At 39.3% G+C, this 131,921-nt stretch overlaps 1 protein-coding gene and 1 long non-coding RNA gene across 2 annotated transcripts; one reads left to right on the top strand and one right to left on the bottom strand.

Moving 5' to 3' along the window:
- Positions 1–11,352: 11,352 nt before the first annotated feature.
- usp31 (ubiquitin specific peptidase 31) lies at positions 11,353–67,025 on the top strand. The gene is given in 17 exon segments (XM_051933973.1): positions 11,353–12,771; positions 28,118–28,258; positions 28,439–28,527; positions 31,648–31,672; positions 31,674–31,741; positions 38,436–38,571; positions 39,097–39,244; positions 40,585–40,759; positions 45,057–45,168; positions 47,223–47,317; positions 48,119–48,196; positions 48,294–48,423; positions 51,779–51,898; positions 52,074–52,299; positions 58,264–58,422; positions 64,630–64,782; positions 65,397–67,025. Coding segments are annotated over 17 exon segments (3,912 nt in total). The 5' UTR covers positions 11,353–12,243; the 3' UTR covers positions 66,926–67,025.
- Positions 67,026–72,128: 5,103 nt separating this feature from the next.
- On the bottom strand, positions 72,129–72,412 carry LOC127529662 (uncharacterized). Its single transcript, XR_007936286.1, has 2 exons — positions 72,265–72,412; positions 72,129–72,229 (listed from the first exon to the last, which is right to left on the bottom strand). It is a non-coding gene; the product is annotated as an uncharacterized LOC127529662 (long non-coding RNA).
- Between the last annotated feature and the right edge of the window lie 59,509 nt (positions 72,413–131,921).

The raw sequence follows: 131,921 nt of genomic DNA, 5'->3' as shown, positions 1-131,921 counted from the left end.
CTGATTTCTGATTTGAGTAGAATGCTGCTTTAGGCAGTGCAAACCAAAATTGTAAAAGATGGGTTTGAGGATGTTATTATTATTATTAATTTAGGAAACATTGGCATCTGGGTCTACAGCAAGAAAATCACGCTTAAGTGGCACTAAAGCACACTGCCTAATGTAGACCATAGGAAGTTTAGTATTACAGCTAATACTTGATGTTCAGAATCTAATATAATAATAGCTCAGTTAGTTAGTACAGTATTTGATAGGATCACTAGAAGCTATAGATATCCAGAGCAGACTAGAAGGGTTGAAACCCTAAGAAGTTCATAAGTTGCTTTACTGTATAAGGGCCTTCAAGAGGCAGATGATCATCAATAGATTAGAGATTGTCAATAGACTACAGATATATATAATTTAGAATTTTTTACTAATAGAAGTTTGCCAGGCTAATACTCTAGAATAATCTAAATAACTGCTAAAAACACATTATTTAAAAATGACTTTTTTGTAGCTACATTTTATCTGTATCCCTATTAGTTAGTTAGGGAAATGAATTATTATTTTCCTCTGTGTTGTGCAATTCCATACTAATCTGTACTATTCTCTACTGTCTTTTCCAGTTCTTCTGTGGTGGCGATATACACCACCACCACCTGATCCAGATACATACAATACATCCATCCATCCATTTTCCAACCCGCTGAATCCGAACACAGGGTCACGGGGGTCTGCTGGAGCCAATCCCAGCCAACACAGGGCACAAGGCAGGAACCAATCCTGGGCAGGGTGCCAACCCACCGCAGGAACATACAATACAATACAATTTATTTTTGTATAGCCCAAAATGACACAAGGAGTGCTGCAATGGGCTTTAACAGGCCCTATCTTTTGACAGCCCCCCAGCCTTGGCTCTGTAAGAAGACAAGAAAAAACTCCCAAAAAAACCCTTGCAGGGAAATAAAAGGCAGAAATCTCGGGAAAGGCAATTCATATTGAGAACCTTTTTCAGGTAGGTTGGGTGTGCAGTGTGTGTTAAAAAAAGGGTAAATACAATACTATACGCAGAACAGAAGACAAATAATCCTCAATACAACATGATAGTATACAATAGTAATATTACAAGTACAAAGCAAAATGCAAGAGTAGATGATATCACATAATAGATTTGTTCAGAGTCCTGTAAATCTTGGCCATCAAGCTGCCTCCCCACTACTGGCCATTCCATAGCTGAGTCAGTGGTGGGCCGGCCAACATGTTGAAAGAACCCTTCTACCTGACGATTCCAGTACTCCTCCGTCAGAGATGACTTTTCCTTAGGGAGGCGGACAAGTTGGCAATAGGGCAGTGGCACCAAGTGCCACATTTGAGTACTGAGAAGAGAAACAGTATTAACAGAGGGTTAGTAACAAATTATAACTATCATTATTACTTATATTTTAGTACTAATTACTAACAACAGAGATGCAGTATGCACAGTTAATTAGCAGCTCTAGCTTGGGTATGCTAAACAGAAGTAGTGAATCTTCACCCAGATTTTAAAAGCTGAGACTGAAGGGGCATCTCTTACAGTAGCATGCAGACCATTCCACAGTTTAGGGACCCTATAACTAAAACCTCAACCTGCCACTGTTATTTTATTAATCCTTGGAATCATAAGCATTGTAAGTAATGATAAGTTCAGATAAGTTAGCTGTACCTTGGCCATTTAAGGCTTTATATGTTAAAAGTAGGATTTTGAAATCTGCCCTAAACCTTACCAGGAGTCAGTGTAACGATTTAAGAACTGGAGTTATGTGTTCATATTTTCTAGTTCTTGTAATAATTCTTACAGCAGCATTTTGGATTAACTGGAAGCTGTATAAAGCACAATTTGAACAACCAGTGAACACTGCATTGCAGTAGTCAATCCTACTAGAAAGATACAATGCTATCCCCTGCGTTTATGGATTGAATAGTATGTGTCCCAGATGTCCATATGACCACCATCATCAAATTCTTCTATGTGAAGCCTGTAAACCATGAGCACTGCTTTAGACCATCTTTGTTAGGTAGAATGCCAAGTTGGGGCTGGGTGGTCTTTTGGCCTTGGAACCACTGCAGATTTTGTTTATTTCTCCAGCCTAACTGGAGTTTTTTTCTGTCCTCCTGGCCATCTGACCTTACCTTTTTCTTTGTTACATACTGTATAATATTATTGCCTAATCTTGTTTGTTTATCTTTTAAATACTGCTAAAAAAAATTAAAGGAACACTTTTTAATCAGAGTATAGCATCAATTCAATAAAACTTCTGGGATGTTGATATGGTCAGTTAAGTAGCAGAGGGAATTGTTAATCAGTTTCAGCTGCTTTTGTGTTAATGAAATTAATAACAGGTGCACTAGAGGGGCAACAATTACACAACCCCTAAAACAGGAATGGTTTAACAGGTGGAGGCCGCTGACATTTTTCCTCATCTTTTCTGACTGTTTTTTCAATAGTTTTGCATTTGGCTACAGTCAGTGTCGCTACTGGTAGCATGAGGTGATACCTGGACCCTACAGAGGTTGCACAGGTAGTCCAACTTCTCCAGGATGGCACATCAATATGTGCCATTGCCAGAAGGTTTGCTTTTTCTCCCAGCACAGTCTCAAGGGCATGGAGGAGATTCCAGGAAACAGGCAGTTTCTCTAGGAGAGCTGGATACTGCCATAGAAGGTCCTTAACTCATCAGCAGGACCGGTATCTGCTCCTTTGGGCAAGGAGGAACAGGATGAGCACTGCCAGAGCCCTACAAAATGACCTCCAGCAGGCCACTGGTGTGAATGTCTCTGACCAAGTAATCAGAAACAGACTTCAGGTGGGTGACCTAAGGGCCTGACGTCCTCTAGTGGGCCCTGTGCTCACTGCCCGGCACTGTGGAGCTCGATTGGCATTTTCCATAGAATACCAGAATTAGCAGGTCCACCACTGGCACCCTGTGCTTTTCACAGGTAGAGCAGGTTCACCCTGAGCACATGTGACAGACGTGAAAGGGTCTGGAGAAGCCATGGAGAACGTTATGCTGCCTGTAACATCGTTCAGCATGACCGGTTTGGTGGTGGGTCAGTGATGGTGTGGGGAGGCATATACATGAAGGGACACACAGACCTCTACAGACAAGAGCACCTTGACTGCCATTAGGTATCGGGATGAAATCCTTGGACCCATTGTCAGACCCTGTGCTGATGCAGTGGGTCCTGGGTTCCTCCTGGTGCACGACAATGCCCGGTCTCATGTGGCAAGAGTATGCAGGCAGTTCCTAGAGGATGATGGAACTGATAACATTGACTGGCCCCCATGCTTGCCTGACCTAAATCCAATAGAACACCTCTGGGACATTATGTTTTGGTCCATCCAATGCTGCCAAGTTGCACCTCAGACTGTCCAGGAGCTCAGTGATTCCCTGGTCCATATCTGGGAGGACATCCCCCAGGAAATCATCCGTCGTCTAATTAGGAGCATGCCCCGATGATGTCAGGCATGCGTACAAGCACATCTGGGCTATACAAACTACTGAGTATGATTTTGAATTGCTGCAATGAAATTTTGGCAAAAAGGACTAACTTGCTGCATCATTTTTTCACTTTGATTTTCGGGGTGTCTTTGAATTCAGTCTCTGTAGGTTGTGTCTCTGTAGATGGAAAATTTTGATTTCCACCAAACGAGGTGGTGTCTTTTTGTTCCTAACACATTACCCAGTCCATATCAGTAAAGATATACAGCATGATTTTTTTCCCATTGAGATCTGATGTGTTTTCAAAGTGTTCCTTTAATTTTTTTGGCAAGTTTATATTAACTTCATTTTTATTTCATCTTGTAAAGCACTTTGAGCTAAATTGTTCATAAGAAAATATGCTAATAAATAAAAGTTGTTTTATTTATACACATATGTATACATATACAGTGGAACCTCGGTTCACGAACATCTCTGAACACGTACAAATCGGGTTACGACCAAAAAGTTTGCCAAACTTTTGCATCTGTTCATGACCACACACTCGGTATACGAACAAGCCAGTTTCCCTTTCAGTTCGTGCGTGCAGATGATTTCCGCACGTGTTCAGTCTCTCCCTGTGCATTCCCTGTGCAGCGAGCGAGACAGAAAGAGAGCGCGAGAGAGTGAACGCGAGAGAGATACACGCGCGCGCGAGAGAGAGTGAGACACACACACACACGCGCGCGCGCACGTGCGCAAGAGAGAGAGGGCTGGCATAAGACCGAGAAGGCAGTTAAAGAATGCACTGGGCTTGTTTTTAAAGAGACTGATTCGAGCATTGTTTTAACCTTGTTGTATTTAATGAAGACTTTTTTCTATTGGATTTTAACCTCCACTTCACTTCTGTTTACAGCGATCGGTTCGTAGCGTGCATTGTTGCAATATTACTTATCTTAGTTTTTTATTAAATTACGGATTTTTCAAATGTTCATTTTTTTCCCTGTGGTTAAAACTATTGCAATGTTAGTTTTCTCTGTTGTTCCAAGGTTTTCTCAGTGTTATTCAATGTTTTTACATTTAGTTTACTATTACACTGTGCATTCTATGGTGTAATTAACTATATTTGTGCTTAAAAACCTTTAAAAAATATATATTTACATACAGTTCGTATGGTCTGGAACGGATTAATTGTATTTACATACAATCCTATGGGGGAAATTACTTTGGGTCATGACCAAATTGGGTTACGAACAGAGTTTTGGAACGAATTACGGTCGTGACCCGAGGTTCCACTGCATATACATATACATATTATATATACTGTATATATATATTGTGGAACCTGGCCCGGACACCTGGCCACCCCCAGCCGCTTGCCACACTGCCTGTCCGCCAGCTGAGACCCATAGGGGCCAGTGGCCCGTCCTGCGAGGGCACGTCTCCCACGAAGTGGGTCCTACTTTCGCATATCCAGGGTCTGGTCCTGAAAAACAGCAAGGATAAACAGGGGCAGAGGTGCTGCCTGGACACCACCACCTGGCATCCATCTGTGTCACACACAGGCAACGCTCCCCCTTATACCGGCACCCCAGCCTTTGCCACTTTCGCACCCCATCCGAGGTTTCTATGCCCCTCTGGTTGGGACTTCTCACGCCCCTGTCGCCTCAGCCAACTTCGGGGTTTCCCTCTGCCTGCGCAGAGGGTGGGCCATTCTCCGGACGTGAGCACCCAGCCTCACGTCCTGTCCTCCCTTATCGGAGGAACCGGCTCTCTTCCTACGATTCCTCCTTTTTCTCTGTGACGGTGTGGGTCTCCCTATGGGAAAGGTATAGACCCTGTCCCGTCTGCGTCCATGTGGAGTGGAGTGAGACCATCGCTGGCTCAGGGCGTAGGGCGCTAGGTCCCACGGCACTCATCAGCCGGTGTCCTGCCTGCCCTCTTGTTCTTTCCCCCCTCACCACACGATCGGCTCTCACCGCTGCATCCAATATCGGAGCCCCACCTACTTGAATCCAATCACTTAAATCACGGTTCTTTTCGGTGGGGTCTCCCTTATCCTTTATGGGGTCAGTTCCACTCACCTGCCCCACCGTGCCGTTCTGGCTGGAGGATCCAACGTCACGCTGATCTGCCCACTGTCACAGTGTCGTCTCCAGCTTCTCCAATTCCTCTCAGAGGGCACGTAACATCTGCAATAGTGACTCTGTGGGCTGAAGGCACTCCCCCAGCTCATGCAGAGCTGCCGGCAAGCACAGACAGTCAGCCGACGGTGGACTTACTTGTCGATCAGTCACAAATGCTGGCTGCTTCCTGTGGGGCCTCTCCTCCGACCCAATCGGGTCCTTCCCTGGATCGGGATGGACATTCCTTGGTCCCGCCTCCATCCAATCATCGGCGGGCACACAAGACACAGAGTCCAATCCCTTGCCTGTCTCGGGGAGGGACTTCCGGCCTGCAGCCATCTTGCTTCCCCTCTTCCTGGTGCGGTGACGAGCCTCCGGGCAGCTCCGCATCTGCCATGGCTTTTTGAGCTGCAGCGACTCCTCCTTGGCAGCTCTCCCTACTGTCACCGCGTCGACGAAGCCCCGCGGATCGACACGCGTCTCCCACCGACGTGGATCTGGGGAGCCCATGCCTGAAACACACAAAACACGCCCAGCTTGTAGGAGCCCGCTGCACTCTGGCTACACCTGTCGTTGTCTTCCCACAGCAGGTGGGAATGGCCCTTCTGCAGTCTGGTGGCAGTCTGTGGGGCGAGTCTCTCTCTCTGGGTTGTGTGCGTGCTGCTCCTGCAGCGCGTGTGTGGGCAACCCTATTGTGCTGAGCCGTCCACAAAATTATTTGTGACTGGTCCCCGCCTTGTAACAGGCAGAGAGTCCCATCTGGGATGCCATTGTGGAACCTGGCCCGGACACAGACATGCGGACACTGATGGTTCACCCAACACACGTTTATTTACACAGTCCATATTGACAAGTGCCACACACAACCCCAAAACTCCAGGCCTCAACAATGCCTTTTCCCCTCTTCAGGCCGCCTCTACATCTCTCCTCCCGAGCTCCGTCTCTCTTCCTCCCGACTCAAGCCATCAAATGCAGGGAGGTGGCCCCTTTTAAACCCACCCGGACGTGCTCCAGGTGCCTCCCGATAATCTTCCGCTGGCACTCCCAAGTGTGGCAGACGTACCGGCTGCGCACCTGGAAGCACTCCGGGTGTCCCTGGTCTTCTTCCCCCCAGCACTTCCGGGTGTGGCAGAAGTGCTGAGGGCCAGGGCTCCTCAGGCATTAGGGCACCCCCTGGCGGTGACCACGGGCCGCTATAGGGTTGAGCTTCTAAGCTCTGTTCCCGTGGTACCCAAAGCCACCAGGGTGGTCGCACCCTCATGGTCTGGAGGAGGCGTAATCCCTCCTCCGGTCGTTCCGGGCATCCTGGCTGGGTGCCAACCCCAGCCACTTGCCACAATATATATATACATATATACATATATATATATATATATATATATATATATATATATATATATATATATATATGTATATAAACCCCCATACATACACAAACAGGCCACCTTTTTAGGTACATTTGTTGAACTGCTTTTTAAGACAAATATCTAATCAGACAATCATACAGTATGGCAGCAACTCAAAGCATATAGGCATGCAGACATTGTCAAGACAACCTGCTGATGTTTAAACCAAACATCAGAATAGGAAAGAAAGGTGATTTAAGTGACTTTGAACATGGCATGGTTGTTGATGCCAGAGGCCAGAGGAAAACAGCTAGACTGGTTCGAGCTGATAGAAAGGCAACAGTAACTCAAATAACCACTCGTTACAACTGAGGTATGCAGAAAAGAATCTCTGAATGTACAACACATTGAACCTTGAAGCAGACATGGGCTCACCATAATTGGACAATAGAAAATTCGAAAAAATGTTGCCTGGTGTGATGAATCTTGATTTCTGCTGCAACAACCAGATGGTAAGGTTAGAATTTGGCATTAACAACATGTAAGCATGGATCCATCCTGCTTTGTATCAACAGTTCATGTTTGTGGTGGTGATGTGATAGTGTGGGAGATATTTTCTTGGCACATGTTTGGCCACTTAGTACCAGCAAAGCATTATTTAAATGCCACAGCCTACCTGAATATTGTTTCTGACCATGTCCATCATTTTATGACCACAGTGAACCCATCTTCTGATGGCTGCTTCCAGCAGGATAACGTGCCATGTCACAAAGCTCAGATCATTTCAAACTGGTTTCTTGAACATGACAATGAGTTACCAGGAGCCTCATGTATAATGCCATGCCTAGAATTCACACCAAAACATTGCCGTACAGAAAAAAACAGACATGTGCATTTGCACACAAAAATTCAGATGCATAAAACGGTGGATATGCAAAGTTCCATGCACTTCCCCTTTATAAATCTCAATGAACGTGAACTTTAACGCACATGCACACGCCTACAGCACCACCCTGACTTCTCTCAGAATTTTGCATATTTATATATGCAAATCAAAATAAATAGCAACTTCCATTCAGTGTTTTGTTGAATGGCAATGGCAAAAGCATGTGGAAAAAAGAATTTAAATGAATATGAAATTTAGGTCCTCTTCAGGGAAATATAGGCAAGGAAAAACATACTATTTGGTGTCTTTAATCTCAAAATTTCCATTTTAATCCCATAGTTTATTTTGTCATTAAATTAGAACGTTGTAAACTTCATCTTGAAATTGATGTTTAATTTACTAGTGTCTCAAACCCCATTGTAAATAAAGTAGCATGTTAAATCTGTATGTGCTTCTGGTCATCTTTTACACTGACAGGAGCGTGCAGGCAGTGATCGCCACACAGAATACATTACATTAACTGCTCAGAAGAACATCCATTGAATTCTGTGTTTGTGCAATCACTTTTTAGAGATGTCGCAAGGTGTCCTGGGAATTTAATGGATTTTCTTCTGGATGAGCTTTCTTTATTCTTTATTTTAGCAGTACTGTCTCTGTCAAATGTACCAACCGTTTTCTTTCTCCATGTAACCAATCGCCACACAATAAATGTCTTTGTATTTGCTACTACTCTGCCATCGTGTCCCCACATGTTTAATGCATGATTTAATGCATTTCATCCTATAAATGATATCAACTATGCATCTTGCTATTCTAAAATGTTCAGAGAGCTATAATATAATAAATGCAATGTATCCTTTGTGGCGATCCCTGCCTGTGTGCTACTGTCGGGGCATTGTGTTATGGATTCACTGTGCTCCCACATGTTTAATTTGGTATTTAGAATAGTTTGGCCATTCCATGCACCATTACATTGTTACAGAAAGATTACAACCAAGTGCCTTAAATTTGTAAACAATATACAATTAATTTCTCTGTATTTGATATAGTCCACGTCATGAATGTGAATCTAAAAAAGAAAGGGAAACAACACAGAAACAGTAGCACTGCTTTGACACTGGGTGCTGCCCATTTGGAAAGCCAAGCAGAAAAGTGTGTATGCATAGTGTGAAGCTGCCATGAAAATATGTGTGGCTTTACGCCAAGGTTAGTTTTTTTTACATCTCGACGTGAGCATGGAAATGGGCATACACAACAGATCTCAATCCAACAGAGCACCTTTGAGATGAAGTTGAACGGGAGATTTGCATCATGGATGTGCAGCCGAAAAATCTGCAGCAACTGTGTGATGCTATCATGTCAATATGGACCAAAATCCCTGAGGAATGTTTGCGGGATACCTTGCTGAATCTATGCCATGAAGAATTATGGCAATTCTGAATGCACAAGGGGGTCCAACCCAGTACTAGCAAGGTGTACCTCATAAAGTGGCCGGTGAGTGTATATACTATATATATTTATAAAAGGGAACACTTCATTATCACAGCCCAACATCAAGTCAGTTAAGCTTCAGGGATATCAATCTGTCCGGTTAGGAAGTATAAATGATTGTAAATCAACTTCACCTGCTTTGGTGCAAATGAAAGTGAGGACATGTACACTGGATAGGCAACAGCAAGACACTCCCCAAAAAGGGAATGGTTTTGCAGATGGTGGCCCAGAAAATTGATCTCTCCTGATCTTTCCTGGCTGCTACTTCTCTAGTTTTCTGTTTTGCAATTGTGCTTGTCACTACTGATAGCATGAGGCGGTACCTATGGAGAGAGCAATTGTGAGACCTAAAATACAGGTGTATACTTCTATCCGTTTTGGTTAATCACCCCACATAAACGAAATGTATGCTTGCAGCCAGAACCAGTGTTGCTGGGTCCTAAAACTTTTTTCCAGTCCAGTGACAGCTGAACACCTACCTAATGGCACTGTTGACAACCAGGGGGAGTTTTGAGGCTGTAGATGTTACGGGTTGTATTCCCGTTGGAATTTTGCTACTGCTGACATCTTTCCCCATTAGATTTTTTCCGTTATTGACACATGGGGTTGGGTTGACATTTAGGAGTCAAATTAAAAAATAACACAAAACCACTTCCATGGCCAACACTAAATTTTTACTCTCGCAAAGCTTTTAAAAACACACCAATTTGGCCTGAAAACTGAACATCTGCCAACCCTGGCCAGAACATAGAACTGTTTAGAAATGGAACACTTCTTACCACAACTGCTGACGCCTGTTGCCCCACCTTTTGCCGTTGATCGGTCATTTTTTGCATTCCGTTTTGGTATGATTATCAATTGATCATGAAATTTGAATGGAAATGTAATAAAGTTGGAGCAGGCGAAATGCAATACGTCTGCTTTGATTTTAGTATGACACACTATCTATGAACATGCATTAAACGTGTTTGTATTGCATTTTAAACTGACACGAAAAGCAATCAACAACAACATGTATTTATATAGCACATTTTCATACAAAAAGTAGCTCAAAGTGCTTTACATAATGAACAAAAGAAAAATAACAGACAAAATAAGAAATTAAAATAAGACATTAATTAACATAGAAAAGGAGTAAGGTCCGATGGCCAGGGTGGACAGAAAAACCAAAAAAAAAAAAAACTCTAGAAGGCTGGAGAAAAAATAAAATCTGTAGGGGTTCCAAGCCACGAGACCGCCCAGTCCCCTCTGGGCATTTTACCTAACATAAATGAAATAGTCCTTTTTGTAGTTAGGGTTCTCACGGAATCACTTGATGCTGATGGTCATACAGACTTCAGGCTTTTAATCCATCCATCATTGTTGGAACATCATGGTACTTTGAGTAGATAGAACACCGGAAAAGGAAACAGAAGAGAGTGTAGGGGTTAGTACAGATTTTAGAGCCACCATGAAAAGTTATTATAATGAATTGGATATACAGAGTATCAGGATTTAATTTACATTGAAGTTATGAGAAGGCCATGTTAAAGTAATGTGTTTTCAGTTGTTTTTTAAAGTGCTCCACTGTATTAGCCTGGCGAATTCCTATTGGTAGGCTACAGTATTCCAGATTTTAGGTGCATAACAGCAGAGGGCCGCCTCACCACTTCTTTTAAGTTTTGCTCTTGGAATTCTAAGGAGACACTCAGTTGAGGATCTGAGGTTACGATTTGGAATATAAGACGTCAGACATTCCGATATATAAGATGGGGCGAGATTATTTAAGGCTTTATAAGCCATAAGCAGAATTTTAAAGTCAATCCTGAATGACACAGGTAACCAGTGTAGTGACATCAAAACTGGAGAGATGTGCTCGGATTTTCTTTTCCTGGTTAGGATTCCAATCAATCAATTGAATACATTTTTTAATTATGATACGATAAAAACGCGCCAAAAAGAAATGCACGACAGGCAAAAACATTGCATTGCCATATAGTTGTCACGTTGGATTGCATTTAATTTTGGCACGAATAATCTTCCATAGGACACCCCGTGGCTGCAGATGCAGTTCATTTACACTACTGTACATAACCCCTTATCAGACATGAACAGGCACTACCTGCGCGAGGCTCCCTACTCCTCACTAGTGGCCGAGTGACGTCATGACCACCACCGCCCTGCAGAGTCAGTGATTTCAGCTGATGGAGCGGCAGCGGCCTGTACTGCTATGGTTTTGCATTTTAGCTGGCGCCCCTAGATTTTTAGCTGGGCGGAAAACGCGCGGTTGGGTGTTCGACTTCTCAGGGATGTATTTTCCGCGCGCGTGATTTTGTATGCTGAAACGAAGTCCTGGTGGGCCAGCAGCGGGATTTTCAGGAGCTTTTTAGCGAAAGGCGGCGAGTCTAGCACGCAGGATACGCCCGCTGTTCCAAGCTCACGTTGATTTTTTTGCGGTGAAGTGACAAAGAAGCGACACAGGCACACGAGAATGTCATTTGAGGGGGAAAGATCTAACAGTTAGTGAGCTTTTTCTTTTTGCTGACCGCAGGGCAGATGAATGTGGAGGGTGACAGTTTGAATGTTGCAGGTTGTTTGACGCTTATTTAAAGTACAGCGTGCGCTCTCACACGAGCGAGGAGAATCGCAATGGAAGAGCTTTGCGGTTGGGGGCTGCGAATCTTTGTCGGAGCGTTAGTAAGTGTTGAACTGCTGGACTGATTCACCGCTTTTGTGTTTATGCCTACAGGCATGAAAATCTGCCGACCAAAGTGTCCGTACTTGGCAGAAACGGCACGCGAGAAAGATGCCCAACGAAGAATGCAACTCGACATAGCAGCTCCGTACTCCCGCATCAGAATGGCCCCTTACAGTTGAAATGCAAAGTACTCGCCACTGAGGCTGCACTAGACAGGCCACACGCTTTTTATTTATTTATACATTTCAAAAAATCCTTTGGGGAACTGTCGTCCAGGATGTCTAAAGTCACCACGAAAGAGAAGAAATCGTTCAGCAAGAAGTTGTTTCGCAGGGGTTCGGTGAGGTCCGTGGGCAGTTTTATGAGCAGGGTCCTAAAAACGCTGTCAACACTCTCCCACTTCGGCACTGAAGAGCACGCGACCGATGAAGAGAAGGATGACGGCGGCTTCTCGTCCTTTACGACGGGCGGGAGGAGCTCTGTGAAATCTGACGGTGACGAGTGCCAGGGCTTCCTCTTTAGTGGGGACCGGATTCCCGGCGTGGCAGGACTAAAGAACCATGGTAATACCTGCTTCATGAACGCCATCCTGCAGTGTCTCAGCAACACCGACCTCTTCGCCGAATATCTCGCCCTGGAGCATTATAGAGGGGAGGAGGAGAACGACGAACAGGCCAAATCCAACGGGGTGCTGTTCGAGAAAAAAACAGCCCACGACAGAGGGGAGGTCACGGAGCAGCTGGGTCGCCTAGTTCGTTCATTGTGGACATTTGAATACACTCCACAGCATAGTCGAGAATTCAAAGTAAGTGGTCTTTTTATCTTCTGCGTGTTCAATCATTTGAACTTGTTCATTGGGGGGCTGATTTCCACATTGCACTTTAATGTGTTTGTAGACCAATGATTTGACATTAACATAAAGAATATAAACAGTTTTGACATTAATATAAAGAAAGACAAGTAGTGCAACTCTGTATTGTTTTGACAATTGCTAGGCAGAGATGAGCAAATTAGGCAAGTCAATTTTAAGGTATTTCAGATCAGAAGGTGATCATAGCAAAAAAGGTTTACAGATCTAATTGCTGATTTGTTGTTTTTGCTCCTGATAATTTTGTTTTCATGGCTTTTATTTTGGAGCATTTCCCTAAATGATATCTTCCTCTTTGTCCACACTACCTGCTCATATAGCAAATTGTTCACAGTACCTGATGAATTCCAGCAAGCTTTTTGCAACTTCTCAGGAATGCCTTGCTTTTTTTTTTTTTTAAGCCATAAGTTGTTTTGGCTCTTTTTTTAATAAACCCATTGAATTTCCGTGAACAAAGTAAAATGATAATGACAGTTATGCTTCTGTTACAGGCAGTGAACAGAATATGAATTCAGGATTTGGAAACATTATTTAAACAAATGCAGTTGGCCATGTGGAAATGCTGACTACTAAAAAAACTTGTGTGTTTTTGAGCTGTTTTGTGCAGTTGTGGCTAGCATAATTATGGGGCTAAAGTATAGAACTATTTAAAAGTGCAGCAGAATTAAATAATGGTAAGTAGACATGCTAACCCGTTGTTGGCATGGCTTAAGAATTAAATTGGGGCAAAAAAGTATATATTTTTTGTAAGGCAGAATTAAATTGGTTAAGTTTAGTTGCTTATTAGTCATTTTGTTTTGCATGGTAACTAGTTATATATTTATAACTATTAGTTTTTTTTTCTTTTTTTGGAATGATATACTATTTGTTTTGGATGAGTCAGTTGCTTTTCTTCTGGTGAAGTTTCTGTGCTTGCATTTCTTGTGTTACCCTATTGGTTACAGCTACTGGGGTGACCCGATTCCCCAACATCTTTTATAGTTTCATATATTTGTTGTAGATGTGCATTTCTATACTAATTTCGCTTATGTATTCTGTAAACCTTCAGTTTCTGTTATTTTTTTTAACTGTATCGTGGGTTGTGTAGATGTTCAAAATAATTTTTTTTTTGTTTTTTGCATGTCATGTCATTGACTTGTAGATTTTTTTTTTCTTCCTCAGCTTCCTTGGATTTTTGCCAAGTAATTCCATCCTCTTCACTGACTAGACTTGGAGTTTGCTTAGACTGTGGTCAGATAATTACATCTTACCTCATCTACTGCCAAAAAGTTATCTGTAGAAAAATTAATGGCAGAGAGACTCGGTCTCCATTCTCCATCTGTTTTGTTTGCTTAAATTTCTGTCACATTACTGTAGTTGTCCTTGGATGTTTCTGCATTCATTTTGAGTTCCATGCTTAGTCCACAGAAGTGTTACATTAGTGGTCTCCTCAGAGGTTTTTAATTCAAAGCTCCTCAGTTATTCTGATCTGAAGTATTTTTTTTTTGTAGTACCATTTCTTCTATTTCTAAGCAGCAAAGCTATTATAATGACAAAAGGTTCAAGCAATGAGTAAGATTTATACCACAATAAATTCTATGTTTCAGTTACTTCATTTTCATCCTTTATTGCATTTCAAAGCAATAACAAAGAATAAAAAATGAAGAGAAAAACTCTTAACAGAACAAACCTCTCATCTATGATGTTTCAGTTGCAGGCTTCTGTATCTGTGGTACATTAATTGTGTTGTACTTGCTGTTAACAAGCAGTCAAACAAGCAAATGGTGTTTATTTAATTTGTTACAGTGAAATATAAGAGAGAATGTCCATTCAGAAAATGAGCTTGGAAGAGAATAAGTCAGTGACTTCCATTAGTTGTTTAACTATGTATTCTTTTAGGCTGTCTAAAGCAAAATAGTTTATAATAACTAAGCAAATTCCTATATTTAATATTAACAGTAAACCACTAATATTGGCTCTTATACTTTTGAAAGAGACAACAGCACACATTATTAGAACATACTTTCTCGAAGTAGAGAAAATTATAATACAGTATCAACCTAAATCAGAGATGCAATAATCAAAATAATGTGCAAATTGAAAGCAGTAATGTAGAACTGATCATTGTTACATGATGCTTGGAAGAGACTGGACTTAAAAAATGGAAAGTAATGTGTTATGAAAACAAAAAAGAGCAGTACCTTAGAAAGCAGTATATTAATCATTTATTATATTTTTACAGTACACCCTCGAAATTCGCGGGGGTTACATTCCTAGAGCACCCGGGAATTGTGAAAAACTGTGAATTATGGATGTGGTTAAAAAAAAAAAAATGCATATTTTTATAGTTTTAACCCTAAATATGCACCCAAAACACTTTAATTTCATTTCAACCTCAGCTTAATACATTACCTTAAAAAAAGAATGTAAAGGTAAACCCGTATACTGTACAGTACTGTACTGATATGTCACCCGCAGTGCTAGAATGTAAAATACAGATGTTACCCCTATATTTTCTGTAGTTCATGCAAGGGTGTTTTCATTGCCAGAAGCATTCGAAGGTGCAGGGCTTTTCGAGGTATCGTGAGGCTTTAACCCTTAAACTGCCACATACTTGGGGGTTAAAATGGAAAAACACGAGAATGGAAAACACGAGAACACTCAGCTGGAGATGCGTCATTTGAATACTTTTTTGTTGCACTTTTTAAGTAAACGTCACAATTCATCAAAGAAAAAGTGAAATTTTTTTTTCCATGCAAAGAGCATCACAATTACTGCTTCCAATGAACTGTAAAAACTATTTAAAAACTATCCATCCATCCAACCTTTTTCCAACCCGCTGAATCCGAACACAGGGTCACGGGGGTCTGCTGGAGCCAATCCCAGCCAACACAGGGCGCAAGGCAGGAACAAATCCCGGGCAGGGCGCCAACGGTGGGTGGGCCGGTGGGCAGGACACACACACACACACACCAATCCACCTAACCTGCATGTCTTTGAACTGTGGGAGGAAACCGGAGCACCCAGAGGCAACCCACACAGACGCGGGGAGAACATGAAAACTCCACGCAGGGAGGACCTGGGAAGTGAACCCGGGTCTCTTTACTGTAAGGCAGCAGCACTACCACTGCGCCACCGTGCCGCCTTTTAAAAAATCTACTGGAACAATATGTACAGGGTGTAACTGACACCATTGATGAAATTCAGTAAATCACCGAGCCTACTGCGCTTGAACTGGCTGCATGCAAGCACACAGAGGTAAACGCTGACGCTGGCAGGCTAGTCTAGTGCAGTGTCTCAATCCCAGAGATGGTGAGGCTGCAGTGCTGAAGGGGCTGGCAGTGGTCATGAGCTGGCTGCTCAATGAATTTACGGCACTGACTGATCAGCTCCAGTGTGCTGGTAAATTGCACTGGGAACCGACAATATCCGGTTGCGGCGTTCAATGAATGTACATTACCGAATATACTCGGCTCTTACGTGCTGGCAAATGGCACTGGGAAATGACTATAGCGGGTTCCGGCGGTTTAAGGATTAAGAAGAACAAAATGGAAAACGCAAGAACATTCGGCTGGAGATGTGTCATAGGGCAGCAGTCAATCAGCAGCAAGGAGAAATGAATAAAGCTGTAGCGGTCCGGTGCCGCTAAGATTCACACCATCGAGGAGACGGTGATTTATTTATTTTTATGGTGGAGATTTCAGGGACACACCCTGCCTTGACTCGACCTGCATGCACTCACAAACAGAGACAAAAACAAAGCAAACCAGTAATCAAACAGCAAATAAAGAATGTAATGAAAACAATGAAATACAACAAAGCACCAACAAAACGCACACAGTAAAGTCCATGAAAAATGGCAATGGATGAAATGTAATGATGAAGATAGATAGTCCAGAGATCCGCACATTGAATGGGAATGTAAAGATAGTCCTACCGGTATTTCCTGAAATGGTGAAGACCGGTGGACGGGTTCAGGAGCCCTCCTTTCTTCGCAGGATAGCAATGAATCCATTTACAGTCCTCATGTACACAGGCAGGCAATCCAGACCCCAACTACGAAACGATCCAGGACAAAACGAATAAGTGCAGGTAACCCAACAGAAGGCAGGCAGAGAGAGAGGAACTTGAAACACAAATTACAAAAACTTTTTTTTTTTTTCTTTTGGTCACCAGCCCCCTTTTTTAAAAGCAGCACTGACATCCTTTGACCCCAACAGCCCCTGCACCCTCAGCAGAAGAGCAATCAGAGCCACTGCAGGGACTGCTGGGAGTTACAGTTTCAAATTCTAGTAGAATACGCTCTCGGATTGGCTACTTTCACCATCCCAAGTCGTGTTTTCTTCTATGGTTGCTTCCTGTTCTCTCTACAGTGCAGTATTGCCACGAAAAAAGCCATAAAAAATTGCGGAGGATATTTTGCGGTTTCCACTAACAATTATTAGTTAGGTTCTAAGGAAAATTCCGTGAATGACCGAGGCTGCGAACCCTGAACTGCGTCTTTGCAGGGGTCTACTGTATATGTTTATTCAGTAATATTTTTTAAAAGTTGGATTCAAAGGTTAAAAGTGATGAAGCTTCATTAACAGACTTAGGTGGCATAATTCTGCGTTTAATGTTGCCTAGTTTGCTTTTACTTAAAGATGTTAGAACAGATCATTGCCCATTCTGAGTTTTTCTTATGTATAAAACACGTTCCCCCAAAATTAACACTGCTGTCCATTTTATTTCAACCAAAAATGCTAAAGGGTTTTTTCCTTACTGTAAGTGACATATTGAATCTGGAGTTACACGAGCACAGTGTTAATGGGAGACGTTCAATATACAGTAATTGTCAATGCTGATTTTTCAAACTATAGTACACATTTGTGTTTAGAATTAGTATATACACATGACATCCCTAGTTATTCTAGCAAAAGCATTTCACAACTTAACAGTGGCATATTTCGTGTTTTGTTAAACCAGTCAAAACTCTGTTTTGGTACTGTTGCTTGAGTAAGTAATGGCAGATTACACCATTTATCTTTAATATCAGCATTTCTGAAACTGCATTCCTTCAGGTTACATTGTCATTTGTTGTAGTGTTTCTCTCTCTTAATCTACAGCAGCAGTTTTACACTAAGTCAACCACAAAGTCATATAGGTGTAGCATAAAACTTGACAACTTTGATAAAGTATCTGGATTCGGCATTGGCCTCAACTTACCTAACTACAGCAGTTTGATGGACTGAGTGGTCTTCTTTCATTTGCAAAACTTCCTATGTTCAACTTGGCTATCAATAATGGTGTTTTGCAAGAGATAACAAATAATTGTTTAATTATTATATTTATTTACTCGTTATTTAATGGGTAATTATTAGACATGTATATGTAGAAGTATCTTTTTGTTATACAGTTAACTACTTTGATACAGTACAATATTGAAGTAGAAGTTATAAGTGCAGTTTTTGCCAAGACAAAAATAAGAAGCGAAGCTGATGGTTCTTTTACACATTGAACTTATTTTTGTATCTGTCCCATTCTACATCAGGGTTGCCTTTAACACTGCTAAATTTTCCAGTGCCTTGTTGAGAATTTTGTTTTGTTTTTGTACGTCTAAGTATATATACACACACTATATTGTATTTTAAGTAAGTAAGGACAAAATGCAGACTGTAAACTATAGTTTTTTATTGCAATAACAACAACATCATTTTGGTATGTTGATTTCTGTTTTTGATTTAGTAGTTTCTAAAACATTTCAATCTGATAATCTTTTTCTGACATTTCTCTACATTATAAAGACAGACATTTTCTGGAAGAGGGAGCTGTGAAGATGTACATTTGCTATTTCAGCATAATGAAAAATGTACTAATTTTAGCTTGGGCATATTTATAGGTTTATAGCTGAACAAGTCAGACTTAGCCTTTGACGTTATAAAAATTAGCAGGAGCACTTTGTTTGGTGTCTGATAGGCATTGTCAGTCTAAGTTGATAAAATATTAACAGTACTTTGTAGCAAAAATGTTAAATGTGAAAGAATATAGCTTATTATAAGCAAACCCGAATGTGTAGTATATTCACAGTTTTCCATGCACTTTAAATTTGTCTACTTGGCTGCTCCATTGTTTTGCCTTGTTCTTTACTGAAATGCTGCTAACTATAGACTGCTTTAATGAACTCAATAATTGTTTTTTGTTAGCTTAATATTGATTTATGTCTTATGTTGCTGGTGTAGAATCAAGCTTTAAGAAACTGTCAGATATTTAAACTGAGCAGGTTTTCCTTTAGGAAATGTGTCAGACTCCCACAGATGACACTGAAGTCTGGAAAGTCTGACTATACATAACAGAACTAGCAGAATACAGCATGGTCTGATAATGCAAGTAGAAGGTGGGAGTCGTGATGTGGTAGTGTTTCAAAGAGAGAAATGTCAAGTGATCACAAAATACACATTAGTCATGTGTATTTATTTTAGTATAATTAAGTACTGGTGACATACCAATGGACAGTTAAAAAAATATTTGTTTTTTCTGTTGGACTGAAGATGACTAATATTATGACAGTCTCTTGCATTTTCAGGGATCCACTGCCAGGCGTTCATATCCTTCTGTTTGTACAGCCACTGAAACGGGGTGTGGTCTGTCACCGCTTTCCCCAGAGGTGTTTCATGGATCCCTGTCCATTCTTTCCGAAAAATGTCCAACACCCTGCATGGTCAACGGCCAAATAATAGTTCGAAAGGACTTAATCCAGTTCATTCTTGCGAGGGCCACTCGCCGAATCATCTGTTTTAGGGTTTTTATTAAATCGTTCATTCAGGTCATTTGTTTGCTGATGATAAATCGTGAAGTGTAACTACTTAATTGGAAAACGTTCGCATTGTTGCTTCATGACGCGAGACATAAAGGGCGTGCCTTGATCAGTTAAAATCTCACGAGGTGTACCAATATGTGTGAACATTTCTAAGAGAGCTTTTGCAACAGATCAGGTGTCTGCATACTGCAGCGTGGCCCATTTTGGTTATCTTGTGACGTAATCGACTAACACAAGCATATACTGAAAGCATCTTTTACTCTTGGGAAACAGGCCATCTAAAATAGGCATCAGTACAAGGGATGCCCTGACGGGTCTGTGAGCGGAAATCATTTGACAGTCGGGGCAGGCCTAACAGAATTGCTCCACGTCCCGGCCCATATTCGCCCAATAAAAGCTTTTCGAAAGGCGTACTCTCTTCTTTTCTGTGCCGAACTGACCCCCCCAAAATGTGACTGTGAGCAATTTTTAAAACCTTCTCCCTATGCCCACTCGGCACCACCGGTTACTCAATTCGCCCATCACCCATGCAATCAAAAATCACCCAATACAGGAAACCATCCTTAATTTAAAAACGTGGTGTTTTAAAGTTCGGGTCCTCTGTCTCCCGATAGTAAGAGTCATTTGTGACATGGGCTTGTTTGAATGTGAAATCCAGGATGCTATCGACTCGTTGCAGGAGAGCAACAGGCAGCCTTCCACAGATGCGGCAATCAAGCTTCAGTTTGTCGTCCTGTTGTGTGTGTGTGTGTGATTAGGTGGTGTGTGGGCAACAGAGTTTTATGCATCAACTGTTTGAATGTTAGTGCCTTCTACATTTAGATTTAGATGTAGATATAATGGTCAGGGACCCCACAATGCAATATTATCCTGATATATAGTTTACTATATGAGTGTATATTGTAAAGTATTAGAAAAATGAATGTTAAGTATAACAATGATATACTATAATTCTTTATGTGCATGAAGTTAATATCTTTTGTTCAGGATCTTTTGCTCTCTCTGAAGGCCTGGTGACGGTTTAAAATGCATGGACTGGAGAATTTGGGTGTGGGTGTTTTAGTAAGAAGCCCTACGGGTATAGAATTGCAGCACGGGATTTCACGCCTATTCACTACACACTTTTTAATGGGTTACTAATACACCATTAACTTTGTGTTTTCTCAATAAATTATTACATTTTATACAGAAACACATGTTGTATATTCAGAAAACAAGTGTATTATTTAATTGCCTTTCACACTTTGAAGCAATTTTTTGTCGAATTTTGAGTAGTTCTAGCTTTTAAATTTGATTCATTTTGAAAAATTCCATTGAACATTAGTTCATCTTCATAAAAGATGCTTTGTTTAGTTTACCAGTACAGCTAGACATGCATGTGACAAGAAATGAAAAAGAAATTTGCTAAAAATGTCTTTTTGGCAGATATCTGAAGCGGAAAAAAAATCAATACCATTGGATGTTATATAATACTTTGATATTTTATATTAAGCATGAATACATATGTTCCTTGCCATTCGTGTTTAGTTTAATTTAAATAAAGTAAGGATGTGTGCCTTACCCAAATGAAACAAACTATCTCACGTTTAAAAAAAAAAAAAAAAAACCCTCGAAACAGAACTCTCCAGGTTCAGACCCCCGATGTACATATCAACATATTCATATCCCTGAATTTCTTTTACATGAAAATATGTAAAGAAAGCTGGTGTTTTAATCTGTGTTTAGGACATCATATGCAATATCATATGTTCAATCAATCCACAGCTGCATTTTGGTAACAGATAAAAGCTTTACGTATCCTGAAGTAAAAGTGCAGTGATAAATCTGCAGATCATATGACATAAAGGGAGAGACAACCATGCTTAAAACAAATGATTAGCTACAAAGTTAAACAAGAACCCATGATTATGCAGCATATCTAACCAAGAAGTGGTCTGCACCATACATAATACATAATGCCAATTTATAAATATTGTTTGATAAAATTGACAGGTACAACATGCAGAAAAAAACATTTTATCATCATTGATTTAACTGCTGTTTTCTTTGTTTACCCAGTTGCTTTCCAAATCATTTTTCTTCACTCTATGGTTCTGGGCATTCTTCTGGGAACAGTCACACACATATATAATCGGACACATTCTCCAACCCGGTCATTTTGGTGTTGCCTCTTAGCTTCATCTGCTCCATCTTGATCTTGGTTGAATGTTTTTATCCAGTGATCCTTTGTCTTTTGTTCCACATACTAAAACCATCAGAGCTTGTTTCACCTCAGTGCAACACCTATCCCTATTGCACAGTCTTTCTCATAAATTAGCTTTTGTCTTCCCCTTACTGCGTGACATTCCATAAATCCTCTTGAACATTCTCATCTCTACTCTTTCCAAATTTTTTTCATTTTTTCCCTTTTTTGGCCATGTCTTACCACAACAAAGCATACTACCCTTTTAGTTTTCAAAAATTTAGCATTCAGTGCCAGAGTGACTCTTTTACAATTGAGAATGGGGACAGCTCCTGAAATTTCTTACTTGCATCTGTCACTCTGGGTATTGCTGCTGTGCCAGCACCTCTGTCTGCAGTCACCTAAGTACACTTGGCTACATCCACATTTTGCATCCCCCTTACACACTTACTTCAAACAAAAGTTGCACTTGCCATCTGCAGAACACTCTTCACACAAAAATTGAATATGAGCCTATGTTGTTTTAAATGTGCTATATAAATAAATTGACATTCATAGGCAAGGAATCATTGTGTTATTTATTTAAATACAGACCTATCCAGTAGTTTGAACAATGGTCTTTTTTTCTATAGTTTTCATCTTCATTTGATCTCTAGTTTGGCCAAGACAAGCTTGGAAAGATAAGCTGTTGCCTTTAACCCTTTAGTCTTCCTGCTGTCATTAATTCCCAAATTTAAGTAAAATATCTTTTCTATACACAGTTGCCATTTGTGTCTAATTAATAATCCTGTTCAGTGCCAGAATGTGTTGGTGAATAATTAAATGAGTTTGAGTGACTATCCACCTAACTTGAAAATACATTCTTGATATATAAAGGTGTTGCTTAAGGCTACATGGTGGAATACCCTGTTCTGTATACCGATAATTCTTATGCCAATAAGTAAATATAAAGGGTTGATTTTTACATAAATAGATAGATAGATACTTCATTAATCCCAAGGGGAAATTCACATACTCCAGCAGCACCTTACTGATACAAAAGACAATATTAAATTAAAGATTGATAATAATGCAGGTAAAAACAGACAGTAACTTTATATAATGTTAACGTTTTCCCCCCCCCCCGGGTGGAACTGAAGAGTCGCATAGTTTGGGGGAAGAACGATCTTCTCAGTCTGTCAGTGGAGCAGGACAGTGACAGCAGTCTGTCGCTGAAGCTGCTCTTCTGTCTAGAGATGACACTGTTTAGTGGATGCAGTGGATTTTCCATAATTGATAGGAGCCTGCTGAGCGCCCGTCGCTCTGCCACGGATGTCAAACTGTCTAGCTCCATGCCAACAATAGAGCCTGCCTTCCTAACCAGTTTGTCCAGGCGTGAGGCGTCTTTCTTCTTAATGCTGCCTCCCCAGCACACCACCAAATAAAAAGATTAAAATAAATATTAAATAAAGATTCAGTGGCCACTTTATATCATTCATCTAATACTGGATAGTATCCACTTTTGACTTGAGCTCTTTCAGGCATGGATTAAGAGGTGTGCTGGAAAAATTGGTCAATTCTAATGCAATAGCATCCCTGTTTCTGCAGATTCTTTGTCCATCCATACACCTATTCCACCAAATGTCCCTTCTCTGAGGTCTGTACAGGCCTGGAATAAACCTCAGTTGCTGTCATGTTTCTGGAACCAGCCTGAGTTGATAAATGCTTTGTGGCATGGCACATCATTCTGCAGTTAATAATAGGTTATCCGTTTGAAAAAAGAATAGAATGTGGTGATCAATTGATTTATAAAAAGTCATTAGCAATGTATAGGTATTTGGTGGCATTTGTTTGACACTCAGTAATAAGAGACCTCATGTATTTACTGAAACCATTACATTACCATCACCAACCTGTATTGATCATATAAGGAAAGATCAATGGATTCATGCTATTTATACCATATTCTGTCTGTATTATATGCATGTCACAGCAGAAATAGAGACGTTTATACCATTCCCAGTTTTCTATTTTTGTTGAGCATGTGGCCACTATAGTCTCCTCTTCATCTTCTTAGCTGACAGAAGTGGAACCTGGTATAGTTTTTTTGCTGCAGAAGTCTATTAGATTCAAGGTCTGATGTGTTCATAGATGACCTTTTCCAAAACCACTATTGGAAAGCGTTATTATGTAAATACTTGCAGTCTTTCTCTTGACTTGAATGAGTCTGGCCTTTCCCTTCTGACCTCTATCAGTAACAAGTGTGTGTTTTATACACAGTCATATGAAAAAGTTTGGGAACCCCTCTCAGCCTGCATAATAATTTACTGTACTTTCAACAAAAAAGATAACAGTGGTATGCCTTTCATTTCCTAGGAACATCTGAGTACTGCAGTGTTTTGCAAACAAAGATTTTTAATGAAGCAGTATTTAGTTGTATGAAATTAAATCAAATGCGAAAAACTGGCTGTGCAAAAATGTGGGTCCCCTTGTAATTTTGCTGATTTGAATGCATGTAACTGCTCAATACTGATTACTTGCAACACCAAATTGGTTGGAATAGCTCATTAAGCCTTCAACTTAATAGACAGGTGTGTCCAATTATGTGAAAAGGTGTTTAAGGTGTTCAATTGCAAGTTGTGCTTCCCTTTTGACTCTCCTCTGAAGAGTGACAGCATGGGATCCTCAAAGCAACTCTCAAAAGATCTGAAAACAAAGATTATTCAGTATCATGGTTTAGGGGAAGGCTACAAAAAGCTATCTCAGAGGTTTAAACTGTCAGTTTCAACTGTAAGGAATGTAATCAGGAAATGGAAGGCCACAGGCACAGTTGCTGTTAAACCCAGGTCTGGCAGGCCAAGAAAAATACAGGAGCGGCATATGCGCAGGATTGTGACACTCAGAATCCAGACACTCATTAAAGGCTATAGGAGGCGTCTAGAGGCTGTTATATTTGCAAAAGGAGGCTCAACTAAGTATTGATGTAATATCTCTGTTGGGGTGCCCAAATTTATGCACCTGTCTAATTTTGTTATGATGCATGTTGCATATTTTCTGTTAATCCAATAAACTTAATGTTACTGCTGAAATACTACTGTTTCCATAAGGCATATCATATATTAAAAGGTAGTTGCTACTTTGAAAGTTTAGCCAATGATAAACAAAAATCCAAAGAATTAAGAGGGGTTCCCAAACTTTTTCATATGACTTGTGTGTGTGTGTATATATATAATAAATATATACACACACACAAATATACATATACACACAAGAAAACCAATAGGCGGCTAATGTTTTAAAAGCCAAAACCAGGCACAGTAATAAATCTTTGGCTATTAATTTATAAGGTCTCCTATTTTTCTGACTCTTGGATGACCCTTTAAGGTTTGTTTTATTTAGCGCCGCTACATGTGGCTAAATTTATACATTCTCTCTGCACTGCCTTCCTTACACCAGTGTTTCTCAGCCTGGGTCCTGCTACCCAGTTTTGCATTGCCTTAGTGAAACAAAGAAACATATCGCACAGCACAGCGCTGCCAATAGCTTAGGTGAACTATTCATAAACCAGTGACATCAGCACAGCTAGCAATCCAGTAGTTGACAAACACTGCTTTACATGGATCCAGTGTGCGACTGCTCAGACATGAAGATTGGTTTGTGTTATGCTGTACTGGCAGTAAAAGGTATGCATACCATTGTCGCACACCAGACCCGCATAGCCTCAGTTGCAGTGATCTGTACACTTTGTGACCAATATGACCAAATGGAAGGTCCTAAATGGAGCCATAAATTGACAAATGACTCTGTGTGTGTGAACAAGCCTCTAATTCTTTGGTTGTGTATACTTTCTGTTGTATGTGACTGACATTTGTTATGAAAACGATCAGTTGTCCTATGTAGTGTGCTTTACTCTTAGCAGAGCTTGCCACAATTCTTTTCCTGTCAGCCATGGCAAGCAGTGGACTTGAAGCCCAATTTCATGACCATTGTAGCCCGCATGTCCAATTCATGGGTTGTGCTACTTGTATCACATCATAAGTTCTCAAATGACACTAAGATCAAAGTTCAAGACCTAGTAAATGGCAAGTTTTTATATGACAGACAAACAACTCTTAGCAGTGTATTTTTTTCATATATACAGTAGATGCATCCATGTGATTTGCTGTTTGAAATAACATGTTGTTAGCATTAATGAACCAGTGGAAATAATAAATTGTCCACTGGTAGCAATTTGCTTGTAACTCTTAACTGAATTTTCTTTAGATCTGGAGCCCACATTCTTAACTAAAACTATTTTTAATTTTTTTTTTTTTTTTTGGGAAACCAACACCTAATTATGCGAAACCAAATAATCAGGGCAACACTGTAGACATTTTATTTTTCTTTTGTGGTTGACAGATTTGTATTTAACTTAATTCTGATTATGTTCAATGTCTAATTTATAGGTTGATGTAGTCAGTGACTAATTTTCTTAAATAGCCAATGTTGTATTTCTCAAGTTTTAATACAATTCTGAATCCCAATAATGTTATACTGTACATATCCTGTAAACTATCACTTGTATAGATTTATATGATTTAGATTACACAAGTTCGACTCCTTGCTCAAACAGCAGTGTATTTTTGTTGGTCATCAGCTGTTGCCACTGATTCTAATATTTTAGACTGCAAACTAATAACTAACAATATACAATGTTTTTCTAGAGGAAAGAATTTCAATTGATCCAACAGCTTTGCCAGAAGGCAGCAATCCAAAGCAGAGTATAATTGTGGAAATCCCTGCCCACATCAGGTGATTAAAATGTGGTTGCATATCGAAAGAATAGATTTGTATTGCTTTAGATTGTTTTCAGAGTTTGGAGTCCCAGTTTAGTCATTAGTATTTCAATGCTTTGGTGCGAAATTAATGTGTATAAAAGGACACTATAAAAACTTAAGCCCCTCGGTATTAAAAAGTATATTTTTGCCCCACTACTTTAGGTGATAGGATACAATTAGGTCTGTAAGTATTACCAGTAAAAATGATTGCTGGTTTTTTTTTTGCTATAGATCTAAGTTTCTAGTTTAATCTTAAACCTTGTGTCTTCTGTTTCTTTTGAAGCTAGTAAATTTGTTATAAAAAGTAAAATTGGCAGTTTTTAAGTGTCAGTGATTATACAATTCGTATAATTGTGCAGTGGCAAATTGGCAATTATATATACGTATGTAATGCATGTATATATGTATATATAAATTTCTGTCTGTTTGAGCATCAAGTGAAATCCATCACACCTATTTCAACAAAACTTTGTGTATTTATTTCTGGTATAGCCTAATTTAGAATATAGGCTAATAAAATTTTAGATTTTCTACACATAAGTATATAGGGGGGAAAAAAACACTTTTTAAAAGAGAACAACATTAAAAGTTGTCATTTTTTTCCTCGACCTTTTCAGTTTAAATCCCCAATATCTCCAGAAAACAATATCATTATTAAGATGATTTTTACTTGAGAAGAATCAGAAATGATTGTGTAACAAAACAATACCAATTTTAGTTCTTTGTTGACCTTTTGAAATAATTTAAATGCATTGAGAAAGAGCAACATTTTTTACGTTTGCTGCTTAGTAAATCTAACACTTGATCATATCAAAAATCTGTTTCAGCTTTTCTGAATGCCATTTTATTATGGACATTAAAGGTCCTATTCATTTTTTGTCTAATACAGTAACTGAGCAAATGACCCATTTTTAACCAGATTTGTTTGTGAGCTGGATTAACAAAAGTCTGTTGAGAACATGGGAGTTGAGAGGTGGTGGACACTTTGTGGGGATCCACCAGGCGTGCGGCTCAGCGAAAGTGATGGTGTGTGTATTGTTTGACCCCCCTTTTGTCTATGTTACGACTGTGGTGCATTCTTCGTGCTCTGTTACATTTCAGTATTACTGATCTTTTGAATATATTTATTACTGTTCTGTAAATTGTTGTTTGCTGCAGAATTACTTCTATTTCTCTAAATCTTTCTTACACTTAATTTCATAGTAAATTTTCACAAAGGCATAAGCTCAGAAGCACTGAATGCTAAATAATGCTACAGATGTCTTTCTTTTGCAATGAGGAGGTCATAAGTGTCAAATCTGTTTCTTTCCAGAATAGAATCTCTCTGCAGCAATAAGAAAACCATACATAAAACCGTTTTGACTGTGGAATTGTTTTTCAATGTAGACATTTAGCTTGCTCCTTTATAGGTTGTATTTTTCTTTCGTTTTTTTGTCAGCTATTGGCCTAATTTTTGTTTTTGTCATTTATTCAGCATTTACCAGTTGGCCAAAGAATAAAAAAAATTAACTGCCATTTGTTTATTTCTAGGGTATTGTATCAAAGAATGCTTTGCAGTACCGGGGAAATGCTCAGCATGATGCTCAGGAGTTTTTATTATGGCTTCTTGACCGTGTTCATGAGGACTTGAACAATTTTATAAATCCAAATGGACGACTCAGATAAAAGTAAGTAAAATGTTATCAATTAAGAGCTTTAAGTACTGTATATATCACTTATCACATGCAGGATAAATTAGTTATTTTTGTTTTCTAGTTAAAATTATTACTGTGCACGTTTTGATGTTGAATAATGAGATTTTTATATCATCCCTGTTTATTTTTTGTTTTAATTCTCAACCATGTCTCATAGCCTCCATTAGAAGAAGATGTGGCATCAGAAGGGCCTTCTCTTCCAGTTACAAGCTCGTTTATTCAAGAGCTTTTCCAGGCACAGTACAGGTAATCTATATATAGGTTATACAGGCTTATATTGTAGGTAAATGTGATTTCTGTTTTTCCCATAGTATTAAATAGGTATTGAGTATCATGAAATTTCACTAATACTGGGAATTGAATATTATTCTGGTATTCAATACAAGTACCAGTGAAATTTCCTGATATTCACTACTACTGCAGCACTACTACTGCTACCTGCTTTTTATTAAAGACCCCACCATTATTAAAATTACTGTCTTTTTCTATAATAGAATATAAAATATATAAATACTAACATTCACATCTATTTGGCTGATGTCTTTATCCACAGTGGCTTACAACATTTGAGATACAATTGGGTATGTTTCTTTTGTTTCTTCCAGTTGGAGCACAAGCAGGTGAAGTAACTTGCTCATTGTTACAGTGTCAGTAGCAGAATTTGAACCCATAAATCTCAAGGTTTGAAGTACGAAGCCTTAACTACTATGCCACACTACCTCACTAGTAACAGCAGCTTAAATTACTGGTATACACATCAAGAAGTTACCCAACTATCATTTAAATAAACTAGTATTGGTGTTTCATAAATGTCAAATACAATGCAGAGCATGAATTTTAATGTGTAATTGACATGGGGATCCCCCAGTGTAACAGCCAATTGGGGAATTTTTATAATCTTGATGTTATTTCAGCATAGGATTTATAAAAGATATTATCATGGACTACCTTATTTTTCTTACCATGTTCACATTCATTATTCTCTGAAATTTTCTCTTCAGTAACTGACGAATACTCCTCACTAAGCTTAAAAATTCAAACGTTATATCTGTACTGTTGAATTAGTGAATTTCAAGATAATTAATTCAGGGTATTTTAATTGACACAAACTTTTTAAATAAAATCTGTTGTCATAACAACATATCTTTAAAATCTGGTTTGTTAATGCAGGGCCATGTTAGGTGAGGTTTATAACATTTGCTATTGTAAGATTATATTTGCATTATTATCTGGTTAAAAACTTACCAAAGACTAACAGAAGAGTGAAATTGATTACATTTTCAAATGTCACTAAATCCTGGAGTTTTAATATTCCAAATCTGTCCCTTATGATGTGTGTGTAAAACAAAACACATTTGTCCAAACTTTCATTTCCTGTGTGAATTCGGTTTTGTCGGCTTTACTTTAATCCGCTCCTTCAGAACCCCTGTAAAACCACCTTTGTTGTAATATTTTCAAAATACATTGCTATAACTGTATATATGTCTGGTCAGACTTTATTGCTTAGCCCGTGTATAAGTCCAGAATCAAAATTTTGACTGGTCTGGAAGTTTAACTGGGAGGTTAAATTACACTCGCCAGCATTCCTTTCAAATATAGCAAAAGACATATGTCATATGTTTGTCACATTTTAAGTATTGAATGAACATTGGTTTGGCTTCAAAAACCAAAGAAATGGCACAAATGTAGCCTTTTCATAGTCGTACTTGACAATGAAGTATGTCATTTTGCCCATCCTGCAAACTGGTATGATTGTAGTGGTTTGTGCTTCAAAGCGCTAAATACATTTTTTTTGATATTAACAATTGGAACAGTTAATTTCATCGTCGGTATAAGCATGCCAAGTAGCCACTTTTTCTGAAACTTCCTTCAATTGTTTGTTGAATTGATTGATTAATTGATTTTTAATTAATTTTTAATTAAGAGAATAAATTGATTGGGTTATGTAACTTGCAGGCTGCCTCTTTTTTAAAGACATAAGTTGCAGAGAGGTATTGTGATTATGAAATATAAAACCTGAGAAACATTGATTTGCATGGTGTAACATTATTCCTGTGGAACTGGGTGTTTATTTAATTTATTCCTGTGGAACTGGGTGTTTATTTAATTTATTCCTTGATGTATACTGGAGTGAGAGTTTCTGGGAATTGACAATATAATATTATTGTGGTACTTGGATCATCATATACTAATATATTTGGCATCATTCCCAATTCTTTAAAGTTTGTTTTTGTTTGAATAAACTTATATTTGGAATATATTACCTATGTAAAATGGTTGCCATTTTACAGCTAATAAGGCAAATCAATTCACTGCACCTAATCTTTTGAATGTGGAAATTATGGAAATGGACCTTCAAGTTTCTTCAGACTGGGAATACTTTGTTATAGGGTTTCACAGTTAATTGTGTAGTGATTATGATTACATGTGCTGTGACAGAAATTGTAAAGGATTTGAAACAAGAAGTACATTTTGCCACCACAGTTGATTTGTAGTTGACTATGGAAACATGCCAAAACATAATGGTTTGTTATATTGATGAGGAATTTACCTTTTAAAGCAGGTGGTTGTAAACGGTAGACTTTACATAAGAATGGACATGCAACATACTGTGGTGGCTGTACTGTTGCTGTATGTTATATTTGATAATGTGCAAATAATGTGACTTGTCCTTAAGATAACTTTAACTGCTGCTTTTTACAATATTTCATACCCATGCCACCTTATTTTTTTATATAAATTAACAGGTATGCATTATTATTCATTTTGTAGAACGCTACAAACAAACGCATACCACATGTTGAACAAGTTGAGTTCATTCGGTGCTCCTAAATCATAAATGTATAAATTACAATATCCATTTTAGTGACTTCTGCTACTGTCTTGTAGGACTTGTATGGTACCTACATGAAACAGAAATTATAACCACCAACAGGATCCTGTCCTGTCCTGTCCTTCAAGATACATTTTTGCCCAGAGGCCAGACACCTGTAACAAGAAATTATACAGCAAGAATGATACATACAAATGTATCTTTATAACTTAATTCACAAGTTTTTTTTTTTTTTTGTTTAATAATGTTTCCTTGAATCTCTGGTCATTGTTGAACAACTGTGACAATAGAATCTGTAGGTGTTTTTGGGTTTGTGTAGTTTTCTGTATTGTTTTGAAAATGAAAGCACTCTGGGGTGGTTCCATCTCCAGAACTGAAGTCCACTTGCTCTGTTTCATTACCTTTGACATCTGTTTTAATGGGCCTATAAATAGTACCACGTTGTGCACATATTAATCAATACAATGCCATTAATGTTGGAGGCAAAACCATATGTGTTTTATTTCTGTAATAAAATTAATGTTTTCTTTTAGATCTTCGTTAACATGTCCTCATTGTCCAGAAGCAGAGTAACACTTTTGATCCATTCCTTTGCATCTCCCTGCCTATTCCATTGCCTCACACCCGGTAAGCATTTACAAGTTAAAGTTGTGGTGGTTTTCTTTTTTTTTTTTTTCTTTTTTTCCCCCACCCTTTGTGGAGTGTTTGAAAAATTATTTGTTTATAAGTTTATACTATCTGTGTAGCAAGTATAATTAGATCACTAAAGGAGCCTTCATTTTGGCAGTTTAAATTAGGGGTTCATGCATTTGTTATGCAATAATGAAAAGAGATTGATTAACTTTACAGATTGGGCTGGGGCTGTTCATGCTCTTAAAATGTATTACAAAGTTCTTTAAAATGTCTCAGGTCTGCTGTGACAGGATAGGTACATGATAGGGGTAAATAGATAGATAGATAGATACTTTATTAATCCCAAGGGGAAATTCACATAGATATTAGGTATTCTGCAGGGCTGTCAAATTAGCTAAAAATATGTCTTGAAATTTTCAAATCAAAAATAAGGAAATATTCAAATATATTCATACATAGATTCAGGCTTGTGATGATGCAGGTTCGCTCCATGCTCCCATCTTCCTTCTGGGAGCCCTTGAACCCGACACCGTTGATAATGTCACTGATGAGCTAGGCAGTGAGGCACAACAATGAAGCAAGGGGATGGTGCAAAAAGTGCAAAGTGATTTTTATTTTAAAATCAACAAAACAAAACAGTGTTCAACTAAATAGTGTAGTGTATCAAAATAAGAAATAAATAATCCATTAAAATAGTTGAAAAGTGGAGGTTAAAATCTATTAGAAAAAAAGTCCTTTTAAAAACAATGAGATTAAAACAATGGCTGGAAGCTGTCCCTTTTAAAAAACACAAGTCCGGTGCCTTTCTACTGGTGACTCCCCTGCTTCTCCCATCCAGGCTATGCACCAGGGGAGTCACCCTACCTGCAGCTGACCTTCTCTCTGCGTTCTCCTGCTGGTCTGTTCACCTCACCGATTCCTGGTTCCGATGGGCTTCACTAAACCACGACTTGGGCTACCCAACAACCAGGGCGCTCACGCTGGGGCTTTCACGTCCCAACTCCCGCTGCCTTCTTGGCCTTATGCGGCGAGCCTTCCACTTTCCAGTCACTCCTGCACTTCACGAAATGCTCAGGGGGAGCGACCACAATCAACTGCTCCCTCGGGTGCCGGCCAAACACCCAGGCTCACTGCTTAGCTGCCCGCGAGCCTGTGCTCACTCGTTCTTCTCTATCTCTTGCACCGGCTTTCCTCTCCCTGCTTCCTGCCGCCTTCTTCTCCTGCAACCTCCGTTTCTTTCTTTTTCTTTTCTCCCTCTTTCCTAGCTGCCTCGCGCTTCTACTTATCATGAGGATGTGAATCAGGTGTGGCAATCAGCGGCTTCCGGCAACAATTACGGATGCAGATGACTCCTCACCTGTGCACTTAAGCGAGGACCGCCCGCATCATGAACTTCCCTGGGAACCGCTTCCGGCCACACTACCACGCCCTCTTATAAGCCGCGAAGACGGCGATTATTTATTTAAACAGTGGCCTTTTTGACGTGAGCTGTGGACCCACTACTCCACAAGGCTGTTAAATATACAATTGTACATGTGGTAATGGTGATGGGGTGGAAACGGAGAACAAAAGCCAGTCCATCTAAGAAGGAAAAAAATTATAGCAGTACTTGGGTAACCATTATGTAAATGTAAGAGCCATCAAAATCCCGCTTTCTATAAAAAGAATGCATGTGCACAGCTGTCTTGTCTTCACTGTAATACTGATGACTGGGTGAACAGGTCCTTGTCAGGATAGCATCAAATCAACCATGAAAATGAGCTTGAATTTTTCCAGGCCACAAGTTCTGGCACCATGCTTTGTTACATTATTATTGATTTTTTTTTTTTAACTTTTTTTTTCATGGTGGGTCTGCTGAACATGAAGTGCTTTTGACTTGTGCACTGCTTAGTGGATGCTGCATCCTTCAAAGGAAAGAGACACTTTAAACATAGCTCTTCACAAAAATGTTTCTCTGTGTGTACAAAGTAACAAGGTCCAAAACAAAGTATAACCAGACACTGTTACCACTTCCTGTAATGCACATATGAAGCCCACACAAATTTGCCCATGATTGCTTAAATATGCTAAACTCCATCAACGCTCGTGCTACACAAGCGTTTTAATGTTTAATGTTTTAATGTTTATACTTGCGATTACATAAATCTGGAGGAATCCACCAGGTGGCAGTGCGAGATGTCATCACGGTGAGAACAGGTTCGGCTTCACTGTGTTGTGTATTGCCTGAAACATTCATTAAATTCTAAGGACAACTTGCTGAAATATCTCTGAAAAGTATATTTAATAATTAAATCCATCAATCCAGGGATGTGCCCATTCCAGCTAGGATTTTGCATGAGGCAGAAACGATCCCTAGACGGGGCATCAGCTCATCACAAGGTGAATACAAGCACTCACATACACTGGCATCATTTTAGTGTCACCAAATCTGCATATCTTTGGAAGGAAACCGGAGCACACTGTGGAAACCCAGCAGGAAAACATGCAAACTCCAGGCAGGGAGTACCAGTGATGTGACTCCCCGTGAGACAGCAGTGCTACCCGTCCGCCACCATGTCACCCCCATGTGTGTAATTATTAACAGTATTCATTATTTAAACAAAGTTAACGATTTATCTGTAAAATGTAACATACAGACTTGAATGCCTTTCATCATGAAAGTGATATCAAGTATAAATCTAAAGATTCTAATTATGCAGAGAGCTGGAATATCATACATTTAATGTGCTCTGTGTGGTGATCTATTGCTGCTTGCCTCTGCTGTCAGGTCAGGAGGAAGCCCTAGCAGCTCGTAGCGATTAAAAACTGGGATGACGTTTACGATGCTGCTTTAATGATAAAGTAAACTACGAGGTTACAGTGGATATTTTGAGATTAAAGCCGAAATTTCCACTTTAATCACAAAGTACACCTTTTCACCATGTCCTTATTTTTTTTTCTCTGTGGCTCAAATACAGCGTTGTACATTACGTTGCTGATGTGAAGTTGCAAAAAAAAAAAAAAAAGACGGCACAAAAGATGGTATGTGAGACTTTTAAAATGTATCATGTCATTATGATCAGGAATATGCGACTCTTGAATATACAAGCACCACAAAGGCATTTGTATGTCGGCATTTTGCTTCACCACATTGAACCATTCGTCAAACATCACAGCGCACTCATCGATCCCGTAAGATCCTCAAAGCAGCTTTCTGTCACATGTAGATAGTAAACAGGGACTCTGACATCATATTCCAAATTTTATCACGCTGCGCCCCCGACTTTTTGTTGGTACTGCAACTCGTGCATGCGTTGCATTAATTTCTGAGGGCCTGCTCAGAGGACGCGTTAAATGAACAGTGGGAACGCGTGGCAGCCATAATGCATGCGCGTACGCGTTCTGAGCATGAAGTATAAATGAGCCCTAAGTTTCACTAATTAAGATACTAGGCTAAGCATTCAAAATGACAAAAGCCTGATTGTTGAAGTGATGTGCAAAAACAGATCTGCAAAATACTGCAGTACAGCACAGTGTAGTGTGTCTGGAGTAACAGATGCCAAAATTAATGCAAGGCAAAACAATCAACTGTTCTTTTACAATGGAATATGAGCTTTTGCCATGCATATAAAATATTTTTGAAATAAACTGCCCTAGTGTTATGAAGACATCTAGTTAAAAGTATTTTTGGAGAAGTGACCTGTTAATCAGTAATATTAATTTTTACATCTAGTTATATAATTTAAATTTCAAAATGTTACTAGGGTTGGTGTGATGCTGTCTCAGGTTTTGTTTGTTGCTTCATTCCAAGTTTATTTACAGAATAATCTGACATACCATGATTTCTTTTATTAAAATAGTACCATACATCTTACTTGGAGACTAGTGTGTCCTACCATGAAGCATTAGTCTGAAAACTATATAAATGCACCAGCTGTTTCCTAATTATTTAAAAGTGATTATTTTCTCTTAAGTATTGTTTATTGATTTAAGTGGTGATATGACACATACAGTAGGAAAAATTCTGTTCCAGTACCAAGCTCCAAATAAACTTAAGTTTTTAAAAAATTTTACTTTTCATTTGCAAGAGTCCACATTCATTTTAATAATCCCTTTACATATTTGAAAGATGGATTTGGCAAGACTTTGTGTCTGTCTTTAGGGAATTTGCTTTGTAAAGTTGAAATATGCTGATAAATGTTATAAATGTTTTATGAGAGGGCAGTATGGCAAAAAAAAGTCATATATATTGTATAATTAAAAATTCTGACGGTTGCAGTATATACTCATATAATGTATTTGTATATAGTTTAAATACTGAAACAAGTAATAAATGTGCTACTGTTTAACATTGCATTCTGGTATGCCCATTATCTGTTAATGCTCAGTTACTATAATTTGTTTGCTAGCAGGGAATCACCCCTTCTCATAATCTAATCAATGTATAGGTTTCTTTCTCAGCTGCTTGTTTGTTCGTTTGTTTGTCTGTGCCGCTGCTGTCAAGTGTACATGGCATAAGAAGTGGCTTCTCCTTATCCTACCTTCCTGTTTGAATTAACACACCAGATGGATTAATCTGCTCAGTACTATGCGTTGGCTTACTCAGAATATACAAATCAGATACAAGTCCATATACTAAGACATTACCTTTAAAACACTCATACATTGATACAATCACATTTCTCATTTCCTTTTCCATAAACGTTTTGTGTTTTGCATTTAAATAGGTTCACAAGCTTCCCACTAGTTTTTTTATAAAATCTCCAAAATATTTTTTATGAAATCTATACTCGAAGTAAAATTTCTTCTGGTATACTGGATCAACTTTGATATTACCCACTCTTATAATATCTAATCTCATAACGTTAATAATTAATTTGTATACAAACACAGTTCTCAATGTAGGATGTCAGAGTTCAAAAACCCAGCTGACTTTTAAATGTTTCACTTAGTACCTTTTGTCAAAATTTGAAATGTTGTGCTTAAAAGTGCGCTGTGCATTTCAATACTTTTTGAAATACTGTATATGTGGAGCTACATATTTTGTTAAATACTTTCGTAAGAGTTAGTTGTCACCCTACAAATTTTAAGCATTTATTATCGGAAGTTTTACAAAAAGGGAAAAAATGCATTATTTTGATTTCTTTTACATCACATTATACATATTTGAGTTGTATGCATCTCCTATTATGTGCTTTGAGCATAGGAAAGGTGCTATATAAATTTAATGTTATTACTATTATTACTAATAAATCCAATTACTATTACCACTTCCCCTTCCCAAAACATTGCAAAAGTAATATACAGTACTTTTTAACAATCTATATATATATATATATATATATATATATATATACATACATGTATGGTTGAAAAAGTTTACTGTCAAATAAATGCAAAGAGTACGCGACACGTGTTTCGCCCTCATTCTGGGCTCATCAGGCGTATACACTCCACTGCACTCCCTCTCGGGAATCGAACCTCGGACGTCAGCGCCAGAGGCGATGCCCCTAACGTTGCGCCACGGCGTGTGGTTCGTTTATTGACAGCATGTAGATCGGGGGTAATTACATTCACGGCATTCGTAGTCTGTGTCACAATCTGATTGTATGGGTGGTTACCTACCAGGTACGTGACGGATGTTAGCAGATTGCTGGCCAACCACAAGCGTTACCTGGTAGGTAACCACCCATACAATCAGATTGTGACACAGACTACGAATGCCGTGAATGTATGTATATATATATATATATATATATATATATATATATATATATATATAAAAATCCCTATGTGCGTCCAGGTGTCTGTGTGTGGGTGTCTTCTGGTGAAGTGCGCATGCGCGGGGCACGGTGCGATGCGCGATATTACTGTCAGAGAAAGTTAGAGGTGTTTTACGGAAATACAAACCAGTATTACTGCGAGAGGAAATTAAAGGTACACAATACAGTGACGCATATTACAGCCACATACAAGCCAGTATTACTGTCAGAGGAGATTAAAGGCATATTATCAACGCGCACGCCTGTATTAACACCAGAGAAAATTAAAGGTATATTACGGAGGTACAAGCCAGCGAACGTACAAGACGGTATCCTTCAATAAGGGCGCGCACAAAAGGTGAGCTTCAAAAGGGCGACCTCAATTGGGCGCAGCGAATAAAGGCGCATGTAAATAAAGATCTGCACCTTTGTTGCTCTTCACATATTCCAGAGCCATTTGAACTAAATTATCTACGAACGCCTTTATTCGCCGCGCTCAATTGAGGTCGCCCTTTTGAAGCTTGCCTTTTTGTGCGCGCCCTTATTGAATAGCGCCGTACAAGACTATTACTGTCACAGAAAATTAAAGACACACAATACACGGCGGCAGCCCACGAAGAACGGTCAAGCTCAGCAAGTAAACATCAATAAAAGAAAGGCTGAAAGAAAGCAAAATACGACCAACAAAAAGAATGAGGTCAAAGTCCCTTGCCATTTAATATAGACTGTTCCTACTAATGTTTATGCACTACTGTTCTAGCGCCCGTTATTGTAACAGGCTAAATGACTAGTATTTGAATAAACACTTTGTTGTTTTTATGAATGACTTTCATTGATAGGTTCCCTGTAGGATTGTATTTTTATTTTTACTGTTACATTTCCTTTCATTGATCTACAGTAATTTTAATAGATAATCAACATGTTTGTATTTTTGATTTTCCTGTAAGGCCTTTGTATGTGACAGTGGTTTACCAAGGCAAATGTTCGCACTGCATGAGAATTGGAGTGGCAGTACCTCTTTCCAGCAAAGTATCCAGGCTACGAGATGCTGTGTCAATGGAAACAAAAATCCCTACTGATCAAGTGAGTACAAAATATCTGTGGTGCTTATGTAATTTAGTCCTCTACACTGTAGCAGCATTGAGCAGTTAATAGAAAGTGTTACTGCTTTCTTGTTTTAATGTTTCTTTCCCTAGAGGTGTCTGTAAGCAAAGGTGTATTGATAACTTGTACAGCTTACAACTAAGCTTATGTGACACAAGTAATTTGAGGTTTTTTTTTCATGGACATTATAATATTGTGTTGGTGGTCATGCTGGGTCCCCACTGAAGCTCATTATACCTGGAATTTTGTTACTTACATTTGCCATGAAAGCATGAAACTTAATATTTTTTTTTTTCAACAAAAACTGCAAACTACACTGGGTAAATAACAGATAAAGCAAAAAATACCCTTTTTTGGGTGGAATATTTCTTTAACCTTTATGTACTGTGTTAAACCTGTAATCCTCACATAAGCTATGGCTCCACTTGCATTTTTTACATTAATACCCTTGAAACTTTCTGAAAATTGCTATTGTAAAAGATGTCTTTCCTTTTTTTTCCTCAGATTATATTGACAGAAATGTTTTATGATGGCTTTCATCGGTCATTTTGTGATGACGATGATGACTTGGACAGCATTCAAGAAAGTGATTGCATTTTTGCATTTGAAACTCCTGAGATTTTTAGGCCTGATAAGATTTTAAGTCAAAGAGGTATACACTGTGCTTTTAATTGTCTTATATTTTCTCGGCGCAGTCAGAATCAAGTTGTGAAAAAAGCCTTAAATATTTCATGGTAATGTGACCAAGTTGCTGAACTAAACCCTGTGACGATGCGGGTTCGACTCCATGCTCCCATCTGCTGTTCGGGAGCCCTTGAACCAGTCACCGTCGGTAATGCTACCGATGAGCTAAGCAGTGAGGCAACAACATAGCAAGGGGATGGTGAAAAAGTGCAAAGTGCTTTATTAAAAATCCAACAAAACAAGGTATTTAAATTAAATCAAGTGCAGTGTCTTAAAAACAGTCTTCAATAAATAAATGATCCATTAACAGCGAGTGAAACACATGGAGGTTAAAAATACAATAGAAAAACAATCGTTAAAAACGAGGTTAAAACAACGTTGGAAGCAGTCCTTTAAAATACAATTCAGAGCCGGTGCTTCTTTTACCCTAGTGTCTCTCCTGCTACTCCCGTTTGGGCCCTGCAGCAGGTGAGATGCTCTCTCTGCAGCTGACCTTCATTCCTCTCGACCAGTCTCGAGGCCTCCCGATCCTGGCTTCGGTCACACACTCATCCCAGGCCCGAGACTTGGTATCCTTGACGACCAGGACGCTCACGTCAAGGACTTCACCCACCAAGCCTCCCGACTCCCGCTGCCTTCCCGGCCTTATGCGGCCAGTCATCCTACTTCACTGGTCACTCCCGCTACATGATCACTCAGGGGGAGCGACCACTACTACTACTCCCGGATGTCGTCCCAACACCCAGGCTTCCCGTACAGCTGCAATGCGAGCCTGTAATCGCTAGCTCGCTCTACCACACCGGCGCTCTCTCTCTCCCCTGCTTCGTGCTATCCAACAACCTCCATCTTTCTTTCTCTCTTTCTTTTCTTTTTCTTCTCCCATTCCTAGTCAACTCGTGCTTCTATATATCGAGAGGGCATAGCAGCTGCGGCAAATTAGCAGCCCCAGGAACAATCACGGATGCGGGTGGTCTCTCACCTGTGCACATAGGTGTGAAACGCCCACAACCGCAAATCGCCCTGAGAACTGCTTCAGCCATACAACCAACACGCCCCCTTGCTAAGCCGCGAGCACGGTGATTATTTATTTAAAACTGGCCTTTGCTGAGAGCTGTGGACCCGCTATACCACAAACCCTTACATTTTAATTGCAGATAGTGATATTTGCATAGGTAAACTGTAGAAACCAGCTTTTAAAAAACAGTTTCATTTTAGTTTTGAAGTTTAGTCTTCTGATGTACTTAACTAGTTAGCTACATGTACTTAACTAGCTACATTTATTTTTGTCTTTCTCCATTTTTATTTAAGGGCTACAATCAAACTTAAATCAGAACAACTTAAAATATTGCTTGGAGCAAAACAGAACAGCTTCATACATGCATGGAGCAGGGAAGTCTTTGATAACTTCAAATAAGAATACAGGAAATGAGAAGATAATTATACTGGTCTGCAACAGAGCCTGCAGTGGTCAGCAAGTACGAAGGTAACAAGCATATCCTATTTTAAAAAATAAAAGGTTAGCTTGAACTGTTGATATCATATATTCATACATATATATATATATATACACACTGACGTCCGAGGCTTGATTCCCCGAGAGGGGAGCAGTAGAGTGTATACGCCTCATGAGCCCAAATGAAGGCGAAACACGTGTTGTGTACTCTTTTTGCTTTATTTGACGGTAAACTATGCAACATATATGTTCAGTTATTACCTTTTACAACTGTTTTTTATGTATTAGGTATTTGTAGTTTTTAAATTGATGTCTCTGAAACTAGCAGTAATGTATGGTATCTTTAACATAGTCCAGTGAAATTGATGCCAAAACGCAGCTGTAAACACATACAGTATTAGATGAAATATTACTGTCTTTAAAAATGGCTGTTACACATCTACTGTTATTTTGGAATGGAAATACTGCATGTATAGTGTTAGATCCAGCCATGCCCTTTTTTCAGTTTAATTAAAGAGAGTTGCATGTCTCAAAGTCTGGGCCACAAATGCCTTTAATTTCAGTTTAACAAATGAGTTGCAGCAAAGCTTGTCTAAGTAAGTATTTACTGTAAACAAAAAAATTAAAGCATAGCCATATAGTTAACACATTACATATTTCAGTGCCTGCATTATTGTCCTTAGTCCTTGTTTCATATCACCCATATCTTGCTCTGTTCTAAGAACTAACATCATTTAAAATTTCACTTTCTTATGAAGAAGTATTGATAAGCATCCTATTTTCACTTCGAGACTTGAGCTTTTCACTTTAGTACTATTCTCAAACAGGAGAATATAAAGTATCCACTTAATCTCTGTATATATGGAGCAACCTAATACTTTCTTCCATAAAATGAGCATCCATCCATGCTGACAGAGCAGAGGCACCAGGACCTGACTTCCCCACCTTCCAGTTCCAAATTTGGATCCTCTTCAAAAGCATACCTATAACACCTAAAATTGTACAAAAATGAACTGGATGGAATTTTAATGACCTCTGTTGTTCAGTATGTTAAGACTGTCCAGCAGAATTTTATATATTAAAAAATGTTCAGCCAAATTAAGCTTGTTTAATGGATGTCGTGTTTATGGAAATTTAAAAAATACAACCCTTTATCTCAAAATTGTACATTACATACTTATGTTGACTTTTTCAAAAAATTATGTAGGTCAGGACATCTGAACACTGTTGGCAGGCACAGTTCCTTTCTGGGTTACATATTGTGGGAATACCCTTGGAATAAATTTTTGCTTACGTTTCAGACAAGTTACACACTAATCCCTAACACCTAAGAACACTATTTGGAATAGTAATTTATGTAGACAACAAACAAATCATTATGATAACTAGCACTTTTTTGGAATTTTGGTTTTTTCTTGCTCAGCTGAAAGAGTCCTAATCTTCCTCCAATGACAGTGAGAAAAGGATCTCCTGTTTTACTTAAATTCTGGAAAAAGGTTTTGGCTGATATTTAGTATCATCTAACAATAAGCTATTTTGTTTTCATGTCAGTAGAACAAAATTATGTCCAATAGCTGGAGTTTAGTCATTATATTTTTAAGCAATTGGAGAGTAACCTTGTAATGATTTTTGGCAGATTAGGAATGAAAGGTGTACTTTTGATTATACTAGGAATGATGTGAAATAATCTTGCATATGCCCGGGGGGGGGGTTTGAGATTTCTGTGATGATACCAGACTATGCTGTTGCGTGGAGTTGAAAACCAGAGAAAGCAATGAATTATCTTTTGTACCAAAAAAGTCAATGGTATCTTTTTGGTGTTATTTAGTTTTAAACCAAATAATTCTTTTAAGGCTGGTGATCCCAGTACTGCCATGTATTGACTGTGCAAAAAAGAAGTATTGAGAAAAAGCAAAGCAACAGATTTCCTAGCCCATCTGAGGACTACAAATCCTGCATTGTATACTAAACTTAATAATGGGATGAAGTGGTGGGGTAGCTTGTGCATTGCAAAGTCTGCAACACACAATTTTTGTTTAAAAAGTGGCACAATACAAATGAGCATGTTGGATGGAAAGCTTTTACAGGTGCTGTTACCTGATTTTCTTTTTTATCAAAAGAGCATAAAAATTTGATAAATGAGAGATCATTCAGTCCATCAAGCCCATTTGTGTAGTTAATAACTAAGCTGTCCCAATATCTCATCCAGATTTTCCCTAAAGGTTGCCAAGGTTTCTGCTTCAACCCCATGTCTCGGTAGTTTGTTCCAGAGTCCCACAACTCTTTGCATAGTTTTAAATGCACTTCCCCTTAATTTCCACAAGTATGTGATTCACCATTAAGCCAAAAGAATGTTGCTGGATCTACTTTACAATGCTCCTGTTTCACACAGTAGAAGAACCCTCCCTCTAAGACACAGTCTGTGAGCCTATAATGTTAAGTGCCTGTTTAACAATATTTCAGTTAAACACCAGTCCCTAGAATGTGCAATAAAGTGAAGGAAGAGATACAGCTTTCACTGCAGAGGGCAGAGTTCTATGTACTTACCACTATGTGGTCAAGCTCTGACATGATGCCCTGTGTGTCACTTACAGTTCATTTCACTCCCCAGTGGAAGTTTGAATCCAAATGTCTAGAGACCACGTTCTGTCCTGAAGATGATACTACCATAAACCAGCCATATGTACCTCAAGCAACTGAAAGAGTCCCAATCCACCTACCAAAACACAGTGAGAAAAGATGACCTATTTAACTTTAAGTGTGAAAAAAAGTAAAAGTTCATTTTGTGTCTAAGTAATTTGAGTAATTTTAGCCTATGTGATGTGCTGTGCAAATCTTGAAAATGTGAAGGGCTTTTTTATGATGCTGTGGGCTTACGCTATATGGCAAAGTGATGCGCTCCAAGTGGAAAACATAAAATGCCACACATTTGTTGAATATAGTTTGTATTTTGGTGAAATAAAAATAATAAAATTCTCAATGTTATAACAACATGCAGTGGAAAGTTCCTTGATTTGATTATAGATATGTTTTTTGGAAGTTGCTGTCATTTAAAAATTCAATTATTGGCCCAAGCCTAGAAGGAAAAAATCATATTCCCTTTTATGAGAATCTATTCTAAGGATGCTTTGAATATAGCATATGCATTTTTATTAATGCTGTTCATAAAGAAACATGCTGAACCTCTGATAACCCTCAGTATCTATGATGAGCTACTTCACATCAGTCCTTTTTTGGGTGAGGCAGGTGATGTCTGATATGAGCTTAATATATGCAGTTCTTTCATTGTGATACAATTCATAAAACCTAATAGTTTTATGAGTTTTTTTAAATTCTTTAAATGTTAGTGCACTTTATACTTTGATTTTAATTTGAATTGTTAAGTTTTTGATATTTTAGAAATCCCTGCCCCCCCCAAAAAAGTTTCACAAATTATTTTTTTGGGAAATTGTGATTTATTCGGGGAGACTGAGCTCTTTATGTTAGGTATACAGTGAATGTCAATGTAATGAACAACCATTTATTCTGACAGACCATGAATTTGATAATTATCTTTAGTAAATTTGGGTACATGTGTAACATTCATAATGTCAGACTGTTGGCATGCTGGCATGAAAAAATGGTGTTAAAAGGTTGGCATTTACAGTACATGTGTGTTTTACTTTATGCAGCAAAAATGCTTTATTAAATTAAATTTTTGATCATAGAGCTCATGTTTCCGGAAAAGCTTTTCACACCTTATAAATGCCGTACTTATATAAATATCATAAGGTAGCTGTTTTTGGAGATTTTTTTTTAGTTCAATGCAACATATAAGGAAGTTTTTAAAAATGTGCCAATAAACATTTTCAATTGGAATAAGTGGAAATGAGAAATTCCTCATTATTAGAAGGAGATATGTTCATTTGTAGCTAATGCATTGTTTGTGACAGACAGTTGACAACTTGCATTGTGGAAACGTTTCTTTTGTTGTAATGACGGAAACAAATAATTTACAGAGAGATTAAGCAGTAGAGAAAAAATACATAATTAATTTGTTGCAGTGTGACTGTTGTTGCAATTGAATGGTGATTGATCTGAATGTATGAATAACATGAAATATTCCATGCCAAAACAGCACTTGAGTCTTTGGCTGTAGCATGGCATTAAAATCTTTATCTTAATTGTCTTGTAATTGACCGTCAGAATCATATTTCAATATTATGTAAAATTTAATATTAACTATCTGTATATTGAATTAAATAACAAAAAAATATGATGGAGTTTTGTCTAAAATGCATTTATCTGTTGTGAGAAAAAAGCCAGCACACTTTTTTTTGTTTTCTAGGTTTGGTCACCCTTTTGTATTGCATTTGGAGCGAACTGTAACATGGGATGTGCTTCAGAAAGAAATTTTGGAAAAAATGCGACATTTGTTAAGGCCTGGTGTGTTTATTCAGGTCAGTTGATTTTCTGTATAACTATACCTTATTTTGAATTAGGTATCATTTTAAACTATACCTTGAACTTTAATTTGTTTGAAGATTCAAATATATTTAAGAGTGTTTTCATTAAAGGTTTCTTAGTTTCATCAAAAACTTTTTGATAGTAGGGACTGTTAAACTAAAGCATGCTAAAACATTTGCAGTTATTTTCAACAAAATCTTAATGAATAGCAAGACCAGTGGCCTGAATATTGTTTTCTTGACACATTTCAGTAGCTTGGCACAAGCAGCATATTTACTTTCCAGAAAACATGAATTGTCAGGTTTTTATTTGGGGAAAAAAATAGACTTGCATGATTCTTTTTTCCCCTCATAGATGGATTATTAAACTAAAACATTATTTCTATTTGGAGCAGCACTAAAAGCTGCTTTTTAACGCGAGTTACACCCTACTAATAATAGTTTTTTTTACAGTTTGGTTGGGTTTAACCCAGTTACTGCAGTATTAAGATGACACTTCTCAGATTATCATAGGTTACATAGGTTTTTTGACATAACAGTATATTTTGGTGTGATATTATTAATGGTACAAGTATTTTTCATTGTTTTACATTTTGTCTGATGGTTGTTTTGGTACGTTAAATAGCAACAATTGCATTAGTGTTTTTATTTAATTAAAAAGTTTCCTGCATAGCAAGCAGAGTGCAAGCTATCTACAAAGGAAGGAAAGACTCCTGCTAAACTAGTCTAGTCTGAATTTTTGCAATTGTGTACCTTATTCATCTTCTGGAATAATTTGGAGAGAATCCATCAGACATATAAATGTTCCCGTATTTACATAATTAAAATGCAGTTTGTTTCATCAGTTTCATTAGTGTTGTTGTTTTTTTTTTTCATTCATTTTCTAGTGTTTTAATAAGCAAATTTAAAATAAGGCTAGTTTCTTGTTTCTTATTGTGTTGCAATAGACTGTGCAACTCATAAGCCATGTGCATTCTAGTTGTCTGACCAGTTTGAGACATTCTCTTACTCTAGCCCATCCACAATGGTCTCCAGATAATAGGAATAAGACTACAAAACTATTTAGGACAATTTTATGACAAATCTTTGTATTAGTTTTGACATCAATTGAAATATGGTAAGTTGATTATAAATAACTTCATTTACCCATTTAGCTATAGTATTAACCTCCTTAACATTAGACCCAAGGAATAATCGAGCTGTAAAAGTGTTAGTGCCAAGTGTTGCTCAGGAAACGATATTTGCGTGTCTTGTGTAAACGACGGGCCCGAGTATAACCTAGTCAGTGGTGCAGACATGTTTTCTCCTAGCTTCATAATGGTGTCTCGTAAGAAACATTTTTCAGCAGCCCAGGGTGTTGCACCCTCTTGACAGTGATATGAGCAGTAATGACGAAGTGATTCTGTCTTCAAGCAGTGAAATTGAAATGGAAAGTGAAATCAAAAGTGATTCTGATGAATCTGAAAGTGACGCTTGTATCAGTCGCATATGTGCAGTGTGCTGTTCAAAAACTGATCAGTCTGGAAAGAAAATCCACAAGGAATCACCCCATTATTGTCCCAATAATGATGTTGGATTTTGTATTTCACTGTGCTTCAAGATCTACCACACAAATGACACATTTTAACAATATATACAGTATTAGCATTAATGTTATTATTCATCATTACTTTGAGTGTTTTTCAAATTTTCTAGCAGAAAGATCAGATTTAATAAATATGTAATTTTTCAAGTCAAAAAATGCAATGTTTTTTTACATTTTTTGAGAATGTAATTCTCAATTTTTTTGAGAAAAAATGTAATGCTAAGGAGGCTAAACTGATAAACAGAATGCTTAATAGAAGCAATTAGTCCTGGTCAGAACTGGAAAGAATGCTTTGAATCAAGTTTCAATGATAAACATTTGCAGCAAGGCTATTTATATATGTTTTGATGTTAAATTTCTGTGACATTCTTTTAAATACAACATTTCAATTGAAATGCTAAACCAAAACTGAACACTTTTTCCTTTACTTTGACTTAAGATTTTTTTTTTCTTCATCCTTTAGGTTGGTCCTTTTAGCTTGCGTGTCGTTGGTGTTGTAGGAATTACTTATCTTCTACCTCAGGAAGAGCAACCTCTATGCCACCCAACTGTGGAAAGGTGATGCTATGTGATAAAATAACTAGAACTGTATTTATATGCTCAGAGCACTGATATGTGATGACCAGCTAAGATGATCTTGTGCATCATCTACAAGAGCTGGATTTATTTGACATTTTGTCTACATTAGTGCAAGCAGAAAATTTTCCAATTCACTTAACTTTATTTCGGCTTTTATTAGGCTTTTGAGAGCATTATGCCTGTTCTATCTGTTGTAGATTGTGTTAATGATTTTGTAAGTAATTTTGCCACAAAATGCTGTTTGGCAGTAACAGACGCCTCTCTTTGTGGGCAAGGTACCACTTGAAGAGGAGTAGTTTGTCAGATTAAAGGGGGGTATTAAGTTTCATCTCAAAAATACTTTGTTGAATTAGTAAAATTACTCAAGCAAGAATCAGTTTGTTAAAAGCATAAGTTGCCTTGCTTTGATCAAGTGAGTAGATAACACATAGCTGTGGTTTGAAAACAGTGTGTTTTTTTGGTGAGAGTCTTTAATTTGGCTTACAGGTTAAAAGGAGCTAAGCTCTTTTAATCACACTTTTAGTATGACATTAGTATGAATAAGGCTGTTTGTTTTGCAATTATTTTGGGGTTGAGACGTTAACAACACATTTGTTTTGTTGTTCTGCAGTGTCAGAAGTACTTTTATCTATTAGCCTTAAAGGACAGATGTATAAGGGCGTGAGTTGGGCAATGCTTTTTTAGCTTTTCCTTGATAGATTTCCCTTTTGGTCTGTTGCACAATATTTTAAGCTGGTTCTCTCAGACTAAATGGCATTTTCTGGTTTGTCTTTATCTTAGGGCATACAAATCATGTGGACAAGGAGGCCCTCCTCATGTAAAGATAATTGTAGAATGGGACAAAGAAACCAAGGACTAGTAGGTTTATTAAGTTATGATTTTGTACTTTTATAGTCCTAGATTAATGGTCAAGTGGAGATCATCTTGTACTCTGTATCTGATTTTCTTCGTTTAGTTTATTTGGACACACTGAAGATGAATATGTTCCAGACTCTGAGAGTGTACGACAGCAGAGAGAAATTCACCACCAGCCTCAGGCTTGCACATTAACGCAGTGTTTCCAGCTGTACACTAAAGAGGAGCAGGTAGAGGATTTAAGTAATTATTTAATTGTGAGGTCTGCATAGACAGCTTTACAAATCTCTATCTTTAACAGTGTTTGGGTTATGCCTTGCTTCTGCTGAAACCATTCCATCAACATCCCTTGTAGCACAACAGAACAAACTACGATAATGGGATTTGTTTTAATGTGGCAGCACTGCTCAATTGAATGACTTTTTAAGGTGTTGTGTAGCGTTAAAGGTGAGTGTGAACTTTAAACCATTGACAACATGACATAGTGCATTGACAAACCTAAAACAATAGTAATTCACTGTAAATAAATGTGTGAGTGTTTGGACTTACATAGACTCCATTTGGGCGGCATCCTTCACTCTGGAAATCTAGGTATTCACACAGATTTTTTTTTTTTTTAATTCACACAGAAATTAAACAAATACAAATCTAAAGCAATTTGCTGACTCAAGGCACATTGTGCAAATAAACACATATATTTTGTGAATATTTCACGTTACCTAATTAATTTAAGTAGATTTTTTTAAATATTTGGGGGTTTGGGGGGAGTGGCGCCGTCACTGGTTAGGAGCCATGTCAGTTACGGGTAAGCATCTTATTTTTCTTTGATATTTCTCTTGTGCCCTTTCTGTGACTTCATAAGGCAAGGTTATTTGTAAGTATGGCATGCTTATTTTGAAAGATTAATGTCTAACCTGTAGTTACAGCAGTTAAAGCTTCTTCATGGAATATCCACTGTATTTAAACAGATGACAAAGTTCCAGTATTTGAAAAGTTACTTTTCCATTTATTGTCATAATGCTGCTTGTAGTTATCATTCCTTTCATTGGGACAGAAGTGTCGATGCGTGCTGGGTTTTCACTGTGCACGGAGGTGAATTTTGAGGAGAGGCTAGTTACGTAGGTGCCAGAATGATAATCAAAGGGCTGAATTTTATGCAACAGGGCATCAAAGTGCATGGAAGACATGCAAAAATATTTATATTATATCTGTTCATCATGTAGATCACCCACTTACGAGAATATTATATAGTACTCCCCTTCCCTTGGCCACTTTTGGTTAATAGGTCTTACATGCCACTTTCTCCTTTTTCCCCCCTCTTATAGACAACAATTACTGGTACAACACTTCTATCAGATGTGTCTTGCTTCCTCCGCTGTGAAATTGTTACATATGCAACATTGACCAAACACAATCACCTACTGACTAGGAGAATATCAACTCATTGAGCAAACCGTCTGCCACAAGTTTAAATGCATTTTGGCTTGCAGTAGTATATGCTTTAAATTGCGATCTGCTGTCAGACTTCATGCTGTAAAGGCCTGTTTAGGATATGCACCCTGGTCTATTTCTAGTTTAAGCATTCAGTGTGCATCACTGAGTGACACGGCATGGTTACAAAATCCCCCAGCTTTTCCCTCAGTGTTTTTTTGCCTTTCTATATCAATCTCGCAGATACTTCAATTCTTACCTGCACAAACTTTCATCATTGCCCAGTATCTGGGCGATATCTTTTCATGAGTCTTTGGAAATTTGTCTAATGCTGTATTCTTTTAATGATGGATTGTGTAGATGTGGGTACCAACACTTCACACAACTGTGCAGGCAGAAATGGACATATTATTTAGTTAATGCATTAATGCATTAAAGCAGGTATTAAACATGCATGGTAGTGTGGCGGTAGTGCTGCTCCCTCGCAGTAAGGGGTGCCCAGGTGTACATTCAGTGTAGAGAACTTTATGGCAAGTGTGACGAGGCTCCAAAAAACTGGATGTATGAATGGGTATTGCACAGGTTTAACTTAAATATTGTGTAAATGTTGGGTTCGTGATCTGGTGGTCGGTGACATGAAAACAGAATTCAATGGATGTTCTACTGAGCAGACTTTTTTTATTGCATGCGTGTTGTCTCTGTCTGACGTACCAAACCCTCAGTTCCTATCCTTCCTTTTTCTTTCTCCAGATAACCAATCACCACACGATAAACGTCTTTGTGAAATTAAAACTAGTTATAAACTTAGACCACGTAGTGTTCAGAACTTTAAAAAAAAATCTTCATTATACATGTTTAATTATGCTATCCATTCAGGGTTATGCCCATCCCAGCAAGCATTGTGTACAAGGCAGGAGCAAATCCTGAACAGGGCACCAGCACATCGCAGGGTGAATACGAGCAATACATACACTAGCAGGGTTAATATAGCATAACAAAACCCCACATCTTAATACATAATTCGCCTGCCTCCTCACTCACTCACTCATGTCCGTCCGAAGCCGAATGCGCAGTCGCCTTCTGCGCACTCACTGACGTCAGTCCGAAGCCGAATGCGCAATCGCCTTCTGCGCCGCTGCCCGAAAAACCTTACGAGACCGAAATCCAACCCCAACATTGCGGCAGGCGGCGGATTTAGCCTACGCTTTATACAACTGTCTTCAACAGGTACATTCATGACTTAAACATTTCAAAGTTCATCTCACTTCCAAATTATACAAATGCCTCTAAAGAGAAAATTTGCTTCATCGCGGCAGGCGGTGGATTTAGCCTACGCATTTCGGGATTATTATTCTGAAATCCCAAATCCTTCCTCCCAGTCGTAGGATATTAGCCCCGATCACAGCCAACCCTCACACTCAAAATAATACGTAAGAGCATATTATTATTAAGTACTTCCAGCGGGCGAGTGATGTGAAGATGCAAGTTAAAGATGAGCCACATCAATGGAAATTACTACCAAACAGTGAGAGTGTCTACACAAAAAATGTAGTCTACAGAGAGATTTTATAACTTTAGTTGCATACTGACAGGCCTCCAGTATACAAACAAAAAACGTTGTCATAGATAGCATGTCTTTTTTAAGTGTACAATATTTTTGCTGTGATAAAGTCATACATATCCCAAACCTCTTAGTTAATTATCATTACTTACATCACTTTCTTATTTATTTCTTACTTATCATTTGTTCTTCATACACTACTGACACAAACTCGTGCCCATTTCAGCTTACGTTGTCGAAACGGGCTTTTTGTCTAGTCCTACATGACTTTGAAAGGAAACTGAAGCACGCCGAGTAAACCCACCAGAAGAACATGCAAATTCAAAGCCGGGAACACCCGGGACCCCCTTGCTGTGAGACAGCAGTGCAAACCTACAGCTTTATCAAATGACTATTTGGTGCATAAGCAAGCAATTATGATTAATTTCTATGGCAGAAAAATATGAGATTAATACTGTGTTAGCTCAGGAACCTCTCTGCTAGGAATGACTGTCCTATTTGAATTGTGTTACTTAATGTCTTTTGGATATTATTTCTTCACAAGTTTACATTCTGGTGCTTACTCAGAAGTATACTTCTTGTTTGATTTTTAGCTTGCCCCTGATGATGCATGGCGATGTCCTCATTGTAAGATGCTGCAACAGGGCAGCATTAAACTGAGTCTCTGGACATTGCCTGATGTTCTTATACTGCATTTGAAAAGATTCAGACAGGTACTGTACGATTAGTACTTTATATGATTAGTACTTTATGCATGAAAAAAAAAACTTTTTTGCCTCTCCCTTTAAACACAGGCATTTATCTGTTAACTTGTTCTTCCTCTTCTGGTTAAAAAAAAAAACAAAAAACAAAAACAAAACTGAAAATTTATAAGGTTTCTTTTTACAGGAAGGGGACAGGAGGGTAAAAATGCAGAACTTGATTAAATTTCCCCTGATGGGCCTGGATATGACTCCACATGTAGTAAAACGCAGCCAAAGCAGCTGGAGTTTGCCTTCTCATTGGTCACCGTGGCGGCGTCCGTATGGACTTGGAAGAGACCCTGAAGATTATGTGTATGACTTGTACGCTGTTTGTAATCATCATGGGACAATGCATGGAGGACATTATACAGGTAATTCTTATTTAAACATAATGCTGACTTCATTGAATTATTTGTCCATAAAATAAGAAACACTACCCTAAGATTGTTAACAACATATAAAATATAATAAAATGGGAAATAAGCAATTATTGAGAAGTAGCAGGTAGCCTCCTTAGTGACAATTATTTTAGTGTGCGTTAACGCAGTTTTTGTTATTCTTATTTTGAAAGCCTCAGTCTCGCTAGTGATCGATAGAGATCAGTGATCTTCTTGTTACAGTGCTTTTCAATACGCTTTTGCTAGAAAGAAAGTTAGCTTTGTTGATTTGACCTTGATTCCCTGCGCGTGCATGAGTAGCGAAGAGCAAACAGCTTTTAAAATGGCATGTGGAGAGATACCAAAGTGAATGCTCAAAGCAAAATAATCTGTGAATGACTTTTTTCATATTATTGCTGAATCTGACTGATTTGTTGGACTCCGATTTTGATGCAAGTGATTTGGAGATTTAGACCAGCATCAGCTGATTGGTCCCCAGCTGATCGTGGTGCTGAACACGTTCGTGTAGCTGATGCACCAATGGCAAGGTTCGCCTAGGAGGACAGACATGATGATAGGAAGTACAAACCATATTGCATCTCACTGCAACTGCCACCCCCGTGCAACTATCTCACAAAGACAGCCAGGCAGCCAGCGCACCATGCATTCCTGATGGCCATCGAGCTGTTCCCCGCACAGCTGCTGCTGCCACAAACTGCAAACAGGTGCCCACAACAGGCAGCAACAGACGTTTTATGTTGACTTATGTGTGAAACCATTGCTTTGTGCGCTTTTCAGAAAACTGAGTTTTTTGAAAAAATATTAGCCCTCAAAGAGTTGCTACTGAAAGACTGTTTATGCTGCTTCCTGATAAAGAAAATGTTTCTGCTGGTATTTGTTCAGATAAAAAAAGAAAACAGAGTTAGAAATGTTAACTTGCTGTTGCTCTGAAGGTGCCTGTTATAATGTTGTGATCGTGGCTCTGGACTCAGTCTGAGGGTAACTTGTTTTTTTTATAACAAACTAGATAAAACATTAATGCCATAGCAGTTGGAAATTGCTTTGGTTTTATATTTGATTTGATTACATTAATGTTTAAGTTGAGTTTTACAAGAAATATTTCACTGCTACTATGTAAAGGGAATAATGCTGTTAAAAAGCACCTTATTTGTTTAAAGTGTTTGCAAACCAAATACATGCAATACACTACTTTTTAGTTCATTATTGATTTTTTGCACATAATTTGATTGTTGTGATTGTCTGTGATTAATCATGATTAAAAATTTTAATCACTCGTCAGCACTAGTAAATACCAAAATGTAAACATAATCATAGTAGGAAAGGAATGCCTTGTGTCTGCTGCAATACTGATTCAGGTTTAATGTATGTGCTTTGTGTGATATCTTTTGAAAAAGACACCAATGGACACAGACACTGTTCTAAAAGATTGTTTTTGGAATAGTTTTTTTTTGTCTTGCTTGTACATAGAGGGTATAATGTCAGAGCATGACCCACATGATTGTATTAACTGAACTTGCCATCACACTTGGACCCTCTTCTGGTGTAAAGTATCCAATTCTGGATTTACCCAGAGCTTGCTACACACAGCATATAGAATTTGATACTGAATCAAAATACTGTTTGAATGCAAAGTACTACATCCACGATAGCTTTCCCTTGTAGAGACTTTCGTCAATACCTGCTTTACAATTGGAAACATTCACCTTCTACATATTTTTGATGATCACCTGATACAGATTCCAAAGTTTGTACAGTTTTGATGCTAGGTGATTAGCTTCATCATAGTCATCATTATTAATGAAATGCATGTATTTCATAATGAGTGAAAAATTACACACACTCATGACTTCAGAACAACTACCAGTTTATGGACCAATGCCATCTCTGGACTGGTTTACCCAGTATGCTCTGTAGTATCAGAAGACTGAGAAACAACCATGTGTCATCTGCAGTGAAAGACTCCTAGCAAGTGTGACAAGCAAATGTTTTACTGTGACTTTCCTAACACTTCTCAGGATTGTGATTCGTTTCATCCGCTCTTTTCTTCACCAGACTATCATTAATATTGCAAATAGTCCACATAATTATGATTAACAGAATCTTTAGACCAAAAATACTCATAAATGGGCAATGATGAAGTGCAGGAGTGTCAGCAGTAGTATGAAACAGACACTAAACACAAACATCACTGAAACTTGGCAGGTCAGAATCTACCAAACCGATGTTCATTTCATTGTTCGTGTTAATGACTGATGACCAATTCACAACGTCACTGTTGCTCAATTTGAGCAGTGTTTCAGTGTTAGTTTGTTCTTTATGGCTTTTCATTTGGCGTCATGTTTTTGGTTGAATGTTCCGCCCCACTCATGAATATTGATGAGTGACAAATCACCTAGAAATGTACATGATTTTTTTGTAGCATGGTGATATTTCATACACTAGATGGCAGAAGAATACTTTCCTAAAAGTTATTCAAGCTTAACACTGTGAAATGGATCATTATACTGTATGTCAGCCTGAGTCTAACTTGGGTTTAACCATAAATATGTAGAATTAATGTCAAGTTGGAAATTCTGACCTTTGTGAAACATGTTAGACAGGTGATAACATATTGTATGCTCATTCCCACTTTGTAACTCGGCCTGGCCTGGTTAGAAATATTACCTGACATGATTTCCCTACAATATTCTGACATGCCCAGGTTTTTAATCTTTGAGACCATTTAAATTTAAGGTTCATATTTTAATGTTTTAATGGTTAACTCTTAAGTATTTAAGTAGAATTCCATATTATGCTACCCTATAGGTATACATAATGTAGAGAATCATCTTCATCAAAGGTTTTTACTCTAAAATACAGTGCACTTTTCAGCCTACTTGGTCTACCCATATAACTCAGAATTCAAATGTGCATATACTGTGATTTTTGTAAGGGTTCATGGTTGATCTGAGTCAGGGCATAGTGTAAATACATGTTAACAGATTTGCCAATACTTAATGCTTTTGATTTAAATTAAACCATGGCACAAATTAACCTCATTTAAATTCAAGTGAACAAGGGCAGAACTTAAATTGTGAGGGCTGATTGACTACTAGGTAGTCTTTGATTTGCTCACCACCTTAGGTTTACACAACATTAATCTATCTAGATATCATATCATTATTCAAAAATAGTTAGCTTTGTAGAAATATTTTAGTAAATAATGGGTTGATACCTGTAAAGAGTTGTGGACATTTGTTCACTATACAAATGTGATATGTAACTTGAATTTGTTAGTATCTTCTGCATCTGTGTTCTTAAACACTATTTGCCTTATGCATTAGTTTCTCGATAGTGTGTATAGTGTTTTGTTTTGTTTCATCTATACTAATAAAAGGCAAAGCCCTCACTGACTGACTGACTCATCATTAATTCTCCAACTTCCCGTGTAGGTGGAAGGCTGAAATTTGGCAGGCTCATTCCGTACAGCTTACTTACAAAAGTTAGGCAGGTTTCATTTCGAAATTCTACGTGTAATGGTCATAACTGGAACCTCTTTTTTGTCCATATACTGTAATGGAGGAGGCGGAGTTGCATATCGCGTCATCATGCCTCCTACGTAATCACGTGAACTGAAAACAAGGAAGAGCCCCAAAGAGCGCTGAAGAAAACATTCATTACACAATTGAGAAGGCAGCGAAACAATAAGAAGCGACCAAGTGACGCATACAAGCATATTCATAAGTGCAGCTACAACCGTAAGTTTAAATTAAGTTTATAGAAACGCTCCCGCTGCCATTTGCAATACCATATTCGCGACATACAAGTTTAATGAGAAGACACGAGGTCACCGTGTAAACCTAAAGTTTAAATTAAGTTCATAGACCTACAAAAGGATGCCATTGATTTGAGGCAAGATTGCTTTTCTCCTGTACAACTATACCTTGCATTCTTAACAGTAAGCTTGCACTGCTTGGTCATATTACAACCAGAGTGCTGAACTGACAATGTGGTATACAAACAGAACTATAACAATCGTAAAAAAAAGAAAAAAAAAACAGCGGTGAACCCGTGGATTAAATAAAAAGGCGGCTTCCTTGGCGAAGCAAGGAAAAAGGAAGACCTTATATGGCGTTCGTTTATAAAACAGCGGAAAAGCAGTGTTGAGGCTGCTTCACAAAAAAACAGCAGAGCGCCTTATATGAGCAGGCAGTCAGCTAAAGAAGGGAATCAATAAATAACTATAATCTTAATAAACGAACAAAAAATAGCGGAGAATCCGCGGACTACATAAAGCAAATGGGTACCTGAACAGAACAGTGAGTCTCAAATAGCTACACAATAACTATAACAATCGTTATAAACGAACAATAAAAGCATACAGAACCGCTAAGCTAGGAGAAAGGACGGCCTTATATGGCGTTCGTTTTTAAAACAGCGGAGAGGCTGAGTAAAGGCAGCTTAACAAAAAAACAGATCCTTAACAAGTTGTTATTGGTATATTTTCCCTCAATTTAAAAAGGTTTTCTTTTCTTCTTAATAACAATTTTAAAGCAGTACTTCACCGCTATAGATAGATATAGATATATATATAGATATACTGTATATAGATACATAGGTATGTATGTATGTATATGTGTGTGTATATGTATGTATATATATATATGTAGATATATATGTAGATATATATGTAGATATGTATATACTAGTCATTTAGCCCGTTACAATAACGGGTGCTAGAACAGTAGTGCATAAACATTAGTAGGAACAGTCTATATTAAATGGCAAGGGACTTTGAACTCATTCTTTTTGTTGGTCGTATTTTTCTTTCTTTCAGCCTTTCTTTTGTTGATGTTTACTTGCTGAGCTGACCGTTCTTCGTGGGCTGCCACCGTGTATTGTGTGTCTTTAATTTTCTGTGACAGTAATACTGTCTTGTACGGCTCAATTCAATAAGGGCGTGCACAAAAAGGCGAGCTTCAAAAGGGCGACCTCAATTGAGCGCGGCAAATAAAGGCGTTCGTAGATAATTTAGTTCAAATGGCTCTGGAATATGTGAAGAGCAACAAAGGTGCAGATCTTTCTTTACGCACGCCTTTATTCGCTGCGCCCAATTGAGGTCGCCTTTTTGAGGCTCTCCTTTTTGTGCGCGCCCTTATTGAAGGATACCGTCTTGTACGTCCACTGGCTTGTACGTCCGTAATATACCTGTATAAGTATATATATATATCTATATATGTATATATATGTATATGTAGATAAGTGTATATGTAGCTATGTATATATATATATATATATGCATATATGTATATGAATATATGTTTACATAACCTCTTTAACACACTACTTCTCCGCTGCGAAGCGCGGGTATTTTGCTAGTGTTTAAAATAAATACATAAACACAGATTTTTTTTGCTGTTATATTTATGTTGATGTCCTAAATGAGACACTCTGACTTATAGCCCTCTTCCAATTGGTTTCACTAACACTTGGTCACACGTGTTAACTCTGTGCCTTAACCATAAACATTCACTTTGAATGTCTAAATTGCTTGTTTTTAGCTTTTGTGGTATAGGTGCTTGTTCCAGAGCACAAGAAAAGGGGAAACCTGCAATGGCTAGTAGTCAGCCAGGTCCAGATATGACAAGGCAGCAATTTTAGTACAGGGAAATGTAATTTATTTTACCAACAGACTGTGTGCTACATTGAGACTTTGTCTTGTGAGAGTGAAGGAGGAGACCTTTCCAATTAAAGTGTTTGAAAGATTGAAGTTTTTTTTTCTGACTAGTAACAGGATGCATGTTTTAGTTAAAACCATAACTTTAAATGAGTTTGACTTGGTTTTTGAAAAACAAATTTATTCAGTTAATTGCGTTTCCAGATTTAACTTATAAAATATATTGTATTTTATTGGCTTTTCTGTGTGTAGTGTTAACCATAGCCCAATTGTATTTGCAGCCTATTGTAAGAATTCGATTGATGGGCAGTGGTACTGTTTTGATGATAGTGATGTTCAACCGATCTCTGATGCTGAAGTATGCAAGCCAGTGGCATATATCTTATTTTACCAGCGAAGGACTACCATTCCATCTTGGTCTGCAAACAGTTCTGTAGCAGGTAAGAGGATTTGAAATTTAAAAAATAATACATAAAGAAATCATCTTTTGTTTTACATTATCGTACTATACAGTATGTCTGTCCATCATGCCATTACATTCTGTTGGGCATATTAAGTATTAATGTTTGCAATATTCCTGACACTGTTTTAATGCTGCACAGATTTTGTTTACTCCAAGCTGACTGAGTCCTGGAACAGGGGTGGGGTGGTGGATTGTGAATGGGGATGAGATGGCGTTCAAATATTGGCTGTCATAATTTGTCCACATTATCTGCTTAGAGAGATAAGTGACAATGTTCTGATTGTTTATATTTCTCCCTGTGCAAATTAAGACTTGACAACAGAAATGGCTCACTACGTTCCCAACACTCTAATAATGAATTATTCTGGAGCTGCAGTTGTAATATATGGTAACTTTGAAAGGAACAATGACAAACTTCAATCAGTGTGTGCCATGTTGCACTTGTGGACACAACAAGCTGGACATGTGTTACTCAAATGTTAAAGATGAATTTAAATGTAAACCTGTGGTACTACCACACACAAAAAATCTATACATATATATATATATATATATATATATATATATATATATATATATATATATATATATATATATATATATATAATAAAATAAAATATGGATTAAAGACCAGTAGCATTGACGTTCCACATCATGAAGAGGGTTTTCTTAGACTTTGAGTCCTCTTGTGACAGGGCACTTGGACCACTGCAGTTTGCTTATCAGATGAAGATTAGACTGGGAGATGCAAGTAAAGTATCTACAGTCTCTTCTCCAAAGAACTGGACAAATCTGAAAGCACAATGATGATTGTTTTTTTTTTATTATTTCTTCAGTATCATCCAGCTGTCTCTTTTAAAGAGGTAAGGTCAGGGATACACCGGTAAATAAGCCAATCATTCCATGGATAATAGACTTTCTGTCTAGCAGACTGCAGTTTGTGAGGTTCAGGGACCGTGTAGACACATTTTTCTGTTCACCCAGTACATCTTGAGCAATAAATATAAAACACCAAGTCATATGATATACAGAAATTCTACGATGATCCTGCACTTATGTGGTGTAGGTGGAGAACTTTGAAGATTTTTTTTCTTTATGCAAAGAGAATTTCAACAAAATCAAAAAACTGGTTACTGACTTTTGCCACATGAAAGTGAACTCTGTGTTCTCAGTAGGTGGTGCCCTGCTATCCACAACATTGACCACTTGAACTGTGGAGCTGAATAAAAAAGAGCAGAGCAAACTCGTTTGGTTTATTTTCAATCCCCAGGCTGCATTCAGTTTTGGGGTAAACTTTCAACCTGACAAGACCTGATAACTATTGGGAGTGATGCAGCAGCACATCCAGTCTACGTTACACCATTTATTAAGTACTTTCAGCCAACGGATTATTCAATGGTATTGCAAAATCCTGCATGGGGCTCTTACATACCCATGAACGTATACTTTTAACAGTAAAGCTTAAAAGCAGATTTGCCTCATCAAAGAGTGAATGCCAAAGTGGGTACTGGACAGAATTTATTTCATTTTTATAAAAAAAAAATGTTGTTAGGTTGTTTTTTATTTATCTGCTATGGAACCAGTGTAATTCACTTAGAATTGATTTTCATAATAATGTAGGAGACTACATGGTCATTTTACATGTTTCACATTTCCTGTCTATTCATATTTCTGCAAACGCTGTAGTCAATAGATACATATTTGTTTAGGTAGATGACTTTTTGAGTATAGGACACTTGCAGCTGGGGATAAAAGCTGAGTTCTGGGATGAGCTAAGATAAAAATGACATATTCTGCTGGGTATTTTTATATAATTATATATATTTCAATTTAGGCTAGGAAATTGAAAAGTTGTACCTCTTACTAAATTAACTCTTACAAGTTTGGGCAAAACATCATAATATAAATTGATAGGCTGATTTTGATTGGTTACTCTAAAATTAGCTCACATGCATGTACATGTGTGGGTGGGGGTGTCCGTCTCCATGTGCTCTGAGGTAGTCATCCAGAGTTGTTTCATGTATCTCTTGTACTTGGTATGCATTTCTCCTAACCCAGCTTATTACTTCTCTATTGACTCTTGCTCCTAAATGCATCAGAGTTACTACCCAAGAAAGATTCAAGTTATATGCGCATATAATTCTTGTGTAACAGAGTTTAATTGAGTTTTTCTGCAAGGTGTTCCCCACAGTAGAAATTAAAACTAGAAGGTGGACTTGATGTGCTGGACTTGCTGGGCAGAGTGACACAGATTCACTTGTAATATTAAACCCATACAAACAACACTGTGATCAAGCTAGAAATGAAATCGTACCAAAATATTATCTATGAAATTAAATGGATACCGAATATATATTGACTTACCATACTTGCCCCAACATCCTTGCTGAATCTCTTTTTTTGTCCATAGAAGAGCTAGGCACATGCACTTGCAATCTTACAATTGCAAAGAAGTAATACATTATGTAAAAAATACACAATTAAAAATTGAGTGGTGGGAATAGTATAGAAGGGATAAAAATCCATAATTTTAAATTGTGGAATTAACAGGAAAATTTATAGCAAATATACCCAAGTTATCATGCTAGTTTTACACAGACAGTTGTTAATGGAACAGCAAGAACAATGCCCATGAGGTCTGCATTGCAAGAAGCAGTTTAGCTGCTATAGGCAGGCATGACATTCATATAGGTTCAGTTGTATACAGTATATATAATAGTACTGCCACTGCTGATTTTTATTTATAATCAAGCAATCTAATGATTTTTAACAATCAAGTAATTAGTATTTGGAGGAAAAAAGAAATGCTACTCATTAAATAGTAATTTACTGGAACAATAATAAACTAGGTGTATTCAGTGTCTCTAAAATACTTTATTGGAAAAAGACAAACTAGGAATCTTTAATGTTTATATTTTTCATGAAGCTGATACATTTAGTTTTTCTAGTTATAGTAAAACCTCGATTATCCGTCACTTGATTAACCGGCAGTCTCCATTAACAGTCAGGGTTAAAAAAAAACCCATTGCGCACACCAGTGTCTACCTATTATTACAGCCACACGATATGCTGCAAGGGGTGCACATTGAAACAACTCTCCCTTTTGCTATCATGTGTCATGCTGCTTTGTGAAATCAGTGTCAGTTACCTACCATGAGAATTTAATAGCGTTTAATAGCTTTTCTCTTTTGTTATAATTAAACTACTATACATTTTTATGGTCGATTAAATACAGTATATGCGTGTGGTGTTAGAATTGTCACAAACACTTGAAATTACTAAACGTTTACAATATGGCAAAAGTGCTTCCAGTATTGCTTAAATTTACATAGTAGGAAGACCACTGCGCAGGAGCAGAAAGGGCCGAATGCTGAGTAAATGATAGGACTGGATGAAGGGCCCCTGTTCTGTGAGAGGCAAACACACCTCTTAAGAGATGAGTGACAGGAGAAGTTAGGAGAAAAAGGAAGGTGTGGCGGAAGGAAGTTCTGAGTAGGGAGTTAGGGGACAATAAATAAACAGAGCAGTGTTTGTGGTATAGAAAAAGACAATATGAGTGTCAGGAGATATTTATTGGTAGGGAAAGCTTTCTTTTATTTTTTTGGAGATGTGATCTGTAACCCAAGTAGCGGTGTATAAGATAGGGCATCGTTTGTTATGGAATGAAGATTTCATGTAAAACAGAAAACTTCAGTACCTCTGAATTATATTTGCTTATTATGCTGGTCATTACAATATTATATAAATGAATTAATTTTGATAATACTATATTATATTTTGTTAATACAGCTTTTTTTGTGTTAATATGACTTCACTAAACTAATCTACTGTATATCATTTTTAAAATAGCTGTTCTGTTATCTGTCTCTTCTCTTTTCCGTCGTGGTCCCAACGCCTGATGGATAATCGAGGTTTTACTGTGTCAAAAAGGTTCTCATCCAAAAAAAGAGAGAAATATATAAAAGAGCACAACATTTTAGGTTATTCAAATTAAAATGTTATGCCTTTTTACAAAGTGTGTGTTTTCATTAGCTTTAAAGATTAACCAAATTATAATAATAAAAATACATGATGTTTCAGAATTCAGTGATGTTTCCATCCTGACCACTGTAGAACACACTGGCATTATCCATTTTGCTATGCCCAGAGCACAAGTCTTTCTCTGAAATGTCTTTGTTAATAAGCTGCTGCCAGACACTATTAATGAGGTTCTTCTTAACTGGACCTCTCTTTGATAGAGATGTCATGTGGTACCAGTTAAATGGTCAGCTGAAACAAAGAGCCATAAAAGCTCTAGTCACTGGATAGTCAACCTTGATATATAAACTTTGTGCCTGCGGTTAACCAAAAGTATGGGCTTATGTGCACCCAAGAAACCAATGTCAAATACCTGTTCCTTTAAAAAACCTTTCACACCCAAACTCTGGACGGTCTTCATCAAGCTCACTGCTGTCAACTTGGATGTAACTTCTGCTGTCTAAAGCAGGACCCCATAGCCTATAGGATGTGGCCATAACAGGTTGGAGCAGCCCCTTTTACTTGGAAAGGCAGTCTGGTGCAGGACTAAAAGGAAGGAAGACTTCTCTTTATTGAAAGGGACTGTGAGTGCAAACTTTGCTGAGGAAAGTAAGTATGGAAGTAAAGTGAGAGGCCATACAAAACATCACTTGTTCATCTTGCTAACGGGAGCTGACTGATCACCGTCTGCCCCAGCAGGTGTAATTTTGCAAGCAACTAAGGACATTTTATGTAAAAACCTTGAAGAAAACTACAGTACTGCCCACAACTAAAAGGTGTGGCCAAGGCAGAGAAGAAGAGCTCCTGAAAAAAGAAAAGTATACTTTAAGATCTTACCACACGCTGGAGAAAGCAGACCAGGAAAGGAACAAAGCAACACACCAAACCATAAGTACACTTGCTTTGATTCCGAGAACTATTAATAGTGCCTTTTTTATTTAGGATAAATAAGTTGATATATTATGGTATTGGTGACTGAAAAGTACCTTTGTGAAAGATAAGTGCTTAGTAGCTATAATTTTCTCATCCTAAATCCAGTAAAGAAACTTTGAGCCACTTTTCATAAACACACACTCACGCACAGAGGTTGTCCGTAAAGAGTGGTAAGCTGGTGCATTCTAGCTGTGAGTAAATTGGTGCCACTTTTGTGGTGCAAGGACTAGGAACTTTGTAACTCGCTAAAGAACTTTTCCATTTTAACCACATGAATTAAAAGATCAGAATTCACAAGTTATATGCCTTTTATCTAATGGGGAGAAAAAGTTCAATTAAGCTCTTGTAATTATATTTTGTGGTGTATGTTATTGTTCTTCATCAATATACTGTATATCTATAAATATCTTTGCATATATCTTCTTTTACCTTTGTTAAAAATAAATTGTATTTGGTTTATTGCAGCATGTGTGATTTTTGGGTTATTTATTGAAAATAAGCAACAGCATGTTCGAAATACAGCAGAAAAATTGAGAGTATTTAATGTAGGCTTTTGCCCATTTATGAACCTCATTCATAAATTGTATGGATCTCTTCACATTTCTGGCATGCGGCTGGAACATGAAGTGGAGATGTTTGTGTGGGCAGAAGTTTAAATCCTCCAGTCTTTGAAATTAATTTGGTATCCCTGGGTGAGCATCTTATTAATTTTTGTTTATTTAATAATTATTCACTTTGCCAGAGGAAACACTGATAATCATTGATTTATTAATAGCAATGAAATCACCACATCTCTAGCTGGGCATTAAACAGAAACCCCGTACTCTAGTAAATGCCAAGTGTTAATAATGAATGTAGTATAATAGTGTAGAGATTTGCCATGACTTCAGCAAAATGTTCAGTATCAATTTTCTGGAACATTGAAATTAATGACATAAGTTTGATTAATCAGGTAGTCATTGGTATCTCTTATAGGAAGTGGTCATGGTGTTTTACATTAGACAGGGCTTGGGTGTTACCAGGGTATTAAGTATTTCAGCACACGTTTAAACATTGAAATCATTGTTTTTAATGTTTATATTTAAAGGTTATAAAATGCTTCTTAAAATTTGTTTAAGTGTATGCGGTATTTTTCTTAATAAGTACCTAATTAAGAAAACAGTGGTGTATTGCTATTGTAAATTTTCCGTATTGATTTTATCCTTGTGAAATCTTGTTCTTGGGGCTTCTCTAGGCTCAACAAGCTCTTCTCTTTGTGAACACTGGATCAATAGATTGCCTGGGAGCAAACCACCCAGTGTTGCCTCTGCTGCATCTTCAAGACGTACTTCATTGGCTTCACTGTCTGAATCAGTTGAATTTACAGGAGAACGAAGTGAAGATGATGGTGAATATTTTTTTATATTGTTAATTTTAAAGCATTTAGTTCTTCATTATATATTTTAATTGCTTTCTAATAATGCAAAGTGATAGACATGAGTTATTTTTATTTGAAGCTTTGCTTTTATTAATAGTCTCTAGAATTAAATTTGTATTGTAATGCAGATATCACTTTTACCAAATTATAATACTTCAGAGTTTTAAAGCAGCATTAGAAAATAAAGTATACATGCAAAAAGAAAACTGGTAGGAAATACTTTATTATGTGCTCTTGGACATATTCCAAATAGTGTAATTTTTCTTAAGTTTTGATGTGTGGTTGCTGAGCTGTTTTTGTGGAATGTTTCTGTGCTTGCACGTGTTGTCTTGCTGATTCTAGTTATATAGAAGGATTGTTTCATCCTTTAATGTTTTCTGAAGTGTTTTTAATGCTTTTAAGACTATAATGTCATATTTATTCATATATATATTGCAAATCTAAAGTATTTGTGATATATTTTCAGAATTTTAGAAACAGTCTCGGGCAAGACATAATTTTTAAATAATAATGCTGCGTTAATATTTTGTATGTGTTTTATTTATGTTCTGCATTGGTTAATTTTCTATTTGCTTTTTGTTAAGGAGGATTCTCAACTCGTCCTTTTGTGAGAAGTGTTCAACGGCAGAGTTTATCATCCAGATCTTCAGTTACAAGTCCTTTAGCAACAAATGAAAATGGAATCAAGCCATCTTGGTCATTATCTGCCAAATTACAGATAAGATCTAACTCTCCATCAAGATTTTCTTTAGATTCATTTTCCTCCTCCACCTTAGAAAGAATAGGTGAAGCTACAGATGACAAAGTGTCCACGTCTTGTTTTGGAAGTTATAGTAAATATGAGCACAAGACAAGTGGTAAAGCACCACTTGCTGTGATGGAAGGTGTTATGAGAGAAGAAAACCTTAATAGATCTAACATAAGCCTTGAGGACACTTTTTGTAAACATTCATCCCAGATAGAGAAGAGACTGTCCAAAATGGATTCTGAAGACAATAACAATCGGATAACATCTGTTGATCAAAGCCTTTCTAGCCGAAGTTTATCAACAAGAGAATCAAAACACAGAAGCAAGCCAGGGCCATCAAATTACAAAAGCGATAACACAACAGGAAAAAGAAACCCTACTAAGATAGTTAATGAGCAGGACAAAAGTTCGAAGAAAAGACAAACATCCTCTTCCACCCAAGGGTCCCCTGCTTCCCAGGCATCTTCCAGTCCTCCAGTGAAAAGTTCAGCTAAAGCATCTGGCTCTAAAGACAAAGCCGAATCTTCTAAAGTTGGTAGTCTCAAAGCTGCTTCATCTATGTCCCATTCCAAAAAGGAACACACTCAACACCAGGAAGGTAGTCACTTGAGTAGTGGTCAGCAGAAGCAGAAACACACCTCAAAACTCAGGTCCTCCTCAACTTTGCCAGTTATTACTAAAACGTCATCTTTGGGGTCTACTATTTCCTCTGGGAGAAGTAAGATGATGGAAAAGAGCCTGAGCAAAGAATCTTCTCAAGCGAGCCCCCATCTTGAAAAGCCAGGTGGGGTAAGCGCTTCAAAAACAAGCAGCAATGCAAGAGCATCTGTTGTCAAATCTAGTGATAGCAGTAGAATAGAGCGAAGGCCTGTGAGAAGCTCCAGTAGTAGTAGTTCTGTAACAAGCCTTCGATCACCCAGTGTTTCTTCCAAGACGGATCTCAGAAGAAACAGCAAATCTGAGGACAAAGGATTATCATTCTTCAAATCAGCACTCCGGCAGAAGGAGACTCGTAGGTCAGCAGATTTTGGTAAAACAAGTATTTTGTCCAAGAAGTCCACAGATGGAATTTCTAAATCCACTACTAAGAATGGCATGGACGTTAGTGATGGAACTTGTAAGACTAGTCAAATTATATCTAGTGAATTACACTCGGCAAAGTTTTCAGCAAAAGAGAAACAAACAGTCAAGGCCAGTACCCTTGTTACACAATCTCCAGTTTCTTCAAATAAATCCAAGTCTTCCAATTTGGAAACCAGTGCTTCATTACTAAGTGAGAGAAAGAAACAACCCGAGAAATCATCAACTAGAAAACTAGCAGCTAGCATGCAATCCTCTGCACAGTCGACCCAAAAGGCTAAGTGACTGTTGGCAAAGAATTTGTTTATTCCTGCAAAGTAATTTCGTTTTATTTTTTTATGTGCCTAATTTATTTTTTTCTGGAAAAAATACATATTGTAAATTATTCAATGCCTTTTTTTCTTTCCATCAAGCCAAATATTTGCCATTTGGCAAGATCTGGTACAAAGTCTTCTACACTAAATGAATATCTGTACAGAAATGTGGTATAGCAAAGCACTTTGTTTAGATGTTTTCCTTTTTCCTTGAAGAATGCTTCATATTGGATGCAATACCTTTTGATGTAATTTTTAGCCTTGCTTGTGTAGCATGCTTTGGGGAATTGTCTTTGGGCACTATTTTCTTTTTTTAAGTTGTAAAGAGTTTAGGAGTACTTTTAAAAATAGTGTAAAATCTATATTTCAAAGTAAAATGTAAATAAAATATGAGACTGATCTTTGTACAAAATTTCTAGGGTAATGTTTGAGTAGATTAGTTGGCACTGGTACTGAAACTTGAGTTGGGGAAACAGTGATTTCTTAAATGTCTTTTTATATTTTTTATTTTTACTTAACTGCAAATTGAGAACAGTATATTCTGTTAGAATGCACTGACAAAATATTTGCTATTCTTTAAAGGATGTTTTTAATGGAAGAAGAGCACATTTAAAATGTATAGACTAAGACATGATTAGTTGTGTTAGTTTGAGTGTGAAAGTTATGTTTCTCTTTTAAGATATTCACTTGTTTATAAACCACAAAACAGATTTTTGTGGAGTGTTTGTTACAGATTTCTTTCAACATACATGCACACTTTCTTTGGAATCAGTTTTTTTGCATATAGTTTTAATATACCACTTAAGTAAAATCTAAATTCAAAGTACATTTGAATTGTGAGTGAAGTGGCACATAATTTTATTATTTAGAAAATTTGATTTGTTCCTGCTTTACTTTTTTAACACAGCACATACATACATCCTAGTGTAATATTTCACATGTCACTTTACATGAGAAAGTGTCAACAGTGCAAAACAAAATATTTGTATATAGTATAAAAAATAAATACCTGACAGTGAGGTCAGAGGATACCCCTTTGCCTTAATGTTTAAAATTAATATTTTATTAAGTAAATTTGTTTTTGAACCAGGGTGCTGCTGTCTTATCCCAGTTGTCTCGCTGTCCTCCACCATGATTCTGTTGCCTAAACATAAAAACTGACATGCACTGTGACCTTATGAATCAGAGAAAGAGAGTAGGAAGATTTGATACAAGTTTAAGAGGTAGTCAGTAGAGGAATGTATACTTTTTTGTTGTTCACTTTAATTCCATCTGCACTCATATCTGTGTTGTTTTAATGATAACACATAATGTTCTGTAAAGTTTTGCAGTAATACACCATGTCTTCTCTAGGCCTTTACGAGTTTTAGATACGTTTGCAAGTAGTTACGTTGATTTGAATCTGAATTTTGAAAATGTGTTTAGCTGATTGCTGCCTTTGAACATTTATGAGTGAAAAACCTCAACACAAATTCATGTATCTAGTAGTATTCTGCATTTATTAGATTACAAATTTTGCCACATAGATATAGTGTTTGGTAGTATTGTTTAAAGTAATGATCTAGGAGTAAGAAATTAGCCTAGGCAGAAACTTGAATATGACTGAAGCTAAGGTTATGTTGCTGAAGTATGCAAGGAAAAATACAGTTTTGCTGAATTTGTATTTGCATCATTTAAATGATCAAACTTTTTGTGAACTTCAAAGAGGTAAAGTGTGGAGGGTGGAGAATTTGGCATAAGTGCAATGCACATTAAATACATCTGTTCCATCTCTGTTACAGAAAGGTGCTTGGAGAAAAAATCTCAGGATTTGTTTAAATTAACTACAATGATAAATCCCTCAGCATTTCTTTAATATTAAGACAGGTTAGTCTATTACAGAGATACATATTTTCCAGTGATGCAGAAAACATTAATTTTTAAGCACTCTGTTTTCCACTGAAAATCAATGCATAATTTTTGGTATTTATAAATTGTTTTGCTGGCACAGGTTCAGGTGCATTTAATTTGTTCTGATTTTATTTAAAGGTTATAGTTTTAATGAGCACTTTAATAATTAATTAACTCTAGCAATGAATGAAAATCATTGACAATTTTTATTATCCAGCTTTTGTATTGTTATTTAATTTCAAAACAATATTATAACACTAAACCTTTAATTGATTTGCATCCTTGAATAATGTAAAGGTAATGCGATTGTCTAAGTGAATGAGTGGGAGTTGTTTTATTATTCATTGTTCTCTAAAAGCAATCTTTTTTTTTTTTTAATATTTGCTTTTACATTTTTCTAATATGAAAAATTGTTTATTATACCAGTAATATTTCCACATTTAAAAAAAAAAAGCCAAAACTCTTACGGTCTCTTAGCATAAAGACAAACATGTACATTTAAACTGTCTGTTTTAGTAAAGGCTTAAGACTGTTGTCATCTGCTTACGTAAAGCTGCTTCACTTGCATGACTAAATGTTAATTGGGCTTTCTGCTTCCTCAACATTGTTTCAGCTGTAAAATGTGTGTGATCTTGCCTGAAGTGCTCTTTTTCCATTAGTATATGGATATTGTGGTGTTCATGCAGTTGGTGATTATGCAGACTTAAGTACTTAATATGGGGTATAACTATTCTTTTTGCTAATTTATTGAAGAAACTGCATGATTATGCACCAAGGAAGGAAGAAAGAAGGCATTTCATTAGTTTACAGATAGTGTAATTAGTTTACCTTATTTTAAGTCATATGTAGTTACGGTAGATCTTCTATCCACAACTTCCTCTTAGTCTTAGTATACATAGTGTGTTCCTGTGGCATACTTATAAAAATTGAGAGAGAGGCAGCATTGGTCAACCATTATAAAAACATTAAGAGCTATTAATAAAAATCGTACATACAATAGCAAACCAGTGTAACAAGATGTGGTTAAACTATGCTAGCTATACTTAAATCTATAATGATGTGGAAGGTTTCGTTTTTAAATTATCCTCTGCCCTTTTAACAAGTGCAAATCAACCATTTTAGCATAAAAATGCACTCTAAAGAACTTAACTCGGCCATAAGAACAAGTGAAGCACAAACATATTTGTACAGTGTGTGACTGGACTTGTTCCTTGAGATTCTGTGGGGTATTTCACATTACAATTGCAAGTGAAGGAATTCAGTGTGTATAATACATTTCCCATTTGTTTTAATTTAAAATTTCTTCTTTGTCACTTTTCCTTTCTTCTGAACTTAGATTTATTTATATTTATGTACACTGTGTGTGTGTGTATACATTTTTTCAGGTTCAGATGAAAATTTACACCGAGGCTTTTAAGTTTCCACTTTTTTCTGAGCATTATTTTAAGACATATTTGAAAATGTTTACTGTTACTTGACATTTGTAGCAATAAGTGGCTCCCTTGTGTGCTCTTTGAGAATACTGGGAGCACTTCTTTCTGGTGTTTGTTGGGGTTTATATGTATTTTCATTAATTACTAGCCTTGTTTGGCAGGCCTACCTCTATAAACATTTAATGAAACATGCTTATTCAGACATGATCAAAAATAATGATCATGTGTGTATGCTATTGAATTTTTATTATGCACTGCATTGCTCCATTGACCTAACCCCCATTTATGATTAGTGTACAATGTTTAGTGCTGTAGCCTCACAGATCAAATCCTACGACCTGAGATTGCCTGTATGGATCTTGCACACTTTCAATGTGTCTGCAAGGTTGTCTCTCTCATGCCAAAATGACATGTGTTAGGTTAATTGCCCCCATGTTATTTCGGCTATGTTTCACACCCAGAAATTTTTTTCCTGCCTTGACCCCAGTTCCACAAGGATGAGCGGAACTAGATAAGTAGGTTAGAAAATGGATGGATAGATACAGTAATATTGTAAAGGAAATTAGGTGCAATAAGAAAAAATGAAATATTTCCTTTTTTTTATTATTTACCATTAATGCTTTTAAGTACATAAACAGGTATTTTATTCAGATTAGTAAGTTCCCTCAAAGTAAAAACTCTAAACTTGTCATCCTTTAGTTTTTGTTGGTCCTTGGTTTTTTTCTTGATTGGTCTCAAGATACATTTGTCATCGAAAGAATTCTTATATGTATATGTACCATATTAATTTCTGTAGAAATTTGTTTCTTAAAGTATCACGTTTACTTGGTTTAAACCATATTTTTGTATTGCCCATCTTCTGTTTTGAGCCGCTGTTAGTATGAGGTGGGTAGTGTTGATTTAACTTTTTAATGCTAAAAATGGCAGCTTGGGTTTTTGAAAATCTAAAGATCAAATGGAGTAGTTTAGTGTCTAAATTTGCCTTTTTTAATAAGAGCAGGTTCAGATTCAATCATTCTGTTTTTCTCCTCTTAAAAGCTGTGCTATTTCCTTTTCACCATTTTAATTTATGATCTGAAAATGAATTCCATTTTAAGAATTCCAAAAACAATTTTGCATGATGCTGCTGTTGCATGCAATGAACTATGCAAGCAATTATTACGAATATTGGCTGCACTAAGTATAAAAATGCAGGAAGCTTAATGTAAAAATCTATTTTTTATTCTATTTTCATATGTCAGATTAATGTAATTTGTTTTGCTTTATTTGCACATCATTTTTATGTATTTTTTTCTGTTTGTAAGATGGTTATGTGAGAATTTGTATTATTGCTGACATGCCTGCATGGCCTTTTGAGTGACCTCTGTACAGAAAACAAAGTTGGTTTTGTAAGTATTTTCTTTAAATATTATTTGTAAATGGATAGGCTAATGCCGTTTTAATCACTTACAATGTTTTGAAATGTTTTTAATCCTTTATAACAACTTATAAAGGTTTTCTTTTTGTATATAAAATTACTTTTTCATTCAGTTATTGTATATATTTTACAGTTTAGTGAGTGTTTTATAGATTTATAATAGATTTCAGAAACATTCAGGATTTCAAGCTACTGTACTGCGTCTGATATAATGCTCGTCTGGTCTGTCCTTAACACAAAGGAAAAATCAAGTTAATTTCATTTAAATTTGTATTTTCTTGTATTGGTTATGGTGAAATTATCCTGGCAAGCAGCCGTTATGATATGTTTATGCTGTTCTTAAATTGCTAATTTAATAATGGGAGAAGCAAGGCAAATTACCATGTGAGAAACATTCATCCTAGGATATGTGAAAAAAAATCTACTAGTTTTAAGTCAATAATACAGTGTATGGATTTCATTATTGTACCATTAATTTCTCAACTATTCTATATAGCAGTCTTATTCCCCATTTTCCTTATGGCATATTATAAATCTGAATTAAAAAGATTGTATTTTTTTTTTTTAAACCATTATTACATCTTGAATAAATAGGCTGATTTAATTTGCCTTAAATTACAAATTATGTGCACATTGTATCAGGTGAATTTAATACCATCTCATATCTATATAATTCATCGTTACCATGTGATGATAAAAAATATAAACATTATTTGGCTTGCCTTTTCTTTTGTTCCCCACTAGGAGTACTTTTGAAAATGTAAAAAAACCAGAAATTTTTGTGTTAAGTCACACTTTGCTTTTATGACTTGGCTGCACAGTATTAAATGTGGATATTGTATGTCTGCATTACCTTTGAATCAAATGATCAAAGTGCACCACTAAAAAGGTGATTTACAGAGCAAAGACCAAGCTAAATAACAATATGATTTCAAAGTGGGCTAAAAACACTCTTTATCGCAGTGTTTGTGATTTTTTTGAATGTACATATGCTTTTTACCACGGGTCTTCACAATTTAGAATTTTTTACATTAGTTTAGCATTAAGTAACTTTTTTTGTGGCATTTTATTTTAAGTCATCTTTCAAACCCTGTTTCAAAGACACACAGTTTCCACATCACTGTGCAACTTTTAGCAAGAGTTTATGCAAATCATAATTGTCTTCATTTGTTGCTTTGACAGAAGACTGATTAGAGTGCTTATTACAGTGATGAGTGTATCTTGCAATGTTGGTGCCTTTCTTAATTTGAGTGCATTAAATTAGCAGTGAATTAAGGTATTTGCTTTTACTGCTATAATTTATAAAATTAGTTTTCATTTTTCGAAACATGGCTCTCAGTTTTTCCTTCATTAATATACAATGCAGGTGTTTTTGGGTACTGTTTTATTGAGTCTCCACTATGTGTAAAGATTCCTATTTGAATCTGAGCAGGGATGGTGTGTCCAAAGGGTAGTCATGTTTGGCTTCATTCCCAAATTCAAGAGGACATGTCAGGGAATTGCCTGGTCTAAAGTTTATTTCAAAATCTTCTGCTTCACATAAACTGTACTCTTGTCTTACACCTGTGACCTAATAACACTCAATATGTAATTTTAATTAAACTCTTAGTCTTTACTTTTGTTCCTGATATTACTTTGTGCACTGAGTAATGAATAGACCATACTGACCTGTGTTGGAGCATTAAAATTTTTTTTGATTGTATAATTATTCTGTTACATTTTAGCGGGAGATGCAGGTGGTGTTCCAGATTGTTTTAAAAGAATAAATTTACAATTGTAAATGAACGTTTTATTTTGAGTTAGTGCATGAGATTTTATGTGAAAGCCTTTTTTCTTTGTATGTTTTAAAGTATGAGGTGTATGCTCTTTTGATATGCAGAGGTTTTTATCAATGTTATTTGAAAGAATGCATTTTTGGATACATAAGGTATAGAGTACTGATGCAAGGAACAGATGTAATAAAAAAAAAAAATAAAGAAGTGAGACTTGTGCCCATTTTGTTGATGTATTTCTACAGTATATGCCAACAAAACAGGGAGAACTCTTCCATTTTTTTTGCCACTACAACTTGAATGCCTTTGATAGGCGGTTTAATTCTTTTATTTTGTCAAGGAAATGTGATTTGTATAATCATGCAATTTGTTTTTCATTTTTTTCACAGATTTTTAAATTGAATGCTACCAGGCCAGCTACATATTTCACTGAATAGCTAAAAGTTCAGAATAAAAAATTTGAGAGGATTTTTCACTTGGGTGCCTTAAATAGAAATGTTTTTACCCAGTGTGGCAAAAGGATTTAAAACTGAACAAAAGAGGCTTAAAAGTTATAGATGTTCAGTGTTAGAATGTACATTTCCAGTTCATTCTGAAAAGTTTATTTTTAGCTTTCAGAGAACTGTGGTGTAATGTAACAATTGTTAATAAAGGTGTATATTGCCAATTATATTTTTTTGATACCATATCAGTCAGTCTGAAAACTGCTGAGGCATTCTAAATCACAAAAGAAAAAAAATATTATTAGATTTTCATTTGTTGCCAGTTCATTGCAGGGCACACTTAAAACTCAGTTTAATATTTGTACTTGTAGACCCTATTGATGATACATGGCCATCACATAAAACACTTAAATACTTCCACTCTCAATCAGAGAGAATTTAGATTCACATCTTACAGAATGTAATTTGGAAGTCGTGAGTGTTTTCTTTCTTGCTTATTAACTATGTCAGGGAAACTTTTTATAAAACTAGTAAAGGTTCCATGTGTCAATGCTTGGTTGACACATCTCTAGTTTTGAAGCAATCACTTTTATATAGTTATTGTGGCTTTCTTATTGGCTTTACCGGTTAAAAAATGATGAAGATACAGTATATGGCAGTTGGGTTAGCAAAATGTACCAGAATACAGATAACAGTACTAATAGTCAAGTGTCAGGTTCCCCATGTTTCAAATCTGCTTCATTCACATTTAAACAGTTTGCACAATCATTGGGTCTGTAGCACTACGTATTATATATTTGGTTATTGCTTTTAGTCAAGGTGACTTGAAAGATCAGGACTTTGTGCACCATTCGTAAAATTGGTTCTAAAGTGTTGCAAACAGGAAAAATTACTTCATCAAGGTTCACAGTCTGGCACAGATGAGAATTGAACTGGCAAACTGCTTTAGGTGATGCCCCACACTGTCTGCCTGTAGCTTGGTGTTTAGGTAACTCTTTAGCAGTGTTAGGTTAAGTCTTCTCTTTAAACATTTGTTAAACCATAATGCTTGCTTCCTTTTCTTATGAAATTATTCATATATAAATAACAGAACTACATTTGAACTTGAAGTGTGACTTGGTCATTTTTGTGGATCCCTTGAACAGTTACTGCAAATGCATTCTGAAATGCCTCCTCAGAAGCCATTTTGTAAAAAGTCACTGCCACTGTGATGTTAATTTTAAACTGAAGGATAGCAGTAACCAGCAAGACCTGGCACTGTTTTGTCCAATGGGATGATAATTTTATAAGTTTTAAGCCATTGCTTCATCCAGCAGGGGTAGTGGTGTGAGATCAGTTACAGGATCCATTTTCATTTTGTGTTTGAGACCTTTTGTAACTAATAGTTTTATGACTGTTCAGTACTTGGTCTTGTGTTTCATACTTCATGTCTTTTAGTAACGTACAACTTAAAGGGATAACAAAAGTGTAGGTTTTCAGTTTCCCTCATTAAATTATATTTTTTATCTTGCTTGAATTTAACTTACAGTAAAAGGTTTAACATGCTGGTCTGCAACCATTGATTTTTGCAGAGCAGTTAATTGGATGAGAAAGAAAAGTTGCATTATTTTCAACTTCCCTATCCCTCATCTTGGAATCTGAGGATCCGACATGACAGAGTCAAAATCCTCTGACCTGACACTCGGCAAGCCACACCAGCAGCAAAAGGCTTGTTTAACATTACTATAGTGTAAATCAATACTAAAATGTTAGAGTCTAACATAAATATTAGTAACACTATAAATATTCTTGCGTTTACCTATATTTATACATTAATACAGAACAGAGCATACCAAATAAAATTATACAGTATATGTTACTACATTTGCACAAAAGGAGGATGATGTTATTTTCCTGGAGCAGTACTAATAAAGTTAATCTAAAAGAAAGTAATGCTTATTCCTTCAGTGTCACTTTCACTATTATCATAACAACAAATGATGATTGCACCATTAAAACATGAAAAGGGTTAATTAAGATGTTCTTTTTTTTTTGCCACAGAGTGTTCAGAACTTAAAAATGTGGTGCTGTTCATACTTACTTTCTTCATTATCAAAGATGAATGTTCATGGTCTGCTCAGCTTAAACAGTTGTATTACATATTTTTTCTATTTTCATTATAGTCAGTACATAAAACAGTGAAAACTAATTTTTGATTGAATTTTATAGAGAGAGAATAACTCCTTCCCAGCCTTTTGAGCATCAATATGGGGGGGGGGGGGGGGGAAGGGAAGGGTTACGGACTATATTGTGGCTAAATGGCTATTGGAGAGGGTAGCAGCCAAAAACGGGGGATAGTGGGCATGTGGTAAGTTGTGAAAAATAGGCATCATTGATCTGCCATCTTACTGTCACTATTTGTCAAGCTGGATCCAACCAGGATTACTGCAGGTTATTCCTATGCAGTCATTCCTTGTTCATGCTCTCTTCTCTGCAATCTCAGTGCTGCAGGCAGAGAGAATGCTAAACTCGCTGACTTCATCACTGACATTTTCATTACTGTGTAATTTAACTCTGTGTTTAGGGATCAATGTTTTTGTTCAGTTTCTAGGATTTAATTAAATAGCTTTTTTATTTCTTTCAATTACATTAGCAAAGTTTACAAACATACATTTATTGGCTTTTCCATCTTGCATTTTAGAATCCAAGTTGTGTGTTTTTGTTTTTGTTTTGTTTTTTCTAGCTCTGTATTATCTGTATTTTAATATCTGGTTTATTTCCATAATCAAGTTATTGATTTCTAATACAGTCTGTTACCTGTCTTTATTATCTGTTTTTGGTACAAGATATTAACTTTATTTATTTTTGTTAGGTATTCCAGATTGTGTTCATGGTGTAGTCCTTCAGGTCACTAAGACCTCGCCACATGGCCTGTCTAAACCAGTTGTGTCTTCTTGAGCATCCTCTCCTGGATTACTGTGGTAATGCCCATCATTTCCAGTTGTGCCCATTTCAGAGTGCAAATGACAACTGAGACAGGCATCAGACTGTATTAGAAATCACTAACCTGTCTAAAGGAATAACCAGAGCTTGAAAAATATAAACAACTTGACAATTATTGAGATTTGAGACAGAAGGGATGATAGAAAACCCAATACATTTCAGTTTGTAGTTTTTACCATACTGTCAAGAAACCCCAGAAATGTGAAAGAGCACATTGATCCCTAAAAGTCAACAACAAGGCCCAATGTCCAATGATGTATCTCAATATTTTAATTTTACGACGGAATGGGAAGAAGAGTTTAGATTGCTGCTGAACTTACTGAAGCTGTCAACTCTTCATATAGTGCTGGCTCCATCAAACACTATGCTATTAGTTGTCACATAAATGGGTGAACACGACTCTACTGGAAAGTCAGCATGCAGTTGGTAAATTATACATGCCCAGTGGTTTTTTCAGTCATTTAAATAGACATGGTCTGGTGTTGAGGTCAGAAACTGCAGTTGGCAAGTCTGACATTCCCCAAAACTAAAAGCTACATTATGTGATATAGACTTCAGGCATCTCACTGCATTTGCACTAGTTGGAATTTTAATACGACTGCAGCACGCTTGCCATATTTGAAGGCCACATCGCATCTGGCTCTGAAGCTGCTCATTTAGTTGGTGACTTATACCCAGTCTGAGCCATAACAAAGAATCACTAATTAAATTAAAATGTACCCAGACAGGGCTCCAACTATAATCTCAAAGGATGTATTGGCCATGTAGTAAATGAGTATTTGGACACTTTGTTTTGAGTAGACATGAATATTCTTTCCAATGGCTTTAAATTCAACTTTTGGCAACTGATTGAGGTGATTGGCAGGGGTCTTGAGACAATTGTACCTAGAGGGGAAGCTAAGGCCTTGTGTTCTATGCTCGAAATACTGGAGCTAGACTAGAGCTGAAGTGCTGCTCTGTGGCAGGGTGGTGAAATGGTTCACAGCACAATTGCCTTGATCTGCATGATTAAGTATGCATTTTAGTTTGAAACGCACAGCATCTGTTTTGTGGCTTAAAATGAAAGGTTCTTTAACTTATGTTAGTTTTATATTTACATACAAGTTAATACTACAAATTTCCTATATTGTTACCCTTAATTTACATGTACACTCCGCATTAGTCACCCATGTGACAGTCACTCACCCCTCAAACACTCAAGCAGCAACATGGCCTAGGCTGGTGATGTCAAGCTTTCAGTGCCTTAGCAGGTGCCAGAGAGATGTCTGTATTTTTCAACTCTTTTGTCATTAACCCTAAAAGGGCTGCACAATTCTAACCACCAGCACCTGAACAAATGTAAAAGCCAGGTTGCTACCTTTTAAAAGAGTTAAACAAATAACAAATTACTTGAATGAGCACACTTGCACAGATGATATCAATAAACAAGGCCTGTTTCAGTGAGAAAATATTCAAACTAAAACTAAGTAATGATTCATTTTCAGAGAAATCGGGCATTAAATACAAGAAGTCTAAAGTAGAGGGAAAGATGCCATCTGAACGATTCAAGTCAGTGTCCAAAACGGCAAGTTTTAAACCCATTACAGCATCAAAGTCTGTGTGTCTCTTAGAAATAGGATGTTCTGTGTGGTGCTGGACAGGAGTACAAGATGGCATAGCTTTTGTTTGCAGATTTTATGTATTATGGGGATTGTCTACTTAAGACATGCATATCCTTAGTGTTAGCCTATTGTGTAATCCATAGTACCAGAGGCAATTGCAGTGTTTGATTGACACTAGAGCACTAATGGGGACCCTGATTATCATGGGGCATTTCACACTTTGCTTGAAAATGTTTGGAGAAAAATGAAGAAAACCTCCTATAAAGTTAGCATATGAAGCATTAGCTGGAATACTATGACCAATTCTGTAAATATATTTACTTTAAAATGAAAAAATTGCCCCTTCTAGCAGAATTCCTTACACACTAGGTCTCGTACACTACAATGTAATTTTTTTTATATATATAAATTTAAGCTATAGTTGATACCACAATAAGCTAATTGTTTCCTTCTATCACACTGCCTAGATTGCCGAGTACTCTTGAACAAGTGGATTCTGCCCGGCCATAATAAATTTGGTATTGAAATGTCTAGCTGTGTAAATTGTGTGTGTGTGCACAATTATATATAATAAATAAAAATTATTATATAATTTATATTAAATAATGGAATACAATAAGGTATGTACAGTGTGTGTATTTTATCATGGTTTTTTCTTCAGGTGCTTTTTATTCAAGATGGTCCTTTTTGCCCACATGAGAGACATTCTCTCTGTTGCTTCCCACCAACCTGAAAGGTATTTCAATTGATTCCATAGTTTTATGGCAGTCTTGACAGTTTTAATATTTCGTGAAGCAGCCCTGGAAATTGGTCTTTTGAACCAAAAGATCAGAGTGTCACACGTGTATCTTCTGCAACTTTTCAGGCACGAGATTCTTAGCTTTAGGCCAGCTTTACGTGACCAGAGTTGGACTTTGTTTCTTTTATAGCCATTGAATCAACTATTATGTTCAAAGATGATAATAAACTTTGTCATTTGAATTATATTCCAGCAATATTGAAATAATGGTTGCCATTTACTGTAACTATGGTTTTATTTTGTTTTTCTAAGTTTCCAGACATGCTGCTCCTTGTTGCTTTTGACCTCAATCTAAATTATGAATTGGGAGACCACCCCAGTTGTCAGTGTTCTTAGATTAAAAAAAAATCCTTAAAGTAAGCAAAGGCTTCTAGGGCTCTATAAGACAGGTGTGGTGGCATTTCAGGTGCCCATCTATTTGTTTATTGGTTTATGTTGACTGTAATTGGGTTAAGCTTATCAATATTTGAAGTATCTCATTTGTTTTCCCTTCAAGTCTTCTTTCCTGCCAATTAACACTATGTGACCACGAGCAAGTCATTTCACCTTCCTGTGCTCCAACTGGAAAAAGCAACGTACCCAATTATAGGTCAAGTGTTGTAAGTTACCTTGCATAAATGTGTCGGACAAATAATAAGTAATGATAAAAAGTAGAAAAAAAGTAAAATGCATTGTCAGACCTAAAGGAGGTACATAACTGCATTATTTGAAAGGAAAGATGTGCTGTAGAGACAATTAGTATCAAGTACTATTTATATAAAAAAAACAAAAAAGAACTTGTCTATAAAAGACCTGGAACCCTGTCCAGGCTGGGTGGCCCAGTGACAGTTAACACTTCTTTAGTTATTTTGCTCTGGCACACAGTGCTTTTTTTGTTACTTGTGACCAGAGGACAGAATTACACAAGCCGTTTCGAAACGTTGGGGCACTAAAGCTTGGAGTCCCAGTCTAATAAATCAAAGTAAAACAAAAAGTTTCTTGTTTTAGGGAGGCTTGATAGACAAGGTGGGACTTGGTCCAGGTTGCTTTCCGGGTCCAATATTGGACACCATCCTTCTGTGACTGTCTGGCTTTATAAAGCCCCAAGTGATATGGGTGTGCCAGTTCTGGGCAAGGTGACCTGGTTAGTTGCCCTCATTCAGTGGCTTCTCAGAGCAGCGGTTGGAGAAGGAGAGACTGTTACCATGTTCACCTCCTCTCATCCCAGAGTGGTACTGCTTACCTCAGAGCCAGGAAGATGATCACCCAGGCACACATTGCAGATAACCTTTATAAATTACACAATTTGCAGTAGATTGTCTCCAGGAATCAACCCACTATCCATTCCTGGAAATACTAGAAGGTATCTGATACAATGAGTGTTCATAGTTAATAAGCCTGTAGATTTTATCCTGTGGAACTACAAACCTCACCCTAACAAGATGACCTGCTGTTTTGAGTACTATGACTTTATTTGACTCTATTTTTAAGAAGTGTGTTTGATCTGAACTCAGAGGTCCAGGGGCCTCATGTATAAATGGTGCGTACGCACAGAAATATTGGGTAAGAACCTTTCCACGTTCAAATCGCGATGTATAAACCCTACACTTGGCGTAAAGCCACGCACTTTTCCACGGTACCTCATACCCTGTTGTACGCATGTTCTCAGCTCGGTTTTGCAGACTGGCGGCACCCAGCGTCAAAGCAGTGCTACTGTTCCTGTGTGGTTACCCTTTCTTAGATCCACATCCACGACTGCGGCTTTATCAAATACACTGAAATTAACCGCATATCGTTCATAAATTGAATGCATCTGATTTTAATTAACCTGTAACAATATAATAGTCCACAGAATGGTCAAACTATTCTAAATACCATAACTGCTTTAGCGTTGTTACTCTCACTGCACCTTCTTCTTCTGTCAGCTGCTCCCGTTAGGGGTTGCCACAGCGGATCATCTTTTTCCATATTACTCTCACTGCACCACTTGGAGTATTTATATCACTGTATCTGAGTGGGGAATCACAGATCTACAGCGATCGGAAAGAGAATTATCGGTATACAGCACTCGCTGCCTCAGCCATTCGCTATTTGAACTGCTCTCATCCGACAAACGCTTCACAGCCTTTCCTGTTCGGACCTCGCGGTTCACAAACAGTTTCATCCCAAGAACTAGACACGCACTCAATCAGTCCATCAAGTGCTCCTTGTAGAACTGTTTGTACTTGCAAGTTACCGTGAGGTAATTGTACTTATGATACAGTTATAATATTGCACAGCCTGAGCCACTTTATAAAGCGCGTATTTACATATGATGACAATATCATTTTTAAGATGAAATGCAGCAAAATATGTTGATTATATTATACAGATAAAACTTTAACTACACGGTGCCGCAGCACTAGTGAGCTTGAGCTTCGTTCACGGTTTGTTCCTGCCTCGCGCTGTATTCATGCTGTGGCTGGCACGACACTGGAAGGATAGATGGGTAGAATAATTAAACATTACGAAGATATTTCGATGTTCTTTAAAAGTTTTGAAGAATTGGCGTTCTAAGCTTACAGATGGCTTGACGTCTATTACAGAGCTGATTGTGTGGTGATTGGGTATTTGGAGAAAGAAAAGTAAGAATAGGGGGTTAGTACGTTTGAAAAAGACGGTACTTCTGTAATAAAGCATTTCATTGAAGGTCGCGCATGGCGCAGCAAGCATCTTGCTGTAAGACATGAACAATCTCTGCGCCACCGTGTTCCCATGTTTAATAACATGCTTTAATTCATATCCTCATGAAAATGATATCAGGTATACTTCTCAGTATTTTAATTATTCAGAGAGCTGTAATATAACGAACGTAATGTATTCTGTGTCCTGTCAGAGGAAGAGCACGTAGTGATTCAGGCACATAGAGCACAAGTAAGAGCAAATACACAACAAAGCATTTAACGTGCTACTTTAGTTACAATGGGATTTGAGAAACTAGTAAATTAAACGATTTTAAGGTGAAGTTTAAGATGTTCTACTTTAATGACAAAATAAACTGTGATTAAAGTGGAAATTTCGAGATTAAAGTTGACATTTCGTGCTTTTTTCACACTCTGTGCCTTTTTTTTTCACTGTACCCTAATAAGCTTTCATATGACACTCAGACGGTGGGCTACGAGTCGACTTTTCACGCCGACTTTGATATCTGACAACTTTTTTTTTCGGGCACTGTGCGACTTTGTGAACTTGAGCTTTCGAGTTTCTCCGACACGCTATGTCACTCGATCAACTTCCTTTTGTTGATTATACCACTGTTTAAACTAACAAATAGTACGTTTTTCTTTGCCTCCATTTGGTATTCGCTGAAATTCTTCTATTTTTCCTCGTACTTTTGCCATTGCCTTTTCACAAAACACTGGGCTTAAGGGCTATTTATATTGATTTGCTTATTCAAAGAGGCGTAATTCTGGGAGGAGTTGGTTCGCACAGTGCCCGAAATAAAAAAGTTGTCACATATCAAAGTCGGCGTGAAAAGGCGACTCATAGCCTACCGTCTGAGTGCAGGCCCGGTCTTGGGTATTATGGGGCCCTAGGCGAAAGGGGGATCCAGGGGCCCCCTGAGGGGGGCGGAGCCCCCCTGGAAGCTCTGTGAAATGAGTGAAAATTAGACCAAGGAGTCGATCTGGGGCCCTAGGCGGTCGCCTACTTCGCCTATGCCTAAGGCCGGGCCTGATTGGGACAAATAATGCTGTAGTATATTTAAGTATTTATGACAATTGCTCACTCGGACAATTTGTTTTGGGGGCCCCCAAGAAGGCGGGGGCCCTAAGCTATAGCTTGTGTAGCTTATACGTAAATCCTGCACTGTCTGAGTGTCATATGAAAGCTTATTAGGGTACAGTGAAAAAAAAAGGCACACAGTGTGAAAAAAGCACGAAATGTCAACTTTAATCTCGAAATTTCCACTTTTGTCATTAAAGTAGAACATCATAAACTTCACCTTAAAATCGTTTAATTTACTAGTTTCTCAAATCCCATTGTAACTAAAGTAGCACGTTAAATGCTTTGTTGTGTATTTGATCTTATATGTGCTCTATTTGCCTGTATCACTGCGTGGTGTTCCTCCGACAGGACACAGAATCCATTAAGTTTGTAATATTACAGCTCTCTGAATAATTAAAATACTGAGAAGTATACGTGATATCATTTTCATGATGATATAAGTTAAAGCATGTTGTTAAACATGGGAACACGGTGGCGCAGTGATTGTTCATGTCTTACAGCAAGATGCTTGCTGCGCCATGCGCGACCTTCAATGAAATGCTTTATTACAGAAGTACAGAAGTCTTTTTCAAATGTACTAACCCCCAATTCCTGTCCTTACTTTTCTTTCTCCAAATACCCAATCGCCACACAATCAGCTCTGTAATAGACGTTAAGCCATCTGTAAGCTTAGAACGCCGATTCTTCAAAACTTTTAAGGAACATCGAAATATCTTCGTAATGTTTAATTATTCTATCCATCTATCCTTCCAGTGTTGCGCCAGCCACAGCATGAATACAGCGCGAGGCAGGAACAAACCGTGAACGAAACTCAAGCTCGCTAGCGCTGCAGCACCGTGTAGTTAAAGTTTTATCTGTATAATATAATCAACGTATTTTCTGCATTTCATCTTAAAATTGATATTGTCATCATATGTAAATACGTGCTTAATAAAGTGGCTCAGGTTGTGCAATATTATAACTATCATAAGTACAATTACCTCACGGCAAGTACAAACAGTTCTACAAGGAGCACTTGATGGACTGATTGAGTGCGTGTCTAGTTCTTGGGATGAAACTGTTTGTGAACCGCGAGGTCCGAACAGGAAAGGCTGTGAAGCGTTGGTCGGATGAGAGCAGTTCAAATAGCGAATGGCTGAGGCAGCGAGTGCTGTATACCGATAATTCTCTTTCCGATCACTGTAGATCTGTGATTCCCCACTCAGATACAGTGATATAAATACTCCAAGTGGTGCAGTGAGAGTAATATGGAAAAAGATGATCCGCTGTGGCAACCCCTAACGGGAGCAGCTGACAGAAGAAGAAGAAGGTGCAGTGAGAGTAACAACGCTAAAGCAGTTATGGTATTTAGAATAGTTTGACCATTTTGTGGACCATTATATTGTTACAGATTAATTACAATCAGATGCATTAAATTTATGAACGATATGCGGTTAATTTCAGTGTATTTGATAAAGCCGCCGTCGTGGATGTGGATCTAAGAAAGGGTAACCACACAGGAACAGTAGCACTGCTTTGACGCTGGGTGCCGCCAGTCTGCAAAACCGAGCTGAGAACATACGTACGACAGGGTATGAGGTACCGTGGAAAAATGCGTGGCTTTACACCAAGTGTAGGGTTTATACATAGCGATTTCAACATGGAAACGTTCTTACGCAACATTTCTGTGCGTACACACCGTTTATACATGAGGCCCCAGGTCTTTAAGCTTTCAGTGAAATTCATAGAAAAACTTTCTCTTGAATCCACAGATGCAACTTTAGTCTTGATGCTATTCTTGTAAACAAGTTGTATTTAATGGAGAAAGCTCAAACCAGAGGTCCGCATTTGTACTTGCTGAAAATGAAACCGGAAGAGGTACTTGGATATACTAGTTAGATATTACTTCTACTCTGTAAGCATGACAATGAATTTAAATTCAAGCTTAAATTACTTTTTTAAACCTGACCGTTTTTTTTTATGTCTTTTTCCAGGAAAATTTAGATACAGGTAGTGACCATTTTTCACCACTAGATGGAGACAATTACATTTTCATCGCTGGCTCGACCCAAAGTTGTTTGTCTAAACTCATCAGTCAGAGAATAAATTGGATGAATGAAATGGAAAAGATCATCCGGGATTGCTGCATCCTGCTGATCACGGAGACGTGGCTAAACCCACTTATACCGGACACAGCTATCGAGATAGCAGGCTACACAGCATACCAGCAAGACAGGACAGAGAGCTCCGGTAAGAAAAGAGGAAGTAGGCTGTGCATTTATGTGAACAATAGCTGATGTACGAATTCCGCAATAGTCACCAGACACTGCTCTCCGGACGTGGAGTTTATTACAATTAAATGCAGACCCATATACAGTGCATCCGGAAAGTATTCACAGCACATCACTTTTTCCACATTTTGTTATGTTACAGCCTTATTCCAAAATGGATTAAATTTATTTTTTCCTCAGAATTCTACATACAACACCCCATAATGACAATGTGAAAAAAGTTTACTTGAGATTTTTATTCAATTTTTTTATTAAATTTATTAAAAATTAAAAAATTGAGAAAGCACATGTACATAAGTATTCACAGCCTTTGCCATGAAGCTCAAAATTGAGCTCAGGTGCATCCTGTTTCCCCTGATCATCCTTGAGATGTTTCTGCAGCTTAATTGGAGTCCACCTGTGGTAAATTCAGTTGACTGGACATGATTTGGAAAGGCACACACCTGTCTATATAAGGTCCCACAGTTGACAGTTCATGTCAGAGCACAAACCAAGCATGACGTCAAAGGAATTGTCTGTAGACCTCCGAGACAGGATTGTCTCGAGGCACAAGTCTGGGGAAGGTTACAGAAAAATTTCTGCTGCTTTGAAGGTCCCAATGAGCACAGTGGCCTCCATCATCCATAAGTGGAAGAAGTTCGAAACCACCAGGACTCTTCCTAGAGCTGGCCGGCCATCAAAACTGAGCGATCGGGGGAGAAGGGCCTTAGTCAGGAAGGTGACCAAGAACCCGATGGTCACTAATTCAGAGCTCCAGTTGTCCTCTGTGGAGAGAGGAGAACCTTCCAGAAGGACAACCATCTCTGCAGCAATCAACCAATCAGGCCTGTATGGTAGAGTGGCCAGACGGAAGCCACTCCTTAGTAAAAGGCACATGGCAGCCCTCCTGGAGTTTGCCAAAAGGCACCTGAAGGACTCTCAGACCATGAGAAAGAAAATTCTCTGGTCTGATGAGACAAAGATTGAACTCTTTGGTGTGAATGACAAGCGTCACATTTGGAGGAAACCAGGCACCGCTCATCACCAGGCCAATACCATCCCTACAGTGAAGCATGGTGGTGGTAGCATCATGCTGTGGGGATGTTTTTCAGCGGCAGGGACTGGGAGACAAGTCAGGATAAAGGGAAAGATGACTGCAGCAATGTACAGAGACATCCTGGATGAAAATCTGCTCCAGAGCGCTCTTGACCTCAGACTGGGGCAACGACCCTAAGCACACAGCCAAGATATCAAAGGAGTGGCTTCAGGACAACTCTGTGAATGTCCTTGAGTGGCCCAGCCAGAGCCCAGACTTGAATCCGATTGAACATCTCTGGAGAGATGTTAAAATGGCTCTGCACCAACGCTTCCCATCCAACCTGATGGAGCTTGAGAGGTGCTGCAAAGAGGAATGGGCGAAACTGGTCAAGGATAGGTGTGCCAAGCTTGTGGCATCATATTCAAAAAGACTTGAGGCTGTAATTGCTGCCAAAGGTGCATCGACAAAGTATTGAGCAAAGGCTGTGAATACTTATGTACATATGATTTGTTTTTTTATTTTTAATAAATTTGCAAAAACCTCAAGTAAACTTTTTTCACGTTGTCATTATGGGGTGTTGTGTGTAGAATTCTGAGGAAAAAAATGAATTTAATCTATTTTGGAATAAGGCTGTAACATAACAAATTGTGGAAAAAGTGATGTGCTGTGAATACTTTCTGGATCCACTGTACCTCCTCCATGAATTCAACGCTGTACTGCTAACTGCTGTGTATATAGCACCAGATGCTAATGCTAACTCGGCTCTGGGGCTTTTGCATGACACCATCAGCAGCAAACAGAGCAAGTATCCTGAGGCTGTTCACATCATTTCTGGGGACTTTAATCATGCAGATCTGAAAGCAGTTCTCCCCAAATTCCATCAACATATAAAGTGTGCAACCAGGGGAGTAAAAACACTGAACAAGCTGTACACAATCATCAGACAGGCCTATAGGGCTAAACCCCTAGCACACCTTGGCCAGTCTGATCATACGTCCCTGCTTCTGATCTCTGCATATACCCCCCTCAGGAGACAAGCTCCCATTATGACCAGGACTGTTACCATATGGCCTGGGGAGGCTTTCCATCAGTTGCAGGACTGCTTTCAGAGAACCGACTGGAAGGTTTTCGATCACCAGGACCTGGAGAGCTATGCGACAGCAGTCCTGGATTACATCAGGTTCTGTACAGAAAATGTCAGCAGGGACAGATGTATAAGGATTTATCCTAGCAGGAAGCCCTGGATGACGAGGTAGGTCCAGAGTCTGCTGAAAGCCAGGAATACTGCTTTCAGGTCTGGGGATGGGGCACTCTACAGTGCAGCCAGAGCGAACCTGAAGAGAGTCATCTGAGAAGCCAAGGCAGTATGTAGAAGGAGAACAGAGGACCATCTGAGGAGAAACAACACCAGGCAGGTGTGGCAGGGTGTCCAGCACATCACCAGCTACAAATCCAGCAACTCCTCGGCCGCTGAGGGAGATGTTTCTCTGGCAGAGGAGCTGAATATCTTCTTTGCCCGTTTTGAGGCGACACCAACAGCAGTTCCATCACTGCTGCCTGTTCACAATAGCAACACACTCATGGTGGAAGAGTGTGAGGTAAGGAAGGCTGCAGGGCTGGATGGGTGCTGAAAGACTGTGCAGATCAACTGGCTGGAATCTTCACTAGGATTTTCAACCAGTCCTTGTCCCAGGCCACTGTCCCATCCTGCCTTAAGTCCTCCTTCATTGTTCCGCTGCCAGAAAAAATCCATCACGAACAGTCTGAATGACTTCCACCCAGTGGCACTCACATCTGTCATTATGAAGTGCTTTGAGAAACTGGTGCGGAGTCATGTCATCACCTGTCTGCCAGTAGATCTGGACCCATTTCAGTTTGCTTATAAAGCAAAGAGATCCACGGAGGACACTGTGGCTACAGCCCTTCATGCTGCCCTGACCCACTTGGAGCAGCAGGGGAGTTATGTCAGACTTCTCTTTGTGGACTTCAGCTCGGCGTTTAACACCATCCTCCCACAACGACTGATATCCAGATTGGTAGATCTGGGACTTCCATCACTCACCTGCAGTTGGAAACTGGACTTCCTGTCTGGTCACTCCCAGAGGGTCAGGCTGGGTCCCCACACCTCCACTACTCTCAGCCTCAACACCGGGATGCCGCAGGGTTGTGTGCTTAGTCTGCTCCTTTACACTTATGACTGTGTTCCCACACACCACAGCAACAAGATCATAAAGTTCGCTGATGACACAATGGTGGTCAGACTCCTCTCGGGCAAAGAGGGTGAGCTGGCATACAGGAATGAGATGGAGCGGCTGTCAGAGTTGTGCAGAGTCAATAACTTGCTCCTCAAAACCACAAAAATGAAGGAGCTTGTTATTGACTTTAGAAAAAACAAAACTGACATCCAGCCACTCATCATTGGTGGGGTCTGTGTGGAGAGGGTCCTGGTGTTCAGGTTTCTGGGCATTGAGCTGAAAGATGCCCTGACATGGAGCACAAACACCAAGGATCTGCTGAAGAAGGTGCAACAGAGACTGTATTTTCTGAGAATCCTCAGAAGGAACCATCTCCCTGGAAATCTGCTCCTTGCCTTTTATCACTGTTCCATCGAGAGTGTGCTCATGTATGGACTGTGCGTGTGGTACGGCAGCTGCACTTCCTCAGAAAGGAAAGCGCTCCACAGGGTCGCCTAGGACAGCAGAGAGAACAATTGGCTGTACCCTCCCCACTCTGGAACAAATCTACACCTCCCGATGCTGCAAAAAAGCAATAGACATTTCACAGGATTCATCACATCCCGGTCATTGCCTCTTCCAGCTTTTGCCATCGGGCAAGAGATACAGAGCAATGAAACCCAGGAGAAACCACCTTAAAAACAGTTTTTATCCAAAAACAATCATGGCCGTGAACTCAAATAAAACTGCTCCATATCATTCCCTAAATGTGCAATATAGACCTTAAGTCAACCAGTGCAATTTGTATATATAGTCATATGAAAAAGTTTGTGAACCCCTCTTAATTCTTTGGATTTTTGTTTATCATTGGCTGAGCTTTCAAAGTAGCAACTTCCTTTTAATATATGACATGCCTTATGGAAACAATCGTGTTTCAGCAGTGATATTAAGTTTATTGGATTAACAGAAAATATGCATCATAACAAAATTAGACAGGTGCATAAATTTGGGCACCCCAACAGAGACATGACATCAATACTTAGTTGAGCCTCCTTTTGTAAATCTAACAGCCTCTAGACGCCTCCTATAGCCTTTGATGAGTGGCTGGATTCTGGATGGAGGTATTTTTCACCATTCTTCCATACAGAATCTCTCCAGTTCAGTTAAATTTGATGGCTGCTGAGCATGGACAGCCTGCTTCAAATCATCCCATAGATTTTCGATGATATTCAAGTCAGGGGACTGTGACGGCCATTCCAGAACATTGTACTTCTCCCTTTCCCACCTTCATATATTGCTGATCTGCTCCAAACTACAAATCTTGTCATGTTCACATGGTGTAGCCAGCGTTTAATGTATGACACTATAATCTGTTCAGTTTATTTCATTGTGTCTGATTTTATTCATATGAACAGAAACCATCCTTTAGTATTACTGATTCTTTATTCGGTTTAGAATCACCGCTGTACTGCTAGGGACAGATGTATATTGTATATGTATATTTATGTATATTGCTGGGTTAGTAATGGCTAAAATCTGTTATAAACCTCTTCTCAGGGTTTATGCGCCCCCTACTGGATGCACTTGGGTCTTCAAATCAGTTTGAACTCTTTGTGCTTTAAGTCATGGTGAAGAGTAAAGGTGACCACGCTTTTAATGTCATGGCCCTGAGACTTTGGAATTGCTTATCCTTTGAAGTAAGATCTGTAACATCACTCATGCTTTCCGGCTTAAAGCTGCCCTGTTTTTCAGTAGATTTAAAGTCATAAATTGACTTAAAAGTTGTTGACTGGTGTGCAATGACAATCATTGTATTGAAATTTTATTTTCTGTCCATGTGCTGAATTTATGTCTTACATTTTTTTGTGTTCTCTTTTGGATGACACTTTTGATTTTTAAATGTGCTTTCTAAATAAAATGATACTTCCTTACTTGTAAGCTTGTGAAATCGAACACCTTCACTACACTCCTTGCTTTATGATGTGGGCGTTAGTTGAGGGGGCTGTTGGAGAATGAAGGACAGCAAAAACACTGACATTATCAGATCGACCCAGGAAATCCCAGAACACCCCCTGTCTGAGGACCGTGGTGTCATTTCACCATCACAGACGTGCACAGCTCATACTTTAACATTGTCCAGCTGTAATTTGTTTCCCTGGATGGGATCTCACTTCATTGTTAACTGCGGCCCAGCATTTTGGATCATCATGTCTCCCAACTCAAGTGAAACTTTGAGCTCCCCGATCATGGCACAGCCTGTTGAAGAGAGGTGTCTGTGGCCAAGGGGTCTTATGGAGAAATAAAATACTAATAATGTGAGGATAAACAGTATCTTGAAAATTTTTTTTGGTGCTTGTTTCTTTATGTATTTAATTTTTCTTCATTAGTTTTTTACTTTAGTTACACCCCAACCAACTAAGGAGGAGTATTTCTGAAAACATTAAAGAAATACACAGATTTATTCCTACTCATTTAATGCATGAAATGAGTATAAATACATTAGTGTTTTTATTTAAATTTGTCCAAAATATTCCTCCATACGTAGAAAATGATAATAAACCCTGAAATGAAAGTTGTCACTTGCACTCATCAAAGTTGAGAGGGTGGGCCCTGGCAAGTGCTGTGTTTTAATTGGTGAATCATCAGCAGAGTGGGCGAATCGCTTTGCTTGACCTGAGAATCCGATGGCTCAGAGTTGTGACTGCAAAGCAGCAACTTGAATTCAAGAAACTCCGTACTCCTCATTGGGAGTCTGCATTTGAAGAGTCTGCTGCAGATGTGGCACTTGATGGCTGGAGATTTGCATCCACTCTACAGATGATTCACCAATCAAAAAGCAGCATTTGCTGGACAAGTGAAAGTGACAGTTTTCATTTGATGCAAAATGCAGGAGATGCAAGATACAATGGAATATCGTTTGGAGCAAGCGTATAGATGCCTTAGATAAAAGTAGACAATAAACTAAGTAAACATTAAAGTATGAGAAGCACAGTTACTATTAATATGCACAGAGTTAATGTAAAGGTAAACATGTAAGCATAAATAAAGAAATAATAAATGAAAGGACATATTTCATTGTGTGTGTGTTACTGAAATAAATAAAAAAAGAAAAGAAATAAGCATCAAAAATGTTTCATTACACATTATATTTTTTATGCTCCTAATTCATGTTTTTTTTATTGTCACATTTAACAGTGTTTTTTTATTTTATTTAATTTTGTCTGGAATATTTCTGCATAGGGTAGACTGTCTCGCTTGTCTGTGGGGTGTGATGCGTTGACTTCCTGCTATCGATATTGAGGTGAAGCTCACTTTTGCAGATGGCTGCCAAACCCGTAGGTACATTCTGAGGTGCACCGCCACAAGCCTATCCGTTCTGAGAAGTTTATAGCCTTTCATATCCATAAATGAATATAAGCTCAGCAGAGGAAAGGAGTCACTGCTTGAGTGAGAGGTGCTACTTCAGGTGCCAAGAGAGGGCATCCCAGTTTGAATACCATCATCGAAATAACTGTGTCGTGTGCTGTGGGATTCATGGAGTGACGAGGATGAGTGGTGGTGTGCTGTGGCACAGACAGACATGAGTGATTGTGTGGAAGAATAATTTTAGGGTAACATAGCATTCATCTTTAAGAACTAGCATAAAGGGTTAATAAATGTCGGAAACGAGATAAAGATCAAGTGAACAACAAAATGTAGCATACGCCGCATAATTATGTATTGATGGGTGAACACTTCCTGAAAGACACAGTTGTCCAAATGGGGTGGGTTTGAGGATACGACTGTAGGTGAATGAAAAGATGGAACTCTGGAGAGGGCAACATACAATTGTCCGTGACTGACAATTGGAGGACCGCTGTCGCACGCTCATTCAGCGATTCACATCCGCGACAAACATGATTCTTCTTAGATGGTCCTGTCGCGTCCACCCTCGCACTCGAAGCATACACACCGCCTGGTCATGTACCCGCTCGCAAGAGCAACTCACAGAGACCTGCCCACCAACTCTAAGACCATGGGATACCCCTCGCAAACTGTTTTACACGCTGCATACAGCGATTCACATCCACGACAAACTGTTTTACACGCAGCATACAGCGATTCACATCCGTGACAAACATGCCTCTTCTTAGATGGTCCTGCCGCGTCCACCCTCGTTCTCGAAGCATACACACCGCCTTGTCATGTGCCCGCTCGCAAGAGCAACTCACAGATGCCCGCCCACCACCTCTAAGACCATGGCATTTAAAACAGTTTGCGATGGTGGACGCGGTCGTGCGTCGTATAACTGAAAAGTCAACGTGGCTCAGAGGTGCATGTGGACTGTAGCAGAGACGAATGTGAATGACGCCGTGTTTTGTGAGTTGCTGCGTCCGAGTTGGTGGGCGTGGCTCTGCGAGTTGTCGTCGTATCCAATAGTCTTAGAGTTGGTGGGTGTGGCTCCGTCCTGCGTGCTCCATGGGTGTCTTGCTCGCTGGCGGCTTAGTGAATTATATATATAGATGTACTGAAGGATGAGTAAGAGATGACTAAGAAATCAGCAGATGTCCTATAAATGACGAGAATGGACAATTGTTATATGCACAGAAATTTCAAGGGTGGTAGCTCATCTCAAAAGGTATAAAAAGAAACAATATAATATAATAAACTTTTATTTTTGTAAATCATTTGAGTGTAAACCAACAGAAGTAAAATGTATGTACCTGTATTGATTGACACTGTATGTAAATTAAATAGCTTATAAAATGAACCTCTATCCTTGTTATTCTGACCAGGCTGTAACAGACTGCTTTTGATGAATGCTCCCTCCAAGGCATTTTGCTGAGGAGTAATTAAAAGATACAATGAGCAGCTTTTCTCCTGCCTGATTATTGCATTGTCCTGTTAGCGGATGTTTCTTTCCTTAATAAGATGTTGAATTTCGACTACAATTGGCATATAGGGGTTATTGCGTATGGCCGTGCAAATGGGCATAGTGTATAGGAAGTTGCCATCTTTGCAGGTATGTCAAATTGTACTGTCCAACAAGTCTTCTAACCGTGACATACATTGCAGTCAAGTGGTAATCATCGCCAAACCGCAGTCAAAAGATGGTGTTCACAAACAGGGACTGTCACAGTGTGTCACATTTTGTGACAGCTGGATAAAACTACTGCATAACAGGCCATTTGTGAATGAACATTCAAAAGGGTGTTGCATGCCATGGATATCTGGATCATTGCACTGCAGAAGAGGCCATTGCTAACAGCTACTCACAAAGCAGTAAGTCTACAATGAACGCTGAGCCAGAAACGCTGGACTGCGGATCCCTGGAAATGTCATACCTGGTCTGATGAGTGGCATTTCTGCTCGGACTCAAATGATAGGGGGTGACAGGTCCATCATGTATCATATGAAGACTGTGTGCAAGGTGCAAATCAAGCAGGAGGTTGCCCTCTGATGTTCTGGGGGTGTTCCAGTTACTAGGAAATGGGTCCTTTTCATTGAGGTGATGACACACTTGAACCAGAAGGGCTACATGTGTTTACCTTTCATGCTTTACCTCCAGAGTGAACGAAGAACGGCTACCCCAGTCGGCCAAGGCGACAACTGTTGAAGAAGAACATTCAGAAGCATTCTCACATTTTGACTCGTCCGCAAAATCCCCAGAAAATCTCTACATAAATCTATTGAAAATCTGTGGGATTATTTGTAGCAATGAGTGGAACGCTGATGAAGCTAGCTGGCTGAACTGTGGGATTTGCTGTTGGAAGAGTAGCTGTGTCCATGCCAGATTGAATTGCAGCTTTTATTCGGCCTCATGGTGGAGTTACATGCCATTTGGTAAGATTTAGCTTGGGCAGGGCTGGATTAAGACCTTTAGAGGCCCTAAGCACTTAAAAGCTTATTTTGGTGCCCTGATATGTATGAGCTGCACTCGCACTCAGTGGATGACTGAACTGAACAACCGGCATGACTAAGACAAGAATGATAACGTGAGCTTCGATGGACTGTGTGGCACTTACCAGATTCTAATTTTGTGGTATTCCCAAGATTAATTTACAGTATATCATTAACCTCTGTTTTATTATTTTTATTTGTGTGTGTATGTATGTGTATATAGATATACAGTAATCCCTCGCTATATCGCGCTTCGCCTTTCGTGGCTTCACTCCATCGCGGATTTTATATGTAAGCATATTTAAATATATATCGCGGATTTTTCGCTGCTTCGCGGGTTTCTGCGGACAATGGGCCTTTTAATTTCTGGTACATGCTTCCTCAGTTGGTTTGCCCAGTTGATTTCATACAAGGGACGCTATTGGCAGATGGCTGAGAAGCTACCCGGCTTACTTTTCTCTTTCTTTTGCGCTGACTTTCTCTGATCCTGTTGTAGGGGGATTGAGCAGGGGGGCTGTTTGCACACCTAGACGATACGGACGCTCGTCTAAAAATGCTGAAAGATTATCTTCACGTTGTGATCTTTTGTGCAGCTGCTTCCTGAAATGACATGCTGCACGGAGCTTCGCATACTTAAAAGCACGAAGGGCACGTATTGATTTTTGATTGAAAAACAAACTCTGTCTCACTTTGTCTGCTCCTGACGGAGGGGGTGTGAGCTGCCACTTTCAACAGCTTTGTGCCGCGGTGCTTCACATACTTAAAAGAAAAACAGCCCTATTGATCTGTTTGCTTTTCTCTATCTCTGTGACATGATCTGCTCCTGAGGCGCACTCCTTTGAAGAGGAAGATATGTTTGTATTCTTTTAATTGTGAGACGGAACTGTCATCTCTGTCTTGTCATGGAGCACAGTTTAAACTTTTGAAAAAGAGACAAATGTTTGTTTGCAGTGTTTGAATAACGTTCCTGTCCCTCTACAACCTCCTGTGTTTCTGCGCAAATCTGTGACCCAAGCATGACAATATAAAAATAACCATATAAACATATGGTTTCTACTTCGCGGATTTTCTTATTTCGCGGGTGGCTCTGGAACGCAACCCCCGCAATGGAGGAGGGATTACTGTACACAATAATACACATTTTATATTATATATATATTTTTTTAATTTATTGTGGGTGCACCCTTGTTGTGGAACCTGGCTCAGTTTTCCAGTTTTGCAGCATGTGGCGTTTCCATTGATGTATTAAGCATGTACTTATTTTACTTAATGGTTAATCCAGCCTTGAGTGTCTAATTTTATGTGGGATATATACACTGTAAAAAAATAATGTTAAATTTACAGTAAAGTACTGGCAGATGTGATTGCCAGAATTTTACTGTAAAAAAGAAGGTGACCATATTTTTAGGTCTGTGGTATAACTTTGTGGTAAATAACTGTTTTTTCTTTACAACACATTCCAATAGAAGTGAACGTTTAATCACAACCTAACATTCATGCACTGTAATAAACAGAATCAAACAGCAGTATACAGTTTGCATCAGTAAAGTACCAACAACCAGTAACAAACATGTATCATTTAATTACATACATTAAAAAAAATTCAATGTTTAGGAAAGTTATGGCACATTTTCTGGTGGAGAAGTAAAGTTTGCTTTTGTGGTGTATGGTGCTCTACCAGTGTGCCAGCTTATCGAGTACAATCCACCATAAATCATCTTCCTTAACCTCAAAAAACCTTCAGCATGCAGGGAAAAATAAATCTGCTAACTTTAAGTTTTTTTCTGTACTGTTCAAAGGTATGCAGTTCACCAGGAATAATATAATTAAAGGGGGCGTGTCCTTATGCAAATATCGTGACTTTGGAGTTACTGAAACAGCGCTTTACCGTTTCACATTGTACAGTTTACCTTCGCTATTTTAATAGTTTTACACTGCAAAATTAGCAGAATTTTTTTCAGGGTAAATGTAATGTATCAATAAATGGTGTGTAGCATATTTTGAATGTAGAAAAATATTGATTTTACAGAACTTGGCTGTAAAAAATAATGACTTTTTTTAAGATACTGTATACTGTACAGGTAATCTTCAGTGGAACATAAGGTAACTTTCTATTTTTCAGAAAAGGTATTTTACTTTCACCATTTACAGTATTTTTACCGTTAAATTTACTGACATTTTTACCCTTCCAAAGACTGACCATTTGAAACTTTATGTATCTGCGGACTGAACGAGATCCGCTGCTGAAAAGACCGGTTCAGTTCATTATGTACCGTAAAATGATCCGTTAAGTGCCATATTCTTCTTTGCCACAAGAGGGTGCCATTGACAGCGTTATTTCGAAGTGAGGCGTTTTAAGGTGCGCTGCACTTTATGGCCTTGGAGAGAGAAGCGTGGCTGCGGGCGGGGATTCACAGACACACAATTTAATGGCAAATCGTTAAAAGATCCCATTGTTTCTTTGCAACATTTAACAGCCACAGTTCAAAAATGGCAGGTGAAATGCCCTCGATCAGTGTGTTCAGCGCCATTTGTGTTAACTTCTTCGACTAAAAGGGGGACCACGGTTTTTAAATCAATCGGTCCGTTAAAATAAATTGCATGATTCCACACGTCTGTGGCGAAATCTAGTAGTTTTTAGAGCAGGCAGACAGTGTGGCATGGTGCAAAATATTCTGGACATGTGTGTGTGTGTGTGTGTATATATATATATGTATATACAGTATATGTATATATATATATATATATATATATATATATGTATATATTTATATGTATATATGTATATGTATATATATATATGTACGTATGTATATATATGTATATATGTATGTATATATATATGGATATGTATGTATATATGTATGTATATATGTATGAATATATATATATATATATATGTATGTATGTATATATATACATGTATTTATATATATATATATATATATATATATATATATATATATATAAAATATATATATATATATATATATATATATATATATATATATATATGTATGTGTGTGTATATGTTTAAATTGTAAGCACCTGTAAAATGCACTATATACTGTAAATGTGTCCTGCACTGTTTTTTCAAATCATTATGTATTGAAAGCCTGGATGTAGCAAAAGAGGACGGGAGAGCAATGGATCGGAGGCTTTTTAGTAAATTTGTAACTTATTTTATTTCCTTTATTGCTCTGTTTTTTTAATCTCGTTTTTGATGCTCACAGATATGTTCCGAGAGTCGCGCTCATCAATTAAGCCACCGAATGTAATTTTAATTTGCGTTCTAACAGACAGCTGTTTATTTTTGTAACATGAAATGGTTTTCTAAAATGTTAAATAGATGTACTATTTGATGGACTTGCGTAGGTTTGTGCCTTGCGGTTACGCTGATAGCCCCATGTTGTAATACGAGATTAAGGGAAAATGAAGGAATAAATTAATGAGGAGTACTGAAAAGGGGAGGCAAGGTGACGCAGTGTCCGAATACATGAAGCTGGGTTTGAGCCCTGGCCTTGATTGCTGGCTCCGAGTATCTGCTGTAAAAAGACGTGTGTGTGTGTGTTTGCGTGTTTGTGTGTGTTTGTGTGCGCGACCCTGTGCGGAGAAGCGGGCTGACTTTCTCTCCTGGGCCACGAGAGGGCGCCATGCGCTGCTATTCATAACTCGCGTTGCCTTCAGACTTCTGATTATCTTTGTGAAAGAAATTTGTTTTTAGGCAACTTGCACCGAATACTCTACAGTTTACTGGGAAATAAAACATCTCAATGTTTCTGTGCACCCTTTAATAACCACAATGAAAAATGGCACCTGGTTGCTGTGCTCCCTTCATTTTTCTGATTACGGCAAGTGGTCTTTTATTGTCATACTGTCTGTACCCATACCTTGGTAATTAGACACAGGTACAAATTGTTTTTCAGGGCCACAGAGCAATATAAGGCAGGTAATGTGGTGTAGTGGTTAAGGCTTTGGATTTTAGATCCTTGAGGTTGGGGGTTCAAATCCTGACACTGTGTGACCATGAGCAAGTCACTTAACACGACTGTGTTCCAACTGGAAAACCAAAAGAAATGTAACCAATTGGATCATTTGGGTAAAGGCGTCAGCCACATAAGTAAGTGTAAATATAACAATACAGTAGAGGTAAATTTACATAAGGGATTGTAGAACAGGGGCGGCACGGTGGAGCAGTGGGTAGTGCTGCTGCCTCGCAGTTAGGAGACCTGGGTTCGCTTCCCGGGTCCTACCTGCGTGGAGTTTGCATGTTCTCCCCGTGTCTGCGTGGGTTTCCTCCCACAGTCCAAAGACATGCAGGTTAGGTGCATTGGCGATCCTAAATTGTTCCTAGTGTGTGCTTGGTGTTTGGGTATGTGTGTGGCACTCTGCCCGGGGTTTGTTCCTGCCTTGTGCCCTGTGTTGGCTGGGATTGGCTCCAGCAGACCCCCGTGACCCTGTGTTCGGATTCAGGGGGTTGGAAAATGGATAGATGGATGGATTGTAGAACAAGTCAACATCATATTGACACACAGCAACCAGTGCTGACAGGAGATGGACAACAGACAAGGACTACGAACGAATGCAGAGCAGTGCCCGTGTGACACTTACAGTGGTGCCCGGTGAGGACATGGTGTGGAAGGCTTGGCTTCTTCAGTCAGCAGGTCAAGGAGGAGGTATTGCTAGACCACGTCCGGTCCTCCAGCAGATGGACACCGAGGAATTTGGTGCTTTCTGCTCTCTCTCAGCCACAGAGCTTTTGATGGAAAGAGGATTGTGGGCAGGGTGGGTCTTCCTAAAAGCCTGTGATCATCTGTTCAGCTTTGTCAACATTATGAGAGAGGTTGGTGCACTTGTACCAGTCTACCAGGTGCTCCACTTCCATGCTGTCATCGGGATTGTCATGTCCACAACAAGCTTGATAATGTTGGTGGAGTCGTTCACCGGACACTCGTGGGTTAGCAAGCTGAACAAAAGGGGACTGAGCATATCACGCCTGTGAGGCTCGGTGTTATGGTGCTGGAGATGTTCTCGACAGTGTGGGAAATCCAAAATCCAGTCGTAAAGGGAAGAACTGAAGTCCAGCAGTCATAGCTTTCCTATAAGATTTGGAGAGGTGATGGTATTGAAGTCAGATAACTTCCCTAATTATAAATAATCCTCCATCTCCACTCGCCCGGTAGTGGTGGTCAGTCTGACTTTTGATTATAAACTGACCCTATGTGGGGTTAAGTGTGCACTACAAAATAAAATGCATAGGCAAAAACTAGAACAAAATCTGCCATTGGGGTAAGGGCTAATCTGACAAGACTTCTTAAAGTATGGCTAAATAATTATAAATATAAGTTTTTGTAAGTCAAAAGTTCTTACAATAAGGAAAACAATGTCACGGTATAAATACTTTTCACTTGCTTAGATTTTGTTTTCTGCAGTGTGGTTGAGTCCTACCTCCCTCAGACTGGTGCTCTGTCCAGCAGAGAAGCTTCTCATTTGCTGCCATTAAAGTTGTTCAAAACCACGGGTGTCAAACTCCGGTCCTGGAGGGCCGCAGTGGCCGCAGGTTTTCATTCTAACCATCTTCTTTATTAGTGAGCTGTTTTTGCTGCTAATCAACTTCTTTTGCCTTAGTTTTAATTCACTTGACTCAGGCCCCTTAGTTGTCTTTTTTTGTTTAATTAGCAGCCAAACAATAATGAGACACAAAACAAGCCGCCACACGACCAGCTCATCTGAGCCCGTCACACAATATCTGATAATAAAGAAAGGTGAAGGTCTTAGTAAAGTTTACCTGCTCAGGTCACCAAAACATCTTGACGGTGATCTTAGAGAAAACAGAAAATCCAACTAGTTTTGGAAATGTCTGCTATGGCAGATTGAGAGCAGCAACAAGCTGTGGAATTAAATAACGGGTTTAATTAACAGCAAGAATTGGCTTCTCATTAAGAGATTGGGTGGAGTTTGAAATCCAAGTTTAGCTGGTCATCTGTTGGCTCGTTTCACATCTCATTTCTGTTTGGCTGTCATTTACCGAAGAAAGGAATAAATTCAGAGGAATGAGTCCTTAAAACAAGGCTCTTAAATATGAGAGGAAAAGAAGTTAATTAGCAGTGAAAACTGGTCACTGATTAAGAAAAGGGTTAGAAATGAAAACCTGCAGCCATTGCAGCCCTCCAGGCCCAGAATTCGACACCCTGGTAATCTAAACACTGAAAATGAAGGGCAGCTCATTGTTTGTCTCCATGTATTTTCTCAGCCCGCTCATGTGCTGGCAAGAAAGCTGAAGTGGAGACACCAGAAAGGGGCCAGAAAATAAGCGGCTGTGGGGAAAGGCTGACATCTAGTGGCGGAAGCTGGAACTACTTAGAAACTAAAGTAATCCTGCAACCTCACAATCGAGGAGAACTTTTTATCCATCCTCACTTTATCCTGAGCAGGGTCGCTTAGATGCTGGAGTCAATCCCACCATAGGGTGGACATCCAGACACACGTGAGCCAGTTTAACATTACCAGGCCAATTGACCTGCAACTCTTTGGACTGTAGGAGGAAACCCATGCAGACATGGGGACAGGGCCGGATTTTCCTATAGGCTAACTAGGCTTCAGCCTAGGGCCTCAAGATCAAGAGGGGCCTACATTCAAATTGTTAGCAAAATTTTATTATCTCTCATGTAATTTACAAACTTAAAAATGGAAGGTGAAAGGGCCTCATAAGTGGAATAGCCTAGGGCCTCTTTTCATATAAATCCGGCCCTGCATGGGGAGAACCTGGGATGTAAACTCTGGCCTCCTCCTTGCACTTTTATTTAACTTAACTTTAAAGTAATAATAAAAAAAAAGATGATTATAATATTTGTTTGTTGCAAATGAATGTGTCCTGTGCTGGTGGCCACAATTCTGTAAACTGCCACTAGAGAAAACAAATGTGTGCCTTCCACAGATTTTAAATCACAAGCGTTTGGAGGTCTTCTTTCTTCTTGGAACATAGATATGGACATTTTCTTTTGAGATAGTGTGCTCTTAACACATGACATTTAAAAAAATGAAATGGTGACTTTCTCTACATATCGCCTTGAACCTCATTCTTCATGTACACCATTGAGAGGAAAGCAGGCTCCTCGTCGCACTCTGATCTGCCTGTCGTTATTCAGAGGAATTCGTATTCTACAATGCATAAGAACTAAAATAAAACCTGTGGAAATGGAAAGCTTCCCTGGCCTGTTCCTGCATTTGCTCCTAAAACTGTTTCAAACTTTGTGTTTAGGCTTTAAACAAACCATTTAAAAGTGAAAATTAAAAAAGAAAATGTTAAAGTCGCCTAAAAGGATTTGGCTTCCAAAGAGTCAGCTGCCCAGTAGTGTGTGATGGATTTCTTACTCGCCATTTGGGGTGGCGTGGTGGGGCAGTGGTAGTGCCTCACAGTGAGGAGACCAGGGTTCACACCTCCTGCCTGGACTTGGCATGTTCTTTGGTTTCAGTACAAATGGGGATAGATTAGGTGGATCAATGACGCTAAGTTTGGGTGTGGACTGTGTATGTGTATTTATGAATGCATATGTGAATTGTTCCTACTTCATGTGCAATTCTTGTTGGGGTAGGTCCAGCATGGCTGTAACCCAGCTCATGAATTAGTGGGCTTAGAAAAGGGTAGGGTATGGGATGTTCTCCACTTGGATGTGCACACCACTGGTGTTCTCCATCCACTTTTGGCCTCTCAAGTCTTCAGATGCCAACCGAGCTGAGCCCGACACCTCCACCATGCACTGGTGTGACCAAACTTGTTTTTGTATTTGTAGACCCTCCACGCATTGGAGATTCCATCAGCGTCACAGACTGCAGTGGGGATTGAATAGATCTGCAGTTTAACATCTTGGCCACTGAGGGGGTGGCACTGTCTGTTTCAGTGGGTTCATTTCAGCTCTGGTGTTCAGGAAGCTCAGTTGTGTTTACTAACCTGTTCAGTTTTTGGTGTTGTAATTTTTATTTATTTATTTATTTTTTATTAGGATGTCGCTTGGGTGGCTCCCCCAATTCTGCTTCGGGCATGTCCCACCCTGTGGCACACCCAGGACGCGGTGGCGAAACTATATCTCTCAGCTGACATGGACCTGATTGGGAATTCCATTGAAAGTTCTGGAATGTGTAGCTTGGGACAGGGAAGTCTGGGTTGACCTTTCTGACCTGCTGCCACCACAACCCTCACCAGGAAAATGAGATCAGATGAGGGTTGTGTTGTACTTTCTGCTGATTTCTATGTTATGTACAATATAAATGGGGTCTGCGGGTTTTAGCCGGCCACTGCCTGATCCATTTCAGGTTCAAAGGGGAACCAACACTGGGTGGGACACCTTACACCAGGGGTGTCAAACTCTGGTCCTGGAAGGCCGTTGTGGCTGCAGGTTTTCATTCTAACCATCTTCTTAATTAGTGACCTGCTTTTGCAGCTAATTACATTTTTTTTGCCTTAATTTTAATTAACTTGACTCAGGCTTCTTTGTAGTTTCTTTTTCCTTAATTAACAAACAAACAATAATGAGACACAAAACAAGCCGCATTATGACCGGCTCACCTGTGCCAATCACACAATATCAGAAAATAAAGAAAAGTGAAGGTCTTAGTAAAGTTTACCTGCTCAGGTCACCAAAACATCTTGACGGTGATCTTAGAGAAAACAGAAAATCCAACAGTTTTGGAAATGTCTACTATGGCAGATTGAGAGCAGCAACAAGCCGTGGAATTAAATAACGGATTTAATTAACAGCAAGAATCAGCTTCTCATTAAGAAAGTGGTTGGCATTTGAAGCCCCAATTTAGCTGGTCATCTGTTGGCACGTTTCACATCTCATTTCTGTTTGGCTGTCATTTAATGAAGAAAAGAAACAATTCAGAGGACTGAATTCTTAAAAAATGAAGGGAAAAGGAGTTAATTAGCAGTGAAAACTGGTCACTGATTAGGAAAAGGGTTAGAATGAAAACCGGCAGTCACTGCGACCCTCCAGGATCGGAGTTTGACACCCCTGCCTTAAACATCAAGACAATTTAGAAGCACCAGCCAACCATTTCTGTCCATCTTTGGTATAGGGTGACCTGCAGTTTCTTATTATTCTTTGTGACCCATTAGTGTGTCACAAATCAGTTACCATCTATTCAGTGCAGGATTTACGTATAAGCTACACAAGCTATAGCTTAGGGCCCCCGCCTTCTTGGGGGCCCCCAAAACAAATTGTCCGAGTGAGCAATTGTCATATATACTTAAATATACTACAGCATTATTTGTCCCAATCAGGCCCGGCCTTAGGCATAGGCGAAGTAGGCGACCGCCTAGGGCCCCGGATCGACTCCTTGGTCTAATTTTCACGCATTTCACAGAGCTTCCAGGGGGGCTCCTGGACGCCCCTTTCGCCTAGGGCCCCATAATACCCAAGACCGGGCCTGCATCTATTCATAGTTATTTAATCTTCGGACCTAAATAATTCTGGGACCCTCACGTGGAAGGGTTTTTATGGAAAAAAAATGGTTCTCCTCTGGCATCGCTTTGAAGAACCACCCTGACACCTTTATTTTAAACAGTGTATATCAGTTGTTTTGTACTTGTTAATAAAACATTATCGACTCTGTACATCACTAAAACTGTATTATAACGAGCCTGTGTATCTGTCAACTAATTATGTTTAGACAATGTGATTGGTGAGCCTTGCATTGACGTCACATCCGGTGCGATGTGCGCACCAACATGTGGAAACTGCCAAAATCTGTCAGTGAGAACGTTAAAGAAGGACGGTGCCATAAACTGGAAAAGTGCAAACAGGACAACCAAGTTCAAGTTGTTAACCCGAGCGAGGACAAGTTCTGCTCCTAAGCTTGACTTTGCCATTTACTGCTCATCAGGTATATGATTTAAGTTTTTTGACACTTGGATTTATGTGGCCGACGTGTGCTGCTGTTGCATTTTGTTAGACCTTTCCGTTTATTCCTTATTAAACATGGCCATGTAACTTACTGTGTAGGCTAGTCCTAAAAGTCATGGTGGCAACCCACCTCGCCCTGTCATGTTATTACGATGCGCTTCTCTAAACCAAAAACATACTAAAGAATTGCATTTAAGCGTTACTAACTGCTGCTTAGGCAGCCGCTTATTGGCAAAGAGGACGACGATGCACCCTCAATTAGACATCGGACTGTTTCATTTATTTTATTGTTCAAAAGAAATTCAATTTGTAATTTAAGTATAAAATAATTTGGCAACACCTCTCGCTTTTTTTTTTTTGTTATCTCTCACACCAAGCGGCCGAGCCATTCGACAACATAGAACAGCCCCCTCCCCCCAGTGCCTTAAACTTAAGCGCTCTTTAAATAATTTAGATTGTCACCTAATTGTATCAGTTCTTAAAAGAGACGTCACTTCAAGAATGGAAAGTGCTGACGCGATTCCTCCGTGAATTCACTTGTGCCTCTCCGCTAACAAGACAAGAAAGCCGTCTGAGTAAAGCTCCGAAGAGATGATCGTCCGCGGCCAGCGAGTGTCTCAGCTGATCAGAAAGGGGGCAACGTGGGCTTGTCACTGGCTCTCAACCACGGAGGTCACGGCCATCATTTAACTTTACGTTAGGATTTGCATTTTCTGTTCGGTACAGCTTTAGGGATTTTGCAGGGGTGATTGATCCGAGAGCTGCTCAATCAGTCCAAAGTACAGTGTGTTTATGTTTTACTTCAAAATTATTTTTCACATAGCGCTATATATCCTAAAAGTCAGTCAGTCATTTTCCAACCCGCTATATCCTAACACAGGGTCATGGAGTCTGCAGGAGCCAATCCCAGCCAGCACAGGGCAGGAACAAATCCCCAGGCAGGGTGCAGGGCACACCCACACACTTGGGACAATTTAGGATCGCCAATGCACCTAACCTGCATGTCTTTGGACTGTGGGAGGAAACCCACGCAGACACGGGGAGAACATGCAAACTCCACACAGGGAGGGCCCGGGAAGTGAACCCAGGCCTCCTTACTGCGAGGCAGCAGAGTTACCACTGCGCCACCATGCTGCCCATATCCTAAAAGTGCATTCTTTAAATTGTGGGGTGCGATTCAAAATAGTGAGGCAACCAAGACAATTTGTGTTTAATCCGCATTTGTGTGAGAATAACGGCACCGTACTTAAGTTCCGCGTGAATTCCACATCATTGATAAGCTTCTATTGGTTTGTATTCCTGTTTCAAGAACTGGTTGATAAAATGTTTAGAACTGATTTAATATCAACCGTCAGAAGAACTGCAAAGATGTTGTATTTTACCTCTCATTTGCTGTAGTTTAACTTTCCTGCTTCATTACGTATTTTAGACCAGTGATTCCCGAGTTCAGGCCCCTTGGACTACTGTGGCTACAGGTTTTCATCCCCACCGAGTTGACTTTTCATTGAACTCCTAACTTAATTAAACAAGCTGTTATTTCCCAGTCTCGGTGTTCACAAAAATTTTGAATCTGAATTTTTATTCGTAAGCATTTGTGTATGCTACATGGAGATACTCTGATGTTTTTACCTTTATTTTTAAGGTTTTCTTACTGTGACTGTGAAATCTGGTAGTTAATTCTAACTGGGTTAGTTCCTTACTGTTAGGACTGTAATAAATGTTGCTTTTATTTTTTCCATTTCTTTTTTTGGACGCTCATTGTTGACATCTGCACCTGCATCATTTGGAGTTTGGCTGCTGTGATGCCAGGTGCTGGAGGGGGTGTGTCCAGCACGTGTGAAAGGGCGTGACATCACAGGGGGTGTGGCCATTTGGTCTTGACTGCTGTCTGATTTAAGGGCGAACTGCATGCTTTGTTGTGCTTTGTTCAAAACAGAGGAATGTCTCGCTGGTGAGAGAAAACTACTTCCTTAGTTTAATTTGATTTTTCTGTTTTGCTTTCAGTTTTTTGGTTGCTACTAATCTCAAGCTGGGTTTACCCTTTTATTACAGTCATTTACCTAGTCTTTCTTAAGAACCAGGCTCTATTTGACCATCCTCTCTCCTAATACCCTTATTCCATCCATCCATCCATCCATTTTCCAACCCGCTGAATCTGAACACAGGGTCACGGGGGTCTGCTGGAGCCAATCCCAGCCAACACAGGGCACAAGGCAGGAACCAATCCTGGGCAGGGTGCCAACCCACCATCCATCCATCCATTTTCCAACCTGCTGAATCCGAACACAGGGTCACGGGGGTCTGCTGGAGCCAATCCCAGCCAACACAGGGCACAAGGCAGGAACCAATCCTGGGCAGGGTGCCAACCCACCGCAGGACACACACACACTAAGCACACACTAGGGCCAATTTAGAATCGCCAGTCCACCTAACCTGCATGTCTTTGGACTGTGGGAGGAAACCCACGCAGACACAAGGAGAACATGCAAACTCCACGCAGGGAGGACCCGGGAAGCGAACCTGGGTCTCCTAACTGCAAGGCAGCAGCGCTACCACTGCACCACTGTGCCGCCCTCCTTATTAAATCTCTACACAAATTCTATTCCATTTTGACTACCGTCTATTTACAGAAAAATTATTTCATCATTCTAATAATCGCAGCTGAAAAACACTAATTATTGCTCACGCCAATGGCCAGAGAACAATAAAATGCATAATACATAATCTAAAACTAATTATTAGTACCGAAGAATTTAAATACTAGATACGAGATAAAGTAAATTGCAATAATGTATATGCTAAACGAAATGTAGCGGTATCGAAACAGAAATCGGCAAAAAGCAGTTTTCACCAAATTTTTCCCTGCAACATTGTGTACTGACAACTAAAACAACCTGATGACGTAATATGGCATATCATATAGGGCTATATAAATCGCAGCACTGGACAGATAATGTTTAGTAGTTTAGAAAATTAATTTTAATGTCAAACAGTAACCAGTACATACAATTTATTTCACTGTGGTAGGCTGGCGCCCTGCCATGGATTTGCCAGGATTTGTTCCTGCCTTGTGCCCTGTGCTGGTTGGGATTGGCTCAAGCAGACCCCCGTGACTCAGTGTTAGGATGTAGCGGGTTGGATGATGACTGACAATTTATTTCATGAAACAGCCGGCCCATGAACAGACCAGAGTCTGCGGCCCACCAGGCATTGCCCACAAGTACACAGAAGAAAAGGTAAAAGCTATGAGGCAAGATTGAAGGATTTAAAGTTGTTCATTTTAAAAGCAGGGGTGGATCCACCATTGGGGGCTTTCTGGCCGTGCACCCTGAGGCCTCTGACGGCAAGGGGCCTTTTTACCTAAACACAACCTGCTTGATAAAATGCATTGTCCGCGAGAGGTCAGGGGGCGATGAAGTGATCAAGTGTCACGGCGAAGTCAAGAGTGAGAAATATCTAATGCATTTTTAATAGTGCGATCAACTAACTGTTAAGGAGTTTACTCACACAAGGGGCAGTCGGGGGTCTTAATCCACCTTGAGTTTTAAATAAATTGAGAGTAGGATGGGACTTGACTGCTGTGTTTAAAATTACGAAAGGAATTATTTACTTAGAAATGAGTTCAACAAAAATACTGGGACACAGAAACTTATAAGGGGCACATTTTGCACAAAGATTAGAAAGTTTTTCCTCATGCAAAGAACTACAGATACATGGAATACGTTAGCAAGCAGTGTGGTGAGGAACAGGACTTCAGGGCCCTTCAGATCATAACTTGGCGTGATTTTGAAGAATCTAGATGAATAAGATGAACAAGGTTGTTACCCTGAATGGCCTGTTCTTGTCACAGTTATTTTCTAATGTTCTATTGTCTGGGAGAAAATGTATGTGGGCATTGCCCAAATGATGCTGTGGCACCAGAGATGTGCGTCTCTTCTGTTTGTGAAGTTTAAAGTACCTGCATTCCGTATTCCTCGTAGCTACGTTGTATGTATTATACTTCCAGCTGAGTGATCATTGGTGGTCATACAAGCCTGCTCCTATTACGTTAGATAAATTCAGCAATGCCAAGACGAGTCACAGACAAGATAGACTGAGTCACTTGGTATGTCGGACTACACGAATGATAATCATGGGAGCGCACATGACTGCCTTTGACTTGCTAAGATTAGGTAAATTAAATCTGTGATTGGAAAAAATGCTCAAAAAGTTGTTTCATTCTCTGGTGTTTGCTCTAAATTGACTGTCTTGAAAAATGTGATAAGGCCTTCAGGTTCTCCATTGGTGCTTTGTGAATGGTCTTCTCTCCGTAGCATCTATTCTTCATAGGAAATGCTTTAAAATGTCATACCATTTGCAAACCCGCTTAATGCAATTATGGATCACGATGTCATTTATTGTTTATTGTGGTGTCATTGGATGGGAACAATACATTGATGGGATACAGGTCCATTGCAAGGCCCTCTAACATACAAGGCCAATTTGGCATCACCAGTTAGCCAGACATACACAACTGTGGGCATTGTTGTGCATGAACTAGTTCAAAAGAGCGCGTTCATTAAACAATTTCATTTTTCTAAGAATGGTGAACTTAACGTAAAGTATTTGCAAGTGAAGAACTTGAACGTGAGCTAGTTCAGTTTTATGTGACATTCTGGATCTGGTTTAGGTCCAGATTAAACATTTTGCCTTACCCTGTAATGTAGGCGTGGAGCCAAATCCAAATCCGGTATTCGGATAAGCACAAATAGTGCATTTTTACAATTATTTATTTCGTACGAATTTTTTGCGATTTATTTGTATTAGGGAAAAAATAATGTAAAATCAAATAGTCACTGTCTGTGTCTGCCTGCTTTGCTTAAGCTGCACCCCTGCTGACACGAGCACGCAATGAACCTCCGCTTTCTCTTTTAGGAAAACGGTGTACTTCGTGAGGCCACTTTATATTTTTCCCCATTGGACTTGCAACTTATGACGCTAATTTTGACCGGCAGTGTAATAGTTAGTTCACCTACATGCTGGTTCCACACTCACCATTTGTGTCGTACGGTTGGAAATAGAGGGGTAATTTATATGTATACTTGCATCTATTTAATTTCCTTTTTGACCGGGAGGATATTAGCATATATGGTTATACGTGTTTGTTGCTGGGTATAACTCAAAGTGTATTTAAATAAAAAAGTCTTCATAATTTTTGTATTTTATTCAAGAACACTGTAATAGCCTAATATAAAGCATGCAAAATTGAATAAAGTAAACTCATGGGTCATTTATTCTCACTCCTTAAAAAAAAATACAAAATGAACTGAACATGAACTAGTTCAAACACTAGTGAACTATGAACATGAATGTATTCATTTTAATCGGTGTGAACTGAACTTTGAGCAAGTTCTTGTGAGGTGTGACCTTGCACAATACTGTCAGTGGAGATATGGTAGCAAGACTGGCAGACATAGGGAAACCATTCATATTGCACATAGCAGATCCATCATGCTAAATTTGTAAGGAAATTATGATTACCAGTGTGCTACTGTATCCCCTATTAGCAACCATATTGAAGTAAAACCTCGACTAAAACATGAATATTGTAAGCAAGAGTATTGCTGAGCACTCGCACCACAAAGCATCTCACTATACAGGTTTTCAGTGGTGAACTGCAACATTTGCCTCATAAGCGGTTTCCTTACAGTGTGAGCTAATGAAAGTTCTCACATTGTAGGGAGACCACTTCTGAGACAGATGTTATAAGTTCTCAGCTGACCATCTGAAATACAAATCTACAAACTCATATGCTTCGTGGTGTGAGTCCACAACAAAACACTTGGCGATGAGGATGGGTCTTACACTATTAATAGGTGGAGTGTAGTGGCGGGAGTGTAGTTGGGAACTGAAAGAGTGAGCTCAGTTGACTGGAAGTAGTCTTCTTGCAGTATTCAGCCAGCATGTTCCAGCTCACCCAGCATGCATCAGGTCTGGTATGCACCCTTCAGTGGCTCGGGTTGACCTCCGTTAACCTCAGACATTCTCATTGTGCCTTGTAAGTGGTCTGCATATGTAGCCTTTAGTCAGGATAGGAACGGTTTAAAAATGACATTTGCATTCTTAAACTTGCTTAGCTCAAGTTAGAATCACAAATGAGTTTGGAGACTTTTTCCCAGCAACCCTGGCCATAAGGCAAGAACTTGTTCTTGATGGGATTGCTTTCTCATACAGTTCCAATCCACACATGATGTCTCAGTAGCGGGGCTAATTTTGATTGGCCAGTTAACCTATCATGCGTATCTTTGGGATGTTGGAGAAAACCCAACAGCAAGCACAGTATAAACTGCACATAGATGGTGAGTGGCTCTAGGATTTGAACCCATATCACTGAATCCATGAGTGCAGCAGCACTAACCATTGTGCGAATATCAAGGTATTTAGGTGACAACCTGGACATGTTGCAGGCCGACCCCTGCGGGCTGTGTCTTCAGCGGCCTGTTTAGAGGCCGTCAGGCTCTTGTTATGCATATTATATACTCAAGCTAATGTGATTTTGCCAATTATGTTGATTTAGGGAAACATGCTACAGCGCTAATGAGCCACATAACTTGTACCTGCGCACTTTGTTTGTGTGGAAATTTAAACGTAAATGAGTGCTAATTGCCGCAACACTGCAGGTGTTCACTTGGAAGTGGAAAATGAGGATTGTTTCTAGAAGGTGAATTCAGGGTATAGCATTTGTCCTGAAGCATCGACAATGGACAAAAGGAAATCACACGAAGGAAGAAGGGGGCATGGATCCCATAGTAGGAGCTGTGCAGCTTTAGATGCTTTTTATTAAAAATTTTCAAAGCCTTCTTTGATTTGCACCCGTCAACCAAATGCCGAACCCTCTTTGTAAGAAGCCATTTCCTATCCCAGCAGCATTGGACATATGGCAGGAACCAACCCTCAAATTAACCTAACACACATGTGTTTGGGATGTTGGAATAAAGCCCATACTGGCACATGGCATTGTCCACCAAGAGAGTGGCCAGAGCAGGCAGCCTCCTGGAGATATGGTGCATCTTCACTAACTCTTTGATGTGTGATCAAATATGCTGAGATAAGCACATGTAATGAAAAATAAGATCGCTGTAAAAATCGGTGAGTTGGTGGCCAGTGGGGGTGTGTTTATTGACCATTGTTTGGCAGTGTCACATTCAGGGTCTTTCCACGAGTACTAAATTAGAGTGTTAAACCGTCTGTGTAACTTCAGCCTTGAGCGATCAATTCCTATTGATTTTGTTATGAAGTTCCCAACGGCCTTTATCACATTGTATCCACAGGGAAGCAGGAAGATAAAACCACAAGTGAACGTTTTATGGCTGTCCACTCAGACAAGATGGACGATTATTAAGTGAGAGAATTAGTGATAAGATCCATTCCATCAGGTGCACCGGGGTCACTTGGCTCTGGTCGAAGGTCACGTTGGTGAGTTGTATGGGGAGGTGAAATATGGAGGGCATGCAGGTCATTTAGGAGGCTTGAGCATAGTCTTATGGACATCTTGACTGGTTAGAATTTCAGGTTTCTTCTTGACTTAAGATTCTGGCCAGCATTTTAGGTTTGGGAAAGATTGCGGACACTAATGTGACACACTGTTCTATCCCATCAGTCCAGTTCAAATAAAGCAGTCAGGGTTTTCTATAGCATCCTTTGATGTACGTGTGCACCTGGTGAGTCTCTCATGGGGACTAAAATCATGGTGCACAGGAGAAGGGAATGGATGTATCCAAGTCCCTGACCCATTTTCTGCTTCCAATGTACTTTAGCAGGGAACATCCTGGAAAAGGCCAGTGTTGTCACTTCCACTCCACCAACAGCTCAGCCACTTCTGGTGTCATCATTTAAAAAAACCTGGGTGGGTGTTGTTTTGCAGATTATTTCAACACCATTGGGTCACTTGAGACCCTAACACTTTGTATGTCTCATTCTGATTCCTTCTTACATCCTCATCCTTTTTTTTTGCCTTCTGGATTCTTTCTTGAATTGAACTCTACATTTGTTTTATTGACCTTGTCTTCTCCATTGTCTTCATCTGTCCTTTACATGTATTCCTGTTTGATTTGTCCGTATACGGATGCTTTTTGGTGTTGACTATTATCATGACTGGTAATTGTGTTTTACTGAGATGCCTGCTTCTTCCATAAAGGACTACTCTGCTGGCTCTGATCTTCTCACACCCAGATGATGAGCTACCAGACTCTCTATGGGGCACAGAGAATCTCCAAAAGATTGGTGTGACAATGGCATCTATCAATTGATTGGCTTCGAGCCCCTTTCACAGCTGTGTTGAAACTGTACTAAGGTGCACATACTCATCAGATGTTTCTGCTGTTGTGTAGTGAACGAACTAAACGATTTGCTAAGAGTCACACAGGGAATCGGTGGTGGGGATCAGAACCAGCCCATCACTTGTTCAGGGGCTCTCATGAAGTGTTCATGTGCTATCAGACAAACAATAAATATGAGTGTCCGAGTTGGAAATTTCATCTGAATTTCCTCATGAATTCGGAGCTATAAGTTGGACATTTTGGAGAAAACCATCCATCCATCCATTTTCCAACCCACTGAATCCGAACACAGGGTCACGGGGGGTCTGCTGGAGCCAATCCCAGCCAGCACAGGGTGCAAGGCAGGAACAAATCCCAGGCAGGGTGCCAGTCCACTGCAGGACACACACCCACACACTAAGCACACACTAGGGACAATTTAGAATCGCCAAGCTACCCAAATTCTATGAGTGACACAATGCTGAACTTTCATCTTAATTGTATAAAATAACAAAATATAACCTGGTCAGACAGAAATGTAATGTATTCTATTAGGTGTGAAGTGATACACATTTAATGTTTTGTTTATTCTCTATTTTTGTGAAAAATGTACAGTTTATCTTCAGTTGCTGTTTTAATTTTTTTTTTTTTAACAGACCAAGTAACAAATCAACAGTGTTCGTTTCTCCAAATAGTCCAACCAGAAATTCACTTGAGTGCAAGTGAGAACTGTCGCAACTCAGACGTTCAAAAACTCTGACAGTATGTGAACACAGTATCATTGCAGAGTTTCACTAATCAAGAGAAAAGAAGAAAATCAACAAGCTGAAGGAAGCAAGGAAGATAGCCCCTCAACTCACTTGGAAATCAAGTAAGCAAATGATCCTAAAAATATACAGTATACTGCTCAAAAAAAATTAAAAGAACACTTTTTAATCCGAGTATAGCATCAAGTCAATGAACCGTCTGGGCTATTGATCTGGTCAGTTAAGTAGCAGAGGGGGTTGTTAATAATCAGTTTCAGCTGCTTTGATGTTAATGAAATGAACAACAGGTGCACTAGAGGGGCAACAATGAGATGACCCCCAAAACAGGAATGAATGGTTTAACAGGTGGAGGTCACTGACATTTTTCCTCATCTTTTCTGACTGTTTTTTCAATAGTTTTGCATTTGGCTACGGTCATTGTCACTACTGGTAGCATGAGGTGATACCTGGACCCTACAAGGGTTGCACAGGCAGTCCAACTTCTCCACGATGGCACATCAATATGTACCATTGCCAGAAGGTTTGCTTTTACTCCCAGCACAGTCTCAAGGGCATGGAGGAGATTCCTGGAGGCGGGAAGTTACTGTAGAAGAGCTGGACAGGGTCATAGAAGGTCCTTAACCCATCAGCTGGACTGGTATCTGCTCCTTTGGGCAAGGAGGAAAAGAATGCCAGAGCCCTACAAAATGACCTCCAGTAGGCCACTGGTGTGAATGTTTCTGACCAAACAATCAGATACAGATTTTATGAAGGTGGCCATCCTCTAGTGGGTCCTGTGCTCACTGCCCGGCACTCTAGAGCTCGATTGGCATTTGCCACAAAACACCAGATTGGCAGGTCCGCCACTGGTGCCCTGTGCTTTTCACAGGTGAGAGCAGGTTCACCCTGAGCACATGTGGCAGGCGTGAAAGGGTCTGGAGGAGCTATGGAGAACGTTATGCTGCCTGTAACATCGTTCAGCATGACTGGTTTGGTGGTGGGTCAGTGATGGTGTGGGGAGGCATATACATGGAGGGACGCACAGACCTCTACAGGCTAGAAAATGGCACCTTGAGTGCAATTAGGTATCGGGATGAAATCCTTGGACTCATTGTCAGACCCTATACTGGTGCAGTGGGTCTGGGCAAATCCTGGTGCACGACAATGCCTGGCATCATGTGGTTAGAGTATGAAAGCAGTTCCTAGAGGATGAAGGAATTGATACCATTGACTGCCCCCCCAGCTCGCCTGACCTCAATCTAATAGAACAGCTCTGAGACATTGTTTTGGTCCATCCGACGCTGCCAGGTTGCACCTCAGACTGTCCAGGAGCTCAGTGATGCCCTGGTCCAGATATGGAAGGAGATCCCCCAGGACACCATCCATCATCTAATTAGGAGCATGTCCCGACGTTGTCAGGCATGCATACAAGCACGTGGGGGCTATGCAAACCACTGAGTACGATTTGGAGTTTCTGCAATGAAATTTCGGCTAAATGGACTGGCCTGCCGCATCATTTTTTCACTTTGATTTTCGGGGTGTCTTTGAATTCAGCCCTCTGTATGTTGATAATTTTCATTTCCATCAAACGATGTGGCATCCTTTCTTTCCTAACACATTACCATATCAGTCCATATCAGTAGAGATATCCAACAGGATTTTTTTCCTATTGAGATCTGATGTGTTTTCAAAGTGTTCCTTTAATTTTTTTAAGCAGTTTATATTAACATAAGGAAATGGTAATCACAGCAAAAATGCAAAGGTAAATAATAAACCTTGCTACGCAGGGTTCCCCCTTAAGGTCCCATGGGATGGCATATCCACTTACCACCACAATAGGCAAGAACACGATTCTCATCTTTGTTCACTTTTGCACAAATTTAGTTTCCATTTTAGACTCGGTGGAGTCTGACTAGAGGTTGACATCTATAAACTTTTTGGAGTTACATTTGAGAGCACCTTAGGGTCCACTTTTTGGATTACATGATGCCTTTTGAGTTTGTGGAGTCCCCTTACTGTTGAGAACTTCTGCTCTAGTAGCATCTAGAGCTGCTCCCTTCTCTGCTTGCCATCTTGAATGTGAAACGGAGACTCAGCATCTCCATACTCTCTGCTGGCCCCTGGTGGCTTGGAGTAGTAAGACTTGTGCTATTTCGGTTTCTTCATTCTTTCCTGAATACTTGGACTCTTCTCACGATTTCTCGTTTTTGCTCAAACACAATCGGTCGCATCAGGTAAAGCCATCCTGAAAGCCTGAGTGGAAGTCGCCTCTCATGGTGATATAAATGCTGCCTGGAAGACTTTGGCCCAGTGCCGTTTCACTTTGAGTGTTAACATCTCTGTGACCTTCCCATTAAGAAGAGCCTGAACCCGGCTCTCTTTAAATAGGATTTTATATTCCCAGCGGAGCAGCCTGTGAAAGGATTGTTCCCTATCGATTAAAATGTTGCCTGGATTGAGTAATACTCTAGCAGCTTCAATTAACTCACTGTGCTTGCCAGTGCAGTGCCAGGAAATGCACAGCTTGTACAAATGTATTTCATTACCATCTCAAGCACGGCAACAAAACTGACAATGCCCAGCTGAGGAGACTGTGGACCAGTCATCTCTATGCGCTTCACTACTCTTCATTTATATGATCCTTCAGTCCATTCAATTAAAAGTCACAGAGGCCTGGGATGGTCTCGGCAGCATTGAGCACATGGCAGAAAAACAATCCTGGACGGGGTGGTGCCAATACATTACAGGGCACATTCAGGCACACAAGTACACTTAGTGACCAATCAGATTAACCTGCATGTCTTTGGCATGGGGTGGCACAGTTGTAGGTGGTTTTGTCTCACAGACTCGGTATTCATTTTGAATCCTGTGCATACTCCCAATACGTTCATGTTAAGTTATTATAGTGGCCAGCTGTGGGTGGTTCTGTGAGTGAATGGCACCCCATCCTGTGGTCATTTCTCCCAGAGTACGCTCAGACCCATTGAGCCCCTTATTTAGTCTAAGTGGGTTTGGCAATGTTATGTTGGTTTGTGGGAGCAAAGCACAATCCCATATAAACAGTGATGGCCCTGGGGTGTGCCCCCAGTTGAAAATATAATTGGATAGGAACTGGTCTTCCACTATCTAGACCGGCACGCCCCACTGGGGGGCAATTTGATTTTTTAGAGGGGCAATTTGAGAATTTAGGTACGTTAAGCAATTTATAAAATGAAAAAACAGAAATTCACTGTTAAAAATGATAGAATAAATAATTTTTATTTTTTACAGAGAAATTTATATATTTATATAAACATAGAAGGAATGGTGAAGAACCCATTAATTTATGATTTTACAACCAGCTTGGGTTTTTCTACTTAGAAATCATTTTTACCAATAAAATAATATGAATTGTAACAATGATTATAAAATTTTGTAATATAACAAAAGTATAAAATGAAATATAAAATATTACAGAAAAAACTGTCATTAAGGTTATTTTATATTTATGAAAATCACGCCTCTTATTATATGTTTTCAAAACTGTATTTGCTGTATTTTCATATTACTTCATATTATATATATATTTTTTAACAATTTCTTGGTGATTTCGTTGTCAGTACTTCAACTATCCTTTCCCTCTTTTGTTTCCATGTTCATTGGAAGCTTGTTTAGACCAAATTAATGACATTATGGGCTTCCTCCACATGAATAGAAGTTCACTTTTTGAATAGGTAATAATAAGAATAAATAATAATACATTTTATTTAGGTATATGTAACAGTGGGGGAAATCATGATTTTAGAGAGGCCTAGGTGGGGCATGGCCAAAAAAGGGTTGGGAACCACTGATCTAGACCAACACAGCTGGACTGTTATATTCATTGATGTTTGTGGCCTTCAAAAACACCCTGCAAGTACAAAGCTGGGGATCCTTTCAACACTCTTGGCATCTCAAGGGCACATGCGTCATCAAACGTTTTGAACCTGTGGTCGATATGGGGTTTCTCACACTCCAAACCCAGAACACCACTGTTATGACCAAAAAGAACCTTTATTTTCTCAATTACCTTCATAATATGGGATTTGTTCTTCGCCATATAATTCCAGTATTCCTTCTCCTGCCCTTTCACTCTTGATAAGCTTGGTTGCTGCTCCTCTCCCAACTCCTACTCACCTGCCCGAGGTCTGCTTTTAGAGCCATAACTGAGTGCAGGTCTTGTATGTCAGAAGGTCTCTCCAGAAGCATTTATGGGTTAGACGGATGAGGACAACTCACTGCAATGGCTCCAAACTTCCCAGACAGAGCTGCCCATTCCAGCTACATTTCCCATGCAGGCCTGTGGGAGTCCAATGTGGAGCCCGAGGTTTGCTGCCACTTTACATAAAGGGCGAACGTTTGGCTCTTTCAGGCAGTGCTCAACTGCCCCCCCGCCCCCATTACATTGGTTTCCCATCCAGGACAGGTACCATTCAACCACCGTAGTCAGGTTGCACGTCTTTATATCCTTCTGCTCAGAGTCAACTGATTCTCTGAAATATCTGAGAGCCACTGAATACCAAGCAGTCCCAGCCAACATTACTGTTGTGTGATGCAGTCAAAAAAATACCAAAAAATGAACACAAGCCTCCAAAATCTAGGCTTAGACTTGAGGACTTCTCCTCGAAAATGAGTTTCCACCCGAACTTTAAGTAGGATTCATTTTACAAAGCCAAAAAAAGGGGAACGCCTAGCGAGAAAATGCTCCTGTACCTTTGGAATGATTTAAGAGAAGGAGACACCATGTAAAAACTCTGCCTCTTTGAAAAAAAAGTTTATTACAAAAAAAATAATAATGATGATTCCATAAAGTAACAACAAAAGAACCAACCTAGAACCAACAAAACAAAAGCACAATCTAGAAATCAGAAACCAAAAAACCAGAGCAAGAACCACAATAATACTTATAAATGATTACTCTACCAAAATTCAGTGTTGAAATGGAGGGCCTGACCTTCTGCTTGGACTTACTGTAAGTGGTCCTCCAGCAATACACCATGGTGGCTGAAGCCCTGAAGCTCTGAACGTAAATTGACTCAGTCAGAGTCGCAGCACATGTCAGTAATGGGGAGTGAATTGCTCACCCGCCTGCCAGACTCACTGTAATCCAACCAGCTAGCATAAGATAAGATTGACATTTTTTGGTTTGTTCAGTTCAGATGGCACAGAGATTGGTATTTCTGCCTTACAGATCCAGAGTACTGGCTTCAAATACCAGCCTTTATACGGGCTGAGTGTTTGTGTGTGTCACACATCTCAAAGGCTTGCAGGTGACTTAACTGGTGCCTCTACATTGGTTGTGTGTGTGAGTCTACCTTGTGATGGACCTGCCCCCACATTGTACCCAGCACTGCCCCAGATAGGCACTTGCTCCCTGTATCCTGAACTGGATAAAAGAGTCATAATGGATATCATTTATAATAGTTAACTATTATAAAAGCCTTATTTTCTTTTTAGTGCAGCATCATGGGACACTGTTTAACCGTGCTGCCTTACAGAACCAAACACCTGGGTTCAAGCGTTCGCTGTGCTTCTTTTCTGGGTGCCTTGCTATCCTTCTTATAGCTATGCGTGTCCATTAAAATGAAAACTCAAAAGTGTCTCAGCTTGAGTGATGGACTAGCACTTCATTCGCTGTTGGATCATGGATGTTTATCTCTCTGACCCCTACATTAAAAAAACGGATGAATAATCAGGTGTCATATTTTGTGAGTGCAACCCCGCCACCTTTGGTGGCTCAACCCTCCAACCCATCGGTACATGGTGGAATTTTTTGTTAAATGAATAAAAAAAACCCTTTTTACAGTATTTCATACAGGGAGGACCTGGGACACGAACTCCCGGGTCTCTTTAATGCGACACATTGCACCATCTGAGTGGCTAGTTGACTGCGAACACACAACTCCGCCACTACTGTTCCTAGCTGAGCAGATGTATATATTTTTTCTTTGTTGTATTCACAATAAATTTGTTATATTGACATGAGGGTATGATTGTTGTATTCTCCTAATGAAGACGAACAAAATGATATAGAGATACACAGTATATGAAGTATGATTTTGAAGAAAAATGAATGTTACATGAAAACGTCGAACGATTTAGCTAATCTTTTTATATGTAGAGAGTATATGAACCGTCCTTGCTGGATTTGATGACATCATCCTATAGAATTCACACTGTCATCAGCAAAAGTGATCAGTCAGTGTCTGTCATTATGTGATAGGATGGGACTGATGTCACTCTAGCTTACACTCCTAAGGCTATGGTTTTATTGGCTACATTTTAAAAAGCGATCATGAGGCTTGATTTGGGTTACAGTAAAGAAGAGATTGTGTTTATACAGCACTGTTAAGCCAATCTGAGATGCATAAATTATTAGAGACTCTAAATTAGTAATGTTGGTGTGGGGGCTCCCATGATTTTTGTTGATTTATTTGACTTTTAGATCATTCATTTTTATACAGTGTTTTTAAGCTGCTCTGAGGTACATAGGATATTTCAGACACTAATATGGTACTGTTGGTGGTGGGGGCTTACATGATTTTTGGTGATTTGTTTTTTAAATTTTTTTGGATCATCCATTTTATAACCTTCAGGGTCATGATATATTCGTGCCAATCCTATATAAATGTAATGAATTATTATTATTATTATCCTTTCAACACTGGTGGGGTGCCAGTCTTTTGCTGGGCACACATACTCAGTATGTGTTGTATCATAGGCTCATACTGTACCTCATACTTTTTCTTTTAGGTATGCATCAACATAGGATTATGTGTATTTTGTTTTTTTTGTTGTTTTGTTTTGTTGATAATTCTTTAAGAAATTATAAGGTCCACAAATGTGAAAAACATATTGAAGGCCCTCAAGAACCCCAAAATGACTGGTTGAGCTCAAAAATCCATGAGAGAAAAATATATAACTGCTGTGGTAGGTGGCCCAGACACAGACAGGCAGACACCGATGGTTCAAACACCAACACATGTTTATTATACATTTGTCTCTCTTTTCAGTGCACACAACCCAGTACTTCCGTACTAATCACTCTTAGTCCAGGCCTCTCTTTCCAATGCCTCTTCTTCTGACCGCCTCCACTCCTCTCCTCTGAGCTCTGACCTCTTCCACCCGACTTCAGCCCTCGAATGGAGGGAGGAGGACCCTTTTATATCCACCCGGATGTGCTCCAGGTGCCTCCCGATGAACTTCTGCCGGCACTCCCTGGTCTTCGTCCCCCCAGCACTTCCAGGTGCTGAGGACCAGGGCTCTCTAGGCATTCGGACGCCCTCCTTTCCTGTGGTCCCCATAGCCACCAGGGCGGTCGCCACCTCGTGGTCCGGAGGAGGCGTAATCCCTCCTTTGGTCCTTCCGGGTGTCCTGGCTGGGTACCGCCCCCAGCTTCTCGTCACACTGCTTACACCAAACAACTTCCTGCAGGCTTCAGCATGACTAGGCCCAAAAGGGGAAACTATTTTTAAAATGTCTAAAAATATCAAAAAGGAGAAACCTGCAAAAAACTCCGGCTTGTAGAAATGAGCCAAACCAAACAAATCTTTATAAATTAGAAAGTATGGCAAAATGTTCAAAACAAAAGAAATCTGAAGCAAACCAGTCCAAAAACACAATCCATGAGCAACAATCCAAGAAACAGCAAAATACAGTGATCCCCCGCCTATCGTGGAAGTTATGTTCCAAACCCATCAGCGATAGGTGAAAATCCGCCATATAGAAAGACCATATAAATAAAAATTTTTTTTTATAGTTTAAGCCTTCAAATACCCCTCCCACATGCTTGAAACACATGTAAACTTATTATGTTCGACACGCAGAACTGGCATCTTGGCAGAAGCAGCACAAAGCCAGTAGCTGATCCGTCCGCTTCTCCTTAGCATGCGTTCAGCTCCCCCTCTTCACAACGCGAGTGGGAGAGACGTGAAGTGGCAGGAGTGTAGCGCGCCTCCGGGGAGGTTGAGCGAAGCGATCGAGACCAGATCATCTCAGAGAGACACTTTGACGACACGCGAGACTAGACATTACAACCTTAGGAAGCAAAACCCGTGACTTTTGCACGTCACACCCTACTTCCAAAAAATTTAAAACAAGTTCACTGACACCTAACCTCGCAGTTGTTGTAATGCTTTTAGCAGACACACTTCATGTGCTCCCATCTCTTAAAACAACGACAAGCAGAACACACAGCTCGCCAGCAGCAGCAGCAGCAGCAAGCCAGCAGATGATCCGAGCACTTCTCCTTCGCATGCGTTCATCCCTCAACCTGCCCCTAACCCCAACCATTGAACACTAGTGGCAGAGATGCGAAGTGGCAAAAGGACAGCTGCTGTACAAGCTTTTAAATGATTGATTGATGCAAAGCGCGACAAGCAGAACACACAGCTGGCCAACAGCAACAGCAAGACAGCAGCTGAACCGAGCGCATCTCTTTAGCGTGCGTTCACAACGCGAGCAGCATTATAAGTCCTGCAAGAAAGAGATTTAACCACGCCTGGGGCAAGAAATAAAGGACAAATATTGTTTTTATAAAAGTTTTAAAGTAAAAATGAAAATAATGCATATGTAACAATTCCCATGAAAATAACAATCTCTTTAAATTGTTTATCCGATAAACCAAACACGGGGGTGGACGAGCAAAGCGAGCAGGGGGCAGAGCCCCATAGTAATAATAATATTATTATTATTATTATTATTAAGTCCGCAATGTAGCGGGGGCACGATAGCTGAACCGCGATATAGCGGGGGATTACTGTAGTCTGAAAAAACAATTAAGTCCAATAAGAAAACTAAACTTTACGATAGAAGACTTCTCAAATCTGCAGTGCACCACTCCTGAGATCCTTGACTTAAATAGCCAGAGAGGGGTCATCAGGGTGGCCCGGCCTCTTGGAGTGCCACTCATAGAACACAAGGAATAGACACACATTTAAAGGGGCAGCAGATATTTACAGAATAATAAACCAAAAAATCATTCAGATTTAACAAAAACAATAAGAAAACATAAAAGACACGTAAAGCCAAGTTGACACATAACACTTTTGAGGCCGGGAGACACGCTGGTCCACTTAATTTGTATGAATGGTCACCGGGCGCGCTTGTATCAGGGAGTGTATCAGAAGTCCTGTCACTCAGAGGCCAGTTGCAGTTTATTGATTTTCTTGAGGCTGCAATCAGTTCCAAGCAGGCCACTTCCTGGTGCAGAGCTGTTCAGAGATGTGAGCCGATGTGCGTTTTCTAATACTGGCTGATATTACAGATCCCGTTGATATCACAGTGTATTCATTTTGCCTATCAAAGCTCTGGAATATTCCGAGTGCCCTGTCATTCAGATGGCTCTTCCGTCTCGGTAGTGTCTATAGGCACCAGGATGCCATTCATCTTTTAAGCACACTTTCATTATTGCTGGGAGAATGGGAGACAAAAGACCGTGATGCAATAGAGCCTGATGGGTATCTGGACACAAGACACTATGTGATATTAAAAGTCCCAAACAGGAGATGTGTTCACTGCCCAGTTTGATTTTATTATTCACAAATTCCTTTTTGTTTCCTCCCACTCAGCATATCTGCCAAAAGAAGGTGATGTGGGGCATGGGGGTCTTCACCTCTTAGATGTCATATCTGAATTGTACCCTGCCTAATTTTAAAGTACCTGGAGAGGGCGCTATATAAAGTAAAGCCCGATCCTGCTTTTATCATTCTTTTGTTTATTTAGCTGCAGGTATGGACTAATTTGGCAGCCACGCTCTTGGGGTGTCATGCCGCTCGGCTCCTTCTAGATCGCGCGGTTCAAATCATCTAGTCAATAAGATAAATGACATGGCTCCAGGCAATCAATTTATAATTCGCTTGACTCACATTTCAGGTTATTTAAATTCAATAAAAAATAATTACTCTGAGAAATGTGCTTTGATTTAGCATTCTGTGGTGTGATATCCGGTGGCCTTCTGGTTGGGGCAGTGCTCGATTATTCTGTGTCTTTTCAAAGAGCGTCTCGCTGACTAAGCGTGGAAGAAGCATTTAGAGAGTTTTAAATAGTATGTAATGCAGAGAAAGAAGATGCTGATTGAAAAAGTTTTAAATGTGAGAAGGAAAATCCATCCTTAAGTTTCCAATTGTTTTATCCAGTGCAGGGTTGCAGGGAGCTGCTGTTGGGGTAGAAGAAAAAGATGGGATGCCAGCCCATCACATTGAAATAAGCTGTATCAGTGACAGACTTAAAAATGAAGAGCATCAAGTGTAGCTACTGGGCTAAAATCCCAGGTGGCAGTTAGTGGACAAGCCTACAGTGTGTATGCGCAGGTTGTATTCAGATACCTTCATTTTCTATTGTGTTTTAGATTTCATTTTAAATGAATATATTTTCCATTGCTGCCAAAAAATCTACCCTCAATAATGGCAAAGTGAAAACAAGTTTTTCAGAAAGGTGTGCATATGTATTAAAAATCAAAGACTGAATGACTGTAAGAATTCAGACCATTTGTGTGTCACTCCAGATTGTGGTCGGTCTAACTGTCCTTTAGATGTGTCTAGAATGTGATTGGAGTCCACCTGTAGCAAACTGAATCGATTGGACGTCATTAAGAAAGGCACACACCACTTTCTGAAAAACCCGGTGACAACGGAAACATTGGATACTGAAGCTTTGATCCTATGAGACATATCGGGTTAGGTCCCTTTTGTTACCTGTTATTATAAACACATAATTTCATGTGCTGAAAATCAACTCCACTCATCACAACACATCCTGGTCCATGTGCCCTGGGGTGAGGAGAGCTGGGCCAGGGTGGTCAGGGGGAGGCAGGAGTCAGCAAATGTGCCATCCCTTTGCACTTGCCCCTTGAGGCTCCATAATGATCCTTCTATCAGTTCACCTACGGAAACTTTGTTACAACTTTTACTTCTTCTGTAGTCAAGTTTGATTGTCTTCTTGGTGCTCCTCCTGAAGCCACAAGTGACCACAGCAGGGCCGAACTGAGGACTTCACTGAACTATTCAATCAGTAATAAAGCCAACTCCAGTCCTGGTGGGTCGCAGTGGCTGCAAGTTTTCATTCTAACCATCTTCTTAGTTAGTGAGCCTTTTTTGCCACTGATTAACTTGTTTTGCCTTAGTTTTAATTGACGTGACTCAGACCCCTCAATTGTTTCATTTCCCTTAATGAGCAGCCAAGAAATAATGAGACACAAAAAAAACTGCCACATGACCAGCTAACCTGAAAATAAAGAAAGGTGAAGGTCTCGGTCAGGTTGGTCTGCTCAGGTCACCAAAATATCTTGACGGTGGTCTGTTGTGGCAGAATGAGAACAGCAACAAGTCATCCATATTACTAAACGAGAATGGTAAACCGGATATGGACGCAGGGACCTGCCCGTGGACGCAAAAGACATAGTGCGCAAGTGCCACACAAAGCCCCCCCCCCCAGAGTGAAACGGGAGAGACTACGCACGTGCGCAGGCGCCACACAAATCCCCCCCACCCCGCACCAGAGCAAAACGGGAGAGACTACGAACCGTCAGAGTAGGAAACAAAGTAAAACGTCATAAAGAGTTTAAAGAACAGGGACAAACATGTGGAGAGCAGGTTACAGAACAAAGCCCCCCTGCCCAGAGTAAAACGAGAAAGACTACGAACCGTCTGACATGCCGCAAGCGGGATAAAGCGAGGTCAGAAATAAAACACAGAGTAGGAAACAAAGTAAAACTTTATAAAGGGATTAAAGAACGGGGACGAACACATGGAGAGCGGGTTACAGATGATGAAAACTGGAATGCAACAGCTTCAAAAAAACTTAGGCACGAAACACATGCACACCGAGATACAGAATATAAAGGCAGAAACAACGCACCACACAGCGGAGGCGGACCCGGAAGGTGCAGGCGCCTACATCGTGCGTCAGAAGGCGTGGTAAAGTACAAAAGGCAAAGGCGCCTACACAGCATGGTAAAAACCGACATAATATGGAAGGCGCAGGCATTGCCGCCATATTGTGAGTGGCACTAATGCGTGGTGAAAGCACAGGAGGAGACATAGTAAAACAAGAGGAGTTAACGCCCCGCCCCAGAGTGAAACGGGACACACTACGGAGTCCACAAAGGTTCATACATCAAACCCGAGATAGTACGGACACGCGTCTGAAACCGCGGAAGCAACACTGTCTCGGCTCCAAAACCAAACAGCTCAACAACTAACACAGCTTCGACACCGAGCCCGCGTGGACAGATCTAATGAACGTGGACGCCTACAACGCGCGTCTCAAACTGCCTAAGCAAAGCAGGCACGGATTCAACACGACACAGCTCGAGTGACCGAGATACAAACACGCGCCTGCCTGGATATAATTAATGAACGCAGGCGCCTACAACGTGCGTCTGAAATGCCTCAGACCAGGCAGGCACTGCTCCAAAAAGAAAGAGCTCGACTAAACGAGATATGAAGTGAAACGGGAAACACTACAGAGTCCGCAGTGCTCCACAATGCACTGCATAATAGTTCGAAAACAGCTTCGTAGTAACAGTGGGGAGACCCAGAGTGACACGGGCGAACGCTCCGTATTAAACATTCGTCATCCTCACACGTCCAAACTATACAGCATAGGTGAATCACATTACAGTGATGCATTATTAACAGTACGATAAACATCACAGTATCGCAAACAAATGAAAATTATTACTCGAAAAAGGGAAAATATATTCACCACGGACCAGGTGTCATTGAAACAAACGCAGAATAAAGCGAAATCAGAAATGAAAGACAGAGTAGAAAGCAAAGTAAAACGTCATACACAGGTTAAACGAGGGGGCCAAACACATGGACAGCAGGTTACAGACAATGAAGACCGGAATTCAAAAGCTTCAAAAACAAAAGCTCGACTGACTGAGATACAAACTGAAACGGGAAACACTACGGGTCTGCAGTAGTCCACAATGCACCGCATAATAGTACGGACGGAGCTCCGTATTAACAGTGGGGGGCCCCAGAGTGACACGGGCGAACGCTCCGTATTAAACGTGCGTCATCCTCACACGTGGCTGCCCAGCGGGCACGGGTTCAAAACGCCGGGGGTAGGCAAGCGAAGCGAGCAGGGGGCGGAGCCCCCTTGTGGAATTCAATAACGGCTTCAATTAACAGCAAGAATTGGCTTCTCATTAAGAAACTGGTTGGATTGAAATTGGCTGGAGTTTGACATTCCAGTTTAGCTGGTCATCTGTTGGCTCATTTCACATCTCTTTTCTGTTTAACTTCCATTTAATGAACAAACGAATCAATTCACAGGACTGAATCCTTAAAAACAGGGCTATTAAAATGAAGGGAAAAGGAGTTAATTAGCAGTGAAAACTGGTCACTGATTAGGAAAAGGGTTAGAATGAAAACTTGCAGCCACTGCGGCCCACCAGGACTGGTGTTGTACACCCCTGTGGTAGAGACAGATGGTGTGTACCAAAAGGCTGACACTTAATCAGTACAAGCTTATGATTGCACTTACTGGGAATTCCTCATTCGTGGGGAAGAATTGCAAGCGTGGCAGCATTTATGGTGCATTACTTGTGTGCTGAATTAGACTTGCAGAGGCAGTGGTAGCGACCACTGGGCCACGCCATTACATTTCAGTGTATTTAAAATATTGAAAACTCTCTATTGTGTTGTTGGGCCTTACATGGTATGGCAATACGTTGCATGGAGTTTGGGATCCACACCTCAAGTGGGAAATTGAATTCAAAAAGTGAAGAATGCTAACAGTGGAAATTGTTTTTGAGTGACTTTGATTTTGGTTTCAGTGAGTGTTAGCACCTTAGAGTCTGTTTGTGTGTCTTCCCTCCATGGACACTTGTTTCTTCCCAAACTCAGTTGGATTGGTGACTCAACATTGTAATTACACTTTGCATTGGACTGGCACACCCTTGATAGTTGCTTCCTGCTTTCCCCCCAGGGAGGCTCTAGGCCTCTACTGCCCTCTACTGGACACAGTGTGTTGAGAAAATGGATGATGATCTTTAATAGTAATTGACAGATTTTTGTAGAAGTCTGTAGTGGATTAAGAAAGTATCCAGGCCCATTCACTTTCTGCACAGATTTAATTTTAAATGGGTACATTTAAATGGCTACACTCTATAACCCATAATTAAAAACTGAAGACATGTTTTTCAGAAATGTTTTCAAATTTGCTAAAATTAAAACCTGAAATCTGTCATTCATGAACCCTTAATTCAGTATTTAGTAAAAGCCCTGTTGTCTGCAATAACAGTTTTAAGTCTTCTGTGCTAACTCTCTAGAACCTTTGCACACATGGATTTGGTCAGTTTATTCCAATATTTGTGGCAGATCTCCTCAAGGTCCATGGATGGTAAGTGTCATAAATGGCCATCTTCAGGTCTCTCCACGGATGTTCTGTGGGGTTGGCCGTGCCACTTTGTGTTGTCTTGACCGTATGCTTCGGTTTATTACTGCGATAAAAAATGACCTGTTACCTCAGTCTGAGTTGTGTGCACAGGTTGTTGCCAATTACCTCTCTGTATCTGACTGCACTCATCCTTCCCTCAATCCCGACCTGCCTCCCTGCTCCTGCTGCTGAGAAGCACCCTCTAGCATGATGCTGTCACCACCATGTTTTACCCTATGGATGGTATTAGGCTGGTGATGAGCAGTGCCTGGTTTCCACCATGACATAGTGTTAGGAGTTCTGCCCAGAGAGTTCAATTTTGATCTCATCAGTCCAGAGAATCTTTTCTTACATGCTTTCAGGGTCCTTTAAACTGCCATTTTCCTTTTACTCACTAGTGGCTTCCTTCTAGCTACTGTGCCATAAACACCTGATTGATGGAGTGCTGCTGAGATGGTTGTGCCTCTAACAGTTTTGCCTATCTCAGCTGAGGACTTCTGAAGCTTTGTTAGATCGAATACTGGCTTAACTCACTGATCAAGGCCCTTCTTGCCCAGTTACTGATTTTGGCTGGATGGCCAGCTCTAGGAAGAGTCCCAATGGTTCCAAACTTCTTTCATTTCATAATCATTGAGGCCACCGTGGGCGGCAAGGTGGTGCAGCGGTAGAGCTGCTGTCTCACAGTAAGGAGACCTGGGTTCGCTTACCGGGTCCTCCCTGCGTGGAGTTAGCATGTTCTCCTCATGTCTGCGTGGGTTTCCTCCGGGTGCTCTGGTTTCCTCCACAGTCCAAAGATGTTAGGTTAGGTGCATTGGCGATCCTAAATTGTCCCTAGTGTGTGCTTGGTGTGTGTGTGTGTGCCCTGCGGTGGGCTGCCGCCCTGCCCGGGATTTGTTCCTGCCTTGCGCCCTGTGTTGGCTGGGATTGGCTCTAGCAGACCCCCGTGACCCTGTGTTAGGATATAGCGGGTTAGAATATGACTGACTGACTGAGGCCACTGTTCTCCTATGACCGCTCAAAGTGCCTCACCATAGTTTGATTATGGAGATCTACCGAGAGTTCCTTGGAATTTATGGCTTGGGTTTTGACCTGATGTGCAATGTGAATTGTGGACCTTACATATACTGTACAGGTACATGCCTTTCTAAACAATGTCTAATTGGTTTAGTTACACACAGGTGGACTCCAGTCAAGTTCTAGAAACATCTTAAGGAGAATTAAAGGAAACAGGATGCATCTGACCACAAAGTGACACAACAAAGAGTCTGAATACTTATGTGAATGAGAGATTTCAGTGGTTGATTTGTAATAAATTACAGAGATCATTTAAACTGCATCTCTAAGATTTTGGAATTGTCTTGTTATGGAGGACGTTTAAACGAAACACCTACATTCTTGAGTAAACACAGCGGTTATCATTAGAGTCTTAGGTGCAAATCAGCCTGAGATGTTCAGACATTCTTACCGTGTCAGTGTCCTATAAATGTGAGGGTTAGCTTCATTGACAGCTCTGTGTTGGTCTTCTGTGGGTGTATGTGTTTCCCATGATGAAATGGCAACCCATCCAGTGTGGGGTTAAGGTTAGCCTTACACCCTACACCATTGAATTGGATGGGTGAATGGATGGTGATTGTCCTGGTGTGGCTGTGCATTAGTGTCCCCGTGACCCCATCTAGAGGTGATTTCTGCCCTTAACTCATTGCTGCCATGACATGAGATTTAGGCCAGGTTTATACTTGACACGACGCAACGCATGCTTCAGCGGACACTCCTGCTACACAAGCGTTCTACTGTTTATACTCGGGCGTGTACTTTACGTAAATCTGGAGGAATCCAGCAGGTGGCAGTGCGAGATATCATCACGATGAGAACAGGTTCGGCTTCGCTGTGTTGCAAATTGCCTGGAGCACCCATTAAATTCCGATGACACCTTAACGCAATATCTTCTAACAAGGATGTTTAATGATTAAATCCATCAATCCAGGGATGTGTCCATTCCAGCAAGCATTGGGCACGTGGCTGAAACAATCCCTGGATAAGCATCAGCTCGTCGCAAGGTTGAAAACAAGCACTCACATACACACTGGCATCATTTTTGTGTAACCAAATCTGGAGCTCACTGTGGAAACCCAGCAGGAAAACATGCAAACTCGACGTGACACCCTGCGAGACAGCAGTGCTACCGCTCCGCCACCATGTCACCCCCATGTGTGTAATTATTCACAGTATTCATTATTTAAATGAAATTAATGATTTATCTGCAAAATGTAACACACATACTTTAATGCATTTCATCATGAAAGTGATATTAAGTATAAATCTAAGGATTTTAAATGTGCAGAGAGTTGGAATATCATACATGTAATGTGTTCTGTGTGGTGATCTCTTGCTGTTTGCTGCTGCTGTCAGGAGCAGAGGAAGCCCCAGAAAAAAAAGATGGCACAGAAGACGGTATGTGAGACTTTTAAAATGTATCGTGTCATTACGATCGGGAATATGCGATGCTTGAATATAAAAGCACCATGAATGCATTTGTATGACGGCATTTTGCTTCACCACATCGAACCATTCATCAAACATCGACGCGCACACATCGATCCCGTAGGATCCTCAAAGTGCCGTTCTGTCACATGTAGATAGTAAACAGAGACTCTGACGTCACATTCTGACTTTTATCACACTGCGCCCCATGACTTTCGGCTGGTACTGCAACTCGCGCACGCGTCATGTTCATTTCTGAGGACCTGCTCAGAGGACGCGTCAAATGAACGCTGGGAACATGTGGCAGTCGTGATGTGTGCGCGTCCATGTTCTGAGCGTGAAGTATAAACGAGCCCTAAGTTGGTTCAGTACCTGATGAACAGTGGTCACTGTTTAAATTTTTTTTACTTTATAAAAAATAGCCGCCACATGCTTATTGCTGCTGCTACAGTAATGATGACATGATAACGTAAGATGACGACAGCGAGAAAGCCCTTTAATCACAATGGCTCTGCTGAAACCCCTTGACCTGGAACTGACCTCTGAGTAAATGAAATTGCTGCTTTTCTTTCATGTAGCCTTTGGAAGAGAGAGGGGAGAAATGAAGAGATTCCTCCAGAAAAGGTCATATTTGATTTTTCAGGGTCCATTCATACAAATGTCCAGACAATTCAAAGCTAATTGTTAGCTGACATCCTCCTAGAACAGAGCTGCAAATTTCAATGGACACACTGGGCCTCTGCCATTGTAACCTACACAGGGAGGGTTCAGCAAATGGATGGGTGGTCAGAAACACGTAACAAGGAGACAGACGAAAGCTGCCAACCTTCTTGCACTCTTCCGTCTAATAACCGTACTTTTAAAATAATTTACTTGGTGGAATAAGATAGAAGAGATCATCTTGTGTTATGCTATGGTAAATACAACGTCGCATGTGTGTCTTAGTGTGACCTTGTCCATCAGTTACCAGTGAGAGTGGGAAGATCTTAACAGTTCTGATTAGAAAACTGACTGTGCCTGCTGGAAAACCTGGTTTGGGATAAAGAAGACAAGTTCTACCTTCTTTTCAAGTAAAATTGGTCTTTATAAAAAAACACTGCATTTACTAGAACAAGAGAAGGGAGGGCTGCACTACTTTAAAAAGCAAATGGACCCTTAAGACCAAGCATGTTAATTGACTAATCCAGGTAAACCCTAAGATAACAAAATGGCATTGTCTACTGAACTGTTAGACACAGATAGATACAGAGTTCTGAGCACCAACCAAGTCCCAGTTCTGGATATGTGTTTATAATAAAATATAGTGACTCATTCTCAGATAGTATATATTCACTTATAATTTTTTCCTCCCTCCACCCATTTTCCAAACCTACTTATTTCAGTACAGCGCTCAGGGGTTTAGAACCTGTTCTGGTGGAACTGAAGGAGGTGCCCGTCTATCGTAGGGCACACTCGCGTATATATGCACGCAGGGTTAAATTAGAGTTATTACTTTGAGATATGACAGAGAAATGAAGATAACATGCAAACGCCCTACAGGCGGTGATCAGGCCAGGATTTGATTCTAGGACTGTTATGCCCCAGGTTTCTACAGCCGTGGGCATCTTCCATTTCCTGAGATATCAATAGTCCTAACCGTGATAGGACTTGGGTGAATGAGGACACAAAAAAACAAGTATGGTGCATAAGTGCACAGTGTGTTTATTAAA

The sequence above is a fragment of the Erpetoichthys calabaricus genome, chromosome 11 (genome assembly GCF_900747795.2).
Source record: "Erpetoichthys calabaricus chromosome 11, fErpCal1.3, whole genome shotgun sequence".
In the NCBI taxonomy this organism is placed as follows: Eukaryota; Metazoa; Chordata; class Cladistia; order Polypteriformes; family Polypteridae; genus Erpetoichthys; species Erpetoichthys calabaricus.
Note: the sequence above shows the minus strand (reverse complement) of the source record. Positions and strands in the feature narration are given on the sequence as shown.